The sequence below is a fragment of the Hesperophylax consimilis genome, chromosome 8, assembly GCF_061612785.1.
Source record: "Hesperophylax consimilis isolate HC1 chromosome 8, BYU_Hcon_1.0, whole genome shotgun sequence".
Taxonomy (NCBI): Eukaryota; Metazoa; Arthropoda; class Insecta; order Trichoptera; family Limnephilidae; genus Hesperophylax; species Hesperophylax consimilis.
Window position 1 is genome coordinate 4,428,156 of NC_142843.1, and position 116,265 is coordinate 4,544,420.

The 116,265-nt window shown below is 37.2% G+C and overlaps 6 protein-coding genes and 1 non-coding gene across 11 annotated transcripts; 2 read left to right on the top strand and 5 right to left on the bottom strand.

Moving 5' to 3' along the window:
- Positions 1-12,704: 12,704 nt before the first annotated feature.
- On the bottom strand, positions 12,705-37,861 carry Dp1 (satellite-binding protein 1 Dp1). The gene is made up of 15 exons (XM_089634783.1): positions 37,689-37,861; positions 35,903-36,162; positions 31,079-31,294; positions 26,489-26,695; positions 25,922-26,137; positions 24,438-24,621; positions 23,320-23,450; positions 22,198-22,381; positions 20,945-21,889; positions 19,971-20,257; positions 19,353-19,628; positions 18,680-18,826; positions 17,733-18,008; positions 15,004-15,222; positions 12,705-14,470 (listed from the first exon to the last, which is right to left on the bottom strand). Exons 2-15 carry the CDS (start codon positions 36,110-36,112, stop codon positions 14,213-14,215), a joined length of 3,756 nt encoding a protein of 1,251 aa, XP_089490909.1. The 5' UTR covers positions 36,113-36,162; positions 37,689-37,861; the 3' UTR covers positions 12,705-14,212.
- A 1,152-nt stretch (positions 37,862-39,013) lies between these two features.
- On the top strand, positions 39,014-75,470 carry Sf3b1 (splicing factor 3b subunit 1). 3 transcript variants are annotated; one of them, XM_089634784.1, is made up of 21 exons: positions 39,014-39,121; positions 39,377-39,651; positions 40,734-40,860; positions 42,954-43,033; positions 46,491-46,694; positions 47,277-47,484; positions 49,992-50,275; positions 51,622-51,811; positions 56,428-56,696; positions 59,300-59,503; positions 61,713-61,911; positions 62,203-62,361; positions 62,727-63,019; positions 64,473-64,631; positions 64,861-65,049; positions 65,725-65,907; positions 67,213-67,391; positions 68,300-68,545; positions 72,172-72,384; positions 72,970-73,186; positions 74,665-75,469. In XM_089634784.1, the coding sequence occupies exons 1-21, from the start codon at positions 39,094-39,096 to the stop codon at positions 74,821-74,823; spliced, it is 4,065 nt and encodes a 1,354-aa protein (XP_089490910.1). In that variant the 5' UTR covers positions 39,014-39,093; the 3' UTR covers positions 74,824-75,469. The 3 variants fall into 3 exon arrangements, with proteins under 3 accessions (XP_089490910.1, XP_089490912.1, XP_089490911.1); XM_089634786.1 differs by lacking the exons at positions 39,014-39,121; positions 39,377-39,651 and adding an exon at positions 42,022-42,092 and having other exon boundaries at positions 40,812-40,860; positions 74,665-75,470; XM_089634785.1 differs by lacking the exons at positions 39,014-39,121; positions 39,377-39,651; positions 40,734-40,860 and adding an exon at positions 40,880-42,092 and having other exon boundaries at positions 74,665-75,470.
- A 1,161-nt stretch (positions 75,471-76,631) lies between these two features.
- Positions 76,632-77,217, bottom strand: PIG-P (phosphatidylinositol glycan anchor biosynthesis class P). The gene has a single exon (XM_089634787.1). It carries the CDS (start codon positions 77,215-77,217, stop codon positions 76,750-76,752), a length of 468 nt encoding a protein of 155 aa, XP_089490913.1. The 3' UTR covers positions 76,632-76,749.
- On the bottom strand, positions 77,097-107,471 carry Tcs6 (Threonyl-carbamoyl synthesis 6). The gene is made up of 4 exons (XM_089634791.1): positions 107,456-107,471; positions 79,397-79,553; positions 78,910-79,038; positions 77,097-77,368 (listed from the first exon to the last, which is right to left on the bottom strand). The coding sequence occupies exons 2-4, from the start codon at positions 79,426-79,428 to the stop codon at positions 77,239-77,241; spliced, it is 291 nt and encodes a 96-aa protein (XP_089490917.1). The 5' UTR covers positions 79,429-79,553; positions 107,456-107,471; the 3' UTR covers positions 77,097-77,238.
- LOC149421447 (uncharacterized) lies at positions 80,265-89,219 on the top strand. Its single transcript, XM_089634398.1, has 8 exons — positions 80,265-80,480; positions 80,559-80,805; positions 80,911-81,010; positions 81,131-81,256; positions 82,691-82,922; positions 86,402-86,648; positions 88,219-88,427; positions 88,892-89,219. The coding sequence occupies exons 1-8, from the start codon at positions 80,404-80,406 to the stop codon at positions 88,998-89,000; spliced, it is 1,347 nt and encodes a 448-aa protein (XP_089490524.1). The 5' UTR covers positions 80,265-80,403; the 3' UTR covers positions 89,001-89,219.
- Positions 93,098-107,447, bottom strand: LOC149421448 (uncharacterized). Of its 3 annotated transcripts, none has more exons than XM_089634788.1 (3): positions 107,264-107,447; positions 94,924-95,133; positions 93,098-93,989 (listed from the first exon to the last, which is right to left on the bottom strand). In XM_089634788.1, exons 2-3 carry the CDS (start codon positions 94,969-94,971, stop codon positions 93,702-93,704), a joined length of 336 nt encoding a protein of 111 aa, XP_089490914.1. In that variant the 5' UTR covers positions 94,972-95,133; positions 107,264-107,447; the 3' UTR covers positions 93,098-93,701. The 3 variants fall into 3 exon arrangements, with proteins under 3 accessions (XP_089490914.1, XP_089490916.1, XP_089490915.1); XM_089634790.1 differs by lacking the exon at positions 107,264-107,447 and adding an exon at positions 102,394-102,603 and having other exon boundaries at positions 94,924-95,036; XM_089634789.1 differs by lacking the exon at positions 107,264-107,447 and adding an exon at positions 102,394-102,603.
- A 6,680-nt stretch (positions 107,472-114,151) lies between the features above and the next one.
- On the bottom strand, positions 114,152-114,279 carry LOC149421449 (U11 spliceosomal RNA). Its single transcript, XR_016302547.1, has one exon. It is a non-coding gene; the product is annotated as a U11 spliceosomal RNA (small nuclear RNA).
- Between the last annotated feature and the right edge of the window lie 1,986 nt (positions 114,280-116,265).

Below are 116,265 nucleotides of genomic sequence, written 5' to 3' on the forward strand. Positions count from 1 at the left end.
TGAACATCTTCGATTTTTACTGTTTGGTTTTAAATTAACGAGTTCTTTCATTTGAATTTTCTAATGTTGTAGAAAAGTGAAAAAAACAAACCTATTTTTTATATTATTTTTATTTTAATTTGTAAAATTATTAAATTCAGCACAGGCTTGTCCTAGTGAGGTTAACAATTCTAACGTACCTAAACATGAAAAAAAAAATACAGTGTGTGGCAAGCCTACGCACGACGGAAGTGAAACTTTTAGTATTCTTCTCTCTCTCTTTTCATTTCATTCTCTCTTTTTTTCTGTCTTACGTTAGTTTGAAGATTAAAGATCAAATAATTCAACGACGAAGCATAGATTTTATCTTTTTAATATTTTCTTATACATGAATGAATTTCGATATAAGTACAGTTCCAAAAATTTTCAATTTATTTAAAGTTATGCAATACTATTTACTTACAATTATTAAATATTACATACACAACAATATTACAATTAAAGATTTCGATTACGATTTACCAATCATGTGACATTTTCATTGTCACTTTCACGGATATTATTTCCTAATGTCGTGATAATTGGGTGATGGTAACTAAAGTGCGAGATATATACATTAGCACTCAAATCCTTAATGAATCGTGCAAAAACTGCATCGATTGTTGTCCCCCGTCTAGTCGTATTAATGTTCCTATCATTAACCATAACCAAATTAAGGGTGTTTTTGAAAAAGTTCAATAACTCTACAGATTCATTCTTCGCCAAATTTACATTAAAATCTCCCGAAATAATCATCGGAATTTCGTGATAATTTGTATTTAATAACCTTGAACCACCCTCTGTGTATGGCAAAAGTACATGGTGGATAAAATCTTTGATATCTGTAATCGATTTACCTGGCGAGATATAAATTGACACCATAATAATTTTTTTACTAGTATTACACTCACCGCGCAGTACACGAAGCAAGCAGCTGATGCCTGGCGTGGCGTCGTTGGCTAGAGAGAGAGGAAAAGAGAGAAGAGAGAGAGAGAACGTTCGTCAGTGGCTCCCTCACCTCTGTAAGCGTCTACGGTGAGAGAGCGACAGTGAACGGTGAGCAGTGGTGGGGGTCCCGTACCCCCACCACCAAATGATCACGGTTTTTCGTGACGGTCATGAGTCGGTTTTACTCCGATCCTCGAAAATGCATGACGCGCGTAAAGAAGTTTCACTTCAATATACAAAATTCCTAATCATCAAACATACTAATTTCGGTTGCTTGTGATGTGCATTAGCTATTCGTGTGTGAAATCTGGTTCAATTATGCATCGATGTATTAATTTTGCTTTGAATTTAAGTGTCATTTTAAAAATTGGATCGTTATTTGAAGGGCTAATACGTTATATTATTAAATAAAACCAATCGATTTACCTAAAATACTATAAAAGGAAACTGACGGCATTTGGGAAATTTTTATTTTTAGCATTTTATTTACGTAAAATGAAAACTCGCTTTCGTTGTATGCAGTTGTATGGTGTGATTGTGTATGATCGGGTACGATCATGGTATGATCGGTATGATTGGGTATGATGTACCTATTATTATTATTATTATGATGTATGATAGCCATTTCAAATCATATATGTCAATTGGTGTTCAATCTACATAAGTGGATAGAAGACGAATGGCTAGAAACAATGGAATAAATAAATCAAATTTAAAAATATATATAATCTAATTAAAAAATTCCGGCAAAATAGTGCCTACCAAAAAGCATACATAATTTATTTTTAAAAAAGAATATAAAATTTTGTTGATTTGGCACTCGAACAACGTAAACTGATAAAAAGTGACGAATTTCAGAAAATTCATAAAAGTGCCAATATCTCGAAAATTATTTTTTTGGTCTGGTATGTCGTGAGTTGTCCGAGTTGTTTTATCAGCCCTCCAATGGATAACGTTGACTAATGGGACACCCATATATCTGTACAGGGGCATTTAAAAAAATCACCATCTGTGTTTCTAATGATTCCGTTAAAAATTGAGTGTTGGATGAGTTCCAGCAAGTTTCGAGCTATGAATGAAACTAGAATAGCCAAATATTTTTTTGAAAAAGTTGAATATTGTTTATGGTTAGGTGAAGCAAAAATGACAGTTGACAGGTTGGTTTATCTATGGTTGACAGTTCTCTGAAGTCTTAAGTGACATTTCAATCAACTGCGATTATAAATTTCGTATATTATATTATTTTATGTAAACGGTTCCTTCCTTTGAAATGTGTGTCCAACTTCATGACTGATTTTATAAACGAGCAAATCACATTTCAATGCGAAACGTTTAAATAGTAGTTATGATGCGTTGACATTACAGTTTTCAGTGATAATAACATTATGATCGAACATAAAACATTTACAAAATATTTTGACTTAGGGCATATTATTACAACATAATAGCTTATCTGTTTTATAATTAACTATTTCTCAACGAAAACATGGAAGGAAATGTATTTTTAGTCGATTCTAGATATTTAAACAAAATAATTTTGGCTGCGGGTCAAAACCAAGTATTTTCTAACTATGAGGAAGGATCGAATGAAAGGGGAACGTACGGAATACAAATTATTGAACCTAATAGTGAAGACGACGAAGCTATGTTATCTACCGTGGAAGTTGCCGAAGAGAATATTTCCAATAACTCGCTACACCCGATGATAGATGGGGAATCTCACATGTTTGTTCCGTGCATGGAAGACGGGAGCACAGTGACTTCTATTCCTGAAACTAACTTTGAATCGTTCCTCGGGTCCGAGACTTTTGTGGCGGACATTAAATCCGAAAGTAACGAAGAAATCTGTGAGCAAATTCAAAATTCAAACGAAATTGCACCCATAGAAGCAAATGAGAAAAGAGAATGCAACACATCACAAATCCCCAGTAAAGCTAGCCGCAATCTGATGTCTAAAATCGACAGGAGTTTCTGTTTGCGAAAATCTAAACTAATGTTATCAACATGCTATAGAAATAATTATAATAAATCAAAATACCTTCCCAGGGTGAACGGGTACTCTGAAGAGAGGTATTCCATCTACTCGGGAACTAAGAGTAGCTTACGATATCACGGCATATCAGATAATATCATAATGATTCCACCCCATATCTTTAAGAGACAATTAACAGACGTGTCCGATACAATGGGACCTCTACTGAAGATGCCCTCCACGCGTCAGGGGATGAGAGCCCTCGACCTGACGGTGAGCAAACTGTTCAGCCAGCCCTCCGCCCACCAAGGAGGTCGCCTGGCTCGCCTCTTCACCAGGAACTGCTCCACCTGTCCCGAGTCCGACTGCGTGGACACCAATGAACTAGGATTATTACCAGTCGGTTACCAGCCTCCTATCGACAGGTCAAAGATAAAAAGAATCACGCGGAAGAGGAAAACCCCAGAGGCCAAACAGTCGCAGCTACTTCAGAAGATGTTACAATTAGCGGCCAACCTCAGTAAGGAGAATGACAAAGGGAGTGCATTCCCTAACAACATTCCCACGGAGTACCTCACCATCGAGGAGCCCGTGATGGAGTGGGTGACGGAGGACGGCTGCTACATCCTGAGCGGGGAGTACGAAGGCCTGGAGATGGAGGAGGACTCCCAGCAGATCATCATCATCCACGATGAGCAGGACCAGGAGCAGTCCGAGCAGCGCTCCGAGCAGGAGCAGCCCGAGCAGTCGGTGCACCACACCATAGGCCACAGCAATATGGAGGTGCTGCTGGCCGCCGCAGCCGAGGGACACATGTCTCCGGGGGAGCTCTTCTTTTGCCAGGAGTCTTCAGAGCCAGAGGAACATGAAGCTATATCACCTGAGCAGATCATCTTAGACTCGGAGGATGATGGGGCAGAAGTTATCATTCCCGATTAATTAATCAAATATATTAACAAACAATAAGATTATAGATCTCTGGAGGCTGAAAAGACTATCAATAATATTCTGGGAAAGACTAAGTGATAATAATTATTACTGTCCACTATGGACTGACATAATGAGGAGTTCCCTTGTTGTTATTATTGTATTAATTTTATTAAAATGAGTGAAAGGGAATTATTGCGTTTAGTGAAACGAAAAACATTTTTGATATTGGCTATTGATATCAAAACCACAGATTAAGTGATAAAATGTGTGTGGCCTTTGGAAAAATGTATAAACCATTTGTCTATATTAAATGTGAATTATATTTTTGTATAAGACTTGGTTTAAAATTTATTTATTCAGGAAATCGTAAAAAATATATGAATTTCTAATCAAGTTTGAGGGAAGGTTAACTTGTACCATCTGCTGTACAAACATTCACCCCGGTCAATTAAAATAATCTAAAAACAGGTAAATATGTATCCGAAAACATCACTGGCTCAAGCTAATTGGTTAATCTAAACAAAATGGGGGGGAGAAGAAAAATAAAAGTCCTGATTATTCAGATTTAATTACCAAACACAGATAAAACCATTTCAAGAAATGAGAAATGATCTTCACTTAAATTTCAAATACAGAAATTCGTCTTATCATTATAACGAAATTTTAATTTCAATCATATGGAGTGGCAATATGATGGCATACTAAATGGGCTAGACACAAAAGGTGTTAAGTCAGTGGTGACATCAGTTTCCGTTCAAATATACGTGGAAGGCATCTCCAATCTGTATTATCTATTCAGAGGTGGAAATACTACATGGATGGCATCTCCAATGTGTATTATCTATTCAGAGGTGGAAATACTACATGGATGGCATCTCCAATGTGTATTATCTATTCAGCGGTGGAAATTGGAAGGCATCTCCAATGTGTATTATCTATTCAGAGGTGGAAATACTACATGGAAGGCATCTCCAATGTGTATTATCTATTCAGCGGTGGAAATTGGAAGGCATCTCCAATGTGTATTATCTATTCAGAGGTGGAAATACTACATGGAAGGCATCTCCAATGTGTATTATCTATTCAGCGGTGGAAATTGGAAGGCATCTCCAATGTGTATTATCTATTCAGAGGTGGAAATACTACATGGATGGCATCTCCAATGTGTATTATCTATTCAGCAGTGGAAATACTACATGGAAGGCATCTCCAATGTGTATTATCTATTCAGAGGTGGAAATACTACATGGAAGGCATCTCCAATGTGTATTATCTATTCAGCGGTGGAAATACTACATGGATGGCATCTCCAATGTGTATTATCTATTCAGTGTTGGAAATACTACATGGATGGCATCTCCAATGTGTATTATCTATTCAGCGGTGGAAATACTACATGGATGGCATCTCCAATGTGTATTATCTATTCAGAGGTGGAAATACTACATGGATGGCATCTCCAATGTGTATTATCTATTCAGCAGTGGAAATACTACATGGAAGGCATCTCCAATGTGTATTATCTATTCAGCGGTGGAAATTGGAAGGCATCTCCAATGTGTATTATCTATTCAGAGGTGGAAATACTACATGGAAGTCATCTCCAATGTGTATTATCTATTCAGAGGTGGAAATACTACATGGATGGCATCTCCAATGTGTATTATCTATTCAGAGGTGGAAATACTACATGGAAGTCATCTCCAATGTGTATTATCTATTCAGAGGTGGAAATACTACATGGAAGGCATCTCCAATCTGTATTATCTATTCCGCGGTGGAAATACTACATGGATGGCATCTCCAATGTGTATTATCTATTCAGTGTTGGAAATACTACATGGATGGCATCTCCAATGTGTATTATCTATTCAGAGGTGGAAATACTACATGGAAGTCATCTCCAATGTGTATTATCTATTCAGAGGTGGAAATACTACATGGATGGCATCTCCAATGTGTATTATCTATTCAGAGGTGGAAATACTACATGGAAGTCATCTCCAATGTGTATTATCTATTCAGAGGTGGAAATACTACATGGATGGCATCTCCAATGTGTATTATCTATTCAGAGGTGGAAATACTACATGGAAGTCATCTCCAATGTGTATTATCTATTCAGAGGTGGAAATACTACATGGAAGGCATCTCCAATCTGTATTATCTATTCCGCGGTGGAAATACTACATGGATGGCATCTCCAATGTGTATTATCTATTCAGCGTTGTAAATACTACATGGATGGCATCTCCAATGTGTATTATCTATTCAGAGGTGGAAATACTACATGGAAGTCAATTCCAATGTGTATTATCTATTCAGAGGTGGAAATACTACATGGATGGCATCTCCAATGTGTATTATCTATTCAGAGGTGGAAATACTACATGGAAGGCATCTCCAATCTATATTATCTATTCCGCGGTGGAAATACTACATGGATGGCATCTCCAATGTGTATTATCTATTCAGCGTTGTAAATACTACATGGATGGCATCTCCAATGTGTATTATCTATTCAGAGGTGGAAATACTACATGGAAGTCATCTCCAATGTGTATTATCTATTCAGAGGTGGAAATACTACATGGATGGCATCTCCAATGTGTATTATCTATTCAGAGGTGGAAATACTACATGGAAGTCATCTCCAATGTGTATTATCTATTCAGAGGTGGAAATACTACATGGATGGCATCTCCAATGTGTATTATCTATTCAGAGGTGGAAATACTACATGGAAGTCATCTCCAATGTGTATTATCTATTCCGCGGTGGAAATACTACATGGATGGCATCTCCAATGTGTATTATCTATTCAGAGGTGGAAATACTACATGGAAGGCATCTCCAATGTGTATTATCTATTCAGCAGTGGAAATACTACATGGAAGGCATCTCCAATGTGTATTATCTATTTAATGATGGAAATACTACATGGAAGGCATCTCCAATGTGTATTATCTATTCCGCGGTGGAAATACTACATGGATGGCATCTCCAATGTGTATTATCTATTCAGAGGTGGAAATACTACATGGAAGGCATCTCCAATGTGTATTATCTATTCAGCAGTGGAAATACTACATGGAAGGCATCTCCAATGTGTATTATCTATTTAATGGTGGAAATACTACATGGAAGGCATCTCCAATGTGTATTATCTATTCAGCGGTGGAAATACTACATGGAAGGCATCTCCAATGTGTATTATCTATTCAGAGGTGAAAATACTACATGGATGGCATCTCCAATGTGTATTATCTATTCAGAGGTGGAAATACTACATGGAAGTCATCTCCAATGTGTATTATCTATTCAGAGATGGAAATACTACATGGAAGGCATCTCCAATGTGTATTATCTATTCAGAGGTGGAAATACTACATGGAAGGCATCTCCAATGTGTATTATCTATTCAGCGGTGGAAATACTACATGGAAGGCATCTCCAATGTGTATTATCTATTCAGAGGTGGAAATACTACATGGATGGCATCTCCAATGTGTATTATCTATTCAGAGGTGGAAATACTACATGGAAGTCATCTCCAATGTGTATTATCTATTCAGAGGTGGAAATACTACATGGAAGGCATCTCCAATGTGTATTATCTATTCAGAGGTGGAAATACTACATGGATGGCATCTCCAATGTGTATTATCTATTCAGAGGTGGAAATACTACATGGAAGGCATCTCCAATGTGTATTATCTATTCAGCAGTGGAAATACTACATGGAAGGCATCTCCAATGTGTATTATCTATTTAATGGTGGAAATACTACATGGAAGGCATCTCCAATGTGTATTATCTATTCAGCGGTGGAAATACTACATGGAAGGCATCTCCAATGTGTATTATCTATTCAGAGGTGGAAATACTACATGGATGGCATCTCCAATGTGTATTATCTATTCAGAGGTGGAAATACTACATGGAAGTCATCTCCAATGTGTATTATCTATTCAGAGATGGAAATACTACATGGAAGGCATCTCCAATGTGTATTATCTATTCAGAGGTGGAAATACTACATGGAAGGCATCTCCAATGTGTATTATCTATTCAGAGGTGGAAATACTACATGGATGGCATCTCCAATGTGTATTATCTATTCAGCGGTGGAAATACTACATGGAAGGCATCTCCAATGTGTATTATCTATTCAGAGGTGGAAATACTACATGGATGGCATCTCCAATGTGTATTATCTATTCAGCGGTGGAAATACTACATGGAAGGCATCTCCAATGTGTATTATCTATTCAGAGGTGGAAATACTACATGGATGGCATCTCCAATGTGTATTATCTATTCAGAGGTGGAAATACTACATGGATGGCATCTCCAATGTGTATTATCTATTCAGAGGTGGAAATACTACATGGAAGGCATCTCCAATGTGTATTATCTATTCAGAGGTGGAAATACTACATGGATGGCATCTCCAATGTGTATTATCTATTCAGCGGTGTAAATACTACATGGAAGGCATCTCCAATGTGTATTATCTATTCAGAGGTGGAAATACTACATGGAAGGCATCTCCAATGTGTATTATCTATTCAACAGTGGAAATACTACATGGAAGGCATCTCCAATGTGTATTATCTATTTAATGGTGGAAATACTACATGGAAGGCATCTCCAATGTGTATTATCTATTCAGCGGTGGAAATACTACATGGATGGCATCTCCAATGTGTATTATCTATTCAGCGGTGTAAATACTACATGGAAGGCATCTCCAATGTGTTTTTTCTATTCAGAGGTGGAAATACTACATGGATGGCATCTCCAATGTGTATTATCTATTCAGCGGTGTAAATACTACATGGAAGGCATCTCCAATGTGTTTTTTCTATTCAGATGTGGAAATACTACATGGATGGCATCTCCAATGTGTGTTATCTATTCAGCGGTGTAAATACTACATGGAAGGCATCTCCAATGTGTTTTTTCTATTCAGAGGTGGAAATACTACATGGATGGCATCTCCAATGTGTATTATCTATTCAGAGGTGGAAATACTACATGGAAGTCATCTCCAATGTGTATTATCTATTCAGAGATGGAAATACTACATGGAAGGCATCTCCAATGTGTATTATCTATTCAGAGGTGGAAATACTACATGGAAGGCATCTCCAATGTGTATTATCTATTCAGAGGTGGAAATACTACATGGATGGCATCTCCAATGTGTATTATCTATTCAGCGGTGGAAATACTACATGGAAGGCATCTCCAATGTGTATTATCTATTCAGAGGTGGAAATACTACATGGATGGCATCTCCAATGTGTATTATCTATTCAGCGGTGGAAATACTACATGGAAGGCATCTCCAATGTGTATTATCTATTCAGAGGTGGAAATACTACATGGATGGCATCTCCAATGTGTATTATCTATTCAGAGGTGGAAATACTACATGGATGGCATCTCCAATGTGTATTATCTATTCAGAGGTGGAAATACTACATGGAAGTCATCTCCAATGTGTATTATCTATTCAGAGATGGAAATACTACATGGAAGGCATCTCCAGTGTGTATTATCTATTCAGAGGTGGAAATACTACATGGAAGGCATCTCCAATGTGTATTATCTATTCAGCGGTGGAAATACTACATGGAAGGCATCTCCAATGTGTATTATCTATTCAGAGGTGGAAATACTACATGGATGGCATCTCCAATGTGTATTATCTATTCAGCGTTGGAAATACTACATGGATGGCATCTCCAATGTGTATTATCTATTCAGAGGTGGAAATACTACATGGATGGCATCTCCAATGTGTATTATCTATTCAGCGGTGTAAATACTACATGGAAGGCATCTCCAATGTGTTTTTTCTATTCAGAGGTGGAAATACTACATGGATGGCATCTCCAATGTGTATTATCTATTCAGCGGTGTAAATACTACATGGAAGGCATCTCCAATGTGTTTTTTCTAATCAGATGTGGAAATACTACATGGATGGCATCTCCAATGTGTGTTATCTATTCAGCGGTGTAAATACTACATGGAAGGCATCTCCAATGTGTTTTTTCTATTCAGAGGTGGAAATACTACATGGATGGCATCTCCAATGTGTATTATCTATTCAGCGGTGTAAATACTACATGGAAGGCATCTCCAATGTGTTTTTTCTATTCAGAGGTGGAAATACTACATGGATGGCATCTCCAATGTGTATTATCTATTCAGCGGTGTAAATACTACATGGAAGGCATCTCCAATGTGTTTTTTCTATTCAGAGGTGGAAATACTACATGGATGGCATCTCCAATGTGTATTATCTATTCAGAGGTGGAAATACTACATGGATGGCATCTCCAATGTTTATTATCTATTCAGAGGTGGAAATACTACATGGAAGGCATCTCCAATGTGTGTTATCTATTCAGAGGTGGAAATACTACATGGAAGGCATCTCCAATGTGTATTATCTATTCAGCGGTGGAAATACTACATGGAAGGCATCTCCAATGTGTATTATCTATTCAGAGGTGGAAATACTACATGGATGGCATCTCCAATGTGTATTATCTATTCAGCGGTGGAAATACTACATGGAAGGCATCTCCAATGTGTATTATCTATTCAGAGGTGGAAATACTACATGGATGGCATCTCCAATGTGTATTATCTATTCAGAGGTGGAAATACTACATGGATGGCATCTCCAATGTGTATTATCTATTCAGAGGTGGAAATACTACATGGAAGGCATCTCCAATGTGTATTATCTATTCAATGGTGGAAATACTACATGGAAGGCATCTCCAATGTGTATTATCTATTCAGAGGTGGAAATACTACATGGATGGCATCTCCAATGTGTATTATCTATTCAGCGGTGGAAATACTACATGGAAGGCATCTCCAATGTGTATTATCTATTCAGAGGTGGAAATACTACATGGATGGCATCTCCAATGTGTATTATCTATTCAGAGGTGGAAATACTACATGGAAGGCATCTCCAATGTGTATTATCTATTCAGAGGTGGAAATACTACATGTATGGCATCTCCAATGTGTATTATCTATTCAGCGGTGTAAATACTACATGGAAGGCATCTCCAATGTGTTTTTTCTATTCAGAGGTGGAAATACTACATGGATGGCATCTCCAATGTGTATTATCTATTCCGCGGTGTAAATACTACATGGAAGGTATCTCCAATGTGTTTTTTCTATTCAGAGGTGGAAATACTACATGGATGGCATCTCCAATGTGTATTATCTATTCAGCGGTGTAAATACTACATGGAAGGCATCTCCAATGTGTTTTTTCTATTCAGAGGTGGAAATACTACATGGATGGCATCTCCAATGTGTATTATCTATTCAGCGGTGTAAATACTACATGGAAGGCATCTCCAATGTGTTTTTTCTATTCAGAGGTGGAAATACTACATGGATGGCATCTCCAATGTGTATTATCTATTCAGCGGTGTAAATACTACATGGAAGGCATCTCCAATGTGTTTTTTCTATTCAGAGGTGGAAATACTACATGGATGGCATCTCCAATGTGTATTATCTATTCAGCGGTGTAAATACTACATGGAAGGCATCTCCAATGTGTTTTTTCTATTCAGAGGTGGAAATACTACATGGATGGCATCTCCAATGTGTATTATCTATTCCGCGGTGTAAATACTACATGGAAGGCATCTCCAATGTGTTTTTTCTATTCAGAGGTGGAAATACTACATGGATGGCATCTCCAATGTGTATTATCTATTCAGCGGTGTAAATACTACATGGAAGGCATCTCCAATGTGTTTTTTCTATTCAGAGGTGGAAATACTACATGGATGGCATCTCCAATGTGTATTATCTATTCAGCGGTGTAAATACTACATGGAAGGCATCTCCAATGTGTTTTTTCTATTCAGAGGTGGAAATACTACATGGATGGCATCTCCAATGTGTATTATCTATTCAGCGGTGTAAATACTACATGGAAGGCATCTCCAATGTGTTTTTTCTATTCAGAGGTGGAAATACTACATGGATGGCATCTCCAATGTGTATTATCTATTCAGCGGTGTAAATACTATGTACATGGAAGGCATCTCCAATGTGTTTTTTCTATTCAGAGGTGGAAATACTACATGGATGGCATCTCCAATGTGTATTATCTATTCAGCGGTGTAAATACTACATGGAAGGCATCTCCAATGTGTTTTTTCTATTCAGAGGTGGAAATACTACATGGATGGCATCTCCAATGTGTATTATCTATTCAATGGTGGAAATACTACATGGAAGGCATCTCCAATGTGTATTATCTATTCAGCGTTGGAAATACTACATGGATGGCATCTCCAATGTGTATTATCTATTCAGCAGTGGAAATACTATACGGAAGGCATTTCCAATGTGTATTATTGCATGAACAATTTTTTAAGAATTCTGCTTTTGATGATCATCTTTTAACTGCGATTACCCATTAAAAAAAATATTATTAACAGCCTAACATATACATGTATTTTATATAAACACTGTCTGCAGTACTATATATGTATAAGATATCAAACGCAGTAACTAAATATGCAAAATGGACACACAAGTCATATTCAAATGTTGCCTTCTTTGCCACAAAAAATAAGTATGCTGTGTGTGCACGATGCCCATTCAAGTGTGTTAGTGTGGAAAAAGCCCATGCCATACGTGTATGCGAAGATTTGGATTTGAAGCTGCAACCAGAGTCGAGGCTCTTGCTACTTGGTCGGGGAGCTCAAGAGGTTATGAGCTCCTAATACAAGTGGGAATAATAATGGATAGGATAAAGAAAACAGAAGAGTATATTTATGTGGAATATATATAATATTCAATCTTACATCCCCGAGGAATATTCCTATGCATTTACATACCTGTACCTGTACCCATACCTGTATCAGTACGGCAGATTTAAGTTATATACATGTCAAGTATCCTTATCAAAAGTAATTACAAAACATCTTTAGTTTACATCCAATTCATTTTACACATTTTTGTTATCAGTCTGTCAAATGAATAATTTCCAATAACGAGTTCACATCGCACATGATTGTTGCTCTACGAAACGAAGGGAATCAGAAAAGTCAATGGAGCGCGTCACTTGCCGCCCATTTATTATTGCAACAGAGAGTCAGTTTGGCACTACAAGTCTGTATTTGTAACTTTATCCAGTGTGCTCCGGCAGAGGACAACGGACTAAAGAAGGGGCATATTGTGAAGTAACAGTAGTTTGTTTGATGATCAGCCGACACAACACTTTCCCCATTTCTACCGGAAACAAGCTTTATTAACCTTAAATAATACCCACGTTATTTGCACAAATATATTCAACACATTAAAAGCGAAAGCATAAAGGCACAATTGTTTTCAACTGCAACAAGACAGTTAAACTGGCAGCCTTCGCTACACACAACACACACCACGAGGCGTGCGCGCCTACCCTTCATCTCAGAACCATACATAAACACTAAATCCATTTAAAACAAGCATGCATTCCTGGGGCGCCTTCGTGGCACTTTCGGGAGGGTTGTGAGTGTTGCGGGAGGGGTATCACATCCGGGACAAGTCTGCTGAAGGATTAAGCGAGGAAGACTGCCAGCATGACACTCATATTTACTTTCAATAAGCGGCTCTTTATTATGTTATAAAATATATCATTAAGAAAGTATACATCTGATTTATGTATATTATACCCCTATATCTAGTTACATTTATCTTTATATACATTGACAAAAAATATGCTTCCTTATGCAGTTTACCTCACAAATATCTCATTCCGTGACATCTTCCAAAAGCCAAATGACAGTAAATTAAGATTACACTGATATGTGTACTTGTATCTCATAATATCTTTCAACAGTTTGTTTAGCCACCGTAGTGATGACTACAGACAGTGGACAGTATTTAACAAGGTGATTGACTGTGATTCCTACAATACATCGGCAGGTTGGCCGACGAGCAGCAACAACATTCCACGCGGGCTCCGAGTATTAGTATTAGCCCGGGATTAGTTCCGATACATATGTGACAAGTCAAATTTAAATAAACATAAATAACAATCTCAATCAATTCACATGAAATCAATACGCCACAGAATCGGTGTATTCAAAATGTAATAATCAATATTGTAACAATTCTAAACACTTAACATTAAATTCATAAAATATATTTCATGGGCAAAAGTTCCCGGAAAATTTCAATTAATTTGTCTGACTCTTTTTTATAAATAACTAAAAAGCCTCCCGTGGAAAGCTGAATGTACAATCTTAATGAATTGGAGATGACTGAGAGATGGAGGGGGAGAGGGGGCCGCTAGCGGCGGGGGCCCCAGGAGGCCACGGGGGCTGAGGCACCAGGGAGTGGCCCGAAGGACGGGAAGTCCGTGGTGGAGTTGGTATCTGGTGTGGGTTGGTCCCAGGGGGCAGCGGGCACCACGAAGCCCACGGAGTCAGCCTTGCTGGGCTTGGGTCCCTTGGGCTTGGGGGCTTCCGCAGCGCCCTCTTCCGGAGCACCATCTTCCTCGGGCTTGCGGTAGCTGCTGCGCATTTCTCCTTCCATGACGTCTTGCATCTAAAAAACCAAAAGGATAAGTATCATAGACATAAGACCAGTGATGCATCTGGGAATATTCCCGACCTAATATAAATTCCCAACTTATTGATATGAAAGTTATTCTGAATGAGGTTTTATTTTTTGATGAAAATGTTTTATATTTAAAAAAGTTTATACCGACAGTAAAATCAGTTTTTCATAATCTCCAAAAAAACGAAGTTATGACCATATTCAATCGTGTCTCGTGACGACACACGAGACGCAATTCATAATTCAAACTGCATTACTGTGCCATTCATTGTTTGTACCGTGGCATCGCACACTTATTGGCCGGCCGCAAATATTAATACCTCAACGGCATATATTTTCAGTACTATTCGGTATTTTCCAAAAATGTTTAAAAGTACTGTCCTTAGCATGCTCTAATTAATATGATACATTGTAAATAACATGAAATTTCATTGCTGGAGACAACCTCTTGGGGATTTCACCATTTATATGAAAATGGCAGCTAAGTCTACTGGAATCCTAGTATTAAATAATAGTCTTACGTATTCCTCCTGCAGGTTCTCCAGGGTGATCCTGGCCTCCTCCACATTCTCGGCCTTGGCACCGATGATGGTGATCAGGTCCGTATCGCCAGTCTTGCGCGGGAAGCGGATGTCCACCTTATGGTCCTCCATGATCTTGCGGATGTTGCGACCCCGCGCGCCAATCAAGCGTGAGTGTACGCGTGTGTCTATCCTGATCTCCTCCTTGATCATGTTGTTCTGTGACACAGAATAGGATGAGGTTAGAATAAAGTCTTACTAAAATAGAACACAGCATAATAATATGTTCAATGAGACGATTCAACTTCTTATCCATAAATGGTTCAAAGTTCAGCAGGTCAGACACATGAAAAATACCAATATTTTATATAAACGCTGACTGCACCACTATACAGGGTGTCCGGGGTCAAAGTACAGCAACTTCGGGAGGTGATTCTACATGATGGTAGGAGCAAAAAAGATAAATAACTTTTTCCGAAATTCCAACTTTTTTTTATCCATACAAAAAGACGTACCTACTAAAAATCCTCAGTAGAGGTACACACTTATCCGATAAATTTGCTGTGTGCTTGTCGAGCGCGAGACTGGTGATGTTCTTTATTATTTGCCAGTGACGCGTAAACCGAGAGTTCGAAGTTATAACAATGCGCTTCAAAATCATCTGTTTTATGATGTTTTAAACCAAATTCGAAGAACAAAGACTTAGGAGTTACCATATCACAGGACTTGAAATGGGAACCACACATCGCTGGAATTGTGAAAAGAGCAAATTCACTAACATATCTAATCAGGAAAACCTTCCTTGACCTAACACCGGACATGATGTTAAAAATATATAAAACATATGTGCGACCTCTCCTGGAATATGCTTTCCAAATATGGAGTCCTTACTTCGCAAAGGATATAAATCTGTACAGAGACGTTTCACTAAAATACCAAGAGCTCTGAAAGATCTACGATACGAAGATAGACTCAAGGAACTAAGATTACCAACCTTACAAGAAAGGGGTGACTTGATCGAGACTTTCAAAATTTTATCTGGACATTACAGTTGCCCTAGCATCCAAGAAATCTTCACTACTAATAAAAATATAAATCTCCGTGGACACTCAAAACTTTGACACTCACTCACTCGAAAATAAAGAACACAACATAAAAACAAAAATTGAAGCAAGCAAAAACGATAAAAAAGCAATTTTGTTCTTTGGTATTAATGAGAAGGATGTGCTTGCTTTTCTGAGCATAGTTTCTCAAAACGAGGTTGAAGTTTAGAAATCGCCACTCTCGTCTCTGCCTCTAAATTTATTTTTGATCTGTACTTATTCTTAATTACTGCAACTGCAGAGAAACCTTTCTCACACAAGTATGATGTCGCAAACGGTAATAAAACCCTTAACGCTGCAGTGCTGATGGAACGATATTCTCGCTATAAAGATTGCCTCGCAACGCCCCTGGCATGATCCCGCGACGCCCCAGGGCGTCGCGACTCACAGTTAGGGAAGCCCTGCTCTATTGGATTCACATTTGGAGAGAAGAAAGGACTTAGTTCAAACTTAAAACAACTCAATTACTGTCAAACTTGTTGTGAAATCAGATATGAGCGCATCAGCAGAATGCTGCCTGCTCATTACATAATAATAATAATAAAGAGAACTGCACTAAAATAATAATACGAATTTACACTTACGATAAAAAATATTAATAAATTATTAAACACTTAACTAATGTCATCGCTTTTTTACTAATTCAACAGATTTTCAAAATGTCCACCTTCAGCTTGCGTGCAAGTATGTAAACGTAAAGTGATGATCCAAAAGCAATAATAATGCAGTACGCACACGCCTGCGCAATTTTTCGTTTGTAGCTGAAAAGTACATCTAAAAGTTGAAATTTCAAAAAAAAGTTATTTGTCTTTTTTACTTTTACCATCATGTAGAATCACTTCCCGAAGTTACTCCACTTTCACCCCGGACACCCTGTATATGTATAAGGTATCAAACGCAGGAACTAAATATGCAAAATGGACACACAAGTCATATTCAAATGTTGTCTTCTTTGTCACAAAAAATGTACGAGTGTGCTGTGTGTGCACGATGCCCATTCAAGTGTGTTAGTGTTGAAAAAGGCCATGCCTTTCGGTACAAATCACAAATGTAGAAATAAGTGCCATCTGTTGATACCTCTATTAATTAGTACAACTTTACAAACAAAATAAAAATGATCACAATATTATTATGTTGGCTTTATTTCTTGCAATTATGTAGATGAACAAATATGGAAATTTAATATATTATCCAGCAATTGGCACAGATGTATTGGCAGCATTGCAACAATGAGGAAGGATGGGTAATCCTAACCAACGTTGACTAAAAAGCCAGCAACTAGTCATTATTGGCGAAAATAATTACTAAATTAATTAGCTGTTTTCCTACTTGTACGGTTCCCAGATAACTGGGACAATGACAATTCAACACACCTTTTTTAAAAAGTTATATAAAGTCATTAAAAGCAATGAAAAAAAGACCAACATATAAACCTAACCGACGTAACCTATTTTACATGGTTTCACTTTTTAAAGGTGAGTTGGATTGTCATTTTGATTAGTTATGGAGTCACCCTTTTTATTACAATAATCTTTATTATCAGAATGTGACCACTGAAAATTTTCAGCTGCCTTTTTGCTTTTACGATGCACATGCAGGAAGAAGGTTCAAAACATAATTAATTACCAGGTCGCCAACAATCTTGAGGATCTCATCCCTGGCAGCGAGGGCATCCTTCTCCAGGCCCTGGATGGTAATGGTGCCCTCCTCGGGGTCTCCCTTTTTGGGCAGGTTGATCTGCACGTCGTGAGCGGCGCGGATCTTGTTGATGACGGAACCACCGCGCCCAATCACCACCGGGTGGTACTCCGGGTCAACCTCCATCTTCAGCTCGTACGCCTTCATCTTCTTCTCCTCCAGGGCTTCCTTGGCTTTCTCCACATTGGTAGGGGTGCCAGTCACCTGGTAACAAAATGCACATTATTATAGATGAGCAATGGACAATAGAACTTTTTTTATTTTTTTAATGCGTAGAAAAGAATCACTGAAATCATTGTTCAGTTGAACAGAACAATCCACATTGATTGGTGCTTTCAAATTGACCAATAGACTTGGTTGTACTCAGTTTAAGTCAGTACTGCTAATGAACCATCCCCAGCACATAAACACTGTGGTGTGTATTATAATATTATTTAATTCATTCAATTGGTTTAAAGCCAATGAATCCACCTAGATTTTGACGTTTATCCCAAATTTTTAGGTTCTTTGAGTTTCGCACATTATGGCAAGCGATCGCTCAAAACGTTTTTGAGCGATCGATGACTTGCCATAACATGCCAAAATTCGAACGAGTGGATTAGCAAGTAAGATATATCCCTAGACCTGACCATTTTTACAAATGGTTACATTGCTGTGTCAGATGGGATCCTGTTATTTCAAGGGGTCGACGGATTTGAAGCAAGCTATCACAATCACAAATTTAATTTAACAACACATAATAATGCCAGCAGTGTCTTAGTGTTGCAGGGACACATACATAAAACAATAATAATTGACTTATTAGTGTTCGGTGCGCTGAATTTAAAAACAATTAGAGAAATTGCAATGAAAGTAACAGAAGTAGGAAGCAGTACCTTGATGATGTCCAGCTTCTGTTCGGGTGGGGAGAGCATCACATGGACATCATACCTGTCCTGGAACTCGCGAACTTCTCGGCCGCGAGATCCGAGCAGCATGCGGTGCATCTCGTGCGGCATCTCCACCTCGATGGTGATTGGAACCTGCCAACAACAAAAACATACAGTCAATCTCACTGTCTCGTAATATTACTATAATATATATAGAAATCATTGCTAATTAATTAGTTACCTATGAGAAGGTACGTATTAAAATAACTTGAGAGGTTCAATTGATTTATTTTATAGATATACAATTCTATTTAAATCAGAAGGAATGCAGATGCTAGGGCACTGAAAGGAAGGAGCCATTCAGAGCGGCGTTAAGAAGACTAATGTAAGGAGACTGGGTATGGAAATGACTAGCAGACTAATGGACGTGCTGAGGGATGCCAGGGCTCAGATGGATTTATTTAGTTTGGCAGTGGGAGCCACCCCGATCTTTTATACAATAATACTAATGATAGATTATCTAAAATTCTGTGATTAAAGATGGAGTCTTTCAGACTTTATCACATTTGAAGACCATCAAATCAACAATTGGCCCATTTTGAATGGACAGTCGAACAGTCCCCGGAAAAATAATGGTTTTTGATTAAAAAAATTATAAATGAATAAAGTGCATAATGACCTGATCAAGCAGTGCTTGTTTGGCAGCCAGACAGTTATCCTCCCGGCCGTGAATGCGGATGATGTCCTGCGGACGGGGCCCGGCGTCTTCTGGTACCGTCTCCTCCTCTCCCTCGGGGACGCCGTTCACCGCCGCCTGGCCGTTGAGCTGAGGCTGCTCGCGCTCGGGGAACTTGATCTGCACCTCGTGGTCACGCGAGATGGCCTGCACCTTCAGGCCCTTGGCGCCCATCACGTTGCGGTGGTACACCTGCGGGATCACGCACTCGATCGTCACCTGGAGAACAACACAACAAACTTTATTAGCACATAACACGGTTAAAGACAATCATTCAGAGTTGAAGCTTGAAATAACTTTAGCCGAGTTTCCTTAGCTACCTTCCACCTCCCCTTCTGTTCCCCGCTACCTACAGCCTCACAACATACTCCAATTGGAGATGCCATAGCCTCACTAGCATCAGATGGTTGGGAGCAGTTGGGACTCTTGTGTAATGTTAATTTTATTTGCCCAAGGCAGAGATAAGAGGATAAGAGACAAAGAGGTCACCGCTCTGGCATGCAGGTAATAACACCATGAATAAAAGAAAAAATTGTGGAAGAAAGGAGTAGGTTAGTGTACCTGTGCTTCCAAATCAGCCACAATCTCGGCGATGCGTGTGATGGCCACGGAGACGCACTCCTTGGGTCCCTTGAGCACCACTCGGTCAGAGGCGACCCCATGGCGCGGGAAGGAGATCTGCACTCCGCCGCACTCCTCGGAGATGCGGCTCAGCACCTCACCTCGCTTGGCCACAAAGTGGCGGTGGTACTTGGACGGCACCTCTGTCTCACCCTCCACAATGTTGTCGATGTCGCGGATGCTGGCCTCCAAGCGGACACGCACTTCTTCCACGGCCTCCTGGCGACCTGTCACCATCACAAAATAAGGTTATACACTATTCGCTGACTGCACTGCACACTGCAGTAAAACCAGCACATAACACACATTAAGAAACCAGAAACACTTCCTTGCAAACAGACTAATCAAAGCACGGAACAAACTTTCACTACATGTCATCCGTGCTACTAATATAATTCAATTCAAAGCTCTATTGGATTCATATTAGGAGAGAAGAAAGAATTGATTTATTTTTTTAATGTGACCTCTTGAATGCCAGCATTTCTTTATACATTTAAAAAATTATTTCTCTGAATATAGCAAGCTATTCTGGGTAAACTACATGTGGTAGATTGTATACCATTTAAAAAAATATATTATCATAGAACATATTATATCTGGTAAGACAGGACAATTTACAAAAAAACAAGTAAGTTATTATGAAATCAGGATCTTGCGAAGAAGTGAAATCAACTCAATTACCTTGAACTTATTGTGAAATTAGATATGGGCGATCAGCAGAATGGTGCCTGCTCATTAAATAATAATAATATAAGGTTCCCACATAAGATTTTATCACATTTTTGAACACTGTAATATTTTTTTAATTAACTACATTTTTAACCAGATTTTTTATCATAAACCATTTTTAACAGACTAATGTCTGAATAAAGAAAATATTTCCTACTGTCTATAAGAATGGAAAAAGATCTTACCAATGATGGTGATGGCCTCCTTGTCAGCATCAGCCTCTCCGGGGAAAATGATCCTGGCTCCAGTCTGCTCGCGCAGCTTGCGAATGTTGGATCCGTTCTTGCCGATGATAAACTTGTGATGCTGGGGGTTGGCTCGCACTTCACAGGAGAATGAAGACAGCTGCCTCTCGCTGGCCAGCTCCAGAAGCTGCTTCTTGGCTCGCTCCACATCCTCGGCCGGTCCTCGAATGGTTACCTTGTCACTCTTGCTGTCGGCCTGGGGGAACTTGATCTGGACTCCTCCACACTCCTCCATGATGGAGTGCACAAGCTTGCCTCGCGTTCCGATGAGGGAGTTGTAGAACTTGGGAGCGATGGTCACCTCTTCGGAGACTACGTTAGCTAGCTCATCGTTAATCTTCTGTATCCTCTTGATGGCATCTTCGACATTCTCTTTCTTGCCCGTAACGGTGATGAACTCGTTGGTGTCTCCCTCCGCGGGGAGGTCAATCTTAGTTTGGGTCTCATCGCGGATCTTCTTAATATTGGCTCCTCCCTTTCCGATGACGAATTTGTGGAATTGTTTGAAGATGGGAACTTCCTGGACATAGGATGATACCGTCAGATCCTTGATTACCTTCAGGAGATACTTGTGGCACTGCTCTACTTCCTCGTGGGGTCCTTTTAACTTGACAATATCGCGTTTCTCGCTAGGATTTGGCACAATAATTTGCACTTGGTTGTTGAATCTCTCTTTGATTTCCTTGATGTTATCTCCCTTGGTGCCTATTAAACTCCTGAAGTACTTGTGATCTATGCTGATTTCTTTTTCTTTTTCATTCTCTAATTTGTTAATCATTTCTTTTAATTCCTTTTCCACAGCAGCCACTCCTTCACGGGGTCCTTCTATTCTGATATTCTCTCCAATGTTGATAGCCACTTGGTGTTCGTCCTTCAATCGGTTTACTGTACAAGAAAAAATATTATATACCTCATAACCTCTACATCCGGGATTTGCTTAGGTTTTCAAAATTGGAACTGACTGTGGGAATGATTCCAGATGACTCCAAAATTATTTTAATAAATTAATTAAGAATTCTATATTTGATATGTGTATTCCTTTTGCATAACAAACAAACAAACATAAACATTTTGACAGATGTCATAATTTTCATTCGAAAGGTAAATTTCAGATTGTCTCTAAAATTGAGAATGTTTGTTTTTGAAAGGCAATGAATGTTCATGAAAAATAAATATCCAAAGCATCAACTCACCATTAGCTCCGGCCTTTCCAACGATGAACTTGGTCAGCTTCTGGTCGAGGTGGAATTCCACAAAGGTGAGGGTCTTCTGCAGCTCCCGGACGACGGCGTCCAGCTCCGCCTGAGCCTTCTCCACCTCCTCGGGGGGGCCTTCGATCTTGATCTTGTCATCTCCTTCGGGGAACTCCAGATGAACCTATACATACAACTGATTATTATCATCCATAAAAACAAGACTTTCCAATTTCTAATCACAAGCATTATTCCAATAGATGAACACATCAAGTGATAAAAATTAATCGCTAATTTGCTGGGTGTCAGATTTTAGAGATTGCGCCATTTAATATCAATGTTATAATAGCGCACAAATGTGTTGCAATTTTACATAAGAAAACAATTATAAGATGATTTAGTTTGTTAATAAACGTTGAAATTACATTACCTCATTGATTAATTCACAATACACTAACGTCGATATTATTTTGCTTTAATACTGACTTTTCACACCCTACTTAACCTTTAGTGTGCCAGCTAAAATGCCGAGTGGCACGACATGTGCCAGTTGACACTATTTTCGTAATAACTCACTTGTTTTTTGCAAAATTATGTTTCTGTAAATAGTACCATGTACTAGAAATGTGTTTATATATTCGTAAAATCGTATATATCCTATGAACTTTCTCCAGGATAGCTACTTATATTCCGAGAAACAATATTCATATTTTTCAGCTAAATGAGCGTTCTTCACAATAAATATACTTATATTTAGGCTTTCCTGTAAATAAATACAGTTCTATAACTTTTGAAAATGAACAATTATAACATTTGACATGGAATTTGCGATGCACTTTTTCATAGATAAAAAATCAATGTTTGCAAGTGACGAAATGACATGTTAAAATAATACTTAGATACGTCATTTCTTTACCAAGGGAATAAAATTTATTTCAGTACACATCAGTATTTTTCAATATTCAAAATAACATTAATTCTCTGGCATTCCTAGAGTTAATATAAATAAAAAAAATGTGGACAGTATGAAATACGTTTGAAGATTAATCATTATTATAAAGTGTGTATTGGTATTTCAGTATATCCTCCCAGTAACGAAGATAGAATGGCTTATGAAATTACCTTGGGGAAGTCTTGGGTGATCTTCTTGATGCCGGCTCCCTTCTTGCCGATGATGTACTTGTAGATCCAGGCGGGGGCCGTCACATTGGTGGTGCAGCGAGAGTTGGCCTTCTCGTACACCTTGGACAGAGCTGCAATAAACACACCCAATATAAAAAAAAAACGACTCTGACTTTCAGAATTGTGATAATAGGTAGAAAAAATTGTTGCAAGGTGGAAGAAAACTTAGTTGTAATTATGACAGTAGGTAAAAACATCATAAGTTTGATATTTAATTTACGATCGTTCTCTTCCTTCTGAGTGATAGTTTGAACTTCTTCTTCTTTCGTATGGTGGGGGGTCAGAGGGGGACATCTAGATCTGCGAGCCATATAGTTTGAACTGTAAAGCATGGGTGGCTTTACTAGTAGTTTTAAATAGTTTCGATAGATGTCACTTCTTAAGAGATAAATAGGGTTTACCAGGATTATACAGACCAACAGATTGTGAGATAATTACTTAGGACGGGTTGTTTCGGAGAATCTGAACAATTCATCAAATTTCAACGTTCATTTTCAAGTTCTGTGAAAGATTTTTTCATGTTCTGTTTTTATTTCAGTTTTGTCAAGCAACTAACCTACAATGATATAAAAACAGAACTTGAATAAGTCTTTCACATAACCCGAAAATGAACGTTGAAATTTGATGAATTGTTCAAATTCTCCGAAACAACTCGTCCTTAGAGAACAATGGCTTCCTTATTATTCTAATTGTGCCAATCTATTGAAGTAAGAATGGTGAATTAAAAGACAAGTGCTTATGTGGATGATATTGCTTGCATTCCTACGATTTGAGTTCATCACAGAAAAATTATTCACAAAACATAACTTCTGCCTTATGAAACAGCATAGTTTTGTGGCGGTTCCTAATTTCATATAATTTCTGCACCTGTATCACCGATTGTATTGTATCGATAATGAAGTGTATTATATCCGATAAATAAATCAGTGATAATTCAAGTCTTCTTTCAATACCTCCCCCTTCACAAGGCAATAATGTCATTTACATAAATACACCCTTTCATATCATAACAGTTTGTTAGGTTGCATTGTTCTCTAATTGTGATGGATGGTACTCACCGAGTCCTAGCTTGTCGTGGGGTCCTCTCAGATTGATGGTGCCGGTGGAGGAGTCTGGTGGGGGCATCTCGATGGAGACGCCGGTTTCCTTGAGGATTTCCTGGATGGTGGAGCCGCGGTGGCCGATGACGTACTTGTGCTGCGACTTGGGCACCTCTACACTCACCACCGTGCAGCGCTTTTCCTAAAGAACACAAAAATGAAACATCTTGTGGTGCCCTCTCCAATACTCGTTTGCCAATCTTTACCCTGCAGCCTAAAGCCTCCAACAACTCATACATCAAATTTACTTAAACTAACCTTCACACCATTACAGAGATAGGCAGCTGATGGAATCCAAAAAATTCCTTGCTTTAATCTCATTTTTTAATAATCTTCAGGGTAAATATACAGATACACAGGGCACGGTAGGCAATTTTTGTATCAATTAGATAACAACGATTTATTATTTCAGCAACCGGAAATGGAAAATCATGAATTTTAAATTAGTTCATAATATGGATAATTTGATTTGTCACTCCGTATTTTGACATAACAATATTAAAATAGGTTTTCAGACTAGTTTTGTTTAAATTATTTTTTAATTAACCATTGGGACCTTCTAAGACCCAAACAGTCCCAAATGCCGTGCGCGCATTATACTCTCCTAAGACCATATTTGTCCCAGAACGACCGCACATTATTAAAATGCATATATCTCTCTTCCTCTCATCTAAAAATTAAATATTTCTTTTATGTCAGAAAGAGAACGAAATAGTGCTTGTTATTGTCTTTGAAAAAATGGAAGCTTGTAGAAGGTTCGATCCGTGCAAATCAACAACGTCTCAAGGGTTAAACCCAAACTAGGGACCTATTTTAGGTTCTTAAGTTCATAATTTGGGTTAAATAAAATAAGAAAAAAAACTAAACTTAAAACTTTCACATTAATAACAATGGACGACAAGTGAACAATCAATTTTAATCTAAATGAAATAACAATTAAAATACATTATTTTCCATCTCTGGTTGCTTGTCGTTGTAGTTGATTGTCGTTGTTATCTAACTGATACAAAGTGTTTTCAATAAAATGTGCCGTGTACCGTGTATATTTAACTTCTTCAGTTATACGCTTGAGTAATAATATGTTATACGCAAATTACCCAATTCACTCGGTCACGCCACGTCTTACCGAAACTTTCATGACTTCTTCTGTCCACTTGCATATCATATACTCTCGTGACAGAATGTATATTTTGGATTCCTCAATCCATCCGCTCTAAGTTTCTAAACCTTATGTGGAAATCACCAAAGAACTAGGAAATACGAAGAGGATGAAGTAACTTAGATTATTAATTTATAGAGCCAATATCTCATCTTTAGCAGGAGAAAATGGTGAACCAAGTTGTAAAAGTAAACAACATCGCCAAACACACAATAAAAACAAACCGGAATAAGGTGATACAAAAGATAATTATTAAAACGCAAGGATAAAAGCAGGAACTTACCATATCCCTGTAGATGGCCTCCACTTTAGCCTTAGCGGCAAGCACTCCTTCCTTCTCGCCAGCGATGACAATCTCGTCCTTCATGACGGAGGATGGCGGGATGTTGATGCGGGCGCCGGTCTCGGCAGCCATGGCGGTCTGTGTCTCGTTGTATGCACCGAAGATGAAGGGGTGGTAGATCTTGGGCACGCTGATGCGCTCAAAGGCCTTGCGGGACTGCAAACAATTAAATGTATGTAGCAAACAGGATAACTACAAAAAAAAATTTAAATCAACTATACTATTAGTAACAGAGCTCGGCTTTTAAAGACAACGTTGATGCCACAAAATATGCAGATATGTTAGTCCTGCAGGCTGGGAGAACAGTCTATGCTTTCGGTGATGGGGTAACGATCGGGAACTTAGAAATGAATACTTTCCACGATAGACGAGTTTTCAAATCATCATAATTATTAACCCGTTGTTTGAACCTGATAAAATAAGAGGTTAGGTTTGTTACTTTTCTTCACTTTTGGTCAATGCTCTGTTTCAAGAATTCAGCTGCATAATGCTGATGTAATGTGTTACCTGCTCATCAGAGGTGACGCGGATCTCATGTTCAGCAACCTCGATGCCTTCCTTGCTGCCCGTGATGGTGATGGCGTCGCTGGGGCTGTCGATGCCCGGCACTGAGATCTTGGTGGCCGTGGTGCGCTCCAGGTCCTTCAGGCGCTGGCCCAACTTGCCCAGGATCCAGCGGTGGTGTTCCTTCGGGATGCTGATTTGCTTGCTAGCCTGGACAAACAAACAAACAATACTAACATCAGATCAAGCGAATATATAGTCGACGAATGTCCGCTTCACGCATTCAAGAACCACTTCCCACTGTCCAGAGCCAGTAAGACTATGGCATCGCCAATGAAGTTGTCTCCTAATTTATTTATTTTGATAAAAATGTATTATATTTAAAGGGTTGAGAATAACGACAGTAAAATTAGTTAAGATATCTAAAAAAATGACGAAGTTATGAGCTTCAGAGTAAAATTGGGTAAAACGTATGGTGTAATTCAGTACAATTCATAATTCCAATGGCAGTGCAGTGCTACAGTACCGCCGAGTATATACTGTGACATCACAAGCTTGTCTTTTTCTGTCCTCGGCGTGGTAATTAATATGATACATTTATAAAAAATATGAAATTTCATTGACAGAAAAGGAGACAACCTCTTTCACCAGGGCGATACTGACAGTATCTTCCACTTTGGATGGTACTGAGATTACAAATAAGTTTCATGCGGCTGTTTTTAAAGCAATTTCAAACTCACATATTATTTTACAATATTGTAAATTTAAAAATACTTCAGAAGATAAGGGAATTTCATTATAACTTTAGAGTAAATCAGTTCAGAGTTAAACCTGCTATTTCCGCAAAATCAATTTCAATCTACCCTATTAATGTAGAGAAATATATATTATTCTTAGCTTAACCAATCGAGTGATTTTTGGCATACTATGCCAAGTTTGCAAAAACATTAATTTGTAAAAACATTGCAAATGTATAGAACCTAATATGGGATAAATGTTGAAATTTAGGTGGACATCGCAGTGCTTCCATATAAATATGTATTTAAATTTTTAATAATATTATGTAAATGTATATTAATAACACCAATCACTAGAATGGTTAGTGGATTAAAGCAAATCATTATTGAATTTTAGTTTACTATGCAAATTTCATCCATTATTTTAGCTATAATTGCGGATTAACTACAAATGTTTTACCTAAATAAAATAGTAATTTTAATTATAATATAATATTAAAAAAATTATCTCAATTGACATAATCTGATAATGACGAGAATGTCATGGAAACACATGAACTTACAAGACAATAAAATAACACATGCATGATAACAGTGTTAAAAAGATAAGATTACATTATGTAATTCAAGGGTCATTAACCATAACACGTCTACCAATAATCCTTTTTTAATAATACACGTCATAACTTTAATTTGAATAATAATCTACAGTGGCCTACCTACAATGTGGTAGTTCCGTGGAATAAAAATGCAATAATGTGTACTTACTTAAAACAACAGTGGAATAATTTGTACTTATAGTAATAACATTGTGATAATTTCTACTGAGAATAACAACATCGCAATAATGTTTACATAAGATTGCTTTCATTTTGCTTTCTTTGAAGATATGCCATCCCTAATTTGGTGGCGAGACATCTGTTCCAACGTTGCAACAAATTAGTGATTAAACATTTTAAGACACTGAATAAATTTGTGTAGTTGTGTTTGCAGCACAATGTCTCCCGTTTATTGTCTTACTACACTTATTGAATCACTAGCTGACGTGTACCCAGTGTTGCTCAACTTTTCTATTATTATATATACAGGGTGTATCGGCACTAACCCGACAAACTTTAACCAACTATTCCTTAGCACATTTGGAGTAAAAAATGTTATGGGCACTTTGCTGTCCGGTAGCATTTTTTTTTCAATTAAAAACAAAAAAATTTAAAATTTCCACACTACATCACTGTCATTGGCATTTCTTTTCGTGTTCAACAGCTGTTATAAGCAAGTATGTCGAAAAGCGTCTTCGCTCTTTCGCACACACTAAATAATAATAGTTAAAAATGAGACGAATGGTGCCGTGCCATTTCGTTGTGATTGTAAAAGTGCGCCAATATAGGTACACACGTGCATTATTCAACGGAATTCGAATAAAATATTGCCAAATGGGTTTTCAAACTTTGACAAAGGATAAAACAGTGGTGACATGTGGTGAAAATATGAATAATAATTTTTTTATTAAAAAAAAAACATTACCGGACAGATAAGTGCACATAAGATTTTTTACTCCAAATATGCTAAGGAATAGCTGGTTAAAGTTTGTCGGGTACGTGCCGATACACCCTGTATGTATATACAAACCATCTGGAAGAAATTCTCTAAATGATAGTGAAAACCCTCAAAATCTGTTGCATAGTTTAGAAGAACTAATCGCACAAACAGACAGATGTGGATAGAGACTTTATTTTAGCGTAATAGAGATTTTCATTAATCTAAACATTATTTAAGCCCATTTTTATCCTTGGTTTCCTAAACTGTTTTCTTATTATCATACCTTCTTTTACATTAACCCCACCAAAGCCTATGCTGTGTGGACAGTCTTTTTCAGGAAAGGAAGGTCTTTACACTTCGCTACTGAAATCACGATACCCGTGTAGCCACCAATCATTGTCGAATACTCGAAATGTCAAACTAGAATACTTACAACCAAACAGTTGCTGTAGCTGTCTTTGATTATATCCTGTCATTCTTCGTAAACAGTTTTGTTCCTAGCATTGATTAAAGGCACACACATTGTTACATAATGACTGACACAATTGACTACATGTTTAAAGTCTAGACGAGGCGAGTGGGAATAACCTCGCCCGGCTAGTTGCGGGAGACTGGCGTTGCTGAGTAAACAAAAAAATGTCGGCAGATGTATGGCGGTAGTCGCCAAGATACATGAATCAGCGAATATCGGATACTTGCTTATCCCCGTGGAAGAAGGGCCGCAGTTTGTTATTGGTTATATTATTTGCGTTATTAAAGTAACAAAATATTTCTTCCAGTAATAAAATTCATTGATTTTCTTTATTCAATATTATAACGGGATTATAAAAAATAAACTTAATTTTTTTTTTTCGGATAGCTCACAAGGTATATTCTGTTTTTTAAATCCACATAAAAGCCCAGCTGGGTGTAAAATCAAATAATTTTATTATTTTTTATCGAATAAGTGGACAATTTTAACGGCGAACCCTAGTCTTTATTTTTGGTACAATCAATTTGCAAGTATGACATGTATTTATAGTCGTTCAACTATAGTAAGTGTAATAAACTTTAAAAATGTCTTTATGGGTTCACTGAGGAACAGATTACACCTGTATGGATCCTCCCAATTGAATGTTATATGTTCCCTTTACCCTTTGTTTTACAAAAACGGTTTCAAAAGGGTTTCAATTAAGTATTCTTTCTCTGGGCTAGCTGAACTCTGGAGCTGAAGGTTTTCGAAGCGTCGCTTGCCAGAGATGGCCGAAAGCAAAAACGTGACCTTTTATCAGTCCTCACAGCTGTGACATCCCTTTCAGAGATCACATCTGCAAGCCAGAGCGGCGAGATGAAAACTAACCAATAGCATCCCTCGTCCATTGGGACGTATTTACAGTAAGAGACGAAGCTATGCGGGAATGAGAAAGTATTCGATATCGAAGAACCGATAAATATACGCTCAGAAATCTGCGTGATAATTAGATTGTTTGTTCTAATAATAATTTGGCTGACAGGGCACAATCCTTGAATGTGTCACGTGCTTTTCCAATCGCTGTTTTCATAAACACAACAACTGTTTAAACAATAAAATATTTAAAAGTGTGTAATGTATGTAAAGTTTACGTAACTGATTAAATAATATTCTTGGACGTTGGACAATTTGCAACTGCTTTATTGCCACATTTATAATTCGTCACTTGGGGCAACGTCGGCATTAAAAAATGAACTACATACTTACCAATGAAATTGTTAACAAATATTCGTAATCAAGGTCAAAGGTACAATTTTTAACGTTAAAAAACAACTTGAAGTTGCAATATTATAATTTTGTGTATATCTTTTGGCACATATAATATTTGCGATTAGCAGAATGCTCGACAATAGTTTATTGTCATGTAGGAATGGACTAACTTAATTAAGGATAAAAAATTTCATTTCATATAGGTATTATATCAAGTCAAATAGATGTATCACATGTGTTAATTTCTAACCTTCAAATAACATAAAGCAACTCAAATAATTCGGCCATGGCTATACTGCCGTGGTAAGTAAAAACACAGTGACTAAGCCAAAAGTTACCAACCCGCATAACAAAGTTTTGAGGTGAATAAATTTGAATGTTTGGGGTATTATGCCATGATGCGCTACCTCCTTCTTTAACTAATGTTTCGGAAGGCGTTACAGTGTCCATCATCAGGGCAGATATGTAATCAGATCAGAGCAGATGTGTAATGTGTGTGTGATACGTAATTACAAATCAGCCGTTGGATGGAGAGTGAAACGCTTCACGAAACGTTGACTATCGAAAATCTACAGCAAAACATGGTGAGGGCATTACCTGAGTCTGGAAGTTGGTGGAGATGCGACGGCGAGCTTCAATAACGGCGGATTTCTTGCCGGTGACCACAAAGGTGAGGCTCTGGTCACGGCTGCTGGAAATCTCGATGTGGGCGCCAGTCTCTCGCGTGATGTTCTGGCACGTGCGCACGGACTCGCCCTCGCCAAACTTGTCCGAGTGATCCTGCTTGCGTTCAGCGAAGGGAAGCATGAACACCTGCACGGGCAAAAATATGCATTAAAAGATTGCAACATTTTTAGCACAATACAAATAAGGGGATCTACTGATGTAAAATAAATTGATCTCACTAATAGTCAAAACAGGTTGAAACCACATGGGAACGAGGGCAAGTATTTATGCACATTTTATTTATTTAAATACTTTGTATCGGTTAGATTACAATGAGAAACAATTATTTCTGTGACAGTGTCTCTCTTCTGTTTAATTCAAAATACTGATAATTTTACATCTTTTCTTCACGTCTTGGTTTGCCATAAAAAAATAGGTTTTTAGGCGACTTTATTTTTTAATTAAACCTAAACTAGGAACCTAATTTAGGTTCTTAGGTTCATAGTTTGAGTTAAATAAGAAAAAAAAAATTACTTTAAAACTTTCACATCAATAACAATGGCCACCAAAGTGAACAATTAATTTTAACAAAATAACTATCGATTTCCGGTGACTGAAATAGTTGTTTCTCAATGTTATTAAACTGATTCAAAGTGTGTTTAAAATAATTCGTACATATTAACCGTGTTCCATGTATCTGGATATTTACCTACCTAGTTGCTGATTACTACTTCAGATCTCTTCAGAATGTCATAAATACACAATCAGCAGATTGGGGGAATTTTCAGAGCGATCGGGGTTAAGAAGTCAATGAATAAGAGAAATACAGAGAAAGCAAGAAGTGTGTTAATTAGTTAGTTAATTATCTGTTATTAAGATTAAACATATTCAGAATGGTGTGCAATTGTTTCTTTCATTGTGACCTATGTTGGAAATCACACGAATGAGAACAACAACCCAATGATTCATTTTGCACAACTATTATCATTTCAGGGCTTCAGATAATGGAATATCAGAATCCCCGGCGCAAGCTATGCGGGATGAAATCTAAAAGAAATGCATGAAACCAATGCCATAGTAATGAATATTGTTAGTTTGTTAAATGCAGTCCCTGAATATAATGTTTAAAAATTTTAGAAGAAATAAATTGTATTATGGTTGACATGGGTGATAGCAAATTTGTCAGATAAATAATATTAACGTTGGATAATATATACATAAAACTAGCTGTACCCGGCCAGTCTGTATGCGCAGATAGAGAAACAATAGCGCATATTGCTTTTATGTCCGACAGATAGTGTATTTTTTTTACAAAAAAGCATGTTTTTTACCTGTCACAGATGACATCTATACAGGGTGTCCGGAAACTCGTAGTACAAGCGGGAAACTGGTGAATCTACATCACATTTGGAATCGATTTTGTAGTATATATTTTTTTGATTTGAGCTTTCGTTATCGAGTAAATCGAGTTAGAAGTTGATTTTTTTTTTTTTTTTTTTAATCAAATTCTTATAAATTATTACTGAAGATCAAAGTACCCAACTAATTAAAACTATTTGAAAGTAAAACAAATGAAGAAACTCGGATTTGAAGCATTATTTTGAAATCACCCTTCATTTAATCCGGTGTAATCATAAAATATTTCTGCTCTGCAGGGTTAAAACATCTGTTGTTTAACCCTAAACACCAGAAAAAACTTTAACCCTAAAATAGCTGAAAAATATATTTTTTTGGTTTTTTTTTTTTTTGTGAAAATGCTCAAATCAAAAAACTTTATGTTTATTTGGGTTCCCCATGTGGTGTAGATTCTCCAGTTTCCCGCTTGTACTACGAGTTTCCGGACACCGTGTATAATATAGGTACATAAAAACACACGCGTATACGAATGCAACGTTGTGTCAAAATTTCAAAGCAATCAGTAAAGAACTTTCAAAGATTTAAGATGTTAACAAACAAACATTTTTATTTATATATTTATATTATATATAGAAGATTAACTCACTGTAAAAATAGATCAGTTAAAAGTTGTTATAAGATAAACATTAGAATGAGGATTGTAATTTATTTTTAATCTGGTTCATCAATAAGTGCTTTCTAATTATCTAGTTCATTTCAAATAATTGGACAAATAAGTGATGTGGGTGAGAGAACAGATTGTTTCTGCATAGAAACAGAAAGAATTCATATTGAACAGACCTTAGGGAGTGTTGTCACTGGGTGCAATCAAAGCAGTGTTGTTTTCTGAGGCCAAATTAACCTTTTTAACCCATATCTTCCTAGTGATCGATTATTTGATCGGTTGATACTTTATTTTTTTATGTGAAATTGTGAACACATTCGTTGTTAATTTTTTTATATTGGTACACCTGAAACTATTAGTTGTCAAGCAGTATTTTTGACGTTTCACAATTTCCGCGTTTATTATTCCAATATAAACTGTTTGTAAGGCAATTTTTCTTAAAAAATATGTCTTGTCGTAAAACGTAAGTAGTTTTGGTATATTATAATATAATTCTATTTATGTTTGTGGTTTTATACTTAGAATAATGTTTTTCACAATATTGTAACATATTGAAATTATTATAAAATTGATTGTGGGTAGAAAAATTGGTATTTTATAAAGTGATCGATTTTTCGATCAGTAGGATGATATACCAGTGTGTTGTTATGCATTCATATGAAGGTTTTATTTAGATTTTTTTGTTGTTTTTGTTACAGTTTGTCAGTAAATGAAATTATTTCACATCTGGAAGATGACACAAATATTTTATCGGCTGATATTTATATTACTCCACCAGATAATTATGATAAAAGTGACGAAGATGGTGGTGACGAGGAATCTACCCATATAAATAATTTGTCGAGGCAACAACTATTAGCAGAAGCCGAACTTAGGGCCACTGTTGCTACAGAAACTTGTATTGACGTGGAAGACAGTTTCTTGGACGATCACACTCTCCAACCTACGCCTAGTACATCATCAGCAAAACCACCTCCGCAGAAAAAAAACGTGTTCCAGTATCTAGACGTTGGAGGGCTATAGATATTCCAGACAAGCCTGAACAAGTGACCACAATACCCAGTTTCCTTGAAGATGTTGAAACACCAATACAATTTTTCGAGTTGTTTTTTGATGAAGAGGTATTTGAGCTGTTGCGTTCAGAAACTGAAAAAAATGCCATTCAGAAAGGGAAACACAATTTTAGAGTTACTGTGACGGTTGCGTCTACGCAGTGTGGTGTAGAACCTGTAGGAAAGGTCAAGCGTTTTTGTGACAAACAAAAAAAGGATGTTGATCAACCCAGGTCTTTTATAAATTATAATAAATATATGGGCGGCGTAGATCGCCTAGATCGAAATGTTGGGTGCTACCGAATTTCCACTAGGCTGAAGAGATGGTATTGGCAACTACTTATGTTCCCTCTCAATGCGTGTGTGAACAATGCCTTTCAATTATATAAAATATCCTCAGCATCGAAAAAGGGCAACAGTTGTCATGATCTATTATCATTTACCAGGTATATAGTTACGACATATTTTCTAATGAAAGAAGCCTCGAACATCTCCGTTGGGAAACTTTTGGTGCCTAGGTCATTACTGGCTGTTATAAAACGGGTTCCAGACTCTATAAGGCTAGATGAAAAGGCCCATCACACTGTCAACCAAATTAAATCTACACGATGTGGATTATGTCATGAACAAATTTATGAAATGTTCAACGTGCAATGTCGCTTTACATCAGAAATGTTCTGTCGTTTTCCATTCAAAATACATTTCATAGATATACACAATGTCTTAATTAATTCCAAACAGTTTTAAAATATATATTTTTTATAAAAAATAATAAAGTATGGTATATACACAGTTTTTTATTTCACAATAAGTAACATTCTTATGAATACTACCCACGTAGGTATATTCCAACTGATCGATTAATCGATCGGTTTCAAAACTCAGCAAATAAATGAAATAATTTATTTTTTTAAATTGATTTTTTATGACATACATTATAAGGTGCTAAGACCAAATTTTCATCAAAATCGTACAAGTCTAGATATGCTTGGGATAATATGGGTTAATGCCAACACTTCACAACTATAATGTTAATTAAGTGTTAATCTCAAGTGACCTACCAGGTAAGTATTGAACTGTATATTTTCTCCATAAATAGTTAAGTAATAACACTGTAGAAATGTATTATAAGTTTGTACAGCGCCCTTGAGGTGTTTTTGCACAAAAACGGCGCTATAAAAGTCATCCAGGTATTATTATTATTATTATTAACTGTCTGATGCCAGTGAGACTATGGCATCCCTAATTCGGGTATGTTGTGAGGCTGAATGTAGTAAGAAGGGGAAGGAGATGGGAAGAGGAAGGTGGAGAAGTACCTGGCTATTCAGATCTGGCCACCAAACATGTCCATAATGGCATACCGCTGATAACTCCACTGTAACCAATCTCTCTTTCTCATAAACAATGTATGTAACAGAGAGATTACAACAGAGATCTCAGAGCAGGGTCTTAAAATAGGCAAATATGTTTTCATTTATTAAAAGAATGACAAAAATTCCTGGGTTATGAATAACCTGACAATATTTGAAAAACTTCTAATACCATCAGCGGAAAATGTCAGTTGTGCAATGATGGAGGACTTGAACTCACGACGCCTGGATGGGAATCCGACGTATTCAGCCAATAATCAATTCATCTTGAGATTATTTACAAAAGTAATGGATTATATAGAATAAGGCTGACCTGGGTGACGCTGGAAGAGCCAACGCGCATGTTGTCGGTGTTGTTGGAACCGGTGGCCGGGTGGGGGGTGGTGGGCCCCATGGGCAGGGGGGGGAACAGGTCATTGTAGGTAAACACGGGCGGGGGGGCTGCCACCACCTCATCCTCCCTCTCCTCCAGCTGGGGCTCCTCGGCTCCCACGAGCGCCTCCTCTAGCGGTTGTTGGATCATCTTTCCTCTCCTCTCAGTGTCCTTGTTAGCGCCAAGTCGTTACAGTAACACTGCATAAAGAAAAAAACAATTCATTAGTTAACCATAGATAAATAAGTAGACGGCAAAAGACAATTTTTAAATTACAGAACAAGAATTTAAAACAGAATTCAAGTGGAATCTGACATCACATAAAATACATGTTTATTAATACTTTATTTTTAACATTAACAGCGCCTTTGAGGGGACATTTAAAAAAAGAGGTGCTGTAAAAATTTGCCTACCAAATGTTATCATCAAATAAAATAACTCATATAATAATGGTACATATTTCAATAGTTTAGAAAAAGTGTTTGTAAGAAAGCATTGTGTTATAGTTGGAGTGTCTCTGTACATATTACACACAAATAACAGATGTTTACTCACATTCTTCTGATATGTGGCAAATTTATCTTATGAGCATCGAAATTAGACACATTTTAAATCTGAAACAGATTCCACGTTGGCTAAAGTAAATGTATACATTTTTTTGTTAAAAATCCACATGTGCTGTATTATTTTTATTTTCTTAACTGACTTCAATACTGACTGAAGGAAGACACTCATACAAACAATGATAGAGTTAAATACAAAAAGAAAAGAAATCAATTGTCAGTGAAAAATGATTTTGCTTACAATTAAAATGATTTGATGATGGCCAGGATTGCTGACTACATAAACAGATTAGAATTGAATAAGATAACGCCAAGACCGGTGATAGAACTGGGATTATTTTAATCCATATGGTAGTTTATGATTAGCGCTATTTGGCAGATTTGAGACAATTTTGGTTATGAAATTAATGTAAATAGGTACCTGGCTGTGAGAGCTATATGATAATGCCATCAGGGCATTTATTGGATGACGTTTGAATAACTCTTATTGGATTTTTTACAAACAAACATAAAAATATAGTAAAATTTCATTCATGACAACATTCTGAAGTCGGAACGTGGTATCATTTGCACGATAACTACATGAAAACTTGAATTGAGGTTGAAAGAAGGGTTTGCAATCAAATGCTATGATAATTCCTGCTTTTGGGGAAAGGTTGATGTCGTATTTTTAAAGCAATATGTCAAATTATTACGCGTATAGTTTACTGACAAATGGATAAAGATATTTACGCAAAAAGTTTGACACAGTTTCATATAGAGGACTATTTATTTTGACTGGCATGAAAATATGCTGGAACACTGAACTCGTATTTACATAAAATTCCGTTCTTGCTATTTTTTCTTTTTTAACTAGTTCAGACCGCGTGTACATTTTGTAAAACTGTCCGTTTTGATCGACTGCGGGTCTTTTGATAGTAAAAAATACGGTTATAAATAAGTAAACCAAAACATATGGAAAAATATACTGCGGAATATAAATGACTCTGGACCTGGACTGATCCAAATAAACATAAATGGCTGTATTGTTGCACATATCTTAAATAATTCGGCTAAGCAAGTGTGTCTTTCAGTTAGTGCGCTCTAGCCTACGTGTCACCTATTCCAGCAGTCTGATTTGACGTGGAGTCCATTCACCTACACTAAAATATGAAATGACTTACTGTACTGTAATTCAGAAGATCAGGCCGATGTCGCTCGACGTGTTAGCTCCAGTTTTACGTTCTTTATTAATATTTTACGAAATTATATGTTTATAATTCGACAAATATCACGCAGAACAACGAAAAACACGCCACACGACATGCGATATCCAAGATAAATGGCTTAGATATTACAAAAGAAAGAAATTAAAGTCAGTTGCAAAAGTCCATATACCATAAACTATGAGAAACTTTTTGTTGTTGGTACTGAAACATTCATGAAATACGCCTGTACACTTTGGCCCAATCCATTGCACAGGATCATTGACAGCCCATACCTCTTGAAATGCTATAAATTGTTCGTACTGAACAACTACAGGGTATCGCATCACGACTTGTTCTATATTTCACATGACAGAACGGACTTTCTGGCCCAGCATAGCATTTCAAAGGTATGGTGCTGCTAAACGAAATCTTTAGGTCTCTTTCAGCCTCGAAAGTTTCAAGAGTCATTTCAGACAAGGACTTCAAAATATATTATTGTTAAATCTTTAAAGTTATATGTATTGTAATAGGATTGTATAAATTGGTAATACACATTATGAAAAAAAAAAAAATTTTGGAGACAACCCGCCAACAGTGTTCACACGTTGGCCCCATATTTGGTTCGCAATACGCGTTTAGCCTCTGCTCTACAGTAGTGTTGATTATTAAGTGAGTGATTATTTAAAACAATTTAATAATTTAAAAATAATATTTAGTATACTTGTGATAGGTTCCAGAGTGGAAGATACTCTCAGTATCTCCCTGGTGTAAGACCACTATTCAGAATTGAAACATTGCTTGAAATGGCTTTAGCCATGTTTAGTGACCATACCTGAATAGCCATCTACTTCCCCACCTTCATCTTTCTCTTATTATTTCCCTCTCCACTACCTTCAGCCTCAAAACATACCCGAATTAGGGATGCCATAGTCTCACTGGCTCCAGGCGGTTGGGAGCAGTTGGGACTCTTGTGTGGTATTCACATTAAAAAATATGTATCAAATTGCCAACGCAGAATATGGTATTTAAATTTTTTTTAATTCTCGAAAAAATTACGATAATTAAGGCAATTTTTTTTTTACGTTGATGTATAAGTTTTCTAAGACGTTTTAAAATGTGCAATTTTTGATATGCCGCAACGACGTGATAATTTTTTGTGAATTTGCGAAGAGCATTCGTGCCAACGTTGGTCGTTGGTCCAACATTGGACCAACATGTTCAATAAACAGAAGAGTTCGATGTTTTTGGAGTTCTTCTTGGCTGTGTATCTACAATCCTGTTAGCCTTAAAATGGTCTTTAAGAAAAATCGGCCATCTTTGCATTAAAAATTGACGTTAGTCGGCGGTGAATGGAAACGATTTATATTTTGTGATAATTATAATGGATAATATCCCTAGAACGCACGAGGGTAATTACACAAATATTGTTTAATATTTACTTTGCTAAAATAAGTCGTATTCCGTCAGTATAACGAAATATAATAAATCCATCATGCTTTCCCGCAGTCGGGGCCATTTTGGTTATTTTCGTTTACATCAAATGCTTTCAACCTGTATTATTATGCAAATAACACAGATTAAAAGCATTTGATAAACTTTAGTAGTGCGATCTTGTTTAATAAAATGTGTTTTGAATGAGTCATTAATTTTTCACGATTTTTCAGATATTGAGGCTCAGATAAGAGATATTCAATCTAAGAAGAAAGATATTGAAAATGTGAATCCAGACCTTGGAGTAGGTCTAGGAGAGAGCGGCTATTTCGACAGGGATATCTATGATGGTTCCACAGGGGGCGCGAAATCTCGGTATGAGGGTTATGTGACATCCATCGCTGCCAACGATGAAGTAGAAGATGAAGAATATGACACGGTTCCTTTTAACCAAAATAAGAGAGCGGGATACACTGCACCAGCAGCTCTATTGAATGATGTGGCACAGGTATTTATTTCTGGATTTTATAGTAATTGTTAAAGACATGTAATTGACCTATTTAAGACATTGATAGTAAATTTCAATGCATATGCCCGTCCACGGGGAAGTTTTGAATTAATTTTATATCTAATGGCTCCGAAAGTCTGTAAATATCCAGGGGCGTGTCTCATCCTAAATACGCACTAAAATAATTTAGAAAACCATTTTGTGTCAGCTTAATTAAACTGAGAAACAACTATTTCAGTTCTCAGAGAAGTAAAATAACGCTTTTTCATAATATTGGACAAATTCTTTGTGTTCACTTTCGGCAATCTTCTATCGATGTGACATTATTTTTTTAATAAAACCCATACTGTGAATTCGTAACTAGCTGTACCCCGCCACGCGTTGCTGTGGCTCAGTCTATCTGTGCGGATAGAGAAACAATAGCGAGTTTTGCTTTTATGTCTTGCAGATTTATTAAAAAAGCATGTTGTTACCTGTCACAGGTGACATCTATATGATGTGTGTATATGAAAACACACGCATCTTCAAATTTCAAAGCAATCGGTGAAGAACTTTTGGAGATTTAAGATTTTGAACTAACGAACATCAACGTTTTTATTTATATAGATAGATAGCTAAACTACCTCAGTAACGATCTTTTGCATTTGTTAAGTGATAAATTTAAGATGTCCACTGACTCAGTATAATTATTTCCCCCCATTAACATTTGCTTTTGTAATATATATAGTAATATTATTGAGGTATATTACTATAGCCTTCTTATATTCCGTGCACTTGAACACGTCTACAATTTCTGCAAAATTATTGCCCGATGCATATAATCAAGGTACAATTGAGTATCTAAATGACTCAGTCTTGATATTGTTGTAATTAAAAGAAAGTGATTAGGCTCGATAAATCAGGGCTGTCTATAATTCCATTAAAAATTAAAAAAAATATATATTATGATTTAATGTGTGTTTCTATTGAGTCGTATCGGACCCAAGAATCCCCAGGAGAGCTGTTCATTTGCTTTTCTAATTTCAATATTAGTAAAGCATTTTAAGTTGATGATTATCTAAATTGGATGTTTGTTTTTCCAGAGCGAGAAGGACTATGACCCGTTTGCAGACCGGCGCCGGCCGACCATCGCCGACCGGGAAGATGAGTACAGACAGAAGAGGAGAAGGATGATCATATCTCCCGAGCGCTCCGATCCCTTTGCACAAGGTTTGCTTGCTTCTCTTAACTGATACATTTTTATGCTGTCCCGGTTATCTGTTTCCAAATCACATTTGAACCTCTTGATTTTATGACATCAAACCATTGTAAAACCTTATTAATTTATGAAACACATTAGGCATTGAAACAAGTGATTCTTAATCATATTTTTCTCACAACTTTTTAATTTTTCACTTCAACAAGGTTCATCCAATCAAGATTTTGAAATGTGGTTCTCTAATCAGTCAATGAAATCTTTTGTTTTGTCAGTTGGGGTGTATGAATGTGAAGCCTGTACGATGTGTGGAAGATGGTTTTTGGGAATAATAAAGCAAACTCTATTCGGCCTAAGCATAATAGGCACCACTGTTGTAAATACTGTTTCATCAGATATAGCCCCGCTTTTGTCACCTTTGTGGATTTACATATTTAGTTGATTCTCCGAGTACAGTTTGAAGTCTTACAAACTGCGACGAGACTAATTATGTTTCCAGTAAACTAGAAATTAACACTAAGCCCGTCGTTCCACAAATCGGTAAGCAATCGACATAAACCGAATGATGTAATACCCTGCCCAGAAAAGTTCCACACTGAACTGTGCTGCAGACCGTTACCTCACTATAGCGAACTTAATTTTCTGCGCATGGTCTTGCAACATTCAGTCTATATCGATTGCTTACAGGCCTGTAAGACGGCAGGTTAATTCTAAATTTACTGCAAGTAATTACTCTCATCAGTTTGTCAGGTTCAAATATTGGCAGAAACAAACTTACATTCTACAAACTTGGTCAAGCACCGTATTTTGTAAGATCTGTAGTTTTGGAATTAGAACTGGCAGTTGGTTAAACCACGTGTATGCCATACTGTATCAGTGAATGACTTGTCTAATGATTTAAAGGTATGAGTTTAATGAACTTTACTAATGTAAACAATTTTTTTCCTCCCCGAGAGGTTCCACAGGGTCCCGCCATCTGTAGTACTGGTATGGTAATATGATTTGCTACGGATCCCTACCCTTGTGGGAGAAACCGGCGTCCATCCTTCGGTGTCCTTAATTCAGTTAAAGATAAATTCAAGAACAATTTGCTATTGAACCGTCCGTTGATATTCCCGTGTGAAAGTTTGAATGAACCGAACAGAAAATTATTAATTGCCCCAGCTTTTTTCTAGGTTCTTCTCTTGCGACGTGCGTATTTAGGAGCACAAATACTCGATACTGAGGGAGAGCGGCTGGACACAATGTACGTATGATCTCAGGCCCGGGTAGCGTGTAAGCTCAGACACTGGCACCGTCCTGGGGCCTCGCCTCTCAATCAATTCTCTTACCGTCCCCGCCTCAGTACGCTGGCGGTGTCTCTGTGCACGCGCGAGCCCCTGTTGCTAGTTAGGAGTGTTGAACAGGTGGCCCAACTCTGTGGGCACATTCTTCAGTCATTTAGCGACATTGGCCTTATTTACACTATTTCTTTTCTTACTTTAACATTCTAATTCTCTCCCTTCGTGGGCGCATCGCAGGGACGGCGCAGGATTCTTTACGCAACTTCTGTAACTTTCTGTGCTTTAAATACTCAATATGGCAATAAATCTTTTACATGTTTTTAAGTGGCTTATTATGTTCTCGCGGCAGTTGATATAAGAGCTTTGCAAGATGCAGTGCTGTAAGCTGGGCCAAATCTTCTTTTTGTGAAATGCCACCACAAACGTTAGTCAAAGATTGAAAAATCTCCCAATTGCAGAATGGCTGTCTGTCTTCTTCAGTTTCTAAGTATCTTGCCTGTGCAGCCAAGCATTTCCACACCATGCGATTGATCTTTGATAGTTTGTGTAATCATAAATTAATTTCACATGGTCGAATGCTGTCACAGTGCATGCTAAAAGAATTATTGCCAAATTGAGTAATTACACTGGAACATCTTTTTCTTGACACCCGGTGAGAAAAAAATCACATTTTCCGTACCGTACAAGAGATTCCCATGTTACCGACTTGACTCGAATTGATTGGACAGAATCCTCCCCTGGTGATGTGCGCCCACGAACAGTGATAAGTTACTGAGTGCCGATTGATTGCAATGATACTCACAGCTGTTGTAAAATGATTCCAGGTGGGAAGACTCCGGATGTGGGTTCCCGCACGTACACAGAGATCATGAAAGAGCAGTTCCTCAAGGGAGAAGAAACAGAGGTAAGTTATAATTATTCCATGCACTATTAACATACAATAATTTCTACAATATCTACAATATTTCTCATTTCATTTATGTTTGCCGAATGCGAGCAGGGCTTTTTAAATACATCTATTCGATCTCTAAGAAGAAGATAATACTAATAAATCTCAACGAAACATGAAACAGAAATCAAACACAGGATCTCTTGTTTTACCGGGATAGGCGTCTTAACCAACTTGTAAATATGAAATATGAGATGGACAAATATGACGTTTAATAAATAGGTCCCAATGGTCAAGTTGGTTAAGACGCCTGTCCCAGTAAGACAAGAGATCCTGTGTTCGATTTCTAGTTGTGACCGTTATCTTTTTATTTTTCTGTGTCTTGTTCTGTTTCATATTTCGTTTAGATGTACAGTAGAATCTCGTTAATTCGAAATACAGCGGACATCAAAAATCAAATTTCGAATTAACAAATTCCCACGTAATTCGAAAATTTAGAGAAAAAAAAAACTGCGAAAATCGAGTTCCTCGGCCGTCCCTTCAAATTCAGGTGGTATCTTTGGAGTAAATTCGTATTAATACGAATTATTCCCGTTTAAATCAATTTTTGCAGCCGGTTTTCAAGTTCAGTTATTTTAAGCAAATTCATAAAAATACCACACGTTTCTGCGTAAATCTAATTTTCGCAGCCGATTAACGTCGCGGCCGGCCCTATAAACTCGGATATTCGAAAAATATGATATATTTACGCGTAAATCTAAATTTCGCAGCCGATTTCCGTCACGGCCGACCCTTTAAATTCAGATATTTATAATAAATTCGTAAAAATACGATATATTTCCGCGTAAATTGAATTTTCTCGGCAGATTTTCGTCGCGGCCGGCCTTTTGAATTCAGATATTTTAAGTAAATTTCGTAAAAATACGTCCTATTTCCGCGTGAATCGAAATTTTTGCAGCCGATTTCCGTAGTGCCTGATCTTTTAACTCAGATATTCAAAGTAAATTTAGTAAAAATATGACATATTTTCGCGTAAATTGAATCGATTCCGATTTACAAAATAATAATACCAATTAGGGCGAAGTATAATCACGTAAAAATACACTTTTCAGCGTTTTACCGTTATGGCTGTCTTTTAGATTCAGATTTACGAAATTTTTTGATTTATTTTCGCAAAAATCGAAGTTTTTCGAATTACACAAACAAATTTTCGTGTGCGGACAAAAATAAATTTCAAACTACGAATTAACGAATTAAAATTTTCTGTGGATATTTTTTTGACGAAAATTTCGAATTATCGGGGTTCGAATTAACGAGGTTCTACTGTGTTAGTATTATCTTCTTCAATGATATTACGTTGATGGGTATAACCTTCAAAATATGTTTGATTTTGCTTTCGTGAATGAATGAATGCAAATCTAGGAAGTGGAAATTAACCCATTTCCCTACATCCGATCGAGCTGAAACTCAGTAGATAGACTCGTTGTCAATGACAATGCATTCAATCAACTTTTGGTGGCAATCATGCATACACACTTGGACATAAATGCATTTCTCTAGAAATTGGATGACTTTATAGCAGTTAATATACAAAATGCATGTCAGTCCCAATCAGGATTTGACTCAGTTGTTAGCGTGGTTGACTCCAGTCCCTGGGGAGGAAGGTTCAATTCAAGTCAAACCAAAAAATATATATTTAATATTTTTTAATTTATTTTATTTGTCTCCGTGGTCGAGGGGTAATGCTCGCAATAAGTGTGAGGTCGCGGGTTTAAATCCCAGCGTGCGCAAATAATTATTTGATTAATTTGAGTTATTTCACAAATTACTCAATTAAAATAATATATAGTAAATATGTGGCACGTTCCAGAGTGAAAGATACTCTCAGTATCGCACTGGTGTAAATGAAACGTTGCTTGAAATGGCTTTGGCCATGTTTGGTGACCAGATCTGAATAGCCAGGTACTTTTACGCCTTCCTCTTCCCCATCTCCTTCCTGCTACATTCAGCCTCACAACATACCCCAATTGTGGATGCCATAATCTCGCTGGCTCCAAACGGATACTCTTGTGCAGTGTCACATAAAAAATAAAAAAGTGATTTTTTACAACCACAATAGTTCTTGTGCTCAACTGGAAACAAGCTCGGCTGGAAAATGATTTGTCTCTCTCTTAAACATGAGTTTCTTCAAGACTCAGATCGACTTCTTTCTATCCTTATAAGACAACTCTTGCAGCATCCCCAAAAAAAGATGGCCTAAGCAAGCCTTGTGGCCTCCTTTGTGGAGTTACACAATGTAAAGCATTCCAAATAATTCTTCATCCACAACTCAAACGGGCGTATCGCACATTTGAAAATTTTTTAGGAGAGCCAATTGTGGGCAACGAATTAATATACAAATTTCTTTACAATGAGCTAAAATTCACAATTTGAGAAGTAATATAAATTCATACATATCTCTTCTAAACACATACTGGATGTAATATACAATAAATCATTTTAACCTCTGGGCTGGAGCCCAAAAATACTTGATAAAATTACTTGATTCTGTGCAAAAGAGGGCGTCTGACTGATTGACAATCCATGGTTAACAGTCCGATTGCCATCTCTAATGCACAGACGCAATGTCGGCATGCTGAACCTGCTTCAAGGGCCTAGTATCATCGATCCCCGCACACGTGCGTGAAACTCAACAGAAACGAGCGGAACACCCATTCACATGAATGATGTTGGCTTTATGAGAATGGGTCGTTTCGAACGAGCTTCCGGCACATGTTTTTACTCCATGTAATCTGAAGACCCGCATAAATAAATCCCTTCCTAAAGACCCTACAGGCGACATAGTTCCCCTGTTATTTTTTTTAATGATTAACTAATGTTTATAAGACAAAGTTTTTTTATGCATGGCACAAAGGATAACATAGGCAATAATTATTCGCCTGAAATATATATAAATATGAAATATTTCAGGCGACTAATTTTGCTTATAATAATTTGTTATCCTTTGTGCTATGCATAAAAATACGTTGTCTTATAAAACATTAGTTTATCATTAAAAAAATAATCGTATTTGACAATTCAAAATATTTCACCAACAAATGTAGATATAATATGTCTCGACGCCATCTAGTGGGAAATTTAGCACTAACAAAGCCTTTCCTACAAAAATAATGTTGGTTGTTTACAGGTGAAAAATATAATAAGCAGTAATTGTTGATTGAAGTACTAGCACATATTGAATTTTTTTGCGTATTGGAAATAAGCCGATGTAGCTCAGTGGTCCAGAGCACCTGACCGGACATTCAATTTGATCTGCGGGTTCAATTCCCGTCGGCGGCATTTATTTTTACTCTGGAGATATTTTCAATTTGTATGGATATTTCAGGCGAATAATTATTGCCTATAATAATTTGTTAGTTATTGTGAGGTGTCACATCAAAAAAATTTAACAAACATTTAATATGAATTACAGCTCAGGAAGAAGATTGTGGAGAAGGCCAAGGATGGCACGCTGCGCACCGTTGCGTCGGCCCCCAGCAACGGGGAAGGTAAGGCGGGACCCGGGGCCACCGCGGGGCGCAAACGCGGCCGCTGGGACCAAACTGTAGAGGAGCACGCCACGCCAGCCAAGAAGATCACTACCGCCACCACGCCCACCTCCTGGGAGCAGGCTGATGTGAGAAACAAAACCATTTGTACATATTATTAGTGCGAAGTCTGTTAATTAATAGACTTTAAAAAAACATTAAAATTAATTATTTAACAGACTTTGGACTTTCCAAAATTATTTTCATAACTTTGAATTACAATACTCTTTCACTTATATTATCTGCCACCCCTTAGTACACAACTGCTGACCTGTATAGAGTATGCCCCGCTATGGAATTTTGCAGCCACCTTTGGTCTGGAGCCCCTAAATATATGAAAAAAATTCTTGACTCTGTGCAGAAACAGGCGGTCCGTTTGAAACATTCCCCTCTCCTAACGGATTGTAATCCTCAGAGCACAGGTGTCAGGTAGGTATGCTGTCCTTGCTCTACCGGTATTACAATGGAGGATGCTCCGAAGAACTAGCGTCATTGTTTCTTTCAGCACCGGTGCATAGTCCCGATAAAATAAAATAAATTTTGGGAAAACAATGCAGAGGTTATGCGAGTATAATCTACGCATGCAATAAAATGAGGTCATTGAAGATTGGGATGCCTTGTTGAAGCGTTTGAGTTTTGATATATTGTAATAAGTTTTAATTTGTGTACAGCGCACTCCAGCTGATCACCGCTGGGACGAGACTCCTGGCGGGGGCACCGGGCGAGGTGGGGAGACTCCGGGAGCCACCCCGGGGCAGAGCACCCGCCAGTGGGATGCCACGCCCGGACATGCCACCCCCGGCCGCGAGACACCCTCGCACGCCTCGCAGCCGCAGAGCAGGAGGAACAGATGGGATGAAACACCTAAGACGGAGAGGGGTGAGTTCAATTCCTTATTAACTTATGCGACCACTACATGCTTCCACGTACGTACCTGTTATCGTATATACATCGGGAACGCAGTGAAAAGCTCTTATCTCCTTCATCATCATCTGAATTACTTATCTGTGGATATTCAACGTGTTTATGTTTGATTATATTACTACAGTGAAACTCTCTTAAGAAGTTTTCCAAGGGACCGGGGAAAAAAAACTTCTTAAGTGGGAAAACTTCTTAAGTGGGATTCAATTTTAGCCATTTAATAACTCGAGTCCGGGGCATACGTCATTCCCATGTCTACCTACGTTAAATTGTTGTGAAAACAAGCTCATATGATCCAAGCGGTCAAAAAAAAATATATATACATATACATCTTCTAGTTATCATGGTAATTAGTATTATGTATTTAGAAAAAGGTGGGAAAGTAAAATAAATGAAAAATGGTAGAACATATTTGATTATAAAAAGTTTATTTACATACCTACATATAAATAATTTTTTTTTTCGAAGTATTTATCTATAGTAGATTGCTTAACTCTATTATTGAATTCTTTTGTTGTAAAATTTTGACTAAACATTACAAATCAAAACAAAACCATCCCATGGACAAAGTAAACACAATTTTAAAACTGTTAAAGTACATCCCTCGAAAAAGCCACTCGAATTCGGATAGTAAAAGTTGCAGCATTCCAAAAGGTTCATACTGTTGATCTTATTTTAAATTGGTGTAAAGGCAATGGATTATACATATTTACTTGTTAGTGATTACTCACTCTTAACTTGACAGTTGAAGACAGAGCTGTGGATATACGCCGTCTCTTTTTTACGCTTTCGTTTACTATATGAACTGAGGGAGAAAGAAAGACTTGTTGTGGTTAATTTTACCAAGCGGTTTGATAAAAGGACACCGCAAGTAATTCTTTGCCTCAGAACCGTTTGCGTACTGCAACCCTGCCATGGCACTGCACAGAAAAATCTCACAAAGTCTACGCGGCAAACTGCTTATTAGTTGGCGGACTTTAACTTTTTTGCACGCTTGCTGCTTGCTCCAATGGCATTTGAGATTTGAGAGACTATTGTTATGATGTATTTTCGCCAGGCACAGTCGACTATCGTATATTTTTAAAGATATTTTAATCCTTTTCTAGAAATTCCTTATGAAAATAATATGCGCAGCTCAATATTATGTACCTGTAGGTTCATTTATGGTCCTACCTAACTAGCAGACATCGAATAGCTACGATTTCGCACATAAATAAATGGCTTGATGCTTGAATCAGAAAGTTATATCATACAAGCTGTTTGACGCTGGAATTATGTATAATCTGTGAACGCATCCAAAAACTAGAAAAATCATTTGCGAAGTTTCGTTTCAATCTACATTTTAAATTTATGCATATGTATTTCCTAACCTTCAAACTTAATTTACGACAAATGTCAGATGAAACATGATGCACGGCAATTTTTGATGTTTGAATGAAAAAAACGTAATTATAATGCATATTTTACCATCTCCCCCGCCATATAATCATGTTGTTATGTATTTAAAGGTGAAATATTCCGTATTAACCGTGATCCGATAGATTATCAAAAGTTTTTCGTGTTTTACAAATTCGATGGAATAAAAATTTTATACAATAATATTACGAAACATCTCTATGTTCATTATCAAAGAGAAGATTATTGAAGGAGGCGTCAAATGTATGCAAATGTAGATCTAGCCCACGTTGTCATTAAGGTTGAGTTTAATATAATCTTTCATGTTATTTCGGCCTTAAAGACGCTTGCATATTTGTTACATAATTCCGCATTGTTTATTCGTTCCATTGCTATTTTACCTAGTTAGGGGATTAGGAGACGGGGTATTTGGTTTATTTATTGGATGTTTATTGGTTACGGCAGGTTACGGCTTACGGCCCGGCGGCCGACAAAGGGTTTTATGGTCTCAGGTACTAGGTATGGGTTTCAGTCAACGTCTTTCAATTTATGACTTGGAAAAAGGTTCATTTTAGATATTTTGCGACACAATATTTCGTTTGTGTTGATTTTACAGCCGGATTTCTAAAACCTCTTAAGCGGGAAGCAGTTTTAGCTCTAAAACTTCTTATGTGGGAAAAAATCGTGTTTTTTGTATGGAATTTTCAAGGGACCAAAAATCAAAACTTCTTAAGCGTGAAAACTTCTTAAGTGGGAACTTCTTAAGCGAGTTTTACTGTATACTAATATTCCATAAAAACGAAAAACAGTGAAACATCATCTATCGTTTTTGAAGAGACCCGTTGAAAAAAACGATGAATGCGGAAACGGAAAACAGTAGATCTGGGAATATAGAAAAATGCTACATTCATACAAATGTAGAATTGTCACTTAGGTGAGCTGCACGGTTATACAAAAAAATAAAACATTTCATTGTTTTACGCCCATTGCTGCGTCAAGGCCCTTAAAAATAAATTTTAAATTCTTATTTTCTTTAAATAATATTGTCTGATGAAAAATGATCTCTCCAGAAACACCGGGTCACAACAGCGGCTGGGCCGAGACCCCGCGCACCGACCGCGGCGGCGACCTGATTCAGGAGACTCCCACGCCTGGCGCATCCAAACGGCGCTCCCGTTGGGACGAGACCCCCGGCGCAGGCGGCGCCGCCACGCCCTCCGCAACGCCTGGCCAGGCCACGCCCAGCCACGCCACCCCCAGCCACGCCACCCCTTCGCACACGCCATCTCACACACCTTCACATGGCACTCCGTCGCACACGCCGCATCATACGCCCATGTTCACACCTGGAGGGGTAAGCTACATGCATTTTCACATACAGTTCTTTTTGCTAACATAATATGCTAGTACACAAAGTCCACCCAACAATTAAAACCAAATTTTTTTTTATGAGCCGGCGTATTCTGCTAATGCACTCATATCTAATTTCACAATTTATTTTTACAATAATTCAGTTCATTTAAATTTAAAAAATAAGAAAATCTTATTTTAAAAAAACTAAAAATTTCGAAAAAACCAACACACATGTAAATCTCTGTGGACAGTAATAAAAAATGAATAAAATACATTTTACATCCAATCCTAGCAAACACTTCCTAGCAAATAAAGTAGTGAAAGCGTGGAATAAACATCCACAACTTGTCATCGACGCTGCAAATATAAAGCTCGATTGGATTCCCTTTTGGAGAGAAGAAATGATCGAATTATTTTAAAATTTAAATTTACTCGATAACTATTAAACTTGTTGTGAAATATAGTGCATCAGCAGAATGCTGCCTGGTCATTATTAACCTTTGGAACACAAGACTCTTTTTGAGCGATATCAGAAATGGAATCAAAAATTAACTCTTAAGTGTTTCACGTGCAGACGATTTTGTTAAGAAATTTTATGCACTTTCTCATGGCATACATGAGAAAGTTTAAATGGCATATCAAAAAATCCAGCTTGGGCGAAATTCAATGCCAGCAGCGCATTAACGGTTTGTCGGCGGAGAAAAATTCTTGTCATTTTTTTTTTTTTTCTACCATGTTTTGGTGCTCTAATTTTATTTATTTTGTCAGATTTTGGGCGTATAATCACTATTTGTTTGGTGCATACATAGTTAAATACGAGCCAGAAGAAAAATAATGTATTAACAGGTTCCTTGCCAACTCTGACATCAGGCAGTGGTTGAGTGTTTCGAGAAACTTAACTTTACTCAGTGTTCATCTGGCAAATGTCACGACTTGTTTTTATGCTGGCCTTGTGCTTGAATGAATATCAAATTGTTGTTCAACCAATACCTCTGCCATAGATCACCCCAAGTGGTTTGCTACGTTTGGTGACTTGGCAGGGGTGCACGGGTTCATGGGGTGATGTTTATCCGGGAGTTGGCTGCGGATGCTTCTGTCCACCAACTGCGTGGGAGGCTGGATCGGGAGCTACTGGTTGAGGGAGACCTTTTGATCTCTCCAACAGGACTCTCTCGGAACATCGCCTTGCACCGCAGTGGAAGGGATGGATTCATATGTCCCATCACTCCTGGATACACAGACTCCCAGATCATCCCCAATGATGATGGATCTAATTTTTTTTTTTAAATTTCGTTTTTATCAGCGAATAGAGATGTGAAGAATGTACTAATTCTGATTGTGTTTCAGTCAACTCCGGTGGGGCTAAAGGCCATGGGCATGGCTACTCCGACCCCGGGCCACCTGGCCGCCATGACTCCCGAGCAGCTGCAGGCGTACCGCTGGGAGAAGGAGATCGATGAGAGGAACCGTCCGTACACAGACGACGAGCTCGAGACCATGTTCCCGCCCGGTTACAAGGTGCTGCCGCCACCTGCAGGTATGATTCTCCTTATCATTGAAGGCTTTATTTGACTTTATTTATTTCTCTAAGGGAGATGATATGATTATTAATTTATTTTTATTTGCTTTTATTCTTACAGATTACATTATTTTTTAATTTTTTTTTACAAATTTTTAAAAATATTTATCTGTTGTAATTTTTGAACCGTTTACCATTTTTGGGAGCATCTGGATTAATTCCCTTTGCATTAAGCCTGTAACAGACGACGCTATATTTTCGTGGCTTGGCCTATTTCAGCGTATCGCTCGCCATACATTCGCATTGGTAGTGTATGGTGTAAGATACGCTGAAATAGACCAAGCCGTGATGCGTATAGCGTAATGTGTCACCTTCCCTAACCTTAATTTAACACTTGCTTCATTATTTATTTTACAATTTCGTCAGCATTTATCCCCCAATCAATCTCTTTCTAACCATGTGACATAATACCTTAAACATTGTATACATTGTACAAAATACAATGGGTCGCTTATGGACTCCATTAATGCATACCAGTTTTGCACAACACTATTACACGTACACTGGAGTGGTATGGCTTAATAAATTAACGACTGAGATGAGATTAGAACCGGATTTTAATAAATTTAAAAATAAAATTAACTTCACTACAATAAATAATTTAACGAATTAGAATGACGATGATATCTCACTATATTATTTTATAAATTATTGTATAAAAAAACTAAAATCTCTTCACTTTATATGTTTTTATGATTCTTTTTTTCTTCTACAGTAGAACCTCGTTAATTCGAAATCCAGCGGACATCAAAAATCAAATTTCGAATTAACAAATTCCCACGTAATTCGAAATTTTATGAACAAAAAAAAAAAAAAAACGCCGAAAATCGATTTTCTCGGCCGCCTATTCAAATCCGGGTGGTATTTTAGTTGTAAATTCGTATTAATACCAATTATTTCTTTATTTTCCCGGTCGATTACCGTAGCGGCCGGCCCTGTAAATTCAGATATTCGCAATAAATTCGTAAAAATGCTATATATTTACGCGTAAATCGAGATTTTGCTGCCGATTTCGGTCGCGGCCTACCCTTTAAATTGAGATATTCGTAAAAATACGATATATTTCCGCGTAAATCGAGATTTCGCGGTAATTTTCTGTCGCGGCCGGCCCTTTATTTCAAATATCTGAATTTGAATTCGTTAAAATACGATATATTCCGCGTAAAACGAGGATTCGCGGCCGTATTCCGTCACGGCCGGCTCTTCAAATTCAGATATTCGAAATAAATTCACAAAAATGATATATATTTACGCGTAAATCGAGATTTCGCTGCCGATTTCGGTCGCGGCCTACCCTTTAAATTGAGATATTCGTAAAAATACGATATATTTCCGCGTAAATCGAGATTTCGAGTTATTTTCTGTCGCGGCCGGCCCTTTATTTCAAATATCTGAATTTGAATTCGTAAAAATACGATATATTTCCGCGTAAAAGGAGAATTCGCGGCCGTATTCCGTCGCGGCCGGCTCTTCAAATTCAGATATTCGAAATAAATTCGTAAAAAATATGATATATTTCCGCGTAAATCGAATTTTGTCGGCAGTTTTTCGTCGCGGCCGGCCTTGTAAGTTCAGATATTTGAAGTAAATTCGTAAAAATATGTCATATTTCGGCATGGATCGAAATTTTTCGGCCGATTTCCGTCGCGCCATATTTTTTCAACGCGGATATTCGAAGTAAAGTTAATAAAAATACGATATATTTACGCATAAATCGAAATTACGCGGCCGAGTTTCGTCGCGGCCGATCCTTTAAATGCAGATATTTGGCGTAAACTCGTAAAACTACGACATATATCCGCGTAAAATATATTTTCTCGGCCCTTTAAGCGCTTGTTATATGATAGCGAAATTTCGCAAACTGTCAAAATGTCTTCATTTTTATGTCACTAGAGGGCGGTAGTTGTACATTAATGAAATTGTTAAAATATAACATCACATCTGCGTTTGTCGCAAAGCAATGAACGTATAATATGAATGTGAAATATTAAGTAAAACAAACAACTTAGTAAAAAAGTATGACTTATTTGCAGAACCTACTATTTTGGTAAAGCATTTAATTTGACATTTTTTATAAATGTTTCATCATTCACTTGCTGTTGTCATTAGTGTTGAGGAACATTTCCGATACATATAGTTTGTTTTACACGGTGTTCGGAAACTCGTGGTATAAACGGTAAAACCCTTTATAGGTCATAAGCTAAAAACGGATAGTTTTGAAACCTGCAACATTAAGGTTTATATTTCTTTATGTTTACAAGTTATAAGCCCTTGGGTTGTAATCATTCTGAGGTAACGCACAGAGGTCTTGAATCGAACCAACCGCCCAAAGTTCTGACATGTTGAGTAAATTTACGAAAATCGCGTCCTGGTCAGTTTCTCTATAAAATTATCAAAGCAGTTATTCATTTATTGTCAATTTTGGGTTATGACTTTTTTTATTTGAGCTTTCGTTTTCGAGAAAATCGAAGGTGGATTTATTTGGTAAATTTCTTAATTTTATATTTGATAGAATATCTATACATATTAATAACATCATTAATAAATTGACCTCGAGAAATAAAAGAAATTTTATTTTTTTATTTATATATTTGTTAAATTATTCTGTGTCATTTAGTACAACTAAACAATAATCTTTTTTCATTTATTCGTTACTTGAAGCATACCTTGTTTGGAGTATTTTTTCCGGCTGCCATGGATAAATCATAATATTGATCTACAAAGAGAAAAATAATATTGGTAATTTTTGGTTCAATTACCAAACGTGCCCTATGAAAAAACGTTCACTCTCCCACTTAGTCAGAGCGCGTAAAGACAATGAATTCTCTCACACACACTTGCATAAAGATGCCGCCAGTAAACAACATGACGTTAGTGCTAACCGTTAGGAAAAGGAACGCATGTTAAATGTTGAATTTTACAACTTTTAAAAAATATGACACTTGAAAAAATACAATACGTCAAATTTACATGAAAAAAGAGAATTTGTGAGTATTTACTGTTTTTGTAGCTTCATAAGATTATTGCAATTCTTTAAGTGAGTCGGTATTCTACTTTTAGACCCATTAATGAAACATCTTGATGGCATTTTCGAAATATATACGCCGTAAAACAGGGAGCCTATAGCTTCACCGCCATCACCGGGGGCTTCCATCCCGGAATAAGTAAAAAACTGTGAAATGCGTTGAAAATTTGGTGCAAGATGAAGTATTTATTTAATTGTTAATATCCACAGATAGCATAACGATAATTAGAGGCCGTACTTCTACAGATGTGTGTATTATATACATATTTTAAATTAAAAATATAGTGTAAAGCCGTTATTAACGCGATAATCATACATCCAAGTTTTAAAAGTGGGTTGTATGGTGTATCAATGTTTTTATTTTTTATGGTCGAATGCCTACAACAACTACAAAAAAAAATAGGCAGACTGAAAAATAATAGTCCATTAATTGGTAACAAAGAATATGAAGTCTGAGAATGACATACGAAAGGTAGTATTAAGCCGTTTTAGAGAGCCGTTTTCCAGCAAATCACCATTCTGCCCTATAACCCACTCTTAACCTCGGATATTCGAAATAAATTTGAAAAAATACGACATTCCAGTGTAAATCGATTCAGATTTACAAAATAATAATACTAATTACGACGATGTATAACCACGTAAAAATACAATTTTCGGCGTTTTACCGCCACGGCTGACTTTTAGATTCAGATTTACGAAATATTATGATTTATTTTCGCAAAAATCAATTTTTTTCGAATTACACGAACAAATTTTCGTGCGCGGACAAAAATAAATTTCGAATTACGAATTAACGAATTTCGAATTAAAAAAAAATTTGTATGAAAAAATTTTTCAGCGGAAATTTTTTTTGCGAAAATTTCGAATTACGCGTTTTTTCGAATTATCGGGGTTCGAATTAACGGGGTTCTACTGTATTTACATATGTATGTTAAGTTTTTATTATTTTCCCTTTACACACGAGTTTTAGACTCTTGTAAAGGTAAACATGTTAATTTTTATTGAAATATGTTCTTACTATGTAAATTTAAACATTATACTGTATTTTATAAAATAAATAAAAATATTAAAAAAAAAAAAAAAAAAAAATGTATGTATATGCCTTCATGCGTGAATAAATAAATAATGTAATTTCTAACAATAATTTTGCCATTGTCAAAACAATTTTACAGTAGAACCCCATTAGTTCGAAATCCACGGTGCCTCGAAAATCAAATATCAGTAATTAATGAATTCCCATATATGTACAGTAGAACCCGTTAATTCGAAATTCAGAAAAAAAAATGCCGAAATGTCGAGCATTACGCCCGCCCCTTCAAATTCAGTTATTCAGAGTAAATTCATAATAAGATGACTTTTCCTGTGATAATCCAATTTTTCAAATAATGAATAATATGCCGATTGTATGCTTTAAAAAATAGGATACTTTCATATTGGTAAAATATAGTACATAAATGTCTAAATATACCTGCCTCGATTTCATTTATAAAAATTATGTAATTTCTATAATATGATTCTCCTATTTCAAGTATTGTTATTTCCACAGGCTACGTCCCAATACGTACCCCTGCCCGCAAGCTGACTGCAACGCCCACTCCGGGCGCCAACACCCCGCTGGGATTCTTTCTTCAGCAGGAGGAGGTGGGGGCGGCGAGCCGTCTGATGGATGCCCAACCGCGCCACCCCAACCTGCCCTTCATGAAGCCCGAGGATGCGCAGTACTTTGACAAGCTGCTGACAGACGTGGACGAGGACACCCTGCCGCCCGAGGAGCAGAAGGAGCGCAAGATTATGAAACTTCTGCTCAAGATCAAGGTGAGAACTGATTATGTGTCTTAACCCTTAATCCCTCGGGCCTCTTGCATATTCTGTCGGAAATCGTGTGTATTTCCACTGCAATAAAATCCAAATAAAAGGAATATTTCTGAATGTATCCAAAAACTGTTTTTGAAAGGTGATTAAATACACTTTTAAATTTATTATTCGAAATAAACATAATTTTTTGAAATATTCAAATTATGAATGCTGAAGATGAGAAATATTTAAAAACGGCCAATCTAAAACACTAAACTAAAAATATAGCCCAGTGCAATTAGCGATCGTAATTATTCCGGCAGTACCAATTTTTTTATGTTTTGTAGGCTGGTCCTATGATGTAAAATCCAAGTTGTCGACTTTGGCGCACCTTTGCGCGTGCCGCCGATTTTTAAAAACCAACCGAATTCACGCCAAAATCTAGTTTATACAAAATATCGCGTTTCCAATGCAAATTTCGGCTAAAGAATGCTGACAAATTTAGTATAACATACTATTTTTTACAACTTTTTCATAAACAATTTTCTTTATCTCTAATAAATACCAAGATATAAAATCGTAATAATGCCGTAATGTATGAAAATTCAAAAAATAACATGACTAAGTTTGGTTTTTCATGAATATCTCGTTTCCTTTTTAATTTAGAAAAAAAATTACTGTTACTAATTTTGTAAAAGATGAAATTTCCAAAAAGATTGGTGCTTTTTATTTGTTTTGTAGTTTTTACTGCTATAAATTACAAACAAATCAAGGTACTCACAGAATATAAAATTTATTCTGGTTTATTATCACGTTACTGGAGTTTTGTTTATATTCTTGCATTTTCACATAAATAAATACAAATTTATGCCTATTTACTAGCTGTAATCGACCAGCTAGGTCTTTTACACAGACTGTAAGATAGGGGGCCGGTCAGTCCGTAGTAGCCGCTAGGTCCGGGTAGAAATCTGCTTTACCCTTGCTCGGGTCGGTAAAGGAATCTACTTTTATCCTTGCTCCGGTCGGTACAGAAATCTGCTTTTATCCTTGCTCCTGTCGGTACAGGAATCTTCTTTATCCTTGCTCAGTTCGGGGCCGGAATCTGCTTTATCCTCGGTGCGGGGGGAAGCAGGCAGGGGCAGAAATCCAGGGGGGAGCCAAGTCAAAGAAGTATCTAAGTTGAGATCCAGAGAGAAGCAGTCAGGAAGAGCAGAGTAGAGTAGCTGGTGGCGGTCCAAGGCAGAGAGAGCGAGCTGAAGGCTGGCGCGCCGTATTTATTGTGCAATCCCCCTCTCCCGACTTTGGGGAGGGCGGGGTCGACGCGCTGCCTTCATTCGCGGGTTGTTGATTATCCGCGGGCTGTGACGTCCGCTAAGATTTAATTAGCTTAGGTCACAACCTTTAGAACTACTCTACTCTTTATGCTCTTTTAATCGATCCTAACCACTCCTCTCTAGCATTTTTATTTTTCAATCAGTTGTACATACATTAATTCAGTGTGGGGTCCCCGGCCCAACATATTCAGGGGAAATCGTAATTAATTTTATTATATTTAATTTTACACAAATTCTTATTATCTAGTTATGCTAAGGAGAGTCCGGCCGTTTTATCAATGTCTTTTATTTCGTAATATCTACGGCCGAACTCTCTCAAACTTAGTCTAAACATTTCAATAAATCGCCAATTCAAAATGTTTCCCCGTACAGCGTTGCTTAGGGGGGCGTTGATTGGTCCCGGGCGGTTGCCTGGGCCGGCCGGGCGCTGGCGGTGAGGGGAAGCGATGCGGGGGCAAGCGGGACTCGAGGTATCGAAGCCCCACGTAAGTTCTAAAACCACGCTCCCGCTCCGCGCTTCGACCATTATGAAATGACGGCCGCCGAGAGCGGTACACACCGTCCGGTACACTAGCTTATTTTTCCTTCCCTTACTATGGAGTCATTAATCTTCTTTCCAACTCCTAATTAACCTTTTGAACGCATTAATTTGCTACGTTTTATCTATACCCGTACGCGGTACATATTTTCAAATACCTATGCACGCAATTAAATGTCAAATTATAGCATTCTGGCATGATTTATTGGACTATATAGACAGAACAGATTATTCTCCACAATATGATAACAAATCCTTGTGTGTCAACACTCTTAGATGTTTATAAAAACAAAAACATAAAATTTCATACAAAGACGTACCGCATCTTTTGAATGTGGTCCCGCCATTCACTCGGCGTGTGTGTACTTATCATTTTTAGTTATGAAAACTAACCACTTAAATTTTATGTCACGTAATATAATAACAAAATTGGACTAACGCCATCCGTTGACAAAATTGTAAACTATAGCACTCGAAGGCGCAAAGAGGCTCACTTGATTATCGATGTTTTTTAATGAAATACAATTTTATTTTCGAAAAATTCTTGTAGATGTCAGCATCGTGATAGTTCTACGAATGTTCAAGCGAGCGGGAAATAAATTTACATCGAAAGACCGCTGGAATATCGGCATTCAAAGTTTCCGTATCAACAGTTGATACAGCCGCGTGTGAGTATGGACTTTTTGACGTAACAACAGTTGATACGGCCGCGTGCAAAGAGTTAATAATAAATTATTTTTACAATTTTCCAGAATGGCACACCCCCAATGTGCAAAGCAGCCCTGCGTCAGATAACGGACAAGGCTCGGGAGTTTGGCGCCGGGCCGCTCTTCAACCAAATCCTGCCGCTGCTCATGAGCCCCACGCTCGAGGACCAGGAGAGGCATCTGCTCGTCAAGGTCATCGACAGGATCCTCTACAAGCTGGACGATCTGGTGCGCCCGTACGTTCATAAGGTAATGATGGAACCTCGTCATGAGTTACTAACTAAAACACTGCACAACCTTGTCTTGGCACACACTCCTTACTTCTTATCCATGCTCTTCTGTTATGGCGACTCTTGACAACGACACAAATATTTGATTCACTTGATCTCGTGCCTTGTCTTCCGGGGTGTCCCAACTTCATTTAGAATATATTTTTATTTGCCCACATGGTAAATAGAACACGTCAAAATTGATACACAGTACTACATTCGAGGATCCCACCACTTACCCGCCCCGGTATAGGTAACTTATGGTTACCCCTTCAGGGCACTAGCATGGACTCTAATTTTTTTTTCATGAAAGACTCTACATTTAAAGAACGAAGCTAAACCTCGAATGTCCCCGCATACGTTGTTAGCAAGCAGTATGCAAGTGCTTGGTTATGTACAGGATAGTATAGTGTTAGTAAATGCTTACCTTTTGATTAGTGGATATAGGGATGAAGAATAAAACACATAGGAGGACACTAGGTCCGCCAAAACCAGTTTTGTGTACATAATGCACTTGAAAGGAAAAGTCAGAACATTATATTGAAAATGGTATGAACTAAGGTACATCTGAGAGAGGAGCTAAGAACTTCCCTCTCGGCAGTCCAGAGTTGGGTGAGACTGTGATCAGGCTGTCCGATGCGAGTTTCGGGTACCGCGCCCTTAAGCCGATTTCCCGATGGAGCCCTGACGAAAGTGTAACTGGGAACAGTTGGGTAGGAACCCGAAGACCCTAGGGATACACAGTACTGGAAATTCACACCCATTGACTGTAAATTGCCAGCTTCCTCTTGAGGGCATCTTACGAATTCTTTCTTCTGTACGAATATGGTCGGCCAATTGACGGCCCCTGTGTTCGAGGGCAATGCTCTTGACTAGCCAGCAGGAGGTCGCGGGTTCAAATACCGGCATGCGCAAGTAAATTTTATTTGAATAATTTGTGTTATTTCGCAAATTACTCTTTTAAAGTAATATCAGTAGCTAATAGCAATACCCTGGTGTAATACCACCATTCAGAATTGAAACTTTGATTGAAATGGCTTTGGCTGTTTTTGGTGACCAGATCTGAATAGCCAGGTATTCCCCATCTCCTTCCCTTCCCTACTACCTTCAGCCTCACAACATACCCAATTGGAGATGCCATAGTCTCACTGGCTCCAGACGGTTGGGAGCAGTTGGGACTCTTGTGCGGTGTCACTTAAATAAAAGAACTGACTGGTTGGGCATTCGCTTCTCTATTTACTGGGGTAAAAGTGTACACTGTTTACACATTTTAACCCTTCAGGCCTCGGAAGGACATTACTAGCCACAAACATCATATTCCATTAGAGCCTCTGGAGGACAGATATGACCCGGGCGTCCATACATTATAAAAGTATTTAAATCTATTTTTCTATAATGTGTAGAGAAGTTATTGATTTGTTCGTCATTGGAAAGATAAATAATTATTATTTTCAGTTTGTATCAAATATTTATACCGAATTACATGGATAAAATAAATAAGTGCATGATAATGCACAAATCGGCAGGATTTTTTAATTGACAGTTTTCTTACTAATTACCCTCACAAAAGGAATGTGTTCTATAAATATTGGATTCTTACAAAATTATGGACGTTCCGTGTCAAAACGTCTCGGTGAGTTTTTTTGTTAACATTTTCATGTTTGATTTAAAAAATATATTTTTTATAACCATCAATGTTTATTTCAAATTCAAACATTGCAAAGATAATTTTATCCAGTTTCTAAAATGGTATTTCTTTTAACGACAACTTCAAAAATAAGCAATATATAGCTCATTTTAGATACCTCAGGAGCATATGTTGGGACTTGTTGGTAAAATTATTTTAAAACTCATTAATATTGCTGAAAATAATTCTAATTCCTATGGTTGTGGGCATAAGTCAGCCTTGAAAGGCCATAATAGCACATTAATTAAGAGTTTCCTTGAGAGTTTCAAGAGATGCACTGTATATTTACTTCCCTCGGCAGAATAGTGGCGATGGGTAATTTTTAAACCTATTTAAAAACTTCCATTATGAAATCCACTACTTAAAATCGTCCATAAATCAAATTTAAATAAAAAGAGTTGTTGACAATATATTAGCCCTGCAATGCAAATCAAATGTGCAGTTTAAGATGTAATAATGTAAACAATTCTGTATTGTAAAGATGAATTGATTTGATTGGTAGATCCTGGTGGTGATTGAGCCGCTGCTTATTGACGAGGACTACCACGCGCGAGTGGAGGGGCGTGAGATCATCAGCAACCTGGCCAAGGCGGCCGGCCTGGCCACCATGATCTCCACCATGAGACCCGACATTGACAACATTGACGAGTACGTCAGGAACACCACGGCCAGGGCCTTTGCCGTCGTCGCTTCTGCCCTCGGTAATTACATAAATATGTACACTACTCTCTCGCCAATCATACATACATAATACATGTTAGATGTTATAAATTATAAATAATTATGTTCTCCATTCAACAACACAAATAGTAAAACCACTGTTATGAAGTAATCTTTCTAAGCACATATTTTTAATACACAAAAAATGTACAATCATTACATTATGATAAAAAATAATTAAAACACTATAATGTCTCTTATCAAAATTTAGTTTGTGCATTTGAGACCAATTCATGCGCTGTTAATAATGAGCATTATTTGTTTTCAATCAGGTATCCCCTCCCTGTTGCCCTTCTTGAAGGCCGTGTGCCGCTCCAAGAAGTCGTGGCAGGCGCGTCACACCGGCATCAAGATCGTCCAACAGATCGCCATCCTCATGGGCTGCGCCATCCTGCCACATCTCAAGAGCTTGGTGGAGATCATTGAACACGGTAAGTTACTTTTTAATAAAGAAAACTGCTATACTAAACCACCTTGCTAGTTAGTTTTGTTTAACATTCTAAATCCAATGATAAATTGGTAAACACTATGTTAACCTACAAAAACAAAATTGTTTATAGGAATTTTTACAAAATGGTCTTTAAGCTGCCAACGTATTGGTCCGATGCGCTGGCCCAACTAACGTATACAAGACCACTTATACTGGCTGTTGCAACGCATTGGCTCACATTAACAAGGAACCATTAACCCTATTTGAACATATGCGGAAACTTTATACTATGGGAATTAGCACTAGAAACTGTGTCAATTATACAATATATTTAGCAAAATGCCGTAATATAATATGTTTGGTCAGGTTTGGTGGATGAGCAACAGAAGGTCCGCACCATCACGGCCCTTGCCAGCGCCGCCCTGGCCGAGGCCGCCACGCCCTACGGCATTGAGTCCTTCGACTCCGTCCTCAAGCCCCTCTGGAAGGGCATCCGTACCCATCGAGGAAAGGGCCTAGCCGCCTTCCTGAAGGCTATCGGAAACCTCATTCCGCTCATGGACGCCGAATACGCCAACTACTACACCAGGGAAGTGATGCTGATCTTGATCAGGGAGTTCCAGTCTCCTGATGAGGAGATGAAGAAGATTGTACTCAAGGTAAATACTTTGTGATTTATTTTTTAAACCTTCGTTAAAATCATAGAATAAAGAATAATGCAAGAAGTGCCTTGTGGACGTGTTTCGTGATCCAAATATTTGCCCAATCGAGGCTTAATTAATTTCTCTTACAAAACTGTTTTTACGAAATTCAAATAGGATGGAGATCTACAATGTCAGGCGAGTGTAAGTAAGGCGGAGCGCTGGGCTATTGGGCTAAATGGAACATTTGTTTCCATTGTTTATTCTATGGTCGAAACACACCTAATGCAACCGATAACATTGGCCAATAAGATAGAGCATTGTTGAAATATATTATATATTTATACAGCATTCAAATATTATATTATTATTATTAACCTGTTGAAGACCGGAGCATAAAATGGAAAAATATTACTAAAAACTAATGTTTTATTAGCCAACGATACCGATTTTGATTTCATACATATTTCGAAGCCTCAAGGTCTAAATAGCATTGTAAATTGAATCCTATAATTTCTATACCCGATATATATCCGATTTTTTGACAAAATGGTCTGAGTATGACATCTTGTTCACATTTTTGCGAGAAACAAGAGGAGCCTAAAATTGAGTTTCAAAACCCTCCTTATCGCGACCAAAAACCATGTTTAAACTGCGAGTGAGAAACCAAATCCGCTATATCATACAGAAAGTTACTATCAAAACCCGCTATATCGGATTCAACGAATCACAAGCAGTTATTTTGCCAAAATACAATATGGCCGCCGCTCTGACGCCACGCTCGTGTGTCAAAATGATCTACGCGTGAGTTTCTAAACCCGCCATGTCGGCTCAGTTGACTTTCAAAATCACGAAGTGAGTATCAAAATCCGCTATATCCATTTTATTTATCGAAATTACTTAATTATTGCTAGACATATATAGAAAAATAAATGCTTTTCGAAATTTTATTACTCCAATTCATTATATAAAAAATTGTAATGCATTTACTTATGTACGCTAGAGATGTGACAGTTTTTTGCGGTTTTCTCCAAATCAATGAAAGTTGATATAGCGGGTATAGAAATTACACGACTCAATTGTTCCAATAAGAATCATATTAGAATGCTCGAACGTTCTCCAGAGATTGTCGTTCCACAGGTTAAAGTTCTTTTCTGTGCCTAAAAAGTTTGATCTTTTATTTGTGTGCGTGGGTTGCTAATTTCAAAATTTTTATTATTTTTTAATTAGCTTTTGGTAGGCTGCAATTTTCTCAGACCAGGCGTACAAGAGTGACGTTTCTCATGGCAACAATTTATTCACCGTTTCAAAATCAGAAGTGTGGCATACAGAGTGACATGACTTATGGATTTTGAAACCGTGACAAAGTCACCGGTGCGAGTCCGGTCTTAGTGATATGTTTCCCACACATTTCATGTTACCTGCTGTCTTTGATTTACTTCAATGTCTTACCCAATCCACTTGTGTCCAGATTGTGAAGCAGTGCTGCGCCACCGATGGAGTGGAGTCCCAGTACATCATGGATGAGATCCTGCCGCACTTCTTCAAGCACTTCTGGAACCACCGCATGGCGCTCGATCGCAGGAACTACAGACAACTGGTTGATACCACCGTGGAAATTGCCAACAAGGTAAATTATACATTTGTATATTAATTATTGAAATAATTGTAATAATCATTATGGATAAGAAAAACGCAGAGGTAAAATTGTTATTCCACTGGAATTTGTACTTTTGATTTGGACCGCTATCCAGGCTCCTGCTCTAACCACTAAGTTATCGCGACAACCTACAGGCATGTTGTATTTCACATGGTGTTAAATTTTGACTTAATCTTATGCTATGTATTACTTTTTCCAGGTGGGCGCCAGTGAGATAATCAACCGAGTGGTGGACGACTTGAAGGATGAGAATGAGCAGTACCGTAAAATGGTGATGGAATCCATCGAGAAGATTATGGGTAACCTCGGAGCAGCCGACATCGACTCCAGGCTTGAGGAGCAGCTCATCGACGGTATCCTGTACGCCTTCCAGGAGCAGACCACGGAGGTAAAGCAGGAATCTCATTATCTTTAACGTAATATCCCTCTAATCCCTGGAAAAGTATGTTTGGCTATTTTTCATTGACTATTTTTGATGATAAAATTGACATTAAATATTTGCAAAATGCAAATATAAAGTTTTGACAAATGTAACGGATTAGGAAGGTAATAAATCCAACAAATCGGATCTCCTGAAATTTTTACAAGGTGTAGTTGAAATAAAAATTATGAAATATTTTTTTTTACAGTTCGAATCAATTTCAAATATGTGTCATCTGATTTGTATCAGACTTCAAGTAATGCAAAGCTTCTCTTCTGAAGGGTTATTTTGTTGACGTGCAATTATGTATTATTTGGATAATGCTACCCTATATAATATATTATGGCATATCATTATAACACTCAAAAAAAAAAAAAAAAAAATAACACTCAATATGTTTTGATATAAGAAAACACGTGAAATGTAATGCTGGAATCCGTAGCCTTAAGGATACGCTGGCACACGACGGGTACAAATCTTGCGTATCCATATTCCGTAGGTTATGTCGGCACAAAGTAGGTTAAACGCGGGTTTCAAATTAGGCTTTTTTAATGATAGTTAAAAAATAGTGACCGAATTTCCTCTTTGCCAGTTGAAAGTTTTTTACCTGCATGAATTCTAAGTTAATTTCTTGCATTTCAGGATGTAGTGATGCTGAGTGGATTCGGCACCATTGTGAACCAACTGGGCAAGAGAGTGAAGCCGTACCTGCCGCAGATCTGCGGAACCATTCTGTGGAGGCTTAACAACAAGTCAGCCAAGGTGCGCCAGCAGGCTGCCGACCTCATCGCCAGGATAGCACTCGTCATGAAGACCTGCCAGGAGGTGAGACAAACAAAATTTCAATAACACATAACTAATATCAGTTTGAACAAATAAAATCCAGACTGCTTTCCAGAACCACCAAGGTATTAGTGAACAAAACACTAATTAGACCAGTGCTTATGTACGCAGCCGAGACGTGGGTTCTAACTAAGAAGAATGAGTGAGCACTGGACGTTTTTGAAAGGAAAATTTTGAGGCGCATCTCCGGACCGGTTCTAGAAAATGGATTTTGGCGCAGACGTTATAACAATGAGCTCTATACTCTGTTTAAGGAGCTAAACGTCACAAAGTTCATAAAACTGGGAAGACTTCGGTGGCTAGGTCATGTGGAGAGAATGACCGAGCATCAAGAACCAAAGTCCCTGCTGAGCTCAAGACCGATAGGGAGAAGGAGCCTGGGAAGGCCAAGGTTAAGATGGAGCGACAACGTCCTCAAAGATTTGTCTGCCTTGGAGCTTCGAAACTGGAGAGAGCTGGCGCGGGACCGAGATGAGTGGAGGAAGACTCTTGAGGAGGTCAAGACCCACCAGGGGTTGTAGAGCCAAAAGTGATGATGATGATGAATATCACTTTAGAGAGTAAGAAAATAACTAAACTATTGTTTATTCTTTGACATTGCGAAGTAGCACGCTTTGAATTTGCAATCATCTACAATCTTCTTCCTATGGTTACACCTCCAAATGGAGGATGGTGACTACTATTTGGGACCTCTGGTACTCTAAGGAGGGAAGGAGAGAAAGAGCAAACTGGTCCACTTTCTCAGCCATTATAATTTAATTTATTTTTTATGCAAGTACAATGAAATTATGTCTTACCCAATTAGCGAATATTGTGAGGCTAAAAGTGATGTGGAGGGGAAGGAGATGGGGAGAAGAAGGTTGCAAAGTATCTGGCTATTCAGATCTGGTCACCAAACATGTCTAAAGCAACTTTTCCATTCTGAATGGTAGTCTTTTGCTAGCTCTTTCATTTGATATTTTGCCTTATCCTTTCTCTTTCCAACTCTTTTGGCCTCTGATATTTTTCCGTAATTAACCTAATTGTTTATGAATGTTTCACAAATAGATTTATTTTAATGGTAACCATTCCCCTATCATTATAAATCCTAATTTCGGTTGTCTGTGCATTCTGCAAAACTCCAGATCAATGAAATCAAATCTGCTTTGAATTTGCATAATTGACAAGCGATGAAGTACGTACCTATGATATAATATTTTTAACAGAAATTTATTTTAATTGTCATTTTCAAAATTGGAACTGATTTGTCAAGAATTCAGACTATCCCCTAATTGTTGTTTGTTTCAGGAAAAACTAATGGGTCATTTAGGAGTGGTGCTTTACGAGTATCTGGGAGAAGAGTACCCTGAAGTGCTGGGATCAATCCTCGGTGCCCTCAAGGCCATTGTTAATGTTATTGGAATGACCAAGATGACACCACCTATTAAAGACCTGCTACCAAGATTGACCCCTATATTGAAAAACAGGTGAAGACCCAACCTTTCATTACCATACTAAAAAAATAAATATATATATATATATACAGCGCTCTCACTAATAAATACAGCGCTCTCACTAATCTACCATCCCAAAAACCGGGCGAAGGTCCACTTGTGAACACAATACGTATTATAAAATATGCTAGAAATTTAAACAGGTGTTTCATAGAAACAAACACCGCTGTAGGAACTACTCGATTACATTTCATTTTTGCAACTGGCAATATTTATTAATTTGCCACACTGAAACTGCGTACGGCCCTTTGTCAGTTGTCGCTTCGGACAGGAAGTTCTTTCTGGTTCGGTCACCTGTGGTAAATAGTAGAGTTCCACATAATTCCGTTCCATCTTCAACTTCTGACAATTTTGAAGTCGCGTGTAACTGTACATCTTGTGTTTTAATAAAAGTAACCTATCGAACAATAGTTCTCTTCATTTATCTCTACAAAACCGCGACCATTAACTCTGCGATATGGTTAGTGCCGCTAAACCACTATCGTTCTTTTGTAAAATGACAATTTTTTTTATTTAAATTTAAGGTGTCAATATTTACACTTATGAGAAGGCTCCATTTTGTTAACTTATTTCCTCCAACTTATTCAAACAAAAAAGGTGACAGACAGAAACATAGCTAAAGTTGCTAGAATTCACAGAGGACCAACTGAAGTGTCCTAAAATAACAATATTGAACCCTGGTCAGTGGTAAAATGGTCAGCTCTAGCAAGCTAGACGGCGGTACAGTAACTGAGTGTGTAAAAGTAAGATAACCCATCCTGTCGCTGTATAAAATTTGGCACTTGAGTCTAGGCGCACGACTGACTACTGAATTTAACATAGGTAATTTCTGTTCGTTTCATTTTTCTCACTTACCAATTTGTATATCTTTCTCTTTGTAGACATGAAAAAGTACAAGAAAACTGCATAGACCTCGTGGGCCGTATCGCCGACAGGGGCCCCGAGTACGTATCGGCCCGAGAGTGGATGCGAATCTGCTTCGAGTTGTTGGAGCTACTGAAGGCTCATAAGAAGGCCATCCGTAGGGCCACCGTCAACACCTTCGGCTACATCGCCAAGGCCATTGGGCCCCACGACGTGCTGGCCACCCTGCTCAACAATCTCAAAGTGCAGGAGAGACAGAACAGGTAATTTTTTTTACACTTCATTACTATTTTTGACTGATTTCATCTGTGTCTTGGCATTTGTTGTTTAAGTATGTGCTGTTGAAAATGTCTTTGTAATGATAAGCCTTGATTCTGGTTTTTGGTGCATAAATTAGTTTATGTGACCTTTCACAGATATATTTGTTGGGAATATATACACATACAAAATAACCTCTTTCAGCATAATTAGATTATGTATACATATTATACTTTGATAAAACTAGCTTATAAAAGTATTTAAAAATACGTGTTGGGTCTCTAAGGCTGGGAATACACAGATTGCTATAAGTAGTTGATTTCGACAGCTTCAAGCAGTTACTACGAAAAGATTTTTTCCATGAGAAATGCAGATCGATGCACAGTCACTGCTTGTAGCCGTCGATATTGACTGCTTTTAGCAGTCTGTGTATTCCAAGTGTAAGGTGTTCTAATTGTGCGTACCTGTGGAGGATAAGGACAGATATAAAAATTGGTACATTCCATCATACAAAGATGGTGCAAAAAGCTTTACTGCATTATGGAATTATATTCTAGAACAGGGGTGTCCAAACTAGATGGGACCCAGGGCCAATAAAAAAGACTAAATACATTGGTGGGCCGCAAAATATTTATAAAAATAAAATACTGGTAATAATACGTAATATCGTTATTTTATTATCTACTTTTTCATTAATTTGTCTTTTACAATTCTGTCAACATCAACCTCAATACTAGTGGTAGCTAGGCGCAGTGCATGTTTAAGTGAAGTATCTGTCAATGAAGACCTGTATTTCGATTTAATAAACTTCATTGTTGAATATGCACTTTCACAAAGGTAGGTACTGCCCATCATCGAGCCCATTTTTTGCCCGAAATTCGTCAGTTTCGGGAAACGTTCAGCGAGGAGCTTAAAAAAATCAATTCCTGTTTCTGTTCTGCCCTTGTAAAAGGGGTCTGATTGCAGATCACACAGTTCCAATTGATAATCAATCTTCACACTCGCAACTGCGATCGTTAATGGATGAGTAAAGAGAGCTATATCACTCTCAATTTTTTTTAAATCTGCAAAACGCCGCTCAAATTCGACGATTATTTCGTCCATGTATTTGAGGTGGTCCAAAAAATTACATTCTTCAAAATTTTTCATCTCTAAATAATGTTCTTTACAACTTGAAAAAAAAGAAAAATCATTTTGTTGTAGAGACGTTTTGAACAATTTCAGTTTACTTCTGAATCCATTCACATTTCCGTACATGTTGGCTATATTGAGGTTTTTACCTTGCAATTTTAAATTTAATTCATTCAAGTGTTGCGTCATATCAGTTAAAAACGCAAGATCAGCCAGAAACTGAGGATCTCGCATTTTATCTTGTAGTTCAGAAGTGTCAGATGATATCTCATTTTTTAGAAATAAAGGTATTTCTTTTCTTAAGGCGAAAAAGCGTTGCAAGCACTGGCCAGCACTTAGCCATCTGATTTCCGAATGCAATAGTAAATCTCCAAAGTTTGCATCGATTTCACTTAAAAAGTCTCTAAATTTTCCTGTTTCCACCTCTAATCAAATTGGTTATCCTTATAACAACTTTCATAGCATTCATTTGACGCAAAGATTTTCCACACAAGGCTTCCTGATGTATAATACAATGCAACAACGGGCAATCAATGCCATTTTGTGTTAGAAGTCCCGCGAATCCTGTCACTGTCCCGGTCATAGCTTTTGCCCCATCGGTCACAATACAAGAACACTTACGAAATCCTCCATATTCTACTATAGTTTTGTTAACCGCTTCAAATATATCACTGCCTTTAGTTGTTCCATGAAATGGTATTAAATCCAGCATTTCTTCCGTGATTGTAAAATCTTTGGAAATGTAACGTATAAAGATATTAATTGACTGACATCGGTCTGGTCGGTACTTTCATCCAAACATATTGAATAGTATTCGCAATCTACAAAGTAATCACATATTTTTTTTGTAATATAATTACCCATGTCCTCTATTCGTCGCGCCACCGTTTGATGAGATAATGCAACAGATTCAAACTTTTCCGCTAATTTCGGCTGCATAAAGCGTTTAGCCATTTCAACTGCGCATTTTTTTTATTAAAACTCCATCACTAAATGGTTTTTTTGCTCTGGCTAATTGTAATGAAACTTCATATGAGGCAGCCAAGCTTTGTTCATTCTCAGTACTTACTTTTGAAAACATACTTGTTTGCTGTATTAGTTTTTTTTTGTACTCAGCCACCATAACTTTTCTTGCTTCACCGACATGTTTTTTATACTTTTCTTCATGTAAAGAAGTATAGTGTCGCTTAACATTATATTCTTTACTTACAGATAAAACTTGCATACAAATCAAACACTGAATTTTATTGTTATTGTTGGAGATAAAGTAGTCTAACTCCCATTTCGCATTGAATGTACGATTTTCTTCACTTAACTTCCTCTTCTTTGTAGACATGATGAAAAGTTCAATATACTCAAACACAAAGCGAACAACGTAATACCAAACTTTAAAATAATGTAAAAGTCTTTAATAACCTGAGAGTAACCTTGCGCAATCAAAACTTTCATTGCGTTGAATGACAAGTGACAAACAAATGCCCAATGAACGATGCGCGGTAGGTACCTATTTTGAGTTCGGGGAATTCCCCGAATTCTCGAGTCAATAGTGATGTGAGCGACGTGATCGAACATACCCAAAACGTTTGAATTTCGTCGCGAGAAAAATAGTTTGCTCATTAATGTATTTAAAACTTCGAACAAAGAAGATAATGAACTAAAATCTGAATAATAATTGCTTTCATACAAAATGTGACAAGAAATAAATAAAGTAACTAAGTTAAAGCAATTATTAATTAAAATAAATATAGTTTAAAAAAACTAAAAAACACGCTTTTAAATAATATCGAACTAAAAACTTCAAAATAATTTTTAAAATAAGCTTAAAGCAATAATGAATGAAAAATGATAGTATTATTGTTAAAAAGCGTGGGCGCTTTGTGCCATATTTTTCGTATATCGTGCGCCCGACGCTTTTTCACAATAATACTATCATTTTTCATTCATTATTGCTATAAGCTTATTTTAAAAATTATTTTGAAGTTTTTAGTTCGATATTATTTAAAAGCGTGTTTTTTAGTTTTTTTAAACTATATTTATTTTTCACTTTTTAGTTTCGTATGCTACAAAAGCGTGTTTTTTTAGTTTCTTTAAACTATATTTATTTAATGGTAGTTTCTTTATTACCGACTATGGTTCTAACAGGTAACTTTTATTCCGGAGAGGGAGCCTGAGAAACGGCTACCACTAGGGCCGAGGAAGGCGCAGGAGAGTTACATACAAGCAAGCAAACAAGCAAGCAAGCAATAAACAAACATACAAGTGAAGTTAATATAAAAGCGTGTTAATAAAGTATTATTATATGCAGTGGGTACACCTACAGACCTCTTTGTAGTCGGTGTAACCGAACCGGACTTTTTTTTGAAGTCGGTTAAAAAAAGGTTCAATGGGCCGCAATAATCTAAACCGCGGGCCGCATGCAGCCGTGGTTTGGACAGCCCTGTTCTAGAATATTGCAGGCATCTCAAATGTACAAAATAATTACTATAAACTTTTATTTCAGGGTTTGCTCTACCGTGGCCATCGCCATAGTGGCAGAGACCTGCTCCCCCTTCACCGTGCTGCCCGCGCTCATGACGGAGTACCGAGTGCCAGAACTCAACGTGCAGAACGGCGTCCTCAAGTCCCTGTCCTTCCTCTTCGAGTACATTGGTGAGATGGGCAAGGACTACATATATGCCGTCAGCCCCCTGCTTGAAGATGCCCTCATGGACAGGTAACTTATAAACATTCCCAGGTTACTTAAATATATAACCTGATAATATTTGGATTCCTCCTACCACTGCCATTGTAAGCGGAAAAAATGCCTTGTGTTATATTTAGGACTAGCTAGCAGATGATTGAACCTGCGACGCCACAGTGGGAATCCGACACTTTGGACCTCTCAACCTTACCGCACTAAACGTATAAACAATATTATTTATGCCTTAACCATCGTAGACAGTAGTTGAAGAAAACTATTCTGCCGTGGACACGTAAGACGTGTATGCTTACCACGGCAGTATTGCATTGCGTACAAACAAAATTTATCCCACATAAGGTTTTCCCGCTAAAGAAGTTGTTTTTTCCAGTCCCTTGAAAACTTCTTAATAGAGTTTCACTGTATTATGTTCACTTGAATTCAGACAATTGCTAAACAGAACCTTAAATTTATGTTTTATTTACAGCTTTCTTCTCTGTACTATTTATTCGTACACATTTATGCACATACATAATATATTTCCATCGTCTGTCAAAACCCAACCAATGCGTGTGTGGCCCTGACTGTCCGCATCCATTGAGTTCTGTGTCTCTTCCCCAGGGACCTGGTGCACCGGCAGACGGCGTGTGCCGCCATAAAGCACATGGCGCTGGGCGTGTTTGGCTTCGGTTGCGAGGACGCCCTGATCCATCTCCTCAACCACGTGTGGCCCAACATATTCGAGACGTCACCCCATTTGGTGCAAGCGTTCATGGATGCCATCGAGGGCCTCAGAGTTGCACTAGGACCTATTAAGATTCTGCAGTACACATTACAGGTTTGTTTATTGTCTTTTAAATTTTAATTAAATCATATTTGTGGAAGATTTACAAAATGTGTTCAGTGCGCAGTTATGTAACTCCTAGTCTGTGATCAGTTGCGACTTATAGCTTGAGAAAGTTGTACATATTTATAGTTCTACCACTTGTTACCCCTTTTTCTGTCACATGTGTCATTAATGATAAATTACAATGGTATGCCTTTAGGTGCTAACTATATACTTAAGGATTTTGTGAGACTGAAAGAACCATCGGAAAAGAAGGTAGAATGTACCAGTCTGGGAGATGTACAATTTGGGAGCCGGTTATGGGTACCTCCACCCCATTTATTGGATAACCAACACCCCTGCATTAGGCCCAGGATCACGGGGTGAGGTTTGTCTAAGTCTCGGTGGCAGATGCGTTTGCCCACCTACTTGGTGGCGGGTCAGATTGTGAGAGACGGGTTAACGGAGACCTTTTAAACCTCTCCAGCCAGACTCTCTCGACTCATAAATTTGGACCGGGGGGGATGGATTCATACGTCCGTTACTCCTGGACACATTGACCCCCCCAGATTCTTACCCACCCCTCGTGCATTTTTCCTTCCCAGAACTTTATCCCTAAAAGACCCTCCACACAGCATTCCCCTCCATGTGGAGACAATGTTAAAAAAAAGTCTATTCAATGTGGTTACGAAATAGGTATTTCAAATTACTCTTATTATGATTGGTGCTTTCACTGAATAGCGAATGTGGCATTTCTGGGCCCAGAGTGGAGGATCTTACTCACTCTACCATACCAGTCTTCAGTAGCAGTATAATCTGGTGTGAAGTGCTAGAATTTGGCATTGTGTTGTTGATAAATTTGATGAACTTTACCATAACAATTTCACAGTTGTCCCAAAGAACATAAATTATAAAGCAGCACATCGACAATGTTCACGGAATTAGGATTAAATTTTTTTTTTTTTTTTGCATTATTATTATGGTCTTTTGTTTTCGTTTATTGTGTATGTATTATCTTACAATATTTCTTTATATTTACTTTATATATATTCTATGTATAATATGGAGCTCGTGGGATTGCACCACCCTCCCCGAGATCTGGAATAAAAATTTAAAAAAAAAAAAAAAAAAAATGTATTTGCCGGCCTGATGAGACACCGGGTCACTGGAGCCAGTATGCGGCTAGTGGCCTCCGCCATCACGGTGGTGGCCGCAGCCTAGGAGTGAGCGCTGGGTCCAAGCTCACGCAAGACCGTGTCCTACATATATGTCCTTAATTGATCATTTATTTTTCATCATCTATTTTTGCATTTTCACATATCTATTGTAAAATAAATGTGTATATCTTTATGGGACATGTGGTATTGCACTAACCTCCCCACATCCTGGAATAAAAATCATTATAAACCAATGATAATAATTTATAAACAGCAAAACTGTCGATAATTCAACTTTAATTTGAACTTGTAACAATAATTATTTCTTTTCAGGGTTTATTCCATCCAGCGAGAAAAGTCCGAGACGTGTACTGGAAGATCTACAACACTCTGTACATCGGGGGACAGGACGCGCTGGTGGCCGGCTACCCTCGGATACAGAACGATCCCAACAATCACTTTGCCAGATACGAGCTTGATTACATGCTTTAGTCCGCCCGTTGTAGATAATAATAACTAGTAATTTAACTATGTGTTACGATGGCGCAAATGTCTTACCCATTTGCTTAGCCAATCCTAAAATTGTTATTGGGAATACTCGACAAAATAATAACTTCATCCTTGTAATTTCTATAATCTTAAGATGAGAATTCTCAATTTCAACCTCTAGCTAAGATGAGTAGCATAGGTATTTAAAACACACATATTTGAGTAATTATTGGTCCTTTTTACCATGTCTTATGTATAAAATGTTCAATTTACTTGTGTATTCTTACCTTGTAATTATGTATCTTGTTATCAATCTATCTTCAGTCAATCAAATGTAAACATGTTATGGTTGAGTGTATATATTGCACACCTAGTATTTATAATACTGTCGAAAGTACAAGAGGTTTTTTGTTTTGGGAAATTCACAAGAAAATTATTTTTTTTCGACTGAGAATGTTCATAAAAAAACGTAAGTTTGGACATGTTAGTGAAATACTGATGCAGGCAGCGGGAGCACACAGAGAGCGGTCAGAGTTCTGTGTTCTAGTGACCGTTGACCGCTCAAGAGTTCCAAAGCACACAAGCGGCCTTCAAATTCTCGCGTTCTAGTTTCGTTTGGGTCTTTGCATATGTGACCATTGGTATCAAAACTGGTCAACTCCACTTTAGGTGAATTTTCAGGAAACACCAAAACAAGTGCTGGATTTGACTATTTTTCATACCACAGCCGCTTTTTAAACCGGTTTCTCTTACAAAATATGCGGATATGACTGCTTTTGAAAAATAAGAACTGTTCTTTTGTTAATAATGAACACAGTTCAATACTTAGTTTATTTTTTTTAAATTTTGGATCTGACCAGTTTTGATACCAAACAACTCATATGCAACATGTCACTAGAAAGTTCATCATCCGTTGAAGAATTATTGCTCTTGTGGAGCTTAGCAGCTTCTAAAAAGAAAAGGAAGTATTGGGTGCATCCAATCAACACAACGCGAGAAGAACAAGGCGAATTTACTAATAATAAAATTTACTTAAAATTTAAATTTACTAGTAGCAATTTCAAACCAAGCTTCGGCTTTTTTGTCGCGGTTTTTATAATTTACATCACTTAAATCGTATAATAAACTCCTTTCCCTAACCAATTCAATTAACTTTTCCGTGTTTGTAACCTCGGACATCGCGGCGTTCTGGCGTTCTCTGCCTCGACGGGAAAAGAACTCTTAGAACGGGACGTTCCGTTTTGACCGCCGCGGTCTGACTGCCCGCTGTGTGCATTGTTGTTATAGTATCAGTACATTCTAATGAACGCGGAACTCCTGACCGCTCTCTGTGTGCTCCCGCTCTAAGGTTAGTTGTCTAGCACGATCAAAGTATATTATTAATTTGTATATGTTGCTGTATATTAATTGATTTTTAACATACATTGTTACTAGGTGTGCAATATTATGTAAAAGGTACTTTTATGATAATTTCTATTGTTTGTGAAATGTTATTTTTTTGCAATGGATAGTTAAATAAAGAGAAACCAAAGCCTACATTTTAATGCAGCCATTCAATTTTAAAACATAGAATTCACTCTTGTTATCCACTGAAGTATAACGGTATTGAATAATAATATAAAAGTCAATTTCAAGCTGTTCGAACACATAAATATAAATGAAATTCTTTGTTTGATGTAGAATTGTTTTTTTTTTGTACAAACTTCCTTAACAGTCCATTATTTCTAAAATTATGTATTCCAATGCTTGTATCTTTTATATTGACAAAAAAGAAAAATGATTTGAAACATTAAAAAAAAAATATATTGAAAATATATTTGGCTTTTATTTATTGTACCTATTATCTTATTTACATACCTTACTTTATTATTAGTTAATCATTATCATAAAGGTTATGTAATTTAATTGTTTATATAAATAATTAACACATTATTTGGAATAAAGTTTTCTGCACACATCCTTAATATCTAAATCTTCCACGTGCGGGATCCTCGTCTCTTCTTTTATTTCACTGTTTGCACAATTGTTCTTCAAATGACATTTCCGCTTGTCTCTGCAATCGCACCAAGTCCCGGGGGCGTCATCTGAAGTGGGCGCCTTCCGCTTCAGAGCAAAATTATCCGTGATGGTTCTCATATCGTCTACTCCGGGAGTCATGGCGAGGTTAAGGCCAGGATAGATAAAGAATGCGAAGAGTGTTACCGCAACAAGGAATTGGATGGGCACCGCCACGGCCCAATACTTTTGCGGATAGTAATAAATATTCATCATATTTAGCCACTTGTCCGGGATCAAAGCCCATCCCAGGTAGATTACAAAAACAGTTTTAAAAGACAAGTACATTACAAATCCATAGATGGATCGGGCAGGGGTGGGGGCGGGCGTGTGTTCCGGCATTTTGGGTGATGCAAGTTGAAGTTAGTAATGGGAGTACTCTTCACTGGTCGGAGGACCGAAGCTCTCCACGGTTTCCGCTGCCAGGAGCATGTGCTCAAAAAAGGAGTTGATTCCAACACGGAGATTCTTCACTTCAAAGCTGAAGAACTCGCTAAAAGGTGATAAAAATTAAGCAATCAGTATTTTTTTATTATTTATTAAAGCTGAGTAGGTATGCAGATACTTCCTGTGACCACTCAGGCCATGGGCCCATTGTGCTCTGCCATTCCACCTCATCCCTTTGAGTTGGTTTTTTTCCCGCATATGAAATCTCCTGGAGAATCCTGTAGCTGTTAGGGTTTTCCCATTAGAAGTCCCCCTTTGTTTGGGATCCCTGAAGGCCCCACGAGGGAAGAGTCCAGCTCTCCACCCCCCTTGTTTCCCGAAGACCCCAAGATGGAAGAGTCCACCAAGGTGGCCTCAGCTCTCCTCTACTCCCCTTAGTTTCCCCAAAGGCCCCTAGTTTTTTTGTTTGAATGGTCCATTTTTTGGTTCTAAGAGTATCTAGGGAAATAGAAAATTCACCCCAGCAGAGCCCTGAGTCTGAGCACGGTAGTTCACACCTTGGCTTGGGATGGCTATTGCAGGTTGTGTTTCCACTCCCTGAGTAGCTGGTTCGCCACACTCGGCATTTATTGGATTGAATTCTTTTTTGTGTAATTCCAGGAAACAAATTATAATTAAAACAAAATTACAGTTTAAATTTAGACTTACGGAATTCAGTACTTAGTTGATGTGAAAGCACTAAGGACGGGTTGTTTCGGAGAATTTGAACAATTCTTCAAATTTCGAAGTTAATTTACAGGTTCTGTGAAAGATTTTTTCAAGTTCTGTTTTTATTTCAGTTCTGTCAAGCAACTACCCTATGCTGATATAATAACAGAACTTGAATAGGACTTTCACAGAACCCGGTAATCAACATTGAAATTTGATGAATTGTTCAAATCCTCCGAAACAACCCGTCCTAAGAAACAACAAATGTGAATATAGGAATGCACACGAAAATTTTTTTTTTGTATTATTATCATGAGTGAGTTTTTGTTGTAGTTTTATTTAATAATGCATAACCTTGATTAATGTAATATCCTGTCTTATATTTATTATAATATGATACTTGTCTTAATATGCACCTTCAATTACACTAGAATAAGCTCCATAAAATAAATGTTTTTCTACATTTAATATTATATATATATTTGGGAGGAATGCAGATCACGCCAAACTCTGGGAATTGAATAAAAATGCACTTTCTAGATGAGGTACAGTCACAAGGAGGAAATTCTTTTCAACCTTTTCAGGTTGGTTCATTTTGGCTATACTACACTTGTACAAACTGATAAAATATAAACTAATAAATTAAACGAAAATACCTGGTTTTAAGTCACCTTATTGATATATTTTCACTGCCTACCGGTTTCGGTACCTCCGTACCATCATCAGGACTGTTATAATATATCAATAAAGTGTCTTCAAACCAAGTACTTTCGTTTCATTTATTTAAAATGTCAAGTCACAATGTGTTTCCTTTTTTGAAAAAATAAATAAATATATATATATATAAACTTTCCCGAAAATAGATAAATTATTACTTCAACGGCGTCAGACTGAGATGAAAAAAATTATTAAGATCAATAATACATAAGTGGGTCTTACGCTTTCAAAGTACTGTTGTCAATAGTTAAAGTTTTGGTAACTTTGCTTCGTTTAGGTTCCGGGTCAACTCTCAGGACATCATAAATTATTTGAGCATATCTCTTGGTTGGGAAAGGCACCTCCACTAATCTGATCACAAATTAAGGAAATCTATAATGGTATACATCTTTTAGTATTGACTTGTCTCTTTTATGTAAGTCAGGCACTGTTCAGCTTGCAGATAGATTTGGTTAAATGCTCCATTGACAATGGGAATCATTCAGTGACATGTAAATATTGCCATCCTGATTTGGTATAGATTCTGACATGAGTGCTCACACGGGAAATTCCGACTAGCGATTTTTGTCCACAATATTTGTCTATTAAAGGTGCGGCGGTTAGGTAAATATTTACCTTTCATAAAATTCTGAGCACTGTTATTTACTAGTCGATTTACTTCAATTTATTTATCATAAGAAAAAGAACAATAAACTAATTTAAAGGATACAATTTGTAAAGTGGTGGTTGGGAAACTTCCATTACAGTTTTGTGAAACACGGTAGAAATAGCAGGGCCTCAAAATGAAAAAAATATAATGTTAACAGCTTGATTGAGCTTGATATTTGACAGTTTAAAAGAGGTTATTTCATAAATAAACCACTCTGGTTATTTGTTTTACAAACAGAATTATGATTCATAGATGATGGTTTATAGCATAGACAAACCCATAGTTGCAATTCGAGAACATTTTGAAGCCGCGGGGTGAGAGGGAAGATGTATGAAAATGCCAAAACCTACTTAATTTTTTTAATGATGTATTCTATTCCTTATCTCATAAAATACTCAAAAAAACAATTAACAACACAAAAATAAAATAATAATAGTTGAATACGCACCACTTTGCATACAAAGGCACATACACACACGGAGGCCCCGATGGGAAATAGGTTCCTTCAAGCATAATGTGTCATTTTTGGAGATGCTATGAAAACGGTACAAATTTACAGGACACAGGACTTGGTAAATAATACATTAAATTTTCATAGGGCCCCAATGTCGGAATTCGACGCATTTGCCCACTCGGCTACTAGCCGTTTAAGCTGATATGTCTTAAAGGTTTCCTTTTAACAGTGCTAAAATATTTCTTAATAAGAAAATACTCAAGAATTGTCGTCCAAATTTTGTTGGGAGACTAACTCTCCGAAAATAAAAATCGAAAGCATTAATTGGTCATGATTACAAAATATTTTCCACAGTAAATAATGTGGTCAGTGTCATGTTGACGCTATTTTCATTTTGAATGTCTCATTTTAGAACGTTGGAGTTTACTGTGCAGGGTGAAAAGCCATAAAAAAGAAGAAGAATAATAATCCCATGTGTGATAATTTTCTAGTTATAATTACTCAGTAATCAGCTGTTCTTTACAAACATTTCTATGTTTTTTCCGCTGCAGTTTTTTTAGTTTATGGTCAAAAGTAAAGGAAAAATGGTTGTCGTCCCAAAATTTTGACAAGCATGGCGTCTGTTGAACTAAGTTTAGACGATATTATTCGTAAAAAACGAATTCCTCCCGGACGCCGAGGAAGAGGAGGGTAAATGACTTGAATTTAATAATTATCTGTTGTTTTATGTAATAAAAATGTCAATTTTCATACTCTAAGTTTTAACAGGATTCGTTCGGCTGGCGTTACAAGACAACAATTCAAGACGCTTGTATCTCCAATAAATAAAAAAGTTATCCCATCCAAACGAGGCGGTTTTACGAATTCGCGGGGAAAGCCTCTTATGCTGGGAGATGCACGGAATAATATTATCCTTAAAAACAGAACCAAAATCACCGATGCGAGGGATAAACTGGCAGAAATGGCAAAACATAAAGATGCTAGGTTCAAATTGGAAACACTAAGAATGAATAGGGTAAGTGATAATGAATTTTCGCTCATCCAATATTATATCGCCGCGTTTGTTACATTCACTTTATTATTTTATATTAATTATTTATAATAATGTTTATTGACACAGGGTGGAAATAACATAAACAACAGAAACAACGGCGGGAATGTTATGATGCCGAAAAACCGGAATGCTGTTGGCTTGAAGACGAAAAAAATAATGAATCGAGGTACTATGACCATGATTAATTAATATTACACAAATATCGGTATTATTCATTCTGCTAAGCAATTGAAAAGTCAGTATGTCATCAATAAGAAATACTATTTCTAAAAATAATTATTTTCAGGTTTTGCAGATTTGACAAGACAGGTCCATTCTTCACCTTTATTTCAGCCGCACGCCGCACACAATGTACAAATGCCCTCTCCCATCCCAATAACCGGATATTCCATGGATATATCTATGGAGGAAGGTAAATATATTCTGCAAGCTATCCCATTTTACCATTAAATTACACAGGTACGTTCAGTTGTACCCAAGATGAAAAAAATTAAAAGTACAGTAATATAACATACAGATGTACACAATTATTGGGAGAGTCGTTACTATAGAAATTGATGTTCAAATGCAAAAGAAATATTGTTTGTTCTTTAGTTTGCTGTTTTGGCCGGCTGGTTCATTCTTTAATTACTTTTTTTACTACCTGCGTACATAAATTTGTATATCTTTGCTAGTTTACATTTTCAAATTTGCCAATAAGCGTATTGTATGTAATAATAATTGGATAACTTGTATAGCGCCGCGTTTGTGAAAAATAACCCCAATGGTGCAGTAATAAGCGTATTGCCAATAAGCGTATAAGTAATGAAAGTATTTAATTTAATTTAACTTTATTTGGAAAACAAAGATATTCTACATATTTTATAAAAAAATGACATGTTTGCTGGGTTGCATAAACTAGTGAAGTTTCCGCATAAGATACATTGAAATAAATATAAATGATTATTGATAGTGGAATTGAGCGGAAAATATCTTAAAAACAGATTAAACATACATACATTGTTCTTGGTATCCGGTAATTGACAGCTACACCAAAACTAAAAGCAAAAAACCATGTTAAATTACACTGTAACACTAGCTCTTAGAGGATTGGAGTTGGCAACAGTTGATGATGGACACTGTAATGCTCTCCGAAACGCTGGCCAAAGAAGGAGGTAGTGCAATACGACTTAATACCCCAAAAATAAATCAGCACGAAACATAGATTATTATCATTATTGTAGTCCTCAGAACAGGTATAATGGGGCTCACAGAATATGCTATACGCATCATGGCTTGGCCTATTTCAGCATATAATCCCCATTGGGATTGTATGGCGAGCGATATGCTGAACTAAAAACTAAACTTTATCTAAAAAACTCTTGACTGACATCCCCAATTGGGGTATGTTGTAAGGCTGGAGGGAGTAGGGAGAGGAGGGTTGGGAAGTACCTGTCTATTCAGATCTGGTCACCAAACCTCAAAGTCAAACAACGTTATCTACAAGAACATACATACAAATAATTTTAGGTCTTAAAGTCAAATGAAATTATCCATCAAAAAACATACCAATAATGCGATGGCATAAATTCAAAGAATGTTTTCTACAAAACCATGCAATTAATTCTAGGTCAAGTCAAATAACGTTCTACAAAAAAAAAAAAAAACCAACCAGTAATTCAAGGGCTCAAAGTCAAACGACATTATTTACAATAAATCATGCGAATATATTAATTTTTGATATATTTTTTCGTAAATAATGTAGTTTGATTTTAAGCCTTCAAATACTGAGAGTATCTACTTTACTAATATGCCTCAAGTTTGTCTTCTCCTTCTCTAATATTATCTGTTTGTTGGTGTTGTTCAGAATACGAGCCGGCCCAACTGAAGCCGTTGGTGCGCTCCGTCAACAACGCGCACTACCTCCCCCCTCCGCCCAACTTCCCACACATCGGGCGCACCAGGACCCCCCAGAAGCCGCTGCGGGAGCTTCGCGACAAGACGGTGCACGGCAACCGGCAGAGCGGCTTCAATCTCACCATCGTGGCCAAAAATAACGACGTACGCAAACCTTTGGCCAGCGCTGGAATTCTGAAACGGTAATCTATCCATTCTATGTATATATTATATATAAATAAAAATGTAAATGTTGGTCTGTTCAGAATCTTAAATCTCCGATAGTTCTTCACCGATTTCTTTGAAATTTTGACACAATGTTCCATTCGAATACGCATGTTTTTATATACTTATATTATGACATGTTTTGAAAAACAGCACCACCTGTTGGACGTAAAAACAACATGCGCTATTGTTTCTCTATCTGCACAGACAGACTGAGTCACAGCAATGCGTGGCGGGGTACAGTTATGGGAATTGGTAGTGAGACAGTGAAATATGTTGTTGTTGTCACAGTGTTTATTGAGAGTCAGGATAATACATTAGTTGAGTTGCGCAGTTGGGAGATGGCTCTGGGTCGAGGATGACGATGACACCAGGCGTAGTCGGCGATGACTGCGGTAGAATGATGAGATACGGGTCAGTGGGTCGACACCGCATTGATGGAGATCGGGCTCGTAGACTTGTTCAGCACTGATGAAGGCGAGGAGTCTTCTGGGTACTTTAGTGTGAACGTGGTAGCCGAAGGTGCGATGGACCTGGTCGGCAGATGAGCGGGAGTTACAGGCTAGCGACGATGGTCGCGGAGCCGAGGCGCAGATGACGATGAGCTGGTCGCCGGGTCTAGGCGCTTGAGGTTAGCGCTGGCCAGGAATGACAGCCTGGGTCAGGGCGTTGAGGTAAAGATGGATAGAAGCGTGGCGTGGGGGGAACCAGCCATGGTGGCCGATTCCTCCACTACGCCGAGTCGGAGATCTCGAGTAGGATGATGTCGCGTGGAACTTGTTGACTGGAGCGATGTGGAATGAATGACTGACGTACTTAGGTCCTCCACCGCTTATATAGCTGCTGATTCCTTTGTTTTTGTCTGCCACGGGTTGGAGTAGCGTCTGGACGTCGAACCCGCAGGACCGCTGACTCGGTTTATTGTATGAGAGTTTGCATCACCCTGTATGCAAATCAGCAGTTTACGTATTGTGGTACCGATATTTTTATTCAATGTTTCGTAAGACTGATTGCTGTCTCAGCTGTTTAACTCGTGCAGTCTGGTTATGAATTGATGACCCTAGGAGCGGTGACATAACCGCTACACAGTTAGTACACAATAATAACTAATAACCGACGCAATCTTTGAACACACAACTGACCTATACTAATGGGATCAATTTTATTTATTTTTTTACTTTTCACTAATCTAGTCCCCACACAGACCAATTGTTGCATCTCTGGGATTTTCTCACAAACTCTCTTCAATCAATAAAACTCCGGCTTCAACAAAACACTTGAACTCTCATTGTGATAGATTGAAAATGGCTCTGATATCTTAATTAGCAGGCGGTTGGAATAATCTGGACCCCGACCTTGAGATTGCCACCTTATTTATTAACCTACTATTCTTGACAGCTAATACCATCTATGTGTAACATACTAGACTAATTTAGTGCCATCTATGGGTGAGCTCATACTCTTATATGAATGAAATTTATTGATTATCAGTTCAAGAAAAAACTTCGATATTTGAAAATGTTTGTTTACTTTCACCAGACGTAAGTAAGGAAAATTATTGAGCTAGCTTCTGGCACACAGACACGCCCACTACACACTTTATCGCTTACGTGAATACATTATATACATAATTATTGCTGTTATTTATTGTTAATATTTATTTCCATTAATATGTATTTGCTACATTGCACAAAAGAGTGTCGGGGGGTAAGTGCACAAACTTCGGGAGGTGATTCTATATGACGGTAGAAGTAAAAACAGGCCCCCGACTAGCAAGCGGGAGGTCGCGTTTTCAAATTCCGGCGTGCGCAAATAAATTTTAATTGATTAATACGAACAATAACAAATAGTAAGATTGGGCAAAAAGTACCGTTAAGGACAAAACATTTCTCCCAACGCGTAACAAGTTTTTTTCATTCCGTCGCTGAAAAACTCTTCTGGCTTTTCTCAAATCCAGGACTTGACAGTTATCTTCACCTCATCTTCCGAGGTATAATGGTTACCCTTGAGGTTTCTCTTCAGTAGAGGAAAAAAATAAATATCGCAAGGCGCAAGATCGGGGGAATTAGGAGGGTGTGGAATCGGTTCGAACTTCGGGTTTCGCAGAGCCTCTTCAGTTGCGTGTGAGATGTGTGGATAAGCGTTGTCATGTTGCAAGATTATCAGCGCCAGGCTGCCTCTAACACGGCAAACTCGACGTCGGAGGTGTTTTAGAGTCTGTATGTACCGAGAAGAATTTACTGTTGCGTTGATAATCGGTCACATAATCTAGGTGAGCATCCCAATTCTTTCAAACATCCTTTTTCGCCTAAGGAGAAGACGGATGTCGATATTCAACAATAACATTTATGGCTTTTCCAGGCTCGTAACCACTAAATTTTATTACCTATCGATTTTCAGTAGGCCTATTAACAGCATCATCACCGTAAACAGCCTTTAAACGATGATGAATCTCAATAGGAGTCCCTTTTTCAACAGTTAAAAATTCGGAAACAGCACGCTGTTTAACTCGCTTTAGCATAGCACTAAAACACGTCTCCATACTTCTGCTACTCTAAATACACTGAATACCTTACATAGATTAAATACCTCTGTTTTTTATTTACATACATTTGTTAACATGTAATTGTTGGGTTATGTAATATAATGTGTACTTGTTGGGTTAGCTGGAAGAAATAGGATGTAACCTATAACCTATAAGCTATACCTTTTTGTGCAATAAATATTTTTTTGAATTTGAATTAACGCAACGACTTCAAACCTGCACAAGCATATTGAGGGGGGATGTTACTTCCACATGCCACCTGGCGCACTTTGGAAGGTCATTTCGTTCGCGCTCTACAAGCATGTGTGCATTACTTTTCAGCCTACCCTCGTATGTGTTATTTCACAAATTACTCATTAAAAATAATATATATTTAGTACATTTGTGGCACGTTCCAGAGTATAAGTTACTCTCAGTATCGCCGTCAGCCTCACAACATACCCCGATTGGTGATGCCTTAGTCTCACTGGCTCCAGACGGTTGGGAACTGACTCTTGTGAGGTTTCACATTAAAAAAAAGATGGAAAACTTTTTTCGAAATTCCGTTGTTTTTTCCAATACAAAAATATTATTTCCTCCATACAAACAATTCAAGTTTTGTACCTGAAAACTACCTTAAAATGTTTTTCTAAAAATAAAAATTTCGAAAAAAGTTATTTATCTTTTTTACTTGTACTATCGTGTAGGATCACCTCCCGAAGTTTGTGCACTTTACCTTCGGACACCCTGTATATATTTTAGCACATTAACGAGTCAAACGCTGATCTTGCAACGTAGACACATATTTTTTTTTTACAATGAAATTGCCGAAAGGTCACCGGAAATCGTTCTAATATAAACAGTGAAAATCAAAACTCAATCAATTCATTTACCCATGCCCATCCTACATTTCAATACTGTTCATTTTTTCAGGACATTCCGGCAAGTTCCGCCCAGTTATGTTCGCCAGCGCAGCCCGGAACCCGTCTCTATCCTGAAGAAGCGTCCATCAGCCTCCCTGCGCAACCGTCTGGAGAGTCCCCCGCCCCCACCCGAGTCGCCACCTCCCCGTTCCTCCTACCGCCCCACCTCCTCGCGACCCCAGTCGCCCCCAAAGGCGCAGGGGTATAGGATAGTGGTGAGCAATCTGCAGACCAGCGTCACCGCTTCTGATATTCATGTGAGTATATTTATAATCATATTTCCAAGTTGGGGAATTAGGCTGAAAGAGATATGGTATAGGAAAGTTGCCCCAAGATCTCTGACAAAATTAGGCCTGCCAGGGTTCTCCTTCCCTCGTAAGAGGTGCCCCGTTTCCTATTAATAATAAAAAACTTGAACTTGTGGTATTACATATATATTTTATGTTGCTTAACCTTTCCCGTGCTGTGTAGTCAATACACATCTCATAATAAACGATTTAGTATCGGAAAAATATGAATATTCATAGCTAATCGCTTATGTTTATTATATTTTATATCAAAAGTGATAATAATTGTAATTTAATTGCTAAAAACATGAAAAAAACGTGCGAGGGGTCCACATCTAATGACGGTCCGCTTCCGACTGGCTGGCGGCTCGCGCCTGGCATACACAGAGCTGTGCGAACGTAGGTATTGATGGTCTAAATCAAAATACATCTGCGGACGTGTGGATTTCTCATGTTCCCGCGTAGCGAACTAAAGCGAGACATCAAAAGCGTATCATTTTTAATTGAATTTGAAAACTATGTAAAATATTATTTTTTAATTCAGTGCATAAATGTATAGCGGAGGAATACCTAAAATCTGAACCCATAATTTATTATATTTATAGAGTTGTTAAAGTTATTAAAAGCAATGTGTAGTAAATACACACCGCAGATAATAATAGGATAATTTCAATATTTATTTATTTATTCACGGTAAAATTAATTTACCCTAAAAAAATATAACTTTTTTCAAAAGCCTATTCCAAAATACATAAATATGGCTAAGCCCTTACGTGTTTACGGATAATTTTAACTAATTATGTGTGAGACAATTCACATATATTAATTATATTTAAGAGGTTGCGTACTATGGCATCCAACTCCCGGTTATTTTGTGTGACTGGAGGTAGTGATGACAAAATACCTGACTAAGCAGATCTGATTACTAAACACAACTAAAACCATTTCAAGCAACCAGGGCGACACTGAGAGTATCTACTATAAGTTGACGTAAATACATAATTTACATAAATTATTAATTAACATTAATAATCGTATTAATTTTATGATAGGATATTTTGTATGACAATCCTAAATGCACTGTTTAATGGGCGTTAACTCGAAGTGCATGCATCTGTTACAGCGGTAAAAAATTATAATTCATTTGTAAAAGTGTCCAACTAAATACTATATCAAAATATTCAATCATAGAAACACGCTGAACTTTTTTGCGGAATTTGGAATTTGCAATGATGTGTATTACTGCTCCTAGCAATTCGCGCGCTATTGTAAAAAGGACCAGTAATTTGTAAACATATTTCATTTTCGAAGTCTTAATAATGATGATAGAATGCGAGGTGTCTCAAAACTGTCAGATTAATTTACTGACCAGTCATTGAAAGGGTGACGCCCCCAAGTCACCTCCCGCACCTCGCATCATGGATTGTTCCCTTCACCTTTAGCCCATAATCACAATAAGAGTATTGAAACTCATACAAAGCTGGTTAGTAACACATTTTGAACACTGATTGCAGAATTTTTATTTATTTATACTTTCCAGGAGCTGTTTGGTGACATCGGCGACCTTCTGGAATCGCGCCTGGTGCGGCCAGGCACCGCCGAGGTGATCTACAAGACCCTGAAGGACGCACAGAAGGCGGTGGACGTGTACCATAACCGGCAGCTAGACGGGCAGCCCATGAACTGCTTCCTCGTCAATCCGAGGAATCCCCCCCCGGGTGCCCGACCGAATACTACCTCCAAATCAAGGTAAACTTACTCCGTTTTTCATCATTTGTGATTATTCAAAATTTATTCCTCCTACCAGACTTTTTAGTTCCAGCTCCTTCGAACAGGCTCCATTAAAATACCTGTAGAACAGACTCAGCATATCTACATTGCGTCTGTCCATCAGAGATGGCAATCGGTCTGTTAATCTGTAATAATAATAATATTTGGATAATTTATATAGCGCCATTTTTGTGCAAAATCACCTCAAGATAAACCGGATTCCTTTGCACAAGGTTCAGTTACTCTTGTAGCTAAGTCATCCATCCTTGCACAAGCAACATCTTCCGTTATAATGTAGGAGTTACTGAAATATTGTCAAGTTATATGCAACTCTGAAATGTTACATTCTTTTTAAAAAAAATCTTATCTATGCTTTCACTAGTGTCGAATTTTAGTGAAAAAATCTATGGATTTAAAAATACTTTGTTATTTATTTTTTCCAGTTCAACTCGTGGTACCTCAGCCTCCGCCTTGCCCGCCAGCAGTAACTCTAGCGTTGTTCCTGATATATCTACCTTTTACAAAGTTCTGTTCGGCAAGGATCAGTATTAATAATATATAAATAAATTGTTTATATATTTTATAAATGAATATAATATAAATAAAATTATTTTTAAGAGCAAATGTTTTAATGTCTCTCACATGCGCAGGTTTACAAGAGTTTTGTTGTTGTTGTTGTTGTTTGTTTTTCTTTTCTATAGGATCCACAAGTGAAATAATACTTTCTATTCTAACCCCACTTTTTTACTGAGCAATAAATAGAATACTGAAGAAAAAGATCTTTTATTTGCATGTTTTACCCACGGAGGAAAGGAGCAGAGATGGTCATTGGTAATACAAGCTTTTCTATCGAGAGCTTCAGCGGAAACACCAAAGATAATAGAAACAAAGGGAGACATGACATGGAAAGGTGCAGACTGCAGCTAAGCTACAATAAAACTTCACAGACTATCGAAGTGGCGGAGCCAATGAAAGTTGTCCGTTTGGTTTGTTGGCAGAAACAAAAGCGGGGTACTGCTGTGTCAAGATGCGATTTGCAGTAGTATGGGTGAAAGATGTTGGCATCATTTTTGTGCGTGTTGTTTCATACTAATGGTTCATGGTTCCTCTCCTCTGTTTCTATTATTTGTGGGAAACAATAAATATGTATTTGGAAGGCTAAACTCGCTACTCTTCACAGCCTATCATACTAACTACTGATAGGGTAAAACATTTAGGACGGGTTGTTTCGGAGAATTTGAACAATTCTTTCAAGTTCTGTGAAAGATTTTTTCAAGTTCTGTTTTTATTTCAGTTCTGTCAAGCCACTAGACTATGCTGATATAATAACAGAATTTTAATAGGACTTTCACAGAACCCGGAAATTAACGTTGAAATTAGATGAATTGTTCAAATTCTCCGAAACAACCCGTCCTTAGTCGTCGTCCATTTCCTTAACTTCTTTTACATAAATACACTGAATCTCTCTTATAAGTTCTCACTAGAAATGTGACATTCCACTTATTTTATGAACTTGATTCTGAGTTCAAAGGACTCGATTCCTCAAACTCGTTCCTTTCATCCCATCTCTGTTAAGGTGTGTCGTAGGTTTTAATTTTATACAGGTGCCAAGGAAAATACTTGACTTGTGACACCTGACATAATTTGGAGTAAAAAAATGTAAATGAAATTTTTTTAAATGTTCAAAACTTACTGATTTTACCTACCAATATACGAAATCTTATCTTCAGAGCACATATTAAGTTCAAACTAACATCCCATTGCGTGTGTAAGTCGAACAGTCATCCACGGTTATGGGCACAACCTCAACGTCACTCTGGCATGCTTTTTTCAACTTTGCCTAACTCGGCATTTATGCTCTTCACTAAAAAAGTAGCCTAACAGGTATTCTCTATTCACCGTTGACAGATATGATTATCAACATGGCTTATGACAAGTAGCCTAAATTATTGCCGACGTGTACATAGCCGTGGTAACATCCCACTTTACATGTTGCATAGTGGCCGTTTCATTGAGAACAAGATTGCTCATCAAATTACGACAGGCAGACTGATTTTATTTTCAGGAAAGCCTTGGAAAAAAAGCCAGTTGCGTAAAAATTTTAATAGCTTTCAAACTTATCTGCTTTTAAACAGCCTTACTAAAGAAAAAACAATTAACATTTGTTAAACGGTGTTTTTGTTACACACTGTACAAAGATTGTACACTGTTTATTTAGAATTATTACCAATAAAAATGTCTCGCAACATTTCGATTTTCAGACCTACGAGCAGCGCGCTCCTTTCAACGCATGCCCGCCATGCAAGTCAGTTTTCCCACGAATGACGGTTTGTCTGTGTGATTAAAATCATGTGTTTAATAATAATTTCTATTCTAATGACCAATTCACTATTAGTATAATTCAATATATTTACTATTATTTTTGTCAGTTTTAATCTATTAATAATATCATATTGTGAATAATATAATTTCATCTCATCGGAAAAGCGAGGTCATATCCTACATATTATTTTTTAATTGAGTTTTGCAACGTGAATTTAAAAAAACTTCCATGATAGTTTTTTTTTTTTTATATTAACTCCACACAGGAGGCCCTGAAGGAAATAATTTCCCTCAGGGCCTATGTCATCTTTGGGGATGCTGTGTGGAGGGTCTTTTGTGGAGAGGAAGGAGTGAACATGGGTCTTGAAGAGTCCCATGTTGTAGGAGGGAGGAAACACAGAGGCCGGCAGTTCGTTCCACAGCCGAGCTGTTGAACTTAAGAACGAATCGTAGAAGAGACCCGTTCTCATGTGACAAATGTCAACCGTGTACAAATGTTGGGCGCGCGTTTGGCGTGTATCCCGACTATGCACCGGTGCCGAAGGGATCAATGACGCTAGTTCCTCAGAGCATCTTCCATTGTAATACCGATAAAACAAGGACAGCATACCTACCTGACGCCTGTGCTCTAAAGATTGCAGTCCGTTTGTTAAGATTGGGGAATCTATCAAACGGACCGCCCGTTTTTGCACAGTCAAGGGTTTTTTTCAGGTATTTAGGGGCTCCGGACCAGAGATGGCTGCCAAATTCGACAGTAGGGCGCACTTGTGATTTGTACAGGGTCAGCAGTTGTGTATTATTAAAGTGTCTGCGGGCCCTGTACAGTACGCCCAGCTTCTGAGAGGCCAACATTACTTTGGCTTCGATGGAGCGCCCGTACCTGAGCTGGTCACTTATAGTTATACCAAGCATATCAATGGAAGGCCTGTTCGGAATATTGCTTCCGTTGAAGGAGACTAGATTATCATTTGGATCCCTTTTAGACGTAATCAAACAGGATTGGGTCTTTGAAACATTCAATTCGACGAGATTATTTTTACCCCAGGAGGATATACTCTCGAGATAACCGTCCATTCTCTGCTTCAAAGCCCTCCGAGCCGTTGGAGTTTGTGTGCCCTTTGGGGGCTTGTCAAACAAAAAGCTATCATGAACTGTACTGTCATCCGCGTAACAGTGAATCGGTGCACATGTCAAAAGGTCATTGATGTGCAACAAAAACAAAGTCGGAGACAGAACCGATCCCTGTGGGACGCCAGCATTTATGGAGTGCGAGGAAGAGGTGAAACCGTCAGCAACCGCCTGAATCGACCTATCCCTTAAAAAGTCAGCAATCCACGTACACAGGGATGCGGGAAGTCCGTAAGAAGGCAATTTGTTGACAAGTCCTCGGTGCCAGACCCGATCAAAGGCCTTGGATATGTCTAGTGCGACCGTTTGGGTCTCACCGTGACGTTCCAGGCACCGCCCCCAAACATGCGTCACATACGCGAGAAGATCACCGCACGAGAGGTTCCGCCGGAATCCGTATTGACGGTCGTTGATAATTTTGTTCTTCTCGAGGTATGTGAGCAGTTTGTCGTTGATCACACGTTCCATCACTTTGGACAGAACTGATGTGATCGCTATGGGGCGGTAGTTGGCCGGGTTGGAACGGTCACCTTTCTTCGGAATAGGGTGAATGACCGCTTTTTTCCAACCAGAGGGCACAGTGCCACACTTCAGGGACATTTTGAAGAGCTTTGTCAAAACTGGAACTATTTCCGCAGCACACCTCTGCAATACCAGGGCAGGTATTCCATCAGGTACACTAGCTTTGTTAACATCGAGCCCCCGTATGACGTGGAGTACATCCCGATGCCGGATCCTCAGCTTTTTCATATAGAAGCCGCAGTGAGGAACCGACGGCGGAACAGCACCTCCGTCGTCGATAGTCGTGTTAGTATATATGTTAGTCATAGTGATGTTTTAAAAAAAAAAAAAATTTATTGATGTCAAAATGTCTAAATGATAAATGATTTTTTGGTTATTCTCTTTGAATTGTTATTATAATATTTGACAATTTTTAATTGTATGAACTAGATAAAAAGTGAAGTGACTGCTATGTTCTTTGACTTTTTAATTTTCTGAAATTTTTAGATTTTTTTTTTTTCATGTTTAAAATTGAAGTATTAAACATTAAAGTATATTTCAAATACGAAAATCTAAAAGGTACTTTTATCTAGTTTCTAAAATAGTATTTGTTTTTACGACATCTTTAAAATGAAGAAAAATATACATAGATCATTTAATATACCTTGGAAAAATTCCGAAATTCAATGACTAATTAATATTACTTGAAGTTAATACAACAGATAAACAACCCCCTTTGACTGGATATGCCATGTATGTACATATCTTATTTATCTTTCCATGAACTATTTTAGATCAGTTTTTATTTTACGTTTCAATTAGTAAGAATTAGTATTCTGCTGTATTTTTCTTGTGTCCGACTGAAATCTTTATTGAAGTATCATAATGTTTCTCCATCACAGGCTTAAGTGTCTGTTTAGACTTGGAAGTTATACCAGATTTGGATTTGGGCTTAACAACTTTCATTATCTGAGGTTTTGTAACGACTTGAGGTGGTAAGTTAGAGCAGGTCCATGCAGGATTTCCATCTTTGTCGTATATTTCGTCATACAAAAATCCGAATCTGTCTCCCAAGTTCTTGAGTACTGATTGCATCCAAGATTCCATATGATAGACGGCATTTTTGATAAGAGATCCATGGGTGCTTGACGCGGCTTAATAGTCAAAAATTCTATATCTTTTTCAGTAGAACCTCTGTAATTGATCCCTAACCTTCCAGAGGGTCATCTGATTCGGAGGATGAGTGTGGAATGTCATCTGAAGTTTCTTCTGATTGATCCAGAAACGCTGCTCTCTTAATCTTCATAATCTCTTCCTCTTGTCTTTCATTAAATCAGAACTTTCGTCTTCTTCATTAGAGTCAGAGGGTATGGAGATGAATGCACTTTCTTCTTGAGGATAGTGGACATCAGGCTGTCCATGCTCATCAGCTTCAGCTTTCTCAGTTGATAGATTCTCTGAAACCTTCTCGATGTTCACTTTAATTCGGCTAGACAGATTTTGCTTGTTTAGATTCCTTGTGATTTCTGTAGATTTTAAAGTAATAGGTTTGGTTTGAAGCTTTTTCACTAATGTCTGGAAGCTCGATACCTGGAAAGAATTACACATACAAATCAGATATTATTATATACTTTACATTGATGAAGAAAATAATATTAGATACTTATACATCGTTTTCCACACTCGTACCGCAAGGGAGGTGATGATTATTTAAAACGTAGAGCAAAAATAAAAAGATATTACGAAAAATTTCTTATTTTTGTGCATTTCACAAAGCATTCCTATAAAAGCACCCTTATTATTATTATTTTTGCATGCATGGTCAGCTGTCCTATTGTTCTGTTGAAAATAAATTACATTGATTTTGAATTTACACTCTTTTATTAGTATATCTTTTAAATGATAATTGGAACATGTTTGTTTACAAATGAATAACCGCTGTTACTAGGCAGGCACGTAACGCCTCTCAGATGTTATCCTAACGCATGCATTATGGCTCGCAAAAGTAAAGCAAAGATTACACTAGATAATTTTCATTAAATTTTTTTTTTTGGTAATTACAATTTTTTTTTTTACATTTACTCCACACAAGTAAAATATGTCGTCTTTGGGGATGCTGTGTGGTCTGGTCACTTAGCGTTACACCAAGCATATTAATGGAAAACATGTTGGGAAGATTGCTTCCGTTGAAGGAGACTAGATTGTCATTTCGATTTCTTTTAGACGCAATCAGACATTTTTGGGTCTTTGAAACATAAAATTTGTTTAGGTTTTTCATACCCCAAGAGGAAACCCTATGGAGGTAAGGTAAGAATTGCTATGTATAAAAAACTTTGTTAGTCTTGATCGTCTTTCTTTTATAATCACACCCCAAAGTTTTGCGGTACGAGCGTGCAATGTGCGCGTGTATATGGATTTTAAACACTAATTATTATTTCACTAGTCTTTACCTACATCAATTTGAATAAACTAGTTCATACCAAGATCATCGGTGTAAAACAAGGTAGTAAAACAAATACTATACCTTCAGTTTCAGACGCCTTATTTTCGTCTGTAAATTCCTTATTTTCATAATCCGTTTTTTATCCCTTAATTTTAAACGGCAAACTTCATTCTTCAGCTGCAGTGTTCTCGAATCTTGAATTGTGAAACAAGGTTCTAAACTTTCACGCACGTCACAAAACTCGGGTTCCGCTTTCTGCACTATTGGTGGTTCTTCTGATGGATCAGGTTGCTGTAAAAAAATACATATTTACTTACAGAATTTGAACAGTTCATCAAATTTCAACTTTACATTTCAAGCTCTGTGAAAGTCCTATGAAAGTTCTGTTATTATTTCAGTACTGTGAAGCAACTGGCCCGTAATGATGTAATAACAGAACTTGTATTGGACTTTCACGGGACTTGAAAATTAACATTGAAATTTTATGAATTGTGTAAATTCTGTGAAACAACCCATCCTTCGTAATGACAATTTAACAAAACTTCCGACATTGGTATATTTACTTAAGAGGAAGGTAAATGCTAAATCACTATTTAGATTAATCTTTGCTACGAATCGGTATACATTATGAATACCAAAAAATATACTATGCATAAATTGAAGCTTTTTCTTTCTTTATTATTGATCAGAATTAAAATAAAATTATTGGTTGCGTTACAAAAAATATAAACGTAAACCACTGATAATTTTGTTTTTTCTTGAGGTAACTAAGAACTCATATAAGAAACACCTTTAAAAAAATACCGTTTTATGGCTAAGATTATTTTTGATAATTATTATTGACTAACTTTTTTTCATTCATATAAAAATATTCAACAAATAAATAAAACTCACTTTGGCGCTTACGTCAAATATATCCTCTGGTTAATATATCGGTCTGGTTTAATTGTTGGAAGATGAATCATCTAAATGCGTTTAAGATTGAAGATTGATTTTATTCACTAGTTTCATTCATTTAACATATATATCCAGCTAACCATAAAACACCCTAATATAATGGAACTTCCTTCTTCTTCTGGCGTTAGTAAGATTAGATTGTTAATATTAATTTTAGTTGTAAGTTGCTAAATATGTAAATACTCGTATATATGTCGTTAAGATAGTAGTTATAGGCCTTAGTCGTAAGTCACTAGATATAAGTCTTAGAGATAAGTCAGAAGTTCTAGTATTAACTATTTAAGAAATATATTTGTACAGCGCCCTTGAGGTGATTTCTCACGAAAACGGCGCTATATAAATTAGCCAAATATTATTATTATTATTATCCAGACTCCGCTGGTCAAGCAATTGTCGCCTCTATTCGTGGTGATATAAGACGCAAACATTCTAGGATCTGTACAGAAGTCCGCGGAACGTGGCACGGAACGGAAGTCGGTTTGTGACAGTTTTTTCGACGGTTTTTTCTTGTCGGCATTATTTTGGTTACGAGTATTATTAGTTCTCAAACGGTGAGGGAGTTTTGTGTGATATTGTTATTATTCATGACCAAAATATTATATTTTTTTATCTCAAAATACTTTTGAATGTATAGTTTTATTAATTATTTAACGAAATTAATGATTTGCTTCTTACGGAAAAAATGCTTTCCGTTTGCATTTATGTTGACTAATAATGCGTTTTTACAGGTCCATAATTTATTGAAGATGGGGAATAAAACGAAATAATTTTGTAGAGAGGTTTAACGGAATAATAGCCAAATTTGTAGGTGGAAAAAGGATAAATTATTCCAATAAGCAATCTTATCAAGGGCGATGCTATGCAGCGGTTGTATCCCACAACTCTCAAAAACCACTGTATACATTACATAAACAGCTTTTAGGGAAAACTCCAGGAGGCAGACTAAAAAAATCAAAAGAAAACATACTAGCGAAATGTCGTCTTAGTTTGCGATATTTTGGGAAGTAAAATCGAATTCAGCGACACATGATTTCAACTCTATTGATATTAAGAATGTTATATCATTTGAGAAATTTTAGGTTTATGAATATGCTACATAAATTCACAATATAAGTATTTTTTGTTTTTCCAATTTTTTTACATTATAATAAAAGCAGGTATAAGTACATTTTTTTTAAATACATGTAAAGCTAATATGTTCTAATTAGTGGTAATAATACCTCCCTAGTTGAGAAATTATCGTGATTAGAGAGGGAGTACTATCACAAGTTGATATTACATTATATATTTAATAGTTGCTACAATTAACATGCATGTAGAATTATATGCTCATGCACTATTTTTAGAAAAAAGAACTTAAGAATTGTTCCTTGATAAATTCTAATACTGGATATTTGTTTGGTAATTTGATTGTTCTTCAAAAATTATTTGTAAATTGAATTTAAAAAATATATTAGCAACATAAATTTGATAAAAGTGTATCTATTTTTTTTTAAATAATAATAATAATACTTGGATGACTTTTATAGCGCCGTTTTTGTGCAAAAACACCTCAAGGGCGCTAATATATGTAAGTGACATTTCAATGTAACGTATTATTAACAAATATTTTATACGTATTGATAATGCATATAAATAAAATCAATAAAAAAATATACAGTTATTATTAAACATAATTATTATATTAATCACTTATATCATTATACTGAGTCCATCCGGCAGTCATAGCTCTGCCGCTGTTGTCAAAATAAGATTGATAATAATCGTCCACCAGTTAAAAAGGTATTAGTAGGTATACCGAAGCATTGGCGAACGGGGAGGCCTGGTCGGGCGCTTCTTACGTATTGCAGGTACATAGTACGCGGCTACTGCAATTACTTGTCTCGTGCAGATAAGACCAAAAAATGTGCACATTTTATATTCTGTTGGAAGGGGTAGAAACCCAAATATGTTTGGCGTTTATATTCGCCTTAAGACGGGTTGTTTTACAGAATTTGAACAATTCTTCAAATTTCAAAGTTGATTTTCAAGCTCTGTGAAGGTTCTATTCAAGTTATGTTATTATTTCAGTTTTGTGAAACAACTGTCCAATAATGATAAAATAACAGAACTTGAAAATCATCTTTGAAATTTGAAGTGTTGTAACTATCTGTAACTGGAACCCACCGGTGGTTATAGAGATAGATAGCCCTTGGGATCACATCGAAAGTAAGATATTTTAGTGGGGTTGGCTGAGCGTGGGTGGCAAAAATGTGCTTTGTTATGGGAAGGCCGTGAATGATTCAGATTATTTCAGAATGTGCCCGCCGACTGTGAGTGCGGAAGGTTCCAGAAAGTTCATGAAGGTTCTGGAAGGAGAAAGATCAAGAAGATTCTATAAGGTTCCCAACTGAGTGGCGGATTGTATCGGTGAGTCTAGAACAGTGATACTCAACCTTTTTCTTCTGCGGGCCACATTCATATGTTTGTAAAGCTACGCGGGCCGCACGAGTGCTCCCCACAAAATATTTGAAATCCATGGGGGGGGGGGGGCGGGTTGTTACAGAAGAAAAAAAATTCCGCACAGCCAAAAACATCATATGTAATTCCCCACAACAATTTTTCGAAATCCATGGGGGGGGGGGAAGCTACGGAATTCCGTTTTTATCTATTATATATAAAGATAAGTTCAAAAGGTTTTTTCGTTGGTAGTAACACTGGTAACCATTTAACTTTGGAACTGTCAAAAATTTATGTGTTGCCACGAGCAAAATTATTTGCGCGCATATTTGTCTGTCAAATCTTTGTTTTTTGGAGATAGATCTAGCGTGTGCAGTTATGGTGTGCAGTAGCAACACTCTTATACCATATTATATTATATAGATAGTATATCTATATTATATAGATATTATATTATACTTATACTATCCTCTTCGGGTTTCAATGTATATACGTCAAAGTCGCAATTAATCTCAAATTAACGTGATATAGAATGCCAGATTTTGTAAATCATGTTCCTGATATTAAATGTATTGAGGGCCGCACAAAATAGCTCGGCGGGCCGCATGCGGCCCGCGGGCCGCAGGTTGAGTATGACTGGTCTAGAAGGTTCCGGAAAGTAGGAGAATGCTTTTGGAAGGAGCCACAGCAATACGTGGCGCGTACAGCTCGCGTATTGCTCTGTGATTGAAATATTTCAAAATGGTTTTTGTATTATCATTTTCTGCTGATTGTTGTTGCCAACTGAATAAGTGTATAAATTCTTTACTAAATTCATGAAAAAAAATCAATGTGTAAATAATATACTTTATTTTAAAACTTAAATTTTTTTTTTTTTTGTTAGACTGATTGAATCTACCTACCCAGGAACTGGAATCGACAACTGTACCAACCGAGCCAAATCTCGATTGGATATTTATAGCTATTTATTAGTTCAGAGAAATGCGCATATGTCTGCGTGATTGCCGCCAACAGATGATAGAGATATATAAAAATACATTTTAACCCCATGATTCAGAGCCCTACATTAGCAATGTTGAAGAATTATGCCCACGCATGTCATGAAACACTGCAATTGCAGTGTCGATCTTATACATTCATTTTGACTTTCGATATTACTTCTACTGGGTTTGTTAAACACAAAAATCAATATGTCACTTTATTATAGTATGGTGTTGTCAACATGTTGGCCTTAACAAATATGTATTTCTATTTATTGAATATTCAAGCCTGCTCCTACAGCTTAGTCAGAAATTTCTCACTTTTTTTATCTCTTAACTCCTCAGGCTAATTTGTTCGTTTTTTTTTAAATTTGTGACTCTCAAAAGAACGCCCCTGTCTGTACAGTGTAAGGGGGAACTATGTCGCCACCCAGTTGGGCAGCGTTGTGAGGCGGATTAAGGGGTTAAGGGATTAATTAATGCGGGTTTTGAAGAGGACCGGATTATATGAAGGAGGAAAAACAGATGCCGGTAGCTCGTTCCACATACGAGCCGACTTAAAGAAAAACGAGTCGAAGAAACAACCCATTCTAATGAAGCAACATCAACGGTGAATGGGTGTTCCGCTTGTGTCTGATGAGTTTCACGCATGTGCAACAGTGCACCGGGAATCAATGCTGATCGTTTCTTAGAGCAGGCTCCATTAAAATACCCGTAGAACAGACTCAGTATGACTACATTTCGTCTATGCATTAAAGATGGTGAAGGTCTATTGATAGAGGATTATTTATTTATTACACGCCCTAGTGGGCTTTTCTTTAAAAAAAAAATACAAGCATTTTGTATCAGAGTAAACACTTAAAAATTAATACAATAAAGAAGAATGTAAACATAATGGCAAAAATGAATCCTCACGCATATAATATATTATATATATATACATATTATCAATCAGACAGGCCGCCGTCTTTTGCACAGAATCAAGAAGGTTTATCAAGTATCGTGGGGCTCCAGCCCAGAGGTGGACAATTCAATTTTCGGGCGTACTTGAGATTTGTACAGGGTTAGCAATTAGCAGGGTTAGAATCTACAATACAAGTTTCAATTTCAATTCCAGTTTCTTGGAAGCCAGATTTACTCGGGCTTCTATGGAGCCTCAAAACTTGAGCTGGTCTGGTCTTTTTATCTCAAAACTTCCCGAGCTGTTCGAATATCATAAGTAGAAGGAGGCTCATCAAAAAGATAACCCTCATGAGCAGTGCTATAAAGTAGCAGCGTAGCAATAAATTGCATTAAAAACAGTGTCGGTGACAGCACAGATCCTTGTGGCAACCCCGCATTGATTTGGTGCAGAGAGGAAGAAGAGCCGTCAACTACGGTTCGAATTGTTCTTCCCTTGAGAAAGTCCGCAATCCAACTATAATAATAATAATAATACTTGGATGACTTGTATAGCTCCGTTTTTGTGCAAAAACACCTCAAGGGCGCTGTACAAACTTATAATACATTTCTACAGTGATCTATGTCATTACTTAACTATTTATGGAGAAAATATACAGTACAATACTTACCTCGTAGGTCACTTGAGATTAACACTTAATTAACATTATCTAATTGTTTATTGGCAAAATTTAGATACAGGATTTAGGACTTAATTTAAAAATTGAATATAACTGGACTTTCTCTTAGGATTGGTATATTTAATTTAAGGGTACGACAGCTTAAAAAGGTAAGTTTTTAGTTTAGACCTGAATTCTGTTGGACTTGTTATGGATCTTAGTTCCGGAGGGAGTTTATTCCAAGCCTTCGGCCCAGATACTCCGAAAGCGCGATCACCAAACTTAGTATTTGGCTTGCGCTTAGGTTCTATCAGTCTGCCTACAGCTGCTGATGTTTCTGATCTAAGCGTTGACTGCCTCAGACCAGTGTTTTCCGGGAAGCATAGTTCAGAGATGTAGGGTGGGGCCATTTCATTGATGGATTTAAACACCATCCAGCACAGTTTGTACTGGATTCTTTCAGGGCACTTGAGCCAGTGAGGGTTACGAAGGTGTTCTGAAATGTGCGAATATTTTGAAACCCCGGTTATGAGCCGTGCTGCTGCATTAAACACTGATTGAAGTTTGTCAATTTGATATTTTGGAAGGCTGGCATAAATGCCGTTGCAGTAATCGAGACGTGAGACTACGTAAGAGTTGATAAGTAGTTTTGTTGCTTCTGAAGCTATGCAGGGTTGGTTGGATCCCATACCATGGTAACTTCCTGACAACCCCCGGTGCCCGACCAGGCTTTGGAGATATTCAATCTGACGATTTGAGTTTCTCCGAAACGCTCCAAGTGCCGCCTCCAAATATGTGTCGCATATCCAAGCAGATCGCCAAACGATTGGTTTTGTCAAAATCCACATTGCCGATCGCTTAGGATGTTATTCTCGAGGTATGTGAGCAATTTGCTATTAAACAAACCTTTCCAATACCTTTGAGAGTATGTAAGTGATTGCTACGGGGCTTTAGTTGGAAGGACCGAAGCGTTCCCGCTTCTTAGGGTTGGACTATCACCTTTTTCCACAGATCTGGCACCTTTCCACTTTTGAGTGAGAGTTTAAATAATTTTGAGAGTACCGGAGATAATTCTTTTAGCACTCTTTTCTCCGGTCATTCGCTTCACATATCCAAACCATCCAAGCGATCCTTTCTTAAACTTGTTTTCATCAATGAATTAATGCAAATCTTGGAAGTTGAAATTAACCAACTTCCTGACATATGATCGAGCTGAAACTCAGCAGATAGACTCATTGTCAATGACAATGCATTCTATCAACTTTTGGTGGCAATCGAAATTGGATGACAGAGTTAATATACTAAATAAATGTCAGTCCTACCCCATCTGGATTTGGTTCAGATGTTAGCGTGGTTGACTCCAGTCCCTGGGGAGGAAGGTTCAATCTACAGTCAAAGCAAAAAATATATACATATGAATTTTGTTTTTTACAGGGTGTTTTTTTAGCATTATATTCTTTCCGGATCTCAACATTTGTAACACTGTCACCTCAGGTATCTCATTTCTACAGCATTCGGTCTTGTTTCATCCCTCCTCTTCCAGTTTCCATGCCTCATTACAAAACATCATGATTTTTGCTCGTCACAGTGTATAAAAATTTGTAGGCATTACAAACCTCATTTCCTAAGTATAAGGTAGGAATAGATCCGAGTCGTAGTTTTCTGTTTCCCTTTTTAGTAAGATAAAATTCGTTTTCATTAAAATGACGAGAACAAATTTTGGAATGAATTGTCGGACAAAAAAATTTTCTGTCTACGTCTACCTGCTTCACCCACTCTTTTCTCTTCACTAAATCTACTGGAAACCTGAAAACCAAAAAACATTAATTAAAGCTATAGAAAAGATAAAAGGCAACTACTGGTACCCTATTTTACCTACATTTTTCTAACAAAAAAATAATAATTTGTTTATTCCAGAATGTGGGGAGGTTTATGCGATCCCACACATCCAATAAAGCATATATATTATACAATAATATACAAACACATAAAAGTAAGAATGTACAGGGCGCAGCAAAACAGACAGTTCAGTTTTGAAGGACCAGTACATCTTGCGTAGTGGGGGTAGGAACCTGGGAGGGGTCTCATTGTGTCGGCAAAGCCGTGCCGTTTTCAGTGATTACCATGGTCTGGTCTGGACAACACCGGGGCTTCGCCGTTCGCATGTTTCTTGAAAGTGGCCGTTCTTTCGTTGCCACCCAGCGAGCCCTCCAGCTACACTTCAATCTTACGCTTCGTGATAAACCAATTTTACGGTACTGGGCTGAAAATTACCCAAGACAACTTCACGAGAGATCTCTTCACTTCCCAAAAGGGACCGTGTGGTGTTCGATTTTCAAATTTGGGGTGATGGAGAATTGACGAACCGTGACTGTCAACTATGATTTGAGATTTTCACGGCCAAAAGTATTATAGTGATTTATTTTTGGGGTATTATGACGTATTGCGCTACCTCCTTCTTTAGCCAAAGTTTTGGACAGCATTACAGTGTCCATCATCAGGGCAGATATGTATAATTGACATCGAGGTAGTATTCGACGCAACTTTTGAATACCAAAACGCCACCCGGTCATATCGTTGATTTCTTTCATATATGTTTAAATTAAAAATTTACTGGAAACATAAGAGTGTTTCTTACTCACAAAGTGGTAACCGGTTAGAACAATGGTACTCAACCTTTTTCTTCTGCACATTCATATGTTTGTAAAGCTACGCGGGCCGCAACACTATACTGGTCAGTGTTGCCAACGAATTTTGGCCTAATGTCGCCGTTTTTAAATTTCAGTTTCAGTAATTCTAATGAACTCGCATAAATTCTGCCCTCATATTCCCCACAAATATTCATGAGCTTGATTCCCCCTTTTATTATTCGAAATCCATGGGGGGGGGGGTTGTTAGAGAATTTCTGTAAAACATAATTCCCCACAAAAAAAATTCTAAATGAGTGCTGCCCACAAAATATTTGAAATCCATGGGGGGGGGGTGTTGTTACAGAACTTGGCTGAAAAAAACACTAATACTTGTGACAAAAAATATCATGAAACCCACCACCCCCGTTTTTTTGGCAACACTGTGAATTGCTGTGAATGTGACGCATTTAACTTTGAAGCTGTCAAAAATGTATGTGTTGCCACAAGCAAAATTATTTGCGCGTATATTTGTCTGTCATATCTTTGTTTTTTGGAGATAGATCTAGCGTGTGCAGTAGCAACACTCTTATACCAGATCTGATGTTGACACGACAACGACTATCCTCTTCGGTTTCAATGTCTGTACGTCAAAGTCGCAATTAATCCCAAATTAATGTGATATAATAATGCCAGATTTTGTAAATCATGTTCCTGATATTAAATGTATTGAGGGCCGCACAAAATAGCTTGGCGGGCCGCAGGTTGAGTATGACTGGGTTAGAAGAACCTTTCTTCGAAAAATTAAAACATAAGCATTATTAAAAAACTATTATAAAGTTTTCGAATCCCCTGCACGCATAAAATTATAAATAGCACTTGGTTTCAATTTAATTACTACAAGAAATAGCTATTTATGTCGGGGGAGATTGTAAAAGATGTATTAAAGTTCCATTTTTTCTCAAAGTGAAGTTTGAGGGTAGGAAAGCATAAATTATTAGAATTACTTAAACTAACATCCTAAAAACCTATGTTCTGCATGTTTACTTAAACCCCGACTTGAATAGTTGTCTCCATTAGAAATTTAAGTTGAAATCGAGTGTTGTTTTTTAAAGAGCCTTTGCAGTCAGCCAGGGCCGGCCCTGAGTCAAACATCGGATGGCGCGACTAAAATTTTGGCGCCTCTTGTCAAAACCAGTGGACGCCTAGGTAAGTGATCATTGTAATCAATAATAGTTAATAATAGCGCCGTTTCTATTAAAAAAATCTCGTGGGCGATATGTTAGGTTTTATCACGCGTTGGTAATTTAGGCGCCCGGAGCGGACTGCTCCAATTGCGCCCGCATAGGGCCGGCCCTGCATTCAGCGGAATTCGACGAGTTTACCCACGGAGGAAGGAAGAAAGTGGAGGTAGAATAATTGTCATAGAAACTTTTTCTACAACAATTTTGTCGCCAGTTTGCGGTAAGAAGTAAGGTCCGCGCGGTAAGTATGGGTGGGATTTAAAATGGATACACCCATCCATCTAGCCAGAATGGGGTAAAATCCCCAGTTTTAACCACTTAACACTATTATTTCTTATATTATTTAATTTTTGTAAATTAATTAAAAGGGTTTTTAATGACAATATATATAATATAACATATTGATAAACTTTCCTTTATTAGATATCTTATTGGTAAAATACACAACAACAAAAATAAGCATTGGAGTCAGTGGCCAGGGACCCCTTCATGAAGTCATCGAGGAATGATTTTTTTAAGAACTATCAAAAATATTTTTGATGCTCTAAAATTTGTATAAAATTACAGACCGATGGAAAAAAAATGCAAGAACCCGTTGGATAACAATACAACGTTTCAGAAATTATAAAAAAAAAGTTACTGTCCTCTAAATAGTATAAGTTTGGTTAATGTTTGTCTTGTCGTCATAACGGTCATGTTTTCATAAATAGCTAAATATTTTAGTCGTATATCGCAATATTTTTCAGAAATTGATTTGGCTAACAGAAAAATGTGATTGTCTATTGGCTGTTGTTCGTACATGTGACCATTTAAAGTTGTAAACAATCTTTGACCAACCAAACTCTTCATGATGTTTGAAACTATGTGAGACTTGTTAAATTTTTTATTATTTAGAGATGCGGATTTGTAAGTCTTAATCATACACTCAGTGGTCACACAAATAGAAATCACGTCAATAGAGGGAAAGCGTAGACCACCTTTGCTTTTGATTTTAATAAGTTGGTGATCCTTATTAATAAATTCAGCATATAAAGCCATTATGCAGCTTTCAAATCTGAGTTTTTTCTCCAAATGCATTACCACATAACCTGCGATATATGCAATAGTTTGACGGACGTTGTGGTTAATTGATGTCTGATCAAAAAGAGAGTCAAATACTAAGTGGTTAGAGCAAATTTTTGAATATTTTGTTGAATTCCAACCATCTTTATCTACAAGCTTCTTCCACTGCTCTCTTACCACTGAATCTGCCGGAAACCTGTTAAAATTAAAATATCAATAATATACCTGCAGCAAAAAATGGCCATAACTGGTAATCATACCTACTCTTTGGAATAAGAACGTCCCATCTCACAAATCAATGCTGTGCGATTGTAAGCTCTAAAGTAAGTTTCTTCAAAGCCCAGTATCGCATAACTTTGCCATCATCTATTCCATCAAGTCGGCTAGCTGTGACAGAAGCGTACGGAAAACGAGCAATTTATTATAAAAAACAACAGTAAAAATACTTACAGGGGAAAAGTAATCCATCTGTAGTTTTTAACTGTTTTTCTGAACGGTTTTTACATAACTTCACACTGCACTTCATCGCTTAAAAGTAACAAAAGCACTTTACAGATTATAAAGGAAACGTCTGCTCAAGCCGAGCGGTGAAATTATACTTGATTATGATTATACTGGCCATAAAGGAACCTGATACTGGCCTAGTAAGCCCGGTGAGCCGCGCCCATTTGGGCTTAGTTCATTTTGTTTGATGCGCTGGGGCTTAGTTGCTTAGGACGTCCTCTATTTCAGACCCAAAAATTGATCTTGTCCTCTAATTTAAAATCTTCAATAGAGGACAATACTTTGTTGTTTAATTTGGAAAAAATAAATGAATCAGCGTGATTTTGCACGATGTGATTTCACAGAAAATATTAATTTCCATTGTTTGCAGCCGCTGACACTGACGAAAGAAATTAAGTTCCATGATTTGTGCATCATGGTATCAAAACTACAGATACCTAATATTAACCTTGATGTATTGTATGAAGAGTTCTGTATATTAAAGCCTCTCCTGACGAAAATTATTAGATATACGACGATGAGAAGTGTGAAAATGTTCTTTAAATTTGGATTCAGATTCTCAAATCTACTGATGAAAACAAGAATCTGCTAAAAATAATACAATACGTATTTTCCATCCCCGTTTCTAATGCCCAAGCCGAAAGGATTTTTTCCTTGTGTACGAATACGTGGACCAAAAACCGAAATAAGTTAAATATTGATACTGTAAAAGCAGAACTACAAATAAAGTCGAACTTCAACATGAAATGCAAACAATTTTATAATTTCATTATAGAAAACGAAGAAGCTCTTAGAGCAGCCAAAAGTAATACCAAGTATTAACTTTATTTATTACTTTAAATGCAAAATGACTAAATAAGGTCGTACTACTTGGCTTCGATTAACATTGTGTATTAACATTGTTTTTTTATTAATAAATGTAACTACCTATACCATAACAGCATTTCATCAAAAAAATATTGATGTCCTTTATTTTCATCATATATGTCCTTTATTCAATCGTATCAAATCCTCTAATTCATAAAACGGGAGCTGGCAACCCTACTTACAGGTGAAAAGTTATCCCATCCCTATACTTTAATTTTCTTCCAGAATGGTTACGACATTTTTTCACAGAGCATTTCATCGTATAAACCGCCTCATATGAACTGTATTGTGTATTTTGATTTGGCTGATAGTTTGTTTTTGTTTTTGTTGGTTAACTGTCAATCATCTGTCAATGCCATAGATATACCATTGACCATAAATAAACCAATCATTGACCATCCATTGACTAATGAAATTTTTAATATATCTATGCTATTGCCATAGATATATTACAAATTTATTTAAAAAATGTATTTAATTAAGGGTTAGTCTTAATAGTAGTCTTAAATTGTAATTCTTAAAATTAATTGTCCTTTTAATTAACCCTAAATTATTTCTTCATTCAATTTCTTAACATACGAAAATTGTTCAGGCACTTCCCTTTACGATGATGCTGGATCCTTCACGTTCGCACTTATCACTGATAACACAAGCGGCAACTTGGGCTGGTTCCGAAGGGCAAAATTAGTTCAGCCTGGGCCAAGGCTCCGAAGGGCGCAGTCGGCAGGCAGCAACTCCTGAGAGGGCAGCTTCCTGGGCGGAAGAGCCTCGGCGACCGCCCCAAGGGGGAGAGTAGGAGGTTTCTCGGCGGAGGCGAGATGGTAACTCCTGCGAGGGCAGCTTCCTGGGCGGAAGAACCTTGGAGACCCATCCAAGGTGGGGGGCAGGAGGTTCCTTGGCGGGCGAGGAACCTCCTGCTCCTGAGGCGAGAGGGTGACCATAAATGAACCACTCACTAGATCAATATCTTCGGGTTTTTAGTACTGAGCCCATGGGTCCTAATGTTTGCCATAGATAAAAGTCTGTAACTGAAAAATATACGTCACTACTACACATCCTCACCATCGACTAGGATAGAAACTATAAAAAAGGCGTAACCATAGACAATATAATTCTCATTCGGAGCCAACCCATTGGCTAGCCTAAAATCGGCCAATGACAGCGGCCTATAAACATGCATGAAGTTCGTGACAGCGGCCTATAAACATGCATGAAGTTCGTATTGGTTTGTGGAAAATATACGTCACAAGTCACCCATAGAGATTACCGTGTCTTTTTTTCTGACCCACTTGTTTCTCGGAGTTATACCCCCATGAGGGTGACTGTCGGTTGCGGAATCAGTTCTTCAGCCGCGCGATCCGGCGACCGTAGCACGCCTGTGGTGGGGTGCTGGAACTAAAGTGGTTCCGCTTTACACCACTTCGGTACGTTTTTCGGGTCCATGGCGCTGGCATCGCCATTCTCACCGCAAGATTTATTATTATTTTAAATATTTTAAAATTACATTTGTACAATACGACCTTCAAAAAATTGCAATATAGCATAGCCTTGGTCGAAGGTTTTTATTGCCATTGAAGCGACTCGAAATTTTAAATGTTGGTAACATTATACTAATTGTTATATTTAAAACTAATGTTCGGAATAAAAGGGAAAAATCCCAGGAACATTTGCAGTGCTACTTCTAATGTTCTACGCATTGTTGATGTAGAATCGAGGTTATTTACTAACGCCTTGTGAACAGATTGCTTTTGAAAACATAAAAAATTTCAAATTGAATTAAATCTCATTTAGCAAACTATCATGACGATGATATGACAGGGAAAGTGTTGAAAATAATTGTATTTATACAAACAGTCGCACATGGCAGTGAATACTTTTAGGATCACCTTGGTGAAAGTCGTGAAAGAAGACCATTCGGAATCAAAGCGTTGCTTAAAATAGCTTTAGCCGTATTTGGTGACCATATGCGAAAAGTCAGGTACTTTCCCACCTTCCTCTTCACAATTTTAATTAAATTATTTTTTATTTAAAATACAACAAATACCGAAGTAACGCAAATTTCAACATAGATTTCAACAAGTATTTTTTAAACTTAAACTCCACACTGGAGGCCCCGAGGTAAATGACCTCCTCAAGGCCTATGTTATCTTTGGGGATGCTGCGCGGGGTTTTTTTTGAGAAGATAAGGTTGTGAAAATGGGTCTTGATGATATCCGTGTTGGAGGAGGGAGGACTGTTGAACTCAAGAAGGTAACGTAGAAACGACACGTCCTTGTGAGATAAATAATTTCAACCGAGCATAATGTTGGGCACGCATTTATCATGTTTCGCGACTAAACGTCGATGCTGGAGGTACTAGTTCCTCGGAGCATCTTCAATGCCGGTAGAACAAGGACAGTATTCTTACCTGACGGCTGTGCTCTATAGAATGCGATTCGTTTGTTAAAACAGGGGAATCTATCAAAAGAACCACCCGTGCCATGCCACGAGTCGAATTTGGCAGCCATCTCTGGTCCGGGGCCCCAAAATACCTGAAAAAAACCCTTGACTCTGTGCAGAAACGGGCGGTCCGTTTGATAGATTCCCCAATCTTAACAGACGGACTGTAATCTTTTGAGCACAGGCGTCAGGTAGGTATGCTGTCCTTGTTCTATCGGTATTACAATGGAAGATGCTCTGAGGAACTAGCGTCATTGATCCCTTCGGCACCGGTGCGTAGTCGGGATACACGCCAAACGCGCGCCGAATATTTGTACACGGTTGACATTTGTCACATGAGAACGGGTCGCTTCTACGATTCGTTCTTAAGTTCAATAGCTCGGCTGTGGAACGAACTGCCGGCCTCTGTGTTTCCTCCCTCCTACGACATGGGACTCTTCAAGACCCATGTTTACTCCTTCCTCTCCACAAAAAAACCCTCCACACAGCATCACCAAAGATGACATAGGCCCTGAGGGAAATTATTTTCTTCAGGGCCTCCTGTGTGGAGTTAATAAAAAAAAGCCAAATTCAATAGTGGTCAAATGTATATAATGGTGATGTTTTTAAAGTGTGTAGTGGTACCTACAAACCTATAGTGCGTGGAATGTTATACCAAAAATTATATTTAATAGCTGACGTTAACCCGGGGTTGATTAGGGTAGTGAATGATTTGAAGTAAAGTTCTAGTGTACCTGGGTGTAGTTAATGTGGAAATACATAATATTATTGAATAGTATTTGTTTCATTCAATCGCGCCATATCTTCCTCGGGCCTCCCCGACTTTTTTCTATCTTCACTACTGTATACCATATTGTTACTGTTAAAAGAAAACAGTATATCGTCTTTATTTTGTCTACGTATATCATTCCAGTGCAGAGATAATGTGTTAAGTTCTCATCGGGCGTCCTCGACCTTTTCTAACATTCTCTGTTGTATACCACATTGTTATCTACTGTTAATATATATCGTCTTTAATTCGACCTCGTATATCTTTTATGTTTATTAAAAAACCTTCCTCACTTATTATAAGTCAGAATGCCATTTTTTACACACACTAAAAATGAATGAAACATAAAATATGAATGAATTGTTCTCATACTCGTAGCTTCTTCGGTTGGTAGATAATATCTCAAATAAGCATTTGATAATCAGCAAATAATAATTGAGTAATCCCAGTTCCCAGTGGATATCATATTAAGTAGTACCAAGAGAATTATATCTCGTTTGCAAAGCAATCCGAGATATTTTTGAGTATGTGTTGGCAATCGATTTACGTATTCGAGTGAATTTTGACCAATAACGTGACCTCGATTAGTTGTGACCAACGTGACGGCTGTGGTTTCGAATGATTTTTGATAGAATCGATGACGTTTCAAACGATTGTCTCGGACTGTGTTATAATTTTTGACAGAATCGATTCCTTGCTTGATGACTTTTCAAAACGATTTTCTTGGACTATGTGATGATTTTTGACAGTATCAGTATTTGTCCATGATAATGAATCCAAGAATATATCATCTACTAAATTACCGGTAAAACACAAAAGTGTTGAACAAATTTTTGTATTGCTCAATATACCTAATGGAAAAATTATTATTGGCTGTGTCTATATCCCACCTGCATCGGATTTGCAAACGTATAAAAATCACAATGAGGACATAGAAGTACTCAAATTCAAATATCCTAAAGCAAAATTCATTATTGCTGGTGATTATAACCTTCCTAACTGGACCAGCCAAGATGACAACGGACCTGCTACAAACCAAGCCGATTTACAGTGTGCTAAATGTAGTGAAATTCGTGATATGTCTTTATTTTTGGGACTAACTCAATCAAACAAGATTTTCAACTTTAACAATCGAATGTTGGATTTAGTGTTTTCAAGTGATTCGAAAATAGTGGTTGAGCTATCCGACGAATTATTATTACCATTAGATCAACACCACCCACCGTTGGACATTATCATAACAAATAGGCCTTTAACATCTTCAAAAAAAACAAGTGTCCCATCGTATAACTTTTCCAAAGCTGAATACCATCATATTACGGAGTACCTTGCCCAAACAGATTGGTCCTTTTTAGATGAGGAAAATAATATAAATGATCAATTAGAATACTTTTACTCGATTTTAAATACCTCTATAGAACAATTTGTTCCCAAGGTTAGCTTTACATCATCTAATTATCCGAAATGGTTTACAAGGGAACTAACTAATTTAATTAATAAAAAAAAATGTATCCACAGAAAATATAAACATACCAGAAATTCTAACGATTATATAGCATTTACTAAACTACGAAAACAATGTAAAGAATTATCAATAAAGTGCTATAGTGACTATGTTAACGTAATTGAAAATGAGGTACATCATCACAATGTGAAAAAATTCTGGAATTTTACTAAATCTCAACGAAAAGACAACTGTGGATATCCTAATAGCATGTTCTTTAAAGAAAAATGTGCCGACAGTATTGAGGGTATAGTTAATCTTTTTGCTGACTCATTTAAAAGTGTCTACGACAAAGATATTCCCTTCAAAGCAGTCTCCAGTACGTCAGTGGAAGAGTCATTAAACCTAAGTCAATGTTTCATAAAATTAGATTCCATAGAAAGAAGCATAAAAGCACTAGATAGTAATAAATCTGCTGGACCGGATGGTATTCCTCCCATATTTTTAATAACTTGCATTGATAGTTTGATATATCCCTTACATAAACTTTTTAACAAATCCTTAGCGTCTGGCTGTTTTCCGGCTCTGTGGAAAAAGAGTTATTTAACGCCCATTCATAAAAAAGGCGACAAAAGCGATATATCTAACTACAGACCTATTTGTATTATGTCTGCTTTACCCAAACTTTTCGAGTCATTAGTATTAGATACCATTGTAAAACCTATCAACAATATTATTGTTCCTAACCAACATGGCTTTATCAGAGGTCGATCTACCTTAAGTAATTTAACTATCTACAATAATTACATATCTGAATCGCTCAGTCTGAAACAACAAGTGGATTCTATATACACCGATTTCAGTAAAGCATTTGATAAGGTTCGACATCATATTCTTATATCCAAACTCCGACTGTTAGGCATCAAAGGTAGTTTATTGACATGGATTATTAGTTACCTCAGTAATAGAGTTCTTTGTGTCAGGATTAATTTTATAGAATCCTATGTATTCGAGGCCACAAGTGGTGTCCCGCAAGGGTCCCACCTTGGCCCAATATTATTCTTAATATTCATTAATGACATTGTAAACATATTTAAAGATGTACAAGTCCTACTTTTTGCAGATGATCTAAAATTGTTTAAAAGAATACGAAATATATATGATTGCCTAATTTTACAAGCTAATTTAGATAAATTTTTTAAATGGTGCGAACAAAATATGTTATTTTTGAACATTGAGAAATGTCAAGTAATACGATTTTCCAGAACTCATTCTCATATCTTACATGAATATAATTTAAATAATGTTAAATTAACACCAGTATCACAAATTCGTGACTTGGGAGTTATATTCGAATCAAACTTAACATTCACAGCGCATATAGATGATATAACTAATAAGGCTTTAAAGATTCTTGGCTTCCTTTGTAGAACCCTAACTGATTTTAAGTCATTGGATTGCATGAAAACACTCTACATTTCACTAGTTAGAAGCCAAGTGGAATATAATTCACCTATTTGGTCTCCTTTCTATAAAGTACACTCTAACAAATTAGAACGGGTTCAACACAAATTTCTTAGGTACTTAAATTTCAAGCTTAAAATTCCAATAGAAAACATTAATTATGTAAATTTGATGAATGGACTTAATTTAATTACGCTGTCTGACAGAAGAACCATTTCAGACCTAATTTTATTATACAGAGTCATGAACAACCTTATTGACAGCCCTGCCATCGTTGCTGCTATTAAACTCTATGTACCGACAAGAAATACTAGACAAAATACAACATTCTTTTGCGACACATATAAAACCAACTATCAGTCAAACTCACTTACCAATAGGATGCATGATTTGGGCAACAAGTTTGGTGGTATTATAGATATATTCCATGATTCCCTTTATAATCTTAAATTCAAATTAAACCAACACTTTGTGGAATCATACAAATTATTGTAATAGATTTAACGATTAGATATGTTATTGTAATGTTTTATATTATATTTTGTTCTTTGTTATTGTTAAATATTATGTTGTTTAAAATGTTTCTTTACGCCATATTCTTCAAAAACTACTTGTATATTTTTTTAAAATTCTTCACTTTTATAACTCTTAGTATAAATTCTAACTCGATAACTTATGTAAAACTTATTTATAGTCTATGTAAAAGCCCCTATGGGCGTATAACAACAACAATAAACAATAAACAATAAACAATTAAAAAATAAAAATAAATTTCATCGATTCTAATAACTATACAGGATGTATCGGCACGTACCCGACAAACTTTAACCAGCTATTCCTTAGCACATTTGGAGTAAAAAATGTTATGGGCACTTTGCTGTCCGGTAACAATTTGTGTAATAAATACATGAAAACTATTGAAAAGACTGCTAAAAAAGAATTTAGAAATTGAGTAAGGGCGCCGGTACTTTTGGGTAGCCAACAGCCCTTTTGCAAAAAAATTGTGTGCTGGATATGTCTTGATATTCATACCCCGCTAACCTTTCAGTTAACGCGTCATCAAAGCGACGAGCACCCTTTTGTTGAGTTTTGTTAAATCTACCGGTATACGTGGTAACAAGAGAGTACCATATGTGACCTGCGGCCAGAAGTGGCGCCATCTCTATTCGACACTAAACAACGCAGCATAGTTCTACGTGAACAATTTAAAAATTAACTTCTGCCTATATACATTTGAATGTTTAGTGCCCGGTGCCCTCGCTTATCATCAGGGCATTATTTATCTGCAGCCAGGAATAACTAGAATTCGAAAAATAGAAACAACCGCCCAAAGCATTTTCTAGGGTCATAAAAAGTAGGGCAAATCGAGAAACAGCACCCATTTTGGGTCATAAAAAATAGGGCAAATCGAGAAACAGCACCCATTTTGGTTCATAAAAAATAGGGCAAATCGAGAAACAGCACCCATTTTGGGTCATAAAAAGTAGGGCAAATCGAGAAACAGCACCCATTTTGGGTCATAAAAAATAGGCAAATCGAGAAACAGCACCCATTTTGGGTCATAAAAAATAGGGCAAATCGAGAAACAGCACCCATTTTGGTTCATAAAAAATAGGGCAAATCGAGAAACAGCACCCATTTTGGGTCATAAAAAGTAGGGCAAATCGAGAAACAGCACCCATTTTGGGTCATGAATAGTAGGGCTAATCGGGAGACACAGACCCCATTTTGGGACATGAAAAGTAGGGCAAATCGGGAGATACAGCACCCATTTTGGGTCATAAAAAATAGGGGAAAACGAAAAACAGCACCCATTTTGGGTCATGAATAGTAGGGCTAATCGGGAGACACAGCCTCCATTTTGGGACATGAAAAGTAGGGCAAATCGGGAGATACAGCACCCATTTTTGTAAAATGACAATAATTTTTTTTTTTCGATATTTTTTATTTTATTTTAAAAATACACTAATCCAGTGGCGGTTCATGGCAGTGGCGGCTCGTGACTTTTGAGTGTGATAGGGTTCTAAGTTTGACCTTATTGGTGTTGTTGTATCCGAAAATGATTTTTTGTTTTTGAAAATTCAGTTTTTTGTATGAAGATTTTCAGGAAATCCGTGCGGCGCACGGTAAAACTGAAATTTATTGAAAATCTTCATACAAAAACCGAATTTTCAAAAAACAAAAATCTACTTCGGATACAACATCATTAATGCCATTGTTTGTAATATTAGCACTCTAGTACACCCAAAAGTCAAAGGTTGAAGGTACTGCTGCAGAAAATGATTTCTTTTTTCTAAATTGCTGTTAACCTATGAAGATTTTCAGGATTCAACAAAAATAAAAAAATTCTCTTTCCTAGGGTATTACTAATAACAAATATAAAAAGGAACTAACATTTAGTAAATGTTTACTAACATTTAGTACTATAACTGCTTCGTATTTTCCTATGTTGTATTGTAAAAACCAATTTATTACAAGGTTTCTCACGAAATACAAGAACCTTGTTTCTTTTCGGTGAAGAACAGTTACATATGTTTCCTGTGTGTATACTGTATACTATGTTAGACTGTGATCTCAACGTGTGAGTGAGACGCCACGCCTTGGAGGTGAAATGTCAGAGGCCTTTCCCCTATTAACAATTTTTTTCCTACTCAGAGTTCCTGCAGTGCTGAAGGTAAGCGGTGCACGTTTCATGGATAACGTTAACTCCTCTAATGTATTTCCTCGGCAGCCTAAAATAATAACAAAAATACTCGTTTAGGACAATACAAACTATATTTGTTCAGTATGGCATTTCTCCTCACAATGTGTTCGATATGCCAACCCAAAATTAGACCATATATAAAAGCTTAAATTTATTTTATAAGTTATAAATAAACTATATTATTTTATTATATTTAAATATATATTTATTTTATTTTTTATAAATAAACTATATTTGAAGTAAAAAAAAAAAAAAAAAAAAAAAAAAAAAAAAAAAAAAAAAAAAAAAAAAAAAAAAAAAAAAAATATTTCGATGGTCAAAAAGATCGAGTTAATCATAGATGATTCATCGATTGTGCTGGATT

Coding starts and splice junctions, on each gene's coding strand:
- Sf3b1 (XM_089634784.1), top strand. CDS start 39,094: ATGGATAATATCCCTAGAACGCACGAGG. Junction 39,652..40,733: donor TATTGAATGATGTGGCACAG/GTATTTATTTCT, acceptor TTGTTTTTCCAG/AGCGAGAAGGACTATGACCC. Junction 43,034..46,490: donor TCAAGGGAGAAGAAACAGAG/GTAAGTTATAAT, acceptor TATGAATTACAG/CTCAGGAAGAAGATTGTGGA.
- LOC149421448 (XM_089634788.1), bottom strand. CDS start 94,971: ATGAAAATAAGGAATTTACAGACGAAAATAAGGCGTCTGAAACTGAAG. Junction 93,990..94,923: donor TAAGGCGTCTGAAACTGAAG/GTATAGTATTTG, acceptor AATTCTTTCCAG/GTATCGAGCTTCCAGACATT.
- Dp1 (XM_089634783.1), bottom strand. CDS start 36,112: ATGATCCAACAACCGCTAGAGGAGGCGCTCGTGGGAGCCGAGGAGCCC. Junction 23,451..24,437: donor CCACGACAAGCTAGGACTCG/GTGAGTACCATC, acceptor TGTTTATTGCAG/CTCTGTCCAAGGTGTACGAG. Junction 18,827..19,352: donor AACAAGCACTGCTTGATCAG/GTCATTATGCAC, acceptor TGTTGTTGGCAG/GTTCCAATCACCATCGAGGT.
- PIG-P (XM_089634787.1), bottom strand. CDS start 77,217: ATGCCGGAACACACGCCCGCCCCCACCCCTGCCCGATCCATCTATGGA.
- LOC149421447 (XM_089634398.1), top strand. CDS start 80,404: ATGGCGTCTGTTGAACTAAGTTTAGACGATATTATTCGTAAAAAACGA. Junction 80,481..80,558: donor GGACGCCGAGGAAGAGGAGG/GTAAATGACTTG, acceptor AAGTTTTAACAG/GATTCGTTCGGCTGGCGTTA. Junction 81,257..82,690: donor GGATATATCTATGGAGGAAG/GTAAATATATTC, acceptor GGTGTTGTTCAG/AATACGAGCCGGCCCAACTG.
- Tcs6 (XM_089634791.1), bottom strand. CDS start 79,428: ATGGAAGTTTCCCAACCACCACTTTACAAATT. Junction 79,039..79,396: donor CAACCACCACTTTACAAATT/GTATCCTTTAAA, acceptor ATTTGTGATCAG/ATTAGTGGAGGTGCCTTTCC. Junction 77,369..78,909: donor GACAACAGTACTTTGAAAGC/GTAAGACCCACT, acceptor ATCACCTTTTAG/CGAGTTCTTCAGCTTTGAAG.